Source organism: Eumetopias jubatus, unplaced genomic scaffold (genome assembly GCF_037043125.1).
Source record: "Eumetopias jubatus isolate StellerSeaLion01/CBP00866 unplaced genomic scaffold, mEumJub1_p1.0 scaffold_3, whole genome shotgun sequence".
Taxonomy (NCBI): Eukaryota; Metazoa; Chordata; class Mammalia; order Carnivora; family Otariidae; genus Eumetopias; species Eumetopias jubatus.
The window spans coordinates 46,797,501-46,906,555 of NW_028274809.1; the positions used below are offsets into that span (position 1 = coordinate 46,797,501).

Genomic DNA, 109,055 nt, shown 5'->3' on the forward strand with positions numbered 1-109,055 from the left:
TTCACCATTAGTTTTTGCCCCCATTGCCTCTTCCCATTGCTGTCCACTCTAATGTCCTTGCCATAGGTCTTTCATATGTATGTACCTTATTTTTTTAATGACGTTATTTGATGTATATGTTTTTAATTTGGACTAATGATATTTACCTACAATATAATTTCTCCAATTTTTTTTTCTTTCAACATTATAGTTGAAGATCTTTGCTTTATGTTCATCTAGTTCCAAGTCCTCAATTCCACTCAGTATTCCATTTCAAAGCATTTTTAATTTTTCTGTTCATGGACACATGAGTCCCCAATTTCCTGCTACCACAGTCATGCAATAATGGATAATGCCAGCAACATTTGGGCAAACTCTCAGTAGTGGGATTGCAGCATCAGAGGAAACACACAGTCACAATTCCAATAAGGCTTGGCAGTTAGCCTTCCATAGTGGGTCTTCCAGTTTACATGCTCATCAGCAAGATAAACCTGCTCTCAATTTTCTGTATTCATTTCAGCACCTGGTATTATCTGACTTGTTATTTACTTCATTCCCAATGCTTATAACCTGATAGCTAGTAAGAAAATATATAATTGCATCTATCCAAACCAGAGCATTTTGAACAATCAGACTGCAAAGATAAAAATTATGTTACTATTATAGTTACTATGTAACTATTATAAGAAATAGTTAAGATACCTGCAAAGTTAACTGCAGAGATATAAATCATAAACAGGTTATGCTAGGCAAGCCAGGACACTCACCCATCACACTTATGTTTTAAATATTTGTATTTAGTTATTTGTAAAGTTGAACATCTTCTTATAAACACATTAGCCAGCAGATTAATTCTTCTAATAAATACTTGTCTCTGTTTTTCTCCTATTTTCCTGTCTCTTTTTCTTATTAGTGAGCAGAGTTTACTCTATATTTGAGGTTCTGATCCCTGGGCATTAGTTATCTTCTCCCACTCTGTAATTTACCTGCTTGCATTCTCTATTGTTTCCTTCACTAAAGAGAAATGTGAGTAGATATATTTCTATTCTTTGGGGACTTAAACAATACTTCATCACATCGTAGTAACAAAAAGTCTCTCTTAATTTTAGTATGAGCACTATATTTTACTTTTCACATTGAGATTTTGGATCCACCTAATATACACTTTTACACTGATTTGATTTCCAGGTAAGCTTTATTTTTCTACAGATATAATAAGCCAGTTTCTCAGTCCCGCCTCCTATACAATCTGTCCTTGCCCTACAAATTCGTTAAGCCACAACAACCATACACCAAATTCCCTTGTATTCATGGAACATTGGTTTCTGGACTGTTTTGTTACATTGTTCTAGTGTTTTGTTTGTTTTTTGTCACATGCACATATATGAGGTTTTGGTTGTTATATCTTTACATGGTGTCTTAATATCTGACAAAGGAGATATCCTTTGTTTAGAACTCTCTTCACTATCTGTGGGCAGTAACTCTTACATGAAAAATTTTAAATCAAGTAATCAAATTAGACAAACGTTCTTCTGGAATGTTCATTTTAAATTTATTGAATTTGTACATTAGTTTGAATGCCAGAAGCTTTACAGGGTGTGTAACACCACCACCATGGTGTTCAGAAGATAAGCTAATATCCTCACACGTGATTCATACTTATTTTTTTCCTTCTAAATCTGATGGTGGAACAACTGCAAGGTAGAACCCAGGTCATATCTAGCTTAGGAGAGTCCAAGAAATTCTGTTTATGTTTTATAGAAGATAAGCTAGGGAAGCTGGTATCTATGTAAGAGTCCCACTTCAGAGCATCTGACCCAACGAGAGTAAGAATTAAAAAAATTTACTCCTACCTATGTCTCATGTTTCCCTACCCCAAAGACACTCCAATTTCCTCCTTATGAAGCAAATTTTAGGAAAATATTCTCCCTCCCATGTTGATTGCTTATAGAGAAAAAATATATGTATATTTTTGGCTAGCACAAGCATTCTGGATTTCTTGGCAGTCAAAGCCCTTTACAAATTAGTAAATTGGTATTCTATGTTAGTTTGTTAATGACTTCCAGAAAAACAAACGTTTATCATTATACATTATAAAAACATCAAGTTTCTAGATCTTAAAATAATGAGATATAGTGCTTGTAAAGATAGCTGCTATAATTCTTCTGTTAATGCATGCATGTACCTTTAATATGGTTTTATATTCTCCCATTGCCAGCTGATGTTTATTTCCCATTCCTTTGAATCAGGGCTGGCCTTCTAACTTGCAGTTTCCAGTATGATCTTAGAAATCTCAGGTACATATTTGAAGAAGGGGGGGCAGACTCCTGAAGAATAAGAGAGATGACAACATGGCCTAAAATCAGCACCAAACTCAGATGTGTGAATTGGGCTGTCTTAGGCCATACAGCTCCAGCTGAGCTCTTAGTTGACCAAAGCCATGATCCTGGTGAGACCAGAAATAGACCACATAGCAAAACCTATCCAATTTCTGATCCACAGAATTAGAGTAAATAAAATGGTTGTTGTTAAGCAAGGCTTGGAAAACTACAACCTGCAGGCCAAATCCAGCTTTCAAGTTATTTGTGTATGGAACTTCAACCTAAGAATCATTCTGATATTTTAGAGAGACAACAATAATAACGTGCAAAAGCAACTGCATGTGGTCCAAACAGTGTGAAATATTTACTATCTCTCCTTTTACACCTGTTTTAGGCCACTATGTTTAGGTTGTTTATACGCAGAAATACATAAAATCCATGTCAAAGCTTGAAACTTGCTTGTCAAATGAAGCAAAGTGGTTCTTTGATAGAACTAAATTTAAAAGAAAATCTGGGCACATTGAAGGGAATTTTATTCCTTCTCACTCAAACTGCATCCATAAATACTCATATATGTCATTTATAATGAAACTATCAAGATCATGTATGGCTATAAAAACATTTTATAAATTATAAGATACTATAAAATATAAGGTGTGATGATTGATTTTGAGAATAGGCAAATGATCACTAGCTTCTGGATCATAGTGGACTGTATAGCAAAGGTAGTTGCCAAAGTAACTTAGCATTAGCCTTATCAAAACATGAAAAAATTGGGGCACCTGGTGGCCCAGTTCGTTAAGCATCTGCCTTCACCTTGGGTCATGATCCCAGGGCCCTGGGATCGAGCCCCGTGTCAGGCTTCCTGCTCAGTGGGGAGTTTGCTTCTTCCTCTCCCTCTGCCTGCCACTCCCCTACTTGTGTTCTCTCTCTCTCTCTCTCTCTCTCTGTCAAATAAATAAATAAATAAATAAATAATCTAAAAAAAAGAAAAACATGAGAAAATAAATCTGCCAAGGAAAACATAAAATTCATTTGAAGACACATTTTAATGCTTTACATATTTTCCACTGATTTCCTACTTTTTAATGCATGGTCAAGAATTAAAGCAATAATTGCTTATATCAGCTACACAGACATACACGTTGAATCATATTAATTTTGCTTAATTTAGTCTAGCTAATGTTGGGTGTGCAACTTTTCTATTAATAGCACTTAGCCTTACATGTTTTTTTTTTAAAGATAGATGATAATGGATAGATAGATAAATTTAGTTGTTCTTTGGTTACCATCATTTTCAAAAAACTAATATGCTCCTTAAGTTATTATTAACTGCTTGGATTCCCAGCATAAGCTTTTTAATTATGTTGCTCCGAGTTGTGACCTGAAGACCTTAATCATCATTTATCTGAAGAAATGCATATTATATAAATATTTCCAATATTACAAAATGCACATTTTTACTATGCATTCTTTGCTATACAAATTCTGTTATGCACATTAATATGTTCTATTTTCCATAAAAATCAGGATAGTAGGTATGAGATCGTGTCATGATATGAGGTTCCTTCCAACTTCTGCCATGCTTAGCTGATGCCCTTATTTACATGCTGTATGGTGATTCACCATCACTGGCATTCCCAAAAGTATGTACAAGGGAGCTTAGAACAAATGACCTTTATTTTAGAGGCCATAGTTTAGTTTTAAAAATGTTATTATTATAAGCGAAATAGAGACTAGATCTTCAGTAGACTGAACACGTATCCCAGTTTGCTGTGTAAGTTCAGGTAAAAATATACCCATTCTTCTGGAATCCCTTCAGATTTAAGCTCCTTCACTGTCAGAACACTTCCAAGTTGGAAAATAAATTATATGGTTACTCTAATAAAGTAACAATCTCCCCTACAGGCAGTATTATATTTAAAAATGCTCTCTTTAGTACCAGTATCCATAAATCTTAGATTTATACCTACTTACCATGGTAAGTAGTTTTCAATTGCCAATTGTCTTTCATTACCTATATTTATATATCCCTTGTTTCTCAGATATAAAGTCAACTTCTTTTCTCTATCTACTATTATAATTCAAATTTGATCCTGTTTGTTCCACATGACTATCAGATAATTTATACTGATGGAAATACTCTTTCCATTGATAATAAATTAATTATAGATAGTTGCAGGACAAAAACCCTCATTACCATTTCCCTTATTAACATAACTGAAATGTATTCATTCCCATTTTACCATGGCAAATGAGGTTCTGGTATGCAACGCTTTAGAAATCAACAGAATATCATAGTGGATGGTTGCATGAGTCACTCTCTATCCATATTAAACACAACCTATCCTTTAAAAAAGCCATAGATTTTATTAGTGTACAAAAGAGATTTTTATGTGTAGGTTTTATTACAAAAAGAAATTTCATAACTGTTTTTGAATATATATTACTTAAGTGACCAACACTGTAATTCACATGATTTTTATTTTCTTTTTTGTTCCTTCCAAAATATTTATTCTTTGAAGTGAACCCATTTTTCATACAACTTTATCACATAAAGTTGACCACATACTGTGAGTTTCAAGTATTTGCTAGCAAACAACTGTCTCACCAAAACATCATGGTCATAAAATTTCTGATTCATTGTGCATAAGTATACTACTTCATATATGTTTTCCTATCTGTCACTTAAGAGTATCATTTTTGTCAGTCTATATTTTTGAAAACTTTTGTTCAAAATCATCTTCCAAGGACATACAATGAATGCTACTGATGGATATTGCTTTGTACAGATAGGACAATATCTCTTCTATCTACCCTCTATAGAACACTCAACAAATCAGGTTCATAGCTAGATAATTGATTGTTATATAAAGCATCTTTTAAATTAGAAGGGATCATACATAGGAAAGCATTTGTGGTATATTAAGAGAATGTACTGAATCTTGGTTGTTTTATTTTGTCTGCTTTATTTGATTCTGTGTTCATTATGTTAAATTTAGGTGTTCAGAAACCCTATATCCTAATTCTGAGCTGGAAATCCCAGAGTATTTTTGTCTTGTTGCATTTCCATTCAATACAGAGTTCTAAAGTTGTGTTCCAATTCCAAAATGAAAATGCAAATACCTAGAACAATTTTGTTTCCCTTGGAAAGTTCCGTGCAATCCCAGAATTAATTGTATTCTGAGAGTCTTGTAGTGTCCCCTGCAAACTGTTTCTTCTTTTGTGCCTACAAAACCTATGAAGCTGAGAAAAACTAGCATGGAGAAAATGGGGGGTTCATTGTTATGTAAATATAATCAGGTGCCTAGCAAAATAACTTGCATAAACAATTAACAAGACCCAGAAATATCATGTTATGTGACTAATATAACACACTGGAAGTGCCATCCATTTCAGACTTAGGGATAGATATTTAACAGAGTAATTAGTTATGTCCTTCAGTCCAGGGATTAATTAAGTAAACTATTTATCAATTATAATTTATTTTAGATTTAAATCTTTATCCCTGTCTCAAAATGAATTCTTAATAATATTCCTTATGATTGTAATGACTTTTAATATTAAACATTTTACAGTCTTAGTCATTGCCTAACCAAAGTTTCGTAATTAAATACATTTTTATGAACAATTTTATATGTGCTATTGGACATTAGCGATCAATAAAGCAGATACTGTGGTGCCTTCAGAAAGTTTATAGCCCCATAGGGCAGATCTAAGATAATGTAAAATAAGAGGTTTTAACTGAGTATAGGAATCCTTGAGGAAAGGATGCTTAAGGTGGAATAGTTTAGCCTGACAATGGGGTGGTGCGTGGGACATGTTCAAAGCATGGAAGGACAAGTACAGAAACTGTTTCAGCCTAAGGCACTTTTGCAAGAGAAACTGATCTGTATAGGCAGTTTTAGCTGGTGGTTATGGTATCTGGTTATATGGAGGTTGTGATAAAGTGCTTTCTTTCAAAGGGAAAAAAAATTTAAAAGTAAAAGTTTCAGTATATATATCAGATTGCAATGGAAAAGTGTCTATAGAATGAATTTATTCCATATTAAGCATATAAACTTTTAGTACTTAAGTGTATATATATTTATGTGCATATATGATTTAAAATGTTTTGTAATTAATAAATTACTTTCAAATTTTTAAATGTGCTACCTATTAGCCATGTACCATACATAGACTAAATCCTCTATCTTGAAAAAAAAATTATTGTTCAAAAAACTTTTTTAGTTCTGCATAGTCTTCTTAATGAATTATTTGTACGATTTGAAATATGTCTGTAAGTTTAAGAAGAAACTCACATCTTATAAATTAAACAAATGTTTTCCTAATTATTGATATCCTATATAGCTTGGACCTAAACCTAATTGACAGTTACTTAACATTGTGGATTTTCTTCTTTTAATAAAGTGCTTATTTAGAAAATGTTCTAAATCGTTGTCTTTATGAACAAAACAGTCATATTTGGTAAAGCAACAGTGACATCCAGTGACAACTGAGATTTATTCAAGGAATATTGTTTAGATTTGCCATACGAACAAAAGAAAAAGTGTCAGTAAATATTATACTGCACACTTTTTGTTTTAAATGTTTTAAGAATGTATCCATATGGAGCATATGTTAATAAATAATCAATCAATCAATCAATCAATCATTGGGTGAAAATAAAAATCAGTTGACCATTTAGAGAATGAAAAAATAAACCATGTACTGGGAGAAAATATTTGCAAAGCATGGCTGATAAAGGACTTGCACCCAAAATATACAAAGAACTCTTAAAATGCAATGTCCTATGTCACAAGGAAATTGCAAATTAAAACAACAATATATCACTACACACCTATTAGAATGGCTAAAATGCAAAATAGATTATACCAGATGCTGGTAAGTATATATAGTGCAACAGGAATTCTCATTCTTTGCTGGTGGGAATACAAAATGTTACAGCCACCTGCTGCCAAAGTTTGGCAGTTTCTTACAGAGCTAAAAACAGTCTTACCCTTCGATCCAGCAATTGTTCTCCTTGGTATTTACTGATATACACTGAAAACTTATGTCCACACAAAAACCTACACACAAATATTTATAGCAGCTCTATTCATAACCACCCCAAACTGAAAGCAACCAAAATATGTTTCAGTAGGTGAGTGAATAAACAATCGTGGTACATCCACACAACAAAGTGTTATCTAGCCATAAAGGAAGTGAGCTATCAAGCCACAAGAAGGCATGGAGCAAAGTTAAATGCGTATTTCCAAGAAAAGGAAGTTAGTCTAAGAAGACTATGTACTGTATGATTCTAATTATATGACATTTTGAAAAAGAAAGCTATAGAGAGATTAAGATGTTTAGTGGTCATTGAAAGAAAGGGATGAATAGATGAAGAACAGATGATTTTTAGGGCAGTGAAACTATTCTGTATGACACTATAAAGGTTGAATACGTGACATTATGCAATTGTTAAAACCCATAGAGCTGTACAATACAATTGTCAGCCTCAATGTAAACTACAGACTTTAGTTAATAATAGGGTATCAATATTAATTCATCAATTGTAACAAATGCACCCCACTAATGCATGAAGTTAATAATGATGGAAACTGTTTGTGTGGGGTAATTTGGAACTCTGTACTATCTTTTCATTTTTAATGTAAATCTAAGCTCTCCTCAAAAGTGGTCTATTGGGGCTCCTGGGTGGCTCAGCTCAGGTCATGATCTCAGCGTCCTGGGATCAAGCCCCACATCAGGCTCCTTGCTCAGTGGGGAGCCTGCTTTTCCCTCTTCCCCCCTGCTTGTGCTCACTTGCTCTCTCTCTCTCTGTCAAATAAATAAATAAAATATTTTTTAAAAATTAAAAAGAAAAAAGTAGTCTATTAATTAAAAAACAGTCAATTAAACAACAATCACAATATTAATCTCTTTCACCAAATTAATGTCTTTCACTGAGTGGTCGATCATCACCAAGATGTTTCGTGGCATTATTCATAATTCTTTTTTTTTAAGATTTTATTTATTTATTTGACAGAGAGAGAGAGACAGCGAGAGAGGGAACACAAGCAGGGGGAGTGGGAGAGGGAGAAGCCGGTTTCCCGCTGAGCAGAGAGCCCAATGTAGGGCTCGATCCCAGAGCCCTGGGATCATGACCTGAGCCAAAGGCAGATGCTTAACGACTGAGCCACCCAGGCACCTCGCATTATTCATAATTCTGATTGAATATATGGGGCAGAGAATATTGAATGAAATGGTGAATGTGTAGGTATATTGCAAAATTGCAAAAATTAAATCGGGTGTTGCATGTATTTGGGATGTGGAGGACTTCACAATCATGCTACTTTGTTCTGTGTCCTTGAGTAATTCAATATTTTTACTGTAATTTACAGTTCCTAAAAACATTGTGGGAAAAGTTAATACAATGGATAAAAAAATCACAACTTGATGCAATCATGATGAGATGAAAAAAAAATGGAATGCTCACCATGAAACTAATGGGTACATACAAAATGTTACATCAGTTACAAAAATATAAGGGAGATATAATTTGATAATAGTTCACACTGAAAAGTAAATGTTAAGAGATTCTTAGCTGACCACAAGTTTAATATAGCCTATTCATAACAAGGGTTTTTATTTAATCTGCCTTATTTTTTTAATTTCTATTTTTCTTCTGTTTTTATTATTTATTTATTTATTTTTTAAAACAAAGGGAGGAAATAAGCCAACTGGTGAACTCCAGCTGATTAGACTGCGTCTGGTGTTCAGTTCTTGCTGCCTTATTTTAAGAGAGCCATTGACAAGTTAAAGCATCTTGAGAAGAGGTAAGTTGTGGATTACAAATAGTACACTTTAACTTTGAAAAAATTCTCTTGACAAACATATTAACCATTCCTCAGATCAGAAGCCTTATTCAACTTTTCTTCTGTTGATGGATGGTCTCCTTGTTCCAGTTTTTTGGTTTTACTTTGAAATCATGCTACCTGCAACAAACATCTTTGTATGTGTATTTAATTACTATTGCTTTAATTTTTACATGATATTCTACAGAAACATTTTTTAAAATAGAAATGCTGGGTTAAAGATTATTTTTTTGTTTGCTTAATAGATATTACAATTTACTTTTCAAAAAATTGTAGCAAATCATGTAAGAAAATGAGAGTCTCATTTTCCCTATTGTGTCATAGCACTGGATATTATCAAGTTTGGTAAATCTGAAGACAAAAGTATTATTTAATTATTGCTTTAACTTGCATTCTTATGAGGTTGAAAATATTCCTAGAGATTTTGTTATTGTTTTATTTCTTCTGTGCCTTGCCTACTATATTAGGGTAATCTAGGATATGCTCTGGTAATGTATTAACACAGAAACTTTGATGGCTTAATGCAAGAGAATTTTATTTCTCAATCATGTTACATGCCCAAAGTGGATTAGCAGTAAACTTAGACCTGCAGTCACTAAGGGACTTAGACTGAAAAAGGCTCTACAGTGTTGTATCTGAACCACCTATAGTATTTGGTCTAAGAGAATTTCCAAAAACTCAAAGAATTATAGAGGAGACATATCAGCTCTTCCCAGCCTTAGCTTTCAAATAGTATCTATGACTTCTTATGCTAACTAGTTTTATGGTACCAATCTGTTAGTAAGTCTGGGAAATATAAGGGAGCTATATTTGGTGAATATTTGATGCTATTAACCATGTCTGCAACAACGGCCATTTTTCTAGCTTGATATTTGTCTTTTCTTAAATCAATTTATCAGAAATATTTGTAGGAGATATTAATTTTGTATAATTATGTTATAAAGATAAATTTGTTTAGCCTTTATTATTATTTGTCATCAGCTGTTTTGTGGTATCTTTTGACATACAATAAAAATGTATACTTAAATATATCCCTTTTATACTTTTATCCCTTTTATATTTTCTGAATACCTCCTGTGCTCGGTAAGATCTATAGCACTTCATTTTTCTATTATTTTTGTAGAATATTTATTCATTTGCTTTACACTTAAATATTTACTTCATTGACATTGATTTTTAAATGATGAAGTAAAAATCTGGCTTTTCTTCTGCCAGATGATTAATAAATGCACGGCAACATTTTTAAATAAGCAATTTCCCACTGAATTAAAATGTTTCCTTTATAGCACTATATTAAATTCCTTTATAGGCTTTCTATATATTCCACTATTTACTGGGCACCTTAATGAGACAATACACTTCCTTTTGCATATGATGTTTTCATACTCAATTTTAATATCTAGTAAGGCAAGAACAGAACCTGCTCTTTCAGTTCTTCTTCATAATTTTGCTAGATATAATTCTTCTGAATTACAAAATCCTATTTAAAATCTAAAGTAAAATCAAATTACTATGGAATTGCTTGAAATTATTAATTTTGCAATCACTTCTATTTAGCTACATGGTTTCTCCATTTTGTGCAGGTCTTGTTTAACATCCATCAATAATACACTGAAAACAAATTATACAGATTTTCCATTTTTGCCATTAAATTTCTTTATGGTATTCCGTCGTTTACTAATTATGTGTTTATTATTTACTACCATATCAGTATTTTTATTTCCATTTCTTAATGGTAATTTTTAATAGAGATAAAATGCTACACTGATTTTTTTGTGTGTATTAACCTAAACAATCAACAAATCTCCTTATTGATGTACTTGCAGTTTCTTCAGTTTTCTAGGTAGGCACTCCAGTTACCTACACCTAAGAGTAAGTTTCTCTCTCTATTTTAATGCATATACAAATTGGGTTTTATTTATTTTTTTGTCTTCTTGCATTATTTAGAAGAACAGCACTCTCCAACAGAACTTTCAGTGATAATGGAAATGTTTTAAATCTTCACTAACCAATGGGTAGGTGCTAGGCCCACATGGCTAGTCCAACTGTGGAATTGACTTTTAAATTTCATTTAATCATAAATCATTTAAGTTAAATTTTCACATATGAAAAATGGCTACTGTGTTGGACAGTGCAGATCTAAAGTACCAAAAAGAATATTGAAAAAGATCATGATAATGGACATTCCTGTCTTTTCATTATTTTTAATTATCTCAGCATTTCACTATTTTATGTGTTGTTTGCTGGTTTATCTGTGTATATGTGTGTGTATGAATATTCTTCATTGTTTTTAAACAGTTTCTGTACATTCCTCTTTCTTTACTAATGTCTAGAAATTTAATTCAGATTGGATGCAGAATTTAAGCAAATATTTTTGGCATATGGTTTTTCTTTTTTAATGTGTATTTGTAATTGCTTAAGATTGGTACCCTAATTCTGAACAAAACTAACATTTCTGCCTAAATCCTTTCTGTTTCTGGTGTTATTCTTTTCACACTATGAGAAATTGTATTTCTAATCAATGTATTTAGAAAAATAATAGTGCTAAATGAATTATCCTAGAGCTTCCTAATGTGTTATACTATTAAGGTTATGATAAATGATACAATGACTTAAGAAACATTCCATTTTTCTATGCTCTAGAAGATTTCATATTACATAAAGCTTTAAGGATTTTTTTTAATAAAGCTTTAATGTTTATTTTTTGAAAAGTAATAAAGCTTTAATGTTTAAACAGAGCTCAGTTAGTAAACAAGAAGAGACCTGTTTTTGCATTTGTGATTAAAAATTAAAACACTGAAACAGTATGAACTGGGAAGAATAATATTTTTTAGTGAGTGAAAATTTTATTCCATGCATGAAAGTTTTTACTAAATTTAAATAATGGGGCACCTGGGTGGTGCAGTTAAACATCTGATTCTTGGTTTTGATTCAGGTTGTGATCTCAGGGTCTCTCAGTGTCGTGGGATCCAGCCCTGTGTCAGGCTCTACGCTGAGTGCGGAGTCTATTTGAGATTCTCTCTCCCTCTCCCTCTGCCCCTCCTGCTCATGTTCTCTCTCTCTCTCTCTTTCTCTAAAATAAATAAATCTTAAAAAAATAAATTTAAATAATATCTTTAAAACTAAAATATATTCCTCTTTTTGACTTCTAATTGATTACTGAGAAATTAAAGAACAGATCAAGAAAATAAAACATTACATCAGAGTTACAGTGTAGTAGTTACTTAAATTGCAGTTCTTTTGCAGAACTTCCAGTAGTATTAAAACTCACTTATTATTGGACACTTATTTACATAAAACTTATTTTATAAGATTTGTAACATTTGTACATTGTACATTTGTAACAATGTAACAAAGGATGACAGATCAAACTTAAGTAAATATAAAAACTATTGTAAAAATATTGGTTCTTTTCCTTCTATAGAAATCTGGAGAAACTTGTAATCATTTGCAATATTTTTGTGTAACCAGCAACTGGTTCATAATTACTCTAAATTTCAGAAAGAAAATTGAATGTGACACTTGTACCAACATGAAACAATTAAAATCGGTTTTTACTTGAAATGTTTCGTTTCTAACCATGGTCTTATCAGAGAGAAGCGGGAAAGCTCTTATTTGTAGGTAAAATAAACATTAGAAAGCCAGTGAGCTGAAAGTTCCTTTTTTATGTTGTTTTCCATAGATTAAGTCTCGAGAGTCTTAAGTCCTTCTTTTCCAGTCTTCTCATACCTGGGAGAGGTTGGGTCCACTGTAGCCTCCTCAAAGTTAATTCCGTCACTCCCCACGAAACCTCTCTCCTCTCAGCAATCCAGTAGAGCTCAAGAAGGAAGCGTTTAAAGCAAAACCAAAAAGCCCACACTGGAAAGCAATCACGGCAATGTCTGAATCTGTTTTTGAACATCCAATATCCCCAATGTTATGTATAATTTAGCTTCATGGTCATTTAAAAAATAATTTTGTCATATTTTGCTGAGAACCTAAACTGCTCCAGAAAAATTCAGGTTATTAATGAAAAAAAATTTGTCAGAGAGGGAGATGTTAAAAAATAATCTACTCTGGGTGTCACATACTAGGTAGACCACTGGAATGATTATTTTAGATTATGAAATCTTGTACTGCACTTAGAACATAGTAAGTGTTTAATAGACATTTGTAAAGTTACTGCACCAAATATTTACATAGGGAGTGACATGATCAGAGTTTTGTTTGTAAAGGATCACATTGATATCAATCTGGAAACTAAATTACTGGAAGCTAACCCTTAGTCAGAGAGACAACTATGGCAATAATTGAATAAGAAATGAAGAACCAAGGTGGTAGCTTAGGGGATGGAAGAGATGGAAAAGATCAAAATACTGTTTAGGAGCTACCATCCACAAGACATTAAGAGAGACAGAGGAGTTAAGAAACTTCTAGGGTATCAAGAAGGATAGATTTAGGAAATCAATGATACAATCCAGCTTTATACATGTTCCTCTTTCTTTGGTCATCCACTGATTGCTGATCTTTCCCTAGTTTTTACACATTTGTTTCTTCTAATCTAAAGACTGCACCTCAGTTATCACTCTCACATCCTTGTTAGCAGATACAACAAATATGTATGAATCCCAAATATTTTTCTGTTTCTAATACTTCTCTTCTAAACATGAATGTTATATATATAATTACCTACTGGATATATCTGCTTGGGTATTCTGGGGACGTTTCTCTAACAATTTGCCAGCAACAGTAGTAAATTATGTTGTCCTAATAAAGTCAATACATTATGACAATTTTATGAAATAAAATGCCTTTATAAAATAAAAGGGTGACAGAAAGTTTGCAGGTAGGATAACAACTGTCATTTGGAATACCGGGCAAATGCAAATGTACACACTCTAAAAAGATATGTAATCCAAGACAGGATTATCACAAGTAATCTCACTGTGAAGCTAAAAACATTTTCAAAATTATTAGCATCATAAGCAACCCTTCACATATGTAGCCAACAGGATGATTAGAGTCCCCCAAACCTCAGAAAATAGAAAAAAATACCAAAGAAATAAAAAGACCAGAAAATAAGTATGTGTAAAATCATTAAATAAAAAACAAGAAACTAAAAGCATAAAACAAAAAACTATGTATTTTTTTCAAAAAACACTTGGCTGTGGGGTGGGCACTTGGCTGGCTCAGTCCGAAGAGCATGCGACTCTTGATCTTGGGGTTATGAGTTGGAACCTCATGTTGGACGTAGAGATTACTTAAAAATAAAATCTTTTTAAAAATAAAATAAAATAAAAAGCAACTGGATAAATTATTTGTGTAAAAATCATACATAGCATTGTACAACATCGTAAATGGAGGGGCCCCTGCGTGGCTCAGTCGGTTAAGCATCAGCCTTCCACTCAGGTCATGATCCCAGGGTCCTGAGATGGAGTCCTGCATTGGGCTCCCTGCTTGGCGGGGAGTCTGCTTCTCCCTCTCCCTTTGCCCCTCCCCTGCGTGTACGCTCTCTCTCTCAAATAAATAAATAAAATCTTTTTAAAATAAATAAATAAATAAATAAATAGGAGAAATTCATCCCAACTTCAGGCTATTGACTATTTCTAAAGAGGAAGAGAGACAGTGGAATGGACCGGAGTTAAGGTTGTTTCAGACAGTAAAATGAATTTGGGTCCTTATTGATTATGAGTGATAAACGCTGTCCACAAAGCATTAATAAAACAAGTAGCATGGGAAATGTTTCAAAATGGAAAACAGCCCCCTAACACAGGTGGCATAAAGGAATGTTAAAACTCACTGAAAATAATTTCCATGCTTAGTGACATGTAGGTAATGATGCCTGAAATATCACACAAAGTAAATGCATATCAGTTGTCATCCATTTTTGTGAAAGGAAAGGTACACTCGCTGACTTTCAGATAAACATGAAAAATCTAGATTGCTCTTGTCATTTATGCATTTCATTACTTACTTTGCAAGAGAAAGAAAACCAAGTATTGTTATGCTTTCATTGTTTAGTCTGACTTTGGTTTTAATGAATGTCACCTGGATTCTGAATGACTTCCACATCAAAAGAGAGAAAAATGACTGTGGTCAAAAAAGTGGAAATACTCTTCTCAGTCCAGGTGAGTTTTTGGCAGGCACCCCACTTTCTAAGCTCTCTAATGAATCATTACTATAGGGATCTGACACAATCCTAATAGAACTCAGAAAAAGAAAATCATGCCATGAAAATACCCTCTTCTGAATTGGCTTTGCTGTTAAGGGAATTGAACTTGCAAGTATAGTACTTTTAATTAGCCTTGCTTTGCTGTGCGTGCAAAATGGACAACACCTGTTTATCACTATGTTTCCATAGGGATATAGAGGATGTGGTTTTGTGATTGCTTATTACATGTTGAGATATCAATTAATCAACCATATTCTGCTGACTTTCTAGAATGTCTGTCTAGCCTGAAACAAAACTCAATTTGTATTTTCCTTGTTTCTTCTTTTAATTCTACTCATTAAATTTTGGGAATACTGTTGGTTGCATTGACATTTTCCTATTATTCTTCTGCTTCCTTTTGCTCCCTAAACATTTTCCCCAAGGCCAGACCTTTTCTTCAAGTCTTCTGATAAATCTCTCTACAATGATGACTTCATCCTACGAAAACCATGTTAACTCAGCCAAAATTTACCATGTCAATGAAGAAAATTGAGAGAGTTTGTGTGTGCTATCACATGGGCAAGAGCTATGTCATACGCCTGAATATGTGCCCTGAACCCTTTGAAGAAAAATGTTAAGTTCCAAGAAGGCAGGAATGTTTATCTGGTTTGTTTATTGCTTATAGTCCCAGTAGTGCCACGTAGTAGGTGGTCAATAAATACTTGATAAATGGATTATTCAGAAAACACCTCTGTATAAGGTGAAGTGGAAAGCAGCAAGGCATTAATGATGACCATATGTTGTTAATTAAATTAGCACATTATTGCATAAAATATTCCTATCTGAGACAAATACACTTCATAAAGATGAAATTGTAAAATATGTTGTAAATCTATCATTTTTATATGGCTGAAAGTTGACAAAATACCAAGACATCTCAATTGAATTTTTATTCTGCATATTTGGGTATTTGGTTAATTGGCCAGTGATGTTTTGGATGAATAACAAACTAAATACATACATGATTCATAAGTATTTATATTTATATTCCATGCCATTGATCTTTCTTGCCTTCATTTCAACAAAGTTAATAATTATGTTATAATCAAGATATTGGTATAATTTTGTTCTTCTTTAAGTGTATGCAATTTGAAATATTTTGTCAAATTAAAATTAAATGAAATCTGAACATTTAAAAATTTCATATTTTCAAAAAGTCTTTTCTTCTAGAGCATTGAAAATATTAAAATGTTGCAAAGTGAAAAATTTTAATGAGTATCAAAATTTAAAAACATTTACATGACTGAAATTTTAATATGATTTTTGAAAATATGACAGTCTTACTAAATGTTTTAAGAAAAAACTGTCAGCAGTTCTGGTTCATCTAGTTGCCAATGAAAATATTATTTTATGCTTCACGTGTTACCTATAGTCTTACTTATTAACAAATTTCAGACCTATCTAAATTATTTAATATACCAAACTATTCCTCACAGTCATGTGTAACTGTGCAAATACCCCACTAATCTGTGTGTCCCTCTGGAAATGGGAGCTGGAATCAAATGAGAGGCCAGGAAACCAATACTCAGTCCTACTGTGAAAATAATACTTACATATGGAGATCTATTCCATTCCTTCCATGTGAGAGAAAGGATTTGACAAAGTAATCATTTTGATTTTATATCTTAGCTGAGCACTTCTGCCACTCAAATCCTCTCAGTGCACAGAGCAGAAATATGGGGTAGCTTACAATGGAGAGGTCTGCAGGTAGTACCTCGATTAAATGATCAAAGTGACTATCCATCATCAGTAATGAGACAAATCAAAATCACCTGCCCCCTGCTAGAATGAAATCAGAACAGAACAGCCTCACTTATGTTAACAGTCTAAGAATGCACAACTTAAATTAATAATGAGGAAATATCAGCAAACCTAATTAAGGACATTCAAAACTTGCCTTAATTCTCAAAGTGTCAATAAAAGTCCGCGGCATTAAAAAAAATACTTTATATCTTTATGTGATAATATGGAATTAGCTCTAAGATATAGGTTTTAAATTTTTTTTAAAAGATGGAGCACAGGACTTCAATTTTGAAAAAAAAAAAAACTATATACACATACAAATAATTTCCAGAATGACGAAGAGTTAATAGTACCCACCTCTGGAAGTGGAATCAGGTGGAGAGTGGGAGAAAGATGTTTATTTTCTATTTCCCACTTTTCTGTACTTTGTGATTTATTTTTCACCCGAACAGATATTTTATTTTTTAAAAAGATTTTATTTATTCATTTAAGACACAGAGATACAGAGAGAGAGCATGAGCAGGGGGAGAGGCAGAGGGAGAGGGAGAGGGAGAGGCAGAGGGAGAGGGAGAGGGAGAAGCAGGCTCCTCGCTGAGCCAGGAGCCCGATGTAGGGCTCCATCCCAGGACCCTAGAATCATGACCTGAGCCAAAGGCAGACACTTAACCATCTGAGCCACCCAGGCGCCCCTGGACATTTTATTTTTAAAAAAATTTAATAACTGTAAAAAATTCTTTGGCTATTGTAAATTTTGTTTCTGAGTCTCAGAAAATGGAAAATATTGTCAGGGAAAAAATATTGTTTTAAATTTAGTCAACACAAAACTCATCATAATACTGACCATGATACATGAGGTGTCTTTCTGTCCTTAATCATTAGCTAGCTATGGCTGTTAGGCAAGACTCTTCAATTCTTTTAGATTTAATTATTCATCTTTGTAGATGAGCTTTATAGGTGAAATTTCTTGTAATTCTCACCTTAAATACTCTTAAACAATTAAGACATTTAACATTGTTGTCAACAGAGGGCAGTAATTAACCACAAATAGCCCCCATGTTTTCCATGAGCCAGAAATAAATCCTATTCATAGAATTTGAAGGACGATGGTATACAGAATATCACAGTTTTCTCACTATTTTTGGAAAATTTTGATTCTATTCCAGTTTTCTCCCATTCAAATAAAGACTCCAAGCAAACACTGCTTTTTCCCAAATTCAATCTTCATTAGGAAGATGAGACATAAAAGAGGGCAGAACATAAAATGAGTTTTGTGATGACAAGACAAAGCCTTGTTGATGGGAATCAATGTCATTTGCTCTGCCTTCTAATCACTTGCATGGTGGATGTTGTTACAGTAGTGCCCACGGGAAAGATCACAAATGAGGGATTACTGGAGATTTGGTTTTGTAAGTGCTAAACTCTGGTCAATTGAATTAAGCTTTCTGATGTTCATATTCCTTCAATTTTAAAATAGTAAAAAATGGCTACTTTAAAGGATTGTTTAAGGATTAAAATAATTATTTGTAAAAGGTATAGCAGATTACAAGGCATATATATACTAGGTGCTCAATAATTTTTATTAATACCATCATTATTATTACTGTTGTTATATTATCATACAGATTTCCTTGTTTTAGTACAATGCAATAGAGAAAATATTGCATTTTATCCTTAAACATGTATATGTACGTATATATATACACACCTATAATATGTATATATTCCTTTAACAAATAATAACTAATATTTTGTTTTCTTGAGCCAAATTTTGGCAATTTGGCACGTTTTAATAATTAAAAATAAACGTCCATTTACCTTTTACCTCAATTTTAAGCTTTTTAAAAGGGAAAATCTGGGATATGAAGTTTGAACTCTTATAAATCAAAAAATATGCACACCAAATATGTAAAAAATGAACAAAGAATACAAATAACACTTCACGAAAGAAAAATGAAAATGTTTAATAAGAAAATGAACAGCTTCCTTGTTCCTCAGTGGGCTGCAAATTAAAATTTTTGTATGTTTTGCCTGTAAAACTGAGAACAAAACCTTTAAAAGTATCGTTGAGGGAGTTGTTAGATAGGTACTATCATAAGCGCTGAAGTCAGCGGGTTAAACACTGATTTAAAAATTTTAACCAGAAAATTCCATTCTAAAAGTTTTAAGAAATTAATCAAGATGTGAAATGAATAAAAATTTGTTTTTACATTTCAGATATTGTAATTAGTGAAAACCTCTACAAGAAAAACTAACACAATTTTGTATAAATTAAAGAAATAGAATTTTACATGAAGCTCTTGGAATAATTTTTTTCTAAGCAGCTTTAAAAGGAGATATTTTATAAGGTGAGACATTCGTTTGTTCTCTGTAATCATCATTACATCATTAGTGACATTCAGTTTATTGCTCTAAAATGAAGGTTTCAAGAAGACAAGGGTTTTACTTGCCTCGTTCTTTAGCGTTTCCTTAAATCCTAGAACAGAGACTGTTCTATGGTTAATACTCAGTAAATATGTCCATGTTGTATATTTATATGCTGTCTTATTTTGCACTTTGAAATTTTTCCTAAGAAATTTGTGAGAATATTTTAACAAACATATGTAAACTTATGAGAAATAACTTTTAAATTTCTAAAACAAAGTTTATCTATTAGCAATATTTTTATGATTCTTACAAAAAATCTCATCAAATTCTGCCTGCCAACCATTCTTGTTTGGGTAGCTGTGTCCTATATCATCAGACAAAGGGAGATAGATAATCATAAATCCACCTTAGTGAGCCATTTTTCTTCAGAATTCCAAATGACACTGAGCAGCATGGTTTTTTTGGGTTCTTTTAGAAAAGATTAGTGAAAACATAAATATATACTTAACAAAGAGATAAAAATAAAAATATTTTTATTTTAAACAAAATACATGTTTTGAATGAAAAGTTATTACCCATATAGTTATTTCATATAAGATACTTAGAAATTTAAGTGATCAGGATCAAATAAAAATAACAAAGTACACTCAATTTCTTTTTAACCCATTACATGGTACCACTTAAAACTTTTTTGAGATAATTGTCATAAACACAACTTTTAGACTCTAATACAATACAGATACACTCTAATGCACCTATGCACACATTACATATAGCAGTTAGACTAACTTTTACTCAGAAGAACTTGAACTCTGGTCTATGTCTTATTTTTAAATAGACTTACCAAACTTTTGTACATTTCCTCCTCTATTTAAAGCTCAACAACCCTATTCTGCCTTTATAACTTTTTCTGATACTGTAATAACTAGAAGGAATATTATCAGATAAGCATCTCCATAGTTTTAAATTCCCTCCGGTCACATTCCAAGAGAAGAATCTCAGTTCCTGGGAGATAAATCTTCTACTAATGTCAAAGTACTACTGGAAGATGTAGCCATTTGCCTAATAAGATACAGAGGTCCATGGATCTATGGCAACAACCTGGCTGACTTCATGAAGAAAACAGGCCTAATTCCTTTGACATAAAATCCATAATTGGTATCAATATGATGTCAGGGACTATAGGCTTTCTAGAATATATTTCCTGTGGAATTTAGATCTTTTACATTCATTTAAAAGTTGAAGCTTTCTAATAGGACATTGGTTTACTAAATAATGAAACATTTGTAATTAAATAGCATGAACTATTAAAATAATGTATTAGAAGACAATATACTGTGAAAAAAGATGTTAAATGATTAAAAACAGACTACATATGGATAGACACAATGTAATCTCATTTGGAAAACACAAACATATAATGTACATGCACCTATATAGAGCTATCTATGAGAATATATAGAATAATTTTTGTAATGCCTATAGTTGGACAATATATATGAGTAATGTTTTATTTGAGTTTGGTCTTTTCTATACTTTTCCTACGTTTTATAAATAACAGATACTTTTATTTAATCAGTTATTTTATTTTACCAATATTTCATTTTATTTGAAATAAAAATCAGTTGAAAGAATGCCCACTTTCCATATCTAGACGAACTTTGCAGAGAAGCCATCTGACAGGCCCAAAACTTGCAGAGTAGAATTTCAGAGGAAGAACGTGGGATATGCCATCAGTCAGTGTAGGACCAGGCAGCTGGACAGAACACCCGAATGAGATTAGGTTTGCAGAATTGGGCTCATGGGAGAACAATGGTTCTAACTCCAAGTAGATTTTCCCTCTAGGGGATATTAGATATGTCTGGAGGGGCACTTGGGTGGCTCAGTGGGTTAAGCATCCAATTCTTGATTTCAGGTCAGGTCATGAGATCAAGCCCTGCTCTGGGCTCTACACTGTGCAAGGCCCCTGCTTAAGATTCCCTGTCTTCCTCGCCCCCGCCCTCCCCCCTCTCTCACTGTCTTAAAAAAAATGTCTGGAGACCTTTTTAGTTATCACCATTAAGGGGGAGTTTGCTACTGGCATCTGATATATAAAAGCCAGTGATGTTGCTACAATGCACAGGAAAGCCCACTGCAACAAAGAATTGTCTGTCCCAAAATGTCAAGAGCGGAAAGGTTGAGGAATCTAGGATAAATATATAATTTAACTGCTGAGAAGGCCAATAAATTGGAGAAAGTTGTAATAAGTCAGTTATGTTATTACCTGCTTTGCAGAAACCCAACCTTTCTCAAAATGAAATTCTGTTCTTATCTGAAAGAATGAGTGAAGAGTCTAAGGACCTGGGTCTTCCTCAAGTTAGTTGATCTTTGTGTGGAGAGCTGCGGTTAGAGTCAGAGAAAGAATGAGGATGGTTGGCTGTTCTCTTGTGCTCTGAAGTGCGGGGCAAGATCACACTATCTAGTCAGCCAGGCTCTCTGAGGGCAGGGTCTATCAAGAGATTATGTGCTTCTTCTTGTGCTGCATTATATCTGTTCCAAGATTTATACTTGATGTTGCAAGACTTAAAGTGGTATCAAGATTACATATCAAGAATGCTATTTCAGCTTTCCATTTATTAGTCAGACAGTTCACATTCAACTAAGCTGATGCTTCTGTTTATAAAGAGTAAGTAGCCCTACCCCCGAAAGAACTTTATTTATTCATTTTTCTCACAATAAAAGCAAAATAGAGGCAAAAAAGAAACCCTCTCTGACAGTAAAATTCTAAAGGTATTTGTGCATGGGACAGAAGCCAAAGAGAGTGCTATGTTCAAATTCATACAGTCTGCCAAGGCTTGTCACGTCCTTCGTGAGAAAGGCTCCTTAAAAAGAAAAATCAGTACATTTAGAAGAGGGGTGCTTTTATTAGTTCTATGTAGTTATTACATTAGCACTTATCGATTATCCATTCTGTGAAACTGGTAGTGAAGTTAGCCAGGAAACATTTTTGCCTTTCATGAAAATTGACTTTGAAAATTATAAAAGAGAACAGCCTCATACAAAAGTAAAAGACTCCCTATTCTTTTAGTCACATTGTAATAAAAATGGCCAAATAGAATAATGTTTCAAGAACTTACTCTTTTTTTAATGTTGCCTTGATGCCGTATTTTTTGCTTTCATTTAGGCAGATTTTAGAATTTCAAAAATTAAACATTTTGGGGACAATGAACAGTGGAAATGTTCTCTCTCTAGTCTTTTGTTGTTATATGTTATAATTGATTTTTAGCTTAAATATTCATAATCAAGGAAAAGTATAAGAAAAAAATATCAAGAATCCAAGTAATGACCATCTACAATTAATAAATGCTAACATTATCATATTTTCTATATATTTTCTATAAAAGTATTTACATTTTGCTGCATAGTATTTTATATAAAATATAGTATTATGCAGTATTGTTATATAAAAGATATAAAATGTTACAAATACAGTTGAAGGCTGTACTATATTTTATAGCTTTTCCCAGTTGTATTTTTCTTCTTTCCTTTCCAGAACAACCAACTAACATAAATGCATGTCCTTTCACTACATATATATCTTTACTTAATATACAGTATCACTTTTGTGTGTTTCCAAAGTTAGGTAAATGATGTTCTTGATTTTTGCATTTCTTTTTAAGATTTCAAGGTAATCTTTACACCCAGTGTGGAACTCGAACTTACAACACCAAGACCTGGAGTCAAAGGCTCTACTGACTGAGCCAGCCAGGCGCCCCACGTTTTTTACTTAGTGATTTATTTTTGAGTTCTGAACATGTTCACAGATATTCATGAATACCTACTTTTCCAAATAATATTCTATCAAATGATTACCACAATGAATTTATCTATTCCATGTTGATTGGTTTTTTTAATTGTTTTTAATTTTACATTTTTATAAAAAATATTGCACTTGATATCATTGTAAATATCTACTGATGCACAAAGCAGTGTGTAATTTTTTTGCATAAGAGATGTAGAATTTCTCTATTTCTAGATTATATATAATTTAGAAATTGCTAGATGTGGCTTTAAGAAAATTTTTTTCTATTTTACTAACAAGGACAATAAGTATTTATTTTTATGGCTATGGAAACGTATAAGAAAGGTAACGCAATGTCTAAAAGAGAGAGGTTAGTGTGACCTAATAGTTAAATTGTATTCTCAGAATTCAAACTATCTGGATTCAAATCCCACTTTCATTTATTAGCTCTTTGAATTTGCACAAGTGAATGAGCCATTTATCTTTATCTCCAAATGGGAAAATAACATTACCCATTTCATGATGGTTTCTTAACTATAACACATGGAGAATAATGTCTGGCAGCAAGTAAGCCTTAAGTAAACACTAATTCTTGTTGTTATGTTTGTTATTTATATTATTGTTTTTATATGTGTAGCTATATTAACCTTACTGTTAATCAAGGAGTAAGAGGGCTCAAGGGTTTTGAATACTGGAGGTGATTTTCCTGTCTTTTAGTCCAGTTCTCTCATCCAATGTCAGGATGTCTTTGGAAGAGCTTCCACATATCACTTTCCCTCCTTTATTACTTCAAGGAATGGACATACTCCTTATCACAGAACGGCTCATTCTATCTTTTTAAACTACAATTGGCAGGAAAGTTATCCTAATTTTAAGCTAAAAATATGTGTTCCCAATATCTTCATCCACCTAATTATATTCTCTCTGGAGCAGTATAGATTAAATTTACTGTCGTTTCTACACAATCATCTCCTGAATACTTTAAGATAATATATACTATGACTCCCCACAATTTTAGTTTCTCTTCTAAAAATTAAATATCCTAGGTCTCATCAATATTTTTTTAGATGTGCGTATTTTTAAGATATATCAATGTGTATGCCTTAAAAAACTAGGTTTTATCTCACTACTCTGAACACACTCTGCTTTGGCAATTGCTCTCTAAAATTTGGTCCAGATATGAGAGCAAAATACTGCAAAGTGAAGTGGGCATGTTACTTTCTTTATGCTAGATGATATAGATCAATTATTGTGACCTAAGATGGTATGATGCTTTTTTTAACAGATGTGTCACTTCCATGGGACTTATTTCACAGAAGTAGATGTATAACAAATCCTATACTCATGAATGAGAAGCAAAAGAATTTACCTCTTTATTCATGTGTTAGTGATACAGATATACATTCCAGATTCTCACGGAAGGAGTTAGACAAACTAAATGAGATTAGGAAAGAAACATATTAATGAAAGTGAAGATTCTAAGTAATCTCACCATGCTATCTAATAGAATATCTGATTCTAGAGATCTAGAAAGAAAAAACTAGGAATTCAACTTGTTTTAATTTTCCTCTAAGACATTACATTTTAAAAATATCAATAAGTAGCAATAATTATGAAATGCAATGCCTAAGCATAGATGACACAAAAATGTAGCTTTCCCTGTATTCTTAGTTAATATGTTTTGTCTGATAAGGAAAATCATTTGCACAAGATGTCTGCCTGTTAATAATGCAAGTTATGACTGAGAGTCCTGTGAAGATCTCCAGAGAACACTAAATAACCCTCAGCCATGATGAGACCTTCAAGGTCCCACTGTTACCACTACTTCCCAATAATAATTCTCATAAGAAAAGAAAGAATTATACTATTAATAAAAATATGACCTAGATAAAACAAAAGTAACATAATGACTCTAGTTCTCAAGTTTGTATGTAAGCACTTATTTTGATTTCCATGTGAAGATTCAACCTAATTAGAGAACTTGTTTTTCTATAACTTTAGGCAGTTTGTGACCATAAAATTCCTAAAAACCCTTTTGTTACTATTTTATTCCTAAACAAGAGTTTACTTCAAGCTGCAACATATTTCAAATTGATTGGTGTTTAATTTTGTTTATGCTGCTGCTTATCATCAGTAAATTTCCAGAAAACATTCCCCCCAAATTACTTCATATCCTGCAATGAAGTTCATAGGAAAAAAAGAAAAAAGAAAAAAAGAATAGGGTTCAGAGAGACAGAAGGAATGCAGTTCAAGGGTCCAATTTAGTTCAGTATCTATGGTTACATAATATAATAATATGGATGCAGTGAAGATAATATATCTTTGAGGGAAGAAGGTATATAAGTAGAGAGTGTATTATTCATTTCTGCTTAAGTTACGCTTGAGGGCAAACTACCCCCAAAATCTACAGGGTTTTTACCAAGAAAGAGTTTATTTTCAGTCATTTTTTGTGGGTCATCTGTGTTAGTACTCCGTTTCTTCTTTCTTATGAATCCACAATAAAGGGTTCAAATGAATAACCCTCACGGGGGACATGAGAGTCATCTGGTCAGAGAAAATGAAAAAAAAATTATAGAACCAGAAAATTCATAAACTTCCCATAAAGCTTATAAAAATCTGTTTAGCTGTTGCTTATTTGTTTTTTGTCTGCTCATTCTATTAGCCGAGGCTAGCAATATAGCAAAACTTGATGTCAATGTGGAGGGAAAATAGACTCTTGTCCCTGGTTAATCAAAGAGGGACCCCAAGGGAGGAGCAGCAAGAATGTTTGAACAAATAATATAATCTACCACAGAGAAAAGTAGAAAAAGAAGTTAAGTATTCCCTTTCTCCCTGACATATATTTAGTTCCCTGCTTCCCTATGAGAAGAATTGCTTTTGAAATTGTTTTTTTTTTTTAAATCTTTTTGGAAATTAAGAAAATTGAGATACTTAATGGATAAAACAAAACAAATTCTTCACATTAGTAAAAATATGGGCTTCATAGCTAAATTTGTTTTGTTCATAATGAAATAGAGGCAGTTTTGCACCCATGTCGGTATGTGTCATACCTATTACACAGTTTCTATGAATACAATTTGATAAAATTTAGATATCATTCTTTTTTACATTTGAAATCTGAAAACATATAGGGTTTCCATTTGTTGATCAGTTTTCAGAAATCCACTTTCGGGAAAGTGAACTACAAGCAGTACATGGTTTAGATTCTGGAAAAAGGATGAAGGCTGAGATGAAGAAAGAAGCTCAAGCACTCATCCCTCACCTAATCCAATTAAAGATCTGTGTAGTCACACTGTGTGATAAGTAATTGGCTGAAATATAAAGCAATAGAATATCTAATCTTTCACATACTTCAGAGTAGACAGAAATGCATGAAATGAGTGTTCTATGTGATAAAATTTGATTTTAAGATGTTTATAAAAACTTCTGCATAATTTGGTTTCTAACATCCTGTCTAATTTTGTGGTTTTCTATGTGGCAACAATGTGTACTCTTGAAATAACCAAACTCATAGTAAAAGCCTGAAATGTTATTTGAATTGTATCAGAGTTGGAAGAAAAAAATTAACAGGGAATGGTAAAGAATGAAAAGGAAAGTACCTAGTATTAGGTAGGTACTTGAAACTTCCAGATACCAAGAGATACAAAGAGCTTTAAGACAAAAGGGCAAATAGTTGAATTGCTGGTGAGAAAAAAAATTTTTATCCAACTAATTTCGACTTAGACTTGTACACAGTGGAATGCAAACTGGTGGTAAAACCATAAGAAGGCGCTCAGGCAAAGCTCAGGGAAGAGAAAAGCTGAGTCCACTGAGCCATTAGTGACAGACTGTCTTAACAATAATTTTCCATCATGTCCCCAGGCTCTCTTCAGGACAAGAATATGCCAGTTTGTGTAAGTTATATGGAAACAAAATGGTAAAAAGTTTTCATTGATGCTAAGTGCAGCATAAATATGAAATTGATGATCTCTAGGAAATTTATTTCAGCTCTGCTGTCGCTCTTTCAGATAGAGTTCTTTACATAATAAAAAACAGATTTCTTAAATGACTTTAGGGTGTTAAAGAACAAAAATTAACCAAGTAGATATGAAGATCTAATGGGCGTTATCAAGCAATTCATGAATTTGGCAGCATCCCATCTAGAAAATAGAGGAGAGCTCCAAGAAATTGTACGAAATGGAAGGTTTTTATAGGAAGGACGGTGGAACAAGAAAGTTGTTAGCAAATGAAAAGAAAGGATTGTTTCAGGTAAGGTCATCCTTCCTTAGGTTTAAGGGCAGGAGGTCTTATTAGGTGAACTGTCTGCCACTGGGGAATGTGGAGGGCCCCGGTGACAGATCACCTCACTGGTGCTTATCAGGAAGTTCCTGACTAACCGGTTAAGATTTACATTTCTGGGGGGAGGTTGAAATTGCAATTAGTTAGGTACTAAGCCCCAGTTTAGTGACTTGGCCTAAGTGATGCCATTTTGGGCCTGTGGTTTTCTTTTTAACAAGGGGAAAAGGGATTGATACAAGGATATATGTTTCTGAGTACTTAGAAGAACTTGAACTAGACCTAGAAAGGACTTTGCTGTAGAGCTCAGGCATCCTCTCTCACCTCTCCTGCTCCCAGTCTTGCTCTTCTTACTTTCATTCTTTCCCTGACTCCTGGAGGCCTCACGTTCTCTTTCGATTATTCTTTTCACCATTCTCTCTCACCTGGCTTTCTGCACATAATCATCTTGCACACACCACTACAGCTGCCAGACCTTTCTCTCTCTCAGCTTTTTAGTTAAGAGTTTGGCACTTCCTGTATACTTTTTCTATAGCTCTTAGTTCAAGTTCCAAAAAAGAAGCCTGACTGTAGATTAGCCAAAAAATTAATCAGTGTTCATTCCAATGCAAAAACAGGCAACTCTCCTCAACAATCAGAATAAGAAGGGAACACTGAATGTGCTTGAGTGGCAGGGTATGAGGTAATAAGGGATAACAATTATACAGCAACGTTTCATTGTTAAAACTGAAATTTCAACACACAGCAAAGCTTTATTTTGGTGTGAAATACAGAATATGTGTGAGAAAGGAGCACAAAAGAATATTTAAACATCTGTACTTTGAAGTCAGACCACATGATTTGAATCAGAGCTCCACAAACCATACTCACCCTCCCAAACCTGTGAAATGGCCATTGAAAGGGAGTGGAATTTGTCATCCCCAAAATAAGCTTCTTTGGCATAAGGATTATTGAGGCTGTTTTTTTCAGTTTGTTTGTTTCGTTTTTTGGGTTTTTTGTTTTGTTTTGTTTTGTTTTTTGCCATGTTAGAAAGATAGAACATATTTTTTTTAAAGATTTTATTTATTTATTTGAGAGAGAGAGAAAGTGAGAGAGAGCATGAGAGGGGAGAGGGTCAGAGGGAGAAGCAGCCTCCCCACTGAGCAGGGAGCCCGACGTGAGACTCGATCCCGGGACTCCAGGATCATGACCTGAGCAGAAGGCAGTCGCTTAACCAACTGAGCCACCCAGGCGCCCTAGAACATATTTTCTTTACTATTTCCTTGGCCTGATTTATAACTATTTATTTATTTATTTAATTTTATTTAATTTTATTTAATTGACATACAGCTGATAATTTTACCCCAGTTTCAGGTACAACACAGTGATTGATCATTATGCTCACCACTGAGTGCTACCTACCATTTATCACCATACAACACCATTATAACACCATTATATTCCCTATGCTGCACTTTTTATCCCCGACTTATTCATTCCATAACTGAAAGTCTGTATCTCCCACTTAGGGTGATTCTTTTTTTTAAAAAATGACAGACACAGGAAAAGCTTTGAAAGTGGAGAAGTTATCCTTTCTTAAGGGACATGTACATTATGTCTATCCAGGTTTCTACCTCTCTGTAGCAGAAAGAGGAGGATAACTAAATCTCTAGAAATTTTTTTTTTTTTTTAATCAATGGAGAAGGCAAGGACTTAAATTTGCATAGCAACCTAATCTTTGTTTACTGTCTTTTCCCAATAGCTTCCCATAACTGGCTCACCCACCCCCCCAACATTATCTTTTGTCTTTAGAGATGTTTAAGGTGGTGGCTTGGGCCACTTCAGTTTATTCAGTTTTTCAGTTTTATTCAGTTTTCCTAGGTATCCCCCAGGTATACAGAAGGTATACATGTGATTAAACTTCTGTTTGTTTTTTTCCTGTTAATCTTTTTATTACAGAGTTGTCTCAGCCAAGAACCTAGAAGGGTAGAGGGAAAATTATTTTTTTTTCTCCTATACCATTGGCAGGAAGGAAGAATTTTATTGGTCCTTCAAGGTCCTTCTAGCCGGAATAAAAATTAAATTGACATGAGACAGATTAATGGGAGAAAATCAAATTAATTTTGTACATATGGGTGATCCACAGGCATGGAAATTCCAAAGACAGTCAGGCAAAATGAGGTATATGTGTCATTCTGAACTAGGAGAAGGGAGTAGGAGTCTGGGACTTCAAAAGAAAGGAATGCAATTTACTGGAAGATAAAAAAGAGCAAATGTTTGGTAAACAAATGTTTGCAGGATTATCAGAAACAATGAGACCTAGTAGACTTTGATTCAACAGATCTTGCTAGGGTCTTCTCTACCATGCCTATTCATGTTGTAATGTAGTTATTTCTAGCAATAGCTCTATTCCTGGAGCAGGTCTTCTATCTAAATTCTTTTAGGCGATTGTTTTGAAGGTAAATAGCCTTTTCTGAATCTGCTGGGTTTTGATTGCTTTTAACTAAAAAGTAATCTTCATGCCAAAGTAGGCCATCTTGGGGTGGCCTGCCCTGGGCACACACATCATAGACGACCTTCTTCATAAGCTAATTGTGAGGATTAGATGAGGTAATTTATGTACTAGACACCTAATAGTTATTTGATAAATATTAAAAACACAGAAGAAAAGTTACCCCTTACCCACAGATCGAAGAAATGAAGCAAAAAAAGTTGAAGGCACAAAGACAATCTGAAATGGAAAAAACAAGAAACTGATGGATTTTCTGATCAAATGACTTAAGCCTTCATGGCATAGTAGATTATGACATGCTGGGAAAGCTCTAGTGATCTTAGTCTGATCTAACCATAATTTCATTATGAAAATACTAAAGGTTAACGTAAATGACAGCAGCCTACAGCAGAGCAAACGGACATATTTAAGTATTTACAAATCAGGTGAAATGTTAATATCATCATCATCAAACAATAAGTAGTAACAAATACAGTAATTAACATTTTTTGAAGATTTGCTATGTGTGGCAGCCTGTCTCAAGCACTTTACATACATTATATGTATACATATATTTATATGTATTAATCCATTTACTACTTAACTTATATCAAACTTAGGAATTTTGATTATCATTATTTTAGGGAAAAAGAAACAGAGGCACAGAGTGTTTAAATAATTGACCAAAGTTGCAAAACTAGCAACTAGCTGAGATGTAGGGTTCACAAGCCTGACATGCTGCAACAGAAAATGCAGTACATTGCCTCTCTAATCATAGGAAACTTCAGTACCCCCCAGATTTTTTCCTAAGTATACCGATAATGTGGATAAAATAATTTGAAGGAAAAAAAGTTTATTTTATTAAGTAACAGTGTAAAAATACTATATATATATTGCTTTAGAAATATATAACTCTGGGGGAAAAAGTGTTTCGTTTTTTTAACTGATTACAAAAGGAATCCTAGAAAGTAAAAGAAAGAGTTCTTCAAGGGGAGTAATTGTGAATTCTTAGTGTAAGCTGTTTCCTTTGTTTAGTCCATAAAAGAAAAGCCTTTCAAAGAGTTTGGCAAAATTAGCCTAAATACTGTTGGAGTGACCTAAACAGGAAGCCAGTGATCTCTGAAAGCAGCTGTGAGGCTCCCCCTTTGCTCCAATAGACAGGAGCGACTTTGGGCTGTATAATCGTCAAATTCTTACCTCGCCCTTTCACTGCTGGCAGGATCAGATTACATTTCTTTCACTATTCTCCACTCCCCAGTTCCTTGATCTGTTGAAAAGAAGTAGAAAAGATAAATCCTCTCTTCAACGCCTGGAAGGGAAAACAAAATAACTTCAACTCGGCTTTGAAAAAAATCTTTCCAAGAACTTTCTTCAGAGATTTTACTCGTGAGTATTTGGCAATATACTTTCTAGTCCATGAGAAATAACCTTTATTTCTCTTTTCTTGGGAGAAAAGCAGGGTCCTGAGAGGCAAAGCCTGGTAGGGGAGTACCATCGTCATTTAACCTACAATGAAAATTGACCCTTCTCTGTAAACAAAGTAAACTCATATTGCAATGCAAAATTAAGTTCTCAGCACTTTGTCTTCTTAAGCAAATATATATGCAGTATATCTTTATGCTTTTAAATCCTTGAACATTTTTGTCGGAAGTTGGTGAGATGTAGCCTTTCTTACAATTTTCAGCTTGTAGTGGCAATTCTTATTGTATCTGTTTAATTGGAATTTTCTGAAGATTTGGTTTACTTTTAAATATTATTTATTAACACACAAAGAAATATGATCAGGAGACTCTCTAGCATGTTTAAAGAAAGTTTTTTCATTGCTTTTAATTGTTGATAGTTAGAATGAAGTATAAACATTAGAAGTCTTGTAATCTAAATTAAATATTTTATACCTACAGTAACTAATCTGTCTAAGGAAATGCTTTACAAGTCTTTGAAGACCAGAGCTCATATCCTAAGATACTTAAATAAGAATATGTAAGAATAAGAATTACACTACAGATAGTGCAATTATGTTAATTAAAGCAATAGATCACATACCTACATGATGTACTGTCATGTTCATGTTGGTTGTGAAACGACATTAAAATTTGCTTCTGGTAGTAAATAAAAGCACATAATATAGAAGTACACAACCACAGAACTATAATGAGACAAAGTTATTTTAATTATGGAGAAAGCTCATTTGTTATTACCAAAAAATGAAGGCCAAGAGCAGTGCCATGTAGGAAAAAAAGAAAAGATAAGCAACAGCCACACTGAGTCACAGTGCTCTGGAAATTAGTCACAAAATGACTTTGTAAATTGTGTGATAAACACAAAGGGCAGAACCCAAGCAGGAAACATACAGCCCAGAGAGTCATATTTTATGTGTAAAAGCATAATATTTACGTCAGAAGGGAAACGTGTCAATTTTGAGATATTGCAAAGTTTTTAAACCTAACAAAATCCTTTCCTAAACATTTTTAGATTTTTTTGTAATTCATCAAATCTACTGATAATTATTTCAAGACATATTATTTGTATCTCATCTAATCTTTAAACTAAAAAGTGAATAATGTCTTTGAAAGTGTGTTGGAGTATGCAGTTTAATTCGGAGACTACGGGTTAATAAAAATGATATAAATTATTCATAGGGATCAACAGAGATTAAAAATATTAATGTACATACAGATAATTAACATTATAGACATAAAACCAAAACTTTAAAATACTTTTAACAATTTGAATAGTTATACTGGGAAACCAAATTTGCCTTTAGGTGACTGACCATAGAATCTTGTTGGAGAACTTTAATGACATACCCATTACTATTTGGTTCCTCTTTCTATATGTGTGCTGAATGGCACAAGTTTTTTTTTTTTAAGGGTATAGTCTGATATATTTAAGAATTTGTTTTATCTCCAATGACTAGATCAAAATCCCTCTGGGAAATGTGGCTCCTGTCCAAATGAATTATGCCCTCAGTTAGTGCTTGCTGGTCTGATTGACTGTCTGTAACTCTAGGGCTTCACTGGCATGTTGGTCATACAACTATTTTGGCTAGAAGCTTCTATTATAAACATTTTTGCAAATTAAAAGATAAAATAATCTATGTGGTGGAAAATTGTTTTTGTATTAAATTATAGTTTTCATAACATTAATTTACTCTTTTCTTCAGAATTAATTTCCTGATCTTTGTTATCTGTATTATTCAAATTCAAAAGATAATTGGACAAGATGACTAACTACTGGAAGAAAAGACCAAGTTCCAAAGGTTTTACTTATTCCCAGAATACATAGCAACTAACCAAATAGTAAATGTGCTATATTTACATAGTCTTCACAAATGGTTGGTTTAAATTCAGTGTCACAAACTTTTAAGACAGATTTCACCTCATATCACTACCTAATTAGCAGAAAAAAAATGCAAAGTGAAAAAGTAAAGGGCAGGAAAGACAATATGAAAAGGGAAGGGAAGTACTTAGAACAGAGTTTTCAAAGTATACATTGGATAAGTTGAATGATAATATTGGTTAAAATAAATTAATTGTATTACCAATTTATTTTTGCTATGTAGACATGATCGAGGAACTGTACTATTATCTAATTCACCTATTTCAATAAAGGCTGTCTCCAGCCCCCTCCCTTTTCTGTTTTCCATCTAAAATATTTAACTTGGGAAATTAGTTTACAAAAATATTCTTAAATGCACTTTACTTTTTATAGAAATATACCAATACTATAATTCCTTCTGATTGTTTTGTGCTTTGGAGAAATCTGAATTCAAGAAATCGAGTAACTAATGAAGTCCTTGATTCTGAATATTAAATCTTAACAAAATGAAGAAAAGGTACAAATTATTCCAGAAAGTTCATTCATGCTAGACCATCTCTATTGGGTCGCTGAGATCCTCAATGACTGGTTTCTTGGTGTGATATATCATTTCCAGGAGCCCAGTCTTCCCATTACTCTTCTTTCCTTGTTTTTACTTCCTTCTCCAAGTGGCAAGTATCATATAGAACCAGAGCTTAGGATTCAACTACCAAGGGGTACCTGGGTGGCTCAGTCTGTTAAGTGGCTGCCTTCAGCTCAGGTCATGATCTCAGGATCCTGGGATTGAACCCCACATTGGGCTCTCCACTCAGTCAACAGTTAGTCTGCTTCTCCCTCTCCCTCTGTTCTCTCTCTTGCTTTCTCTCTCTCAAATAAATAGATAAAATATTTGGAGAGAAAAAAAAAAAAGATTCAACTACCAAAAGGTTGAGGGTGACCTAGTATTTTCCACAATTTTTCTTTCCAGAACTAATAACAAAAAGCACTGGACCCATGTCAAATCTGCTCTATTCATCTCTCTTCAGGCCTTCCTTTGGGATTCTGTGTTCTCTCTCGGTTGGAATGAACACATTTTAAATTTATTTTAAAAACAAAAGAGTAAAAGGACACCATGGTCCATAGCAGAAGTCTCAGTGATGCAATATTTCTATCCCAGTTGTTCTGTCTGGTGGGCCAGTTTCCTGAGGTGACATGGACTTATTGCAAGGAATTCGCAAATCAAAATGTAATGGTAGCATACTCTCTAGACTGAATAAATATTTTATGTTGTTGATTAGGCTATTTCAACATCAGAAATGTGAAAGTATCAATCAATATGGCACTAATAAAATGCAGTGTTTTTATTACCAAGCATAATGTGCCACGGATACACTTCAACTCGTATCACACCCTCAGCACCACCACCACTCTGCTGTCAGTCTGTTTATCTCTCTTGTTCATGATTCTTATCAATGTCTAACCTATCCCTGAAACCCAAAATAACCCATCTCTAAGCATCACCTCATTCCTCATTCCACAAGGCTTAGAAATGGAGTAAATCTTGGTAATAGGTTGAGTCTTCAGAATAATAGTGTTTGTTGTAAAATTTTGATATTTTTAAAGTTCGTTTAGGAAAATTGAAAGTATCTTAGAAAATGAATCAAAATAATTATATCAAAATATAAGCCTACTCTTGCTTTGGAGAAATCTGAATTTGTGCCAACTATTTTCAAATATACATGAAAACAAAATGAATAAATTTCTGATTCATGCTATATGAATGAACCCTGAAAACATAATGCTAAGTGAAATAAGCCAGACACAGAAGAACATACAGTGTATAATTCCATGTGTGTATCCGGAATAGACAAGTTCACAGAGCCAGAGAGTATATATTAGAGGTTACCAGCATCTAGAAGAAGGAATGAATGGTGAGTTATTGCTTAATGCATACAGAATTTCTGTTTGGGGTGATGAGAAATTTCAGAAATAGGTAGTGGTGATGATTGTACAGCATTGTGAATGGAATTAATGCCACAGAGTTGTACACTTAAAAATGGTTAAAATAGCATATTTCATAGTGTATCTACTACAATAGAAAATAGTAAAAGAAAACTATTAATAAGAATTCAGTTTGAAGAATTCTAGATTCCTAATAATACTCCCTTTACGTTTTCTCAATTAAGAGAATAAAAGTACAAATATTATAATGTTGGATACCTGAATTTTTAAAATCAAAACAGATTCTTTCTGTTTTATTTCCTGATGAAAATAGGAACATATTTTTACCTAATATAGCTGTACTGATGGCTAATGTTTTTTAGTTGTATTGTCTTTTTCAGTTTTAGTACCAGGGTAATTTGGGCCTCACAGATTGAGTTGGCAAGTATTCCCTCCCTTTGTTAAATTTTCTGGAGTAGTTAATGTAAAATTCATATTATTTCTTCTTTAAATGTTTGGTGGAATTCACCAGTGAAACCATCTGGGACTGAAGTTTTCTTTGTAGAAAGGTTTGTAATTATAAAATTCAATTAAAAAAAAATAATTATAGGGCTATTCAGGTTATCTATTTCTTCTTGAGTGAGCTTTGGTAGTTTATGTCTTTTAAGAAATTGGTTCTTTTATCTAAGTTTTCAAATTTATAGGCATAAAGTTGTTTATAATATTTACTTATACTAGAATCTACAATGATGTGAAACCTCTATTTCTTGACATGAGTAATTTGTACCTTATCTATTCTTTTAGCAGTCTATATCAAGGTCTTTGAACTTTTAACTTGTGTGTTTGTATATAAAATGAGCTTTTAGGTAACAGATAGCTTGATGTTTTATTCAATCAGGCAATATTTGCCTTTATTATTATTATTTTTTAAGATTTTCTTTATTTGAGAGAGTGTGCATGTGCTCCAGCAGGGGAAGGGGGAGAGGGAGAGAGAAAGAGAAAGAGAGAGAGGCGGACTTCCCTAAGTGTAGAGTCCAAGACAGGGCTTGATTCCATGACCCTGAGATCACAACCCCAGCCGAAATCAAGAGTGGGATGCTTAACTGACTGAGCCACCCAGGCACCCCAGACAATATTTGCCTTTAAAGTAAAACATTTACATTTGATGTGATAATTGATATGTTTGAATTTAAGTCTCTCATTAAGCTATTGTTCTATTGGTCCTATCTATTTTTGTTTTCTTTTTTACTTATTTGGGGTCTTCTTTTCAATTTAGTACTATGTATGATAATATTTTATCCCCGTTGGTTTATTTGCTATCATTCTTTTTACTTTAGTCGTTGTTTGGGGGCTTAGAATATACAGCTTTGATATATCCCAGTCTACTTTCGAGAGATATTGAGCCATTTCTCTTACAGTATAAGAAATTTCAAAGAGTATACTTCTACTTTTCCTTCCCTGGCCTTTGTGCTATTGTTGTCATACATTTTGTTTCCATATATGTTATTAGTAACATACTACAATGTCATTATTCTGGTTTCAGTGAGTTATCATTTTAAAATAAACTTTTTAATTAAATACATTTAGATTTACAGAAAATTTATGAAGCTAGAAAGACTAGCCATATGCTCCAAACTCCTTTTACTAACATATTAGTATGATATATTTGTCAAAATTGGTGAGGTAATTATCCTTTAAACAAATTTAAATGTTAAAAAAATCTTTTATATTTGCCCATGTAGTTACATTCTCTGGCATCTTCATTCCTTTGTATAGATCCACATTTCCATCTGATGCACATTTCCTTCTTAGGCACACTGCTCTCTTTCCATGACTCCAATTATATGTATATTAATTAGGATGTTTAAAGTTACCTCACAGCTCAATTATTTATACCAGTTGAAGCAAACATAATCCCAAATGATAAATATTGTAGACTATATTTATATTTAGCATTATAATTTGATTTTATAATCATGTACAAGATCACATACATTATTTGAGTTTCTACATATCTTGTTTGAGTTCTGTGGTTTTAATCTCATTTAGCAAGGTTGTTCAGTCTATGAGAAAAGGAAACTGGTACACAATGAGAAATCATTATATATCCACATCCTGATGTTAATGTAGTTTATCAAAAAATTGTGAGGGAGGCAGTCTTTCCTAGAAATGGCTAGGCCCTTCTTTTGGTGCCAATAATTTTATTCCATCTGGTTCCAGACTTCCCAGGATTAACCTCTTTTTGTTTGTTTTGTATGTTTTCTCTTAGGGAAATCCTGATGAATGTATCAACTGAGGAAAGATGTTTAATCAAGGAGAATTTAGATTAGCCTCAAATCACATGGCAAGAGAGTTTTGTTTTGTTTTGTTTTCCTATTTGTGGTCAGCTTCTTTAAAGCCATTTTAGGTTTGCATTAATTAATTAAAGCCCTTTAAAAAGTTAAAGGTCCCTGAAACGATTATTTGCCATTTCATTGTTTTATCAACATTACCCTTCCCATTACCACTTACTGCATTCCATATTATCATCTCCATATTCAGGAAGGAGATACAAGTGACCATCTATCTTTGTAATAGTTACTGGATGCCTCACTTAAAAAGACATGAATGAGTGAACATCCATGGATGGTCTTCATAAATGTGTGTGAAAAAAATATCTGTGTACATGTGTATTTGTGTTTTAGAAAGAAGTCTGTAGTTTCCCTCAGGAGCCTACATATCACCATGAAGGATATATCTGAGATGTGATTAGATATCTAAAGAAAACAGTATACAGAGTTAGGATCAAAAGGAGTATCAAGTAGTAATATGTCCCGGAGAAGGCAAAATAAAGAAGTTATCTTTATAAAGTTTTTTTTTAAGATTTTTATTTTTAAGCAATCTCTATAGCCGACAGGGCTCAAACTCACAACCCTGATATCAAGAGTGGCATGGACTATCACCTGAGACAGCCAGGTGCCCCTCTTTATGAAGTTTTGGTGTGAGATAAGCCATATAAAGTTATCCCATGAAAAAGAAATCTTTGCGAAAAGATCTTTTTGAGGAGCTAAAGAAGACATTAAATCATTTTAAGATCACTTTCAGTTCTATCATTACACTTGAATAAGCACATTCAATTTTTAATATCGTCAAAGCTAAACATTAACTATATGTTTTTTATTTATTTATTTATTTTTTAGATTTTATTTATTTATTTGTCAGAGAGAGAGAGAGTTAGAGAGCACAAGCAGGGGGAGCAGCACGCAGAGAGAGAAGCAGGCTCCCAGCTGAGCAAGGAGCTTGATGTAGGACTTATCCCAGGACCCTGGGATCATGACCTGAGCTGAAGGCAGATGCTTAACCGCCTAAACCACCCAGGTGTCCCACTATATGCTTTTTATTTATTAGATCCTTTGCATGATACAAAAAGTATGCAATGTCATACATTTTAATAATGTATAAATGAATTTAATTATTAAGATTTAAAGTAGCTTACCAAAAAATCAAAACTCTGTTCTCCATTCTTAGAAAATTACAATCAAAGGAATTAAGTAGGGCATTTACAAGAAGATATTATCTGATTCCTGATTATATGAGGATGTATTAGATTGAATTTGGATAGGAAAAAAGAAATGACAATTTGGACAAACTAACTCATCTTTATAAAAATGTAAAATAATGAGCATTCATTGTAAGGAGCCAAGAAAAAAAAAAAAAACTATGTGTTGGATGCTCTGAGTAAAAAAGGAAGTGGCACCATTGCCTTTCATTCTCTGGCCCACAGTTCTCATTCTTTTATGGGTCTGACATTTTATAGTCTTGAATGGAAGTAGCTGAAGATCAACATGCTAATGATTCCTGGAAGTCCATGACTCAGCTCCCTGGGGGCTCCCTTTTCCTTTATAGCAATGATTCAGGGACGTTGAACTCAGGATGTCATCTAAACATATGGGTACAGTCACCACCAACAGCAGTTCTAATCTTTTTTTACTTTTTAATTTTTAAAAAATATTTAGTTTATTTGAGAGAGAGAGAAACATCATGAACGGTGTGGAGGGGCAGAGGGAGAAGGAGAAGCAGACTCCCCACTGAGCAGGGAGCCCTATGTGGGACTCTATCTCAGGATCCTGGGATCATGACCTGAGCAGAAAGCAGACGCTTAACAAACTGAGCCACCCACGTGCCCCTGCAGTTCCAATCTTGAACTAAGCTCATACTCTTCCAGATACTTTTCATTAGAGCACAATCATAAATTACAGGATTTTTTCACATTAGGACTTATTTCACCAGCAATTTAACCCACTGAAGAATGAGAAAATTTATCATTATTGGTTCATCATGTTTATTATACCTAAGGATAAAACTTTAGATAATTTTTGGAACTATAACACTTTTCCATCAGAACAAAAGATACTTGCTTTCTGTCCTCTTCAAAGGCCCTTCTAGCTGGACTTAGAATGAGACAGATTAACAGGAGAAATCAAATTTAATATCATACTTATGGGGAATCCACACAGACATGGAAATTCCAAAGATGGTCAGGGCAAAATGAGGTTTATATGTCATTCTGAACTAAGAAGAAGGGGGTAGAGGTCTCAGACTTCAGAGGAAAGGAATACAATTCACAGAGCAATAAGAAGAAGAACAGATGTTTGGTAATTAGTTATTTGTCCTGTCATATAGATAGATTGCTCAAAATAAAATTTATCTCTGCTAATAACCTTTATTCTGGGAAAGACCCCCAATTTAGATTCTTCTATGTAGTTAAGGGAGGGACAAAAGTTTTTCTTGAGCTCTTAGGGTGTTGACTGCCTTCAGCTCAGAATCATGCCAAAGTGGCCCATCTTGGGGCAGTCTGCTCTGGGCCCCTACATTATAAGTGGGCTAAGATTTTGCCCTCCTTTTCTCATATAAATTGAGATCACCAGAAGCAGAAAATTGAGAAGACTCTAATATATTTGTCTAAACAGAGAAAAAATCTGGGACTGCAACAGACTTTGAAGGGAAATAAGAAAATTGACCTGACTTTGATTCTTGAAATAAGAAAAGGTCATATCAACCTGATTTCCATTAGCTGTGAATTACAGTTCTAATTTGAATGGTTGCAACTGTCTTTCTATGTCTTTCCAAAGTTCATAACCCCCCTGGCCATAGATGTCACATTTAATATGAGTTAATAGAATCATTAGATTTAATAAATAATTGGGGCACCAGGTTGGCTCAGTTGGTTAAGCGTCTGATTCTTGATTTTGGCTCAGGTCGTGATCTCAGTGTCGTGAGGTGAAGCCCCATGTCAGGCTCTGTGCTCAGTGTGGAGTCTGCTTGAGATTCTCTCTCGCTTTCCCTCTGCTCCTCCCCACTCACGCTCTCTCTGTCTCTCTAAATAAATAAATAAAATCTTAAAAAAAAAGAATTAATAAATGATTTGTATAGCCAAAAGATGATAGATTTGTTAGAATTAATAAATTAGTTATATAACAAAAGATAATAGATAAACAGACATAGAGAAGCAAGGTCTGTAATGCCATTTTCCTATCTTACTCTAAAATGGGTACCTAGAAAAACAAATACAAACAGTAGGAAAAATAGAAGCAACCATAGATTTTTCTATATTGTTCTCTTCTTTAATATGGATACTACTACTAATAGAGAAAGCCACAGTTAATATATTTAGTTCTTTTCTGTCTCCTCACACCTAAGGTTATGGTATTCGTTTGTGTTTTTTCCATTTACTTTTTTTGGAGCTATTAGCATTAGTAGTTGAACAGAATTGAATTCTCAGAAACCTCGATTTTGGTTTAGATATAGAACATTAACTTTATGTGCTTTTTCCCTTTAAAGAAAGGAAATGAAAGCAGTATGTCATGACAAGCTTTGCTTTTAACTAAACTGAGTTAGTATGGGAATCAGTGTCACTGTGATGAGGAAAGATGAACTCAAAGAAATGAATGCCACCTTCTTTTGAAAAAAATGTCTTACAAATTTAACTGTAAAACCTAGAGAAATGGGCGCCTGGGTGGCTCAGTTGGTTAAGCGACTGCCTTTGGCTCAGGTCATGATCCTGGAGTCCCGGGATCGAGTCCTGCATCAGGCTCCCTGCTCAGCAGGGAGTCTGCTTCTCCATCTGACCCTCCTCCCTCTCATGCTCTCTATCTCTCTCACTCTCTCTCTCTCAAATAAATAAATAAAATCTTTAAAAAAAAACCTAGAGAAATTATTCCATGAATATTTTTCTAAAAGACTTTTGGTGATTATGGGTAAATATATCATGAAGAATCTTTGGTAGTTGGCATTATTTCCTTTATTATGTGTTTCTACCTGGTTTCCCTTTGACTGCTGTAGTTTTAGTATTAAGAGATCTCTATCACATTCTCTTCAGACTTTAAGGTTTTTAGAAATATTTTTACATATTTACATTTTCCCTATTCATAACTTTTAATTATCTCTTTATTCTCCCCCTTCCCTCCCATCACTTCTCAATTTTCCTTCTCTACTTCCTGAGTCTCTCTTCTCTCTTAACTAGTAATAAGAAGTAATATTTCCTATTATTGTTTAGAGGGACATTGTTTTTCCTTTTTAAAAATATACACACAAAATTAAAAAAAATTTTAAAGATTTTATTTATTTGCTGGGGGGAGAGAGAGAGCACAAGCAGGGGGAGCGGCAGGCAGAAGGAGAGGGAGAAGCAGGCTCCCTGCTGAGCAGGGACCCCCCCCCCAATGTGGGGCTTGATCCCAGGACCCTGGGATTAAGACCTGAGCTGAAGGCAGACACTTAACCAACTGAGCCACCCAGGTGCCCCTAAAATTTTTTTTAATTATTTTAACTGATGAGTTTCTTCTTGACTTATTTTACTTACAGGACTTAGGCCCCAAACAGAGAATAAAAATCCCCTAGTTAAAATTTGATGAATGTTATTTTCTAGAGATTGTAAATAATCTGAAAAACACGTTAGGGGAAGAAAAGAGGAAGATATTTGCAAGAATAGTGGGTCTTTCTTGTGAGAATAGAAAGTGAAGTTGCCTTTTCCTTGAATGGTCACAATTCCTATGTTTGAATTGAAGTTCTGCCAATTTGCAAATACAAGACTTTGGGAAAAAATCTGTCTCTGGGATTCAGTGTTATTAAAAAATGCTTATCCTTATGGTTTCTTTTATCTCTAACTGTATATAGTTGTATCTCCATGCTCTCCACTTCGGTTTTTGTTTATTTTTTTTAGATAAATCGTTTACACATGTATGCTATTTGTTTGTAACGTGAAGATATTCACTCTTTCTCCCTGGTGTCACCATTTCCTTTCTATGGGATTATCTTTACTTTTATTTCTTACATTATAAATGACAAGAAGTTAGGCCTACATGGTGAACAGCTTTTAATGTGTTATTCCTAGAAGAAACTTTATAAAATCATATCTGACAACTGTTCCTCCGTGTAAAAGAAAGAGAGTAGCAAAGCTTTTTATCAATGAGACTGTCACAATCTAAAATACAGATAAGTGTTATGATTTGACCTATTAACTAACATTAGGGAATTTCACATTACACAATTCTCCGGAAATATGACTTCCTGTAATAAGAGCCACATTCCTAGAAGATTGGCCAATCTTTAGGTAAACATAAGTGGAGTCAATAGCCTGCAATTTTTCAGGAGGTTTTTTGATGTTGTTTTGATTTTGTTTTATTTTTGAACCACTCTGTTTCTAATATGAATTTACTTACCAAATCAGAATGTTTTGCTTCATTGTTTCCCATAATTTATCTTTACTCTGCATATACTTCTAACACATAATCTAAAAATTTGACTCTTTTAGGGGTTCCTGGCTGGCTCAGTCAGTAGACTGAGGAGACCACGCAACTCTTAATCTCAGGGTGGTGAGTTTGAGTCCCACATTGGGTGGAGAGATTATTTTAAAAAATAAAAAAATAAAAGACACTAAAACTGTTTTTAAAAAAACTTTAAAAATTTGACTCTTTTATAGCAAAACATCAGGCATTATTTTAATGTCAAAACAGTTTTAATGATAAGAAAAGGGAATTCTGACCTGGGCTTTGTAGTAGTGATATTATTTTCTCATCTCCTAAGCATCCTTCAATCAAAAGCAATTGAAACAAATCGATTAATAAACAGTTTGTGAAACTGGTGAAATAGTAAAAACAAGAAAAATAACTGCCGGTTAGGTTACATTTGGCTGGTGGTAGGACAAAACCACAGCACCACTAGCTTAAATAATGAGGCTACTTATCTCATTATATTGTCTTATTACTATAAAGCACAGAGGTAATATGCTTCAAGACTTGTTGGCAAATCTAGGTTCTTCTGTCATTTTATTTCCATCATTTATAGCAGGTAGTTTTTTCTTAAGATTTTATTTATTTATTTGAGAGAGAGAGAGAGAGAGAGAGCAAAAGCCAGGGGGCAGGGCAGAGGGAGAGGGAGAAGCAGACTCCCCGCTGAGCAGGAAGCTTGAAGTGGGGCTCAATCACAGGACTCTGGGATCATGACCTGAGCCGAAGGCAGACACCTAACCAACAGAGCCACCCAGACAATCCTAGCAGGTAGTTTTTATTAAGGGAATTCTCAATATTACAAGACGGTTGCTTCAGCCATAGGCATCACATAAAGACAAGTGAACAGGGACATCATGTGGCCTTTCCCATGTGGCTCCATTTAGAGCAAGGATCTTTGGAAAAGTACCCCATCCCCAGCCCTGGAAAATAGCATACTTTCTTTCTCATATTATTGGCCAGAGATTTATCATACAGAAATAATTAAACCAATCACTGTGAGGGAAATGGAATCACCGATTAATGTGGATTAATGAAGAGTTCATTATTTATACATTTTTTACTGGGGCAGACATAGGCTATCTTTCCCTGAGAACTGGATTTATGAACATATTCAGGTCACTAGTATCAACCAAAAGTGGTAAAGAATGGTTGTTCAGTATGCAAACAAACAAGATAACTGAAACAACAGTTTGAAAAGTTCAAAAATATGGGGTGCGTGGGTGGCTCATTCAGTTGAGCATTCCACTCTTGATTTCAACTCAGGTCATGATCTCTGGGTCGTGAGATCAAGCCCCACGTTGAGTCAGGCACCTTGCTCCGCTGGGAGTCTGCTTCTCTCCCTCTCCAACAGACCCTCCCCCTGCTCATGCCCATGCTCTGTTTCTATTTCTCTAAAATAAATAAATAAATCTTTAAAAAAAAGTTCAAAAATAGATCCATAATCTGACTGGCCTAATGTATCTTCCCTTATTAAAACATATTTTTCTGAATGAACAATTTTTACTTAGTTAACCTTAAAATAGACATATATTTTTGTATTCAGCTTTTAAAATTCACATTATCATGATTATTCCCCACTTTATCTTCTACTCATTATCATTACTAATTTAACTTTGTGTAATACTATATCTGGTAGATGGATGTGCTGCCATATCTAATAATTGTCATGATGTTGCATATCTACATTAAAAATGTAACATCTTTGTGCTAAAATAAGCATGAGTTTGCATTTAGCCATTTTCATATATTTAAATTTCCAAGTGTGTGATATTGCTTGCTTAACATATCATCTACATTTTTGAACAAAGCATGTACACATGCAGGAAAAATTATTTGATGATTAAATAATAAACCGCTTATATATTTCCTCTTGCCAACACTCCTCAAAGTCTTGCCCTTTTTGTCTTTTATGTCTGTCCAATTGATAAAATCCAACTCTGAATCCTTCAAAAGCTTAATTTTTATATCTGGAGAGAAGGAGCACTGATTTTCGAAGGCACAAATTATTATGAATTTATAATTTTGGATTCCAGAAGCCCATAAATCTTTTAATAAGAAATTTTCAACATCTCCTTTTATTTCATCTAGAGAAAATATCAAACCCTCACATTTTTAAAAGTCCACTGCTTCTTGACATTTTGAACAATCTCAGCCTCTTATTCATCTAGAATATTGAGTCACAGCAAGAAGATCTACTATCTACTTGCTCTTCAACAACTCTCTCACAAAACACACACATGTACATGCACATACCTGAAAATGTATCATATCCCTCTATCCGCCCCCTCAGAAAAAAGAAAACCTCTTATTTTAATGGAATATACTCTTTTCTTCATGCCAAAGTTAGACCCTCTTCACCTGTTGCCCAGGATCCTCTATTCATTTTATTTTTATTTTTTTCAAAAATTTATTTATTTATTTTAGAAAGAGAGAGAATGTGTGGGAGTGGGGGGAGGGAGAGGGAGAGAGAGAATCCCTAGCCGACTCCCCACTGAGCATGGAGCCTGATGTAGGACTCAATACTAGGACTCTGAGATCATGACTTGAGGTGAAATCAAGAGTTGGGCGCATAACCAACTGAGCCACCCCGGTGTCTCTCTATTCATTTTATTTTTGTTTTAGCTTTTGTCTCCCTCTCTCTAATGGCAGAAACATAAAACTATACCATCCACAAAAGTTTCCCTTAAAATGCTCTCTCTTATTTTTCAGGATGCACTTATAAAATGATATCCTAACTTGCTGTTTTCACAGCCTCTGTTCCAGTTCCTTCAATAGTTTACCTGCTGCTGCCCACACCACCGTACTAAATCTTGTAATTTTGCAAGGGTGCTGACAATGTCATTGTCACTAAACCCCACGCATGTTTTTTTAGCTCTTGCCTTCCTTTGAACCTTTTGTGCTTTAGATGTTGTCAACTTGCAACAATTTCTTCAAGTGTCCACTTCCCTTAACGTTCATGCCACTATAGCTTGCCAGGTTTCCTCTTGCTTCCCTGGCTATTTCTTGGTCATCTTCTCAGATCTTTTTTCCTCATCCTCATCCTTTGGACTTTAGTTCTAGGTGTTCCTTTCCAATCTTCACACTCACCTCATAGAGTCACAGATTACATAAATTAAAGTTTATAAAAACACTTAGAAGAAGAATGCCTGCTCCATAGCAAATGCTATACAAGTACTTGTTAAATCAATTTCATCCACTCCACAGAAGTAATTATCATTTATACTTTGATTCTCACATTTCTATCTCTAGCAGAGATATCTGCCCTGAGCTCCGCATCTACATATTGGGTTTCTTATTTCATGGCTCCAATGAATGTCTTACAAATACTTCAAACTCAAACTGCCTCACATGGAATTTATCACCTTCCTAAAGCAACACGCTCCTTTTCTTAGGCTCCTCAACTCATTGCCTGGAACCATCCATTGACCCCTTTGTTAAATCAGGAACTGTAGCTGTCCTTGATTCTTCTCTCTTCCTCACCGTCCATGTAATTTTAATCATCAAATTATCTTGAATTTACTTTTTATTTTCCTCACAAATCAGGCCACTTCTCCCCACCTCCACTTCCAATAATAATATATATCATACACACCTCTCTCTCTCTCTTTCTCTCTCTCTCTTTTTAAAGATTGTATTTATTTATTTGAGAGAGAGAGAGGAGGGGCAGAGGGACAGAGGGAGAAGGCCAAGTGGATTCCTTGCTGAGCAGTAGATCCTGACATGGGGCTTGAACCCAGGACCCTGAGTTCATGACCTGAGCCAAAACCAAGAGTCAGAAGCTCAACTGACTTCACCATCCACATGCTCCTTCAAATTTGGTCTTTGGTCAAGATTTTTTTTATGTTTATAGATATGGCTTCTATTTCCTCTAAAGTTTGGGGAAAAAAGAAAATATGATACTTTATAGATTTTCAGGCACCTTTTTTAGATGTTCCTTTGTGTAGACTTGTTCTATTCATTCAGTCTTTGACTGCTGGGTGAACTTCTGTGTCCTCTTCTCAAGTGTAAGGGATAGATTTCCCCCTAACCCAGGTTTTTTAAGGCTTTGACCTATGTCCTTCAAGAATGTGCCTGGGTCAAAAGCTAAGGCTTGGGTCAAAAACCAACTTCCCATAATGCCCTTCAAGAATGTGCTTGGGTCAAAAGCTAAGACTTGGGTCAAAAACAAACTTACCATATATATGGATAGAATGATGTAGAAATATTTATATAGTAATAAATATAATCACTAATGAAGTATAGGGTTTAAACCAGGAATAGAAAACATTTATGCAACTCACTAAATCAAAAATTATAATAATGACCACAGTAAAAACTTATTTTGGTTAATGAATTGTGCTTATAGGATTAGCAAATGAGAGAAACTGATTTTTATCCTGTAGTTCCTTTGGTGATATTGCCTACTTATAGTCTCTGATTCACAATAAAGATAATATTTCAAAGACAAATACAGACAGATATAAGTAATTAATATATTGAATTATATTTTCCTGAATTGGATTTAGTGTCTATCCCATAAGTCTTGCTTATTTTAAGGAAGCTTTGAGAAGGTCCAGGATCAAGTCCTGCCTCTGTCACTTACTAGCCATCTAGGCATATGATGTTGGAAAATAAATCATGTATCTCTAACATAAATCCAGTGTATCTGTCCCATTGGCTGTACAGCATTATTGTCAAGATACAGAAACCTAATAGATAAGAAACCACTTCAAAAAAATGATAAAACATTACAAAAAATAATGTTTTATAATGATATATCTTTGTACTTCTAATATCATTTCTTAAAATAAATGTGGTATATATTCCATATAGTTAGAACCTCATGACATTTTATCTTTATTTTAATCTTATTTCATAGGTAAATAATCCTAATGCCAACATATTGCTTATAATGATGACTCAGTGTCCCAAGAATGTGAGACCTGGAGGGAAGTTAATAAAGAGTTAAAGAAGGCTCTGAACTGACTTGTTAGAATTTGGTATGTGACAAATGTGCAGTTACACAGCCTTAGACCTCTCTTGGGAAACTGCCCAAACATTTGCATTCCCACAATGTATTTAATCAAAAAATACTCTTTTCCTGAGAAAAGTCTGGCTCTCAAACTTCTCACTGAGATGATACAAGTTCAGAAACTCTGCATTCAGGAACAAGAGTTGGAAGCGTATTAAGAATAATTTTTAACAAAAATCCATTTCTGGACCCTAGTCATTATGAATATTTGGAAATTTTCCATTGAAAATACTACTTATGAAAAATGAACTTCAAAACATAAAGAGAAAAGAGAAAATTATTAGAATCTCTATAGGGTTTTTATCTTTCCTCTTTCTCACCATAAGTTTTATCCTATTTTTATCTTTCTTCATTCATTATCCTTAGTGTTAGTGTGCAACAAACTCACCCAAAATGAGAAACAGCCAAGGAAGCACATAGGTTAAAGATAAAAACAGTCTTCAAGATTTTAGTGGGCAGAAGGGTAGCTCCCCCAGGGATAAGCCAAATTGAGTGGATGGCAGTAATAAACACCAGGAGGATAACATTAGGCACTGCTGAGCAGAAAATTGGAATTATTCTTCAAGCTATTTTTTTTCTATTTTCTGGTTGTCACGTTTTGTCTCTCCTGTCTTTCACTGGTACACCACAAAAAAGCAGCCAAAATTAAATTTCTTTCTTTTAGACATGGCAAAGTATGCATTGATCTCAGGAATTAATAGTAAAACTTCAAAAAAGAAGTTCAACAATATGTGAAAAAGAAAATTTGAACTAGGAAGTTTAATTTCCTAAGCATTATGCCGATGATATATAAGTAAACATGATATGTAATTTTTCCAGATTAATTTAAAGATGATAAAATAAGGGGCATCTGGGTGGCTCAGTTGGTTAAGCGTCTGCCTTTGGCTCAGGTCATGATCCTGGGGTCCTGGGATCGAGCCCCGCATTGGGCTGCCCACTCTGGGGGCAGTCTGCTTTTCCCTCTGCCTCTCCCTTTGTGTGCTCTCTCTCTCTCTCAAATAAATAAATCTTTAAAAAAATGACAAAATAACAGGAGTTTTTAATGATAGATCAGTGACTGTCCACATGTTGTTTTATGCCTTTCCCAAAATGAGGTACTAGAAATCTAATGCTGTAATTCCAGCCTACTATTCATCTCTTCCATTCTTTGTGAGCTTTTTGCTCTTTGAATCTTGCTATAAGTTCCCATCCTCGTCAATATCCATTGCCATTGCCTTTGAGTTCTCTTTCAGTCACCAAAGCCAAATTGCCAACATATTTCTAGCTCCAATTGACTGTGATCCTTAGAAGAATATTCGCTTTACCTTAAGATCTATACTGCTCACCTTATAACTTGTAGCTCAGCAATTCTTGGCTTCCATACCTAACCAAATTAGAACAAAAATGTCTCTCAGTTTGTCCCTAAACTCTTCCCAAATCAGTGCTATATTTTCAGTTATTTTTTAGACCTTCAAAGAGTCTGAGATAATATTCTCAAGAAAGGATAAACTCCATGCATACTGAGCTGCCATTTTTACAGTGTACCCAACACGTTGTCAAGAATTACAGATATAAATTGTAATAGCTACAATTTACTGAACTAGTCACCATTCTAATTCCTTATAATCTAATCTAATCTAATCTAATTCCTTTTAATCCTCATACCCAATGAGATAGGTTCTGGTAAAATACAAGGAAGGGGGTGGCAGCGGAGGGCAGAAGGAACAAGGAAGGAAGGAAGGAAAAACAGAAGAGAAAGAGAAAAGAAGGAGGAAGGGAAGAAGGAAAGATATTACTTGGGAATACAGCATGGGACATTACTTAGATTGGGGGCGCCTGGGTGGCTCAGTGGTTAAGCATCTGCCTTCGGCTCAGGTCATGATCCCAGGGTTCTGGGATCGAGCCCCACATCGGGGTCCCTGCTTGGTGGGAAGCCTGCTTCTCCCTCTCCCACTCCCCCTGCTTGTGTTCCTGCTCTCACTATTTCTCTCTCTCTGTCAATAGATAAATTAAAAAAAAAAAGAAATATGGATGGATGAGCACTCCATCACATTTCCTTCTAATCTCTTTATTTTTTGGTGGGACTGGCAGAAATAAATAAAACTACATGGATATATCCAAAGATCCATACCGTAACCTAATTTTAGCTCACAAAATATATCTTATTTAATTCATTTATTCACCAAGTATTACTTAGTCATTATTTCGGGTACTAAACATAGAACTATGAATGTAATATAAAGTGTCTACGCTAAGAATGGAAAATGCTTTAGTGATGGAGAGAGTGAACATGTACAAAAATAAATATGTAAATGGTGCTAAGTGCTATTCAGAAAACAAAGCAAAACATTACTAGTAGGAATGTGAAATGGTACAGCTGCTTTGAAAAACAATCTGGCAGTTTCTTAAAAGATTAAGCAGAATTATTATATGATACAATAATTTCGCTCTTAGTTATATACCCAAGAGAAATGAAAACATATGTCTGCACAAAAACTTGTATACAAATGTTCATAACATTATTCATAATACCCAAAAAGTGGGAAAAACACAAATGCTCATTAACTAATAAATGGATAAATTATGGCATCTCTATACAATAGGATATTTTCAGCAATAAAAAGAAATGACGTACTGATATATGCTGTAGCATGGATGAACCTTGAAAACACTATGGTAATGAAAGAAACTAGACACAAAAGGCCATTTAGTGGATTATTTCATTTATATAAACTGTCGAGAATTAGGTGATATATAGAGACAGAAATTAGATTAATGGTTACCTAGGGATGTGGAATGGGGAGATTGGGAAGCAAGGAGGTGATGGCTAAAGGGTGGGGAGTTTCCTTATAGGATAATGAAAATATTCTAAAAGTGACTGGGGCAATGTTTGTACAACTTGTAGATATACTAATAGCTACTGAACTATTGAATTACTTTTAAGAATCAAATTTACTAGAAATAAAAACTTGTGCTCATCAAGACACTTATATGAAAAAGAAGAGATAAACCATAAACCAAGATAAAGTATTTATTATGTATATATTTGGCAAGGAATTTATACCCATAATAGATAAAGAACTTCTACAATTCAGTAATGAAAAGGCAAAGAACCTTAAAAAAGAAAAGCCAGGTTATTGGTATAGAACATGATGAGGAACAGGTGGTGGTTACTTTTTAAATATGGTGCTCCAAGAAAATCTTTTGGAGGAGAGGCTTTCTGGACAGGGTCCTAACTAAAAGAAGGAGTCTGCTATTCCATTATCTTGTAGAAGAGTATTCCCATGACAAGAAATAGTAGTTTCAAAGTACCACACCTAGAATGAGTATGGTTTGTTCAAGAATTAGCAGTTTCATTGAAGCCAAGGGATTAGTAGGCAGTGTCCATAAAGCCAAATGATTACAGGAAAGACGATAGGAAATAAAGTTGAAGGGGGAGCTGGAAATAATTTATTGGCATCCTTTCCCTTGGTGAAATGACCCTGCCTCACAATGATGATAATGATATAGCAAAACATTTCCCAGCTCTTGTCTTACATCTTTAACTCTTTATACAGGTCCACTTAGAAAACATAACCTCAAATACAATCTGTCCAGACTGAATTCCTCCCTAATATGCACACCAATCAATACTTATATTAATTTACCTATTTGTATGACTAACACAATAATTCACTCAGGATATACTTGAATTCTCTGTTCTTTATATCCTGTATTTACTCAGTTACTCAATTTTATCAATACTTAACTCAAAAAGTCTATCAAACCTGCCCTTTTCTCTGTAGTTCCACTGATAGTTCCCTGCTCATAATTTCAATCTGATCCTCTGCCACACTGTAGCTGCCAATTCCACTTAAATTTTGCCCTCTCTACATCTTGCCATACATGCTGGATTTTATTAAAGCACAGATCACATCGTGCTTTTTAATATTTCTCTAGTTCAGAATATCTACTGACTTTTCCTTAAATGTAACATTATTTGTCAAGGTATTTTCCAAAAATATTTTATGGGAAAATAGCCCCTTGTCATATAAGTTTGGAAATGCATTTACTCTCTTCTCCCATAGAAGATACAATTGCACATTACCATAATAAGGCTCCTATAAACATCCTACAGTTGAGAAACTCATATAAGGTTTTTAATTCAGACATAAATATATATTAGCCTATGGACACTTTTTTTTTTTAATGTAGCAGCTAATAACATCTTGCTGAACTTATATTCTGAGAACACATCTTGACCTAAGGATAAAATTAACACTGCAGCTTAGCATTAGAGTGAATGGAAAATGTAAGTTAAACAACATAACTGTAAATTATTCTGTGGAGTACATAAAATGTGTTAATTAAAATTCATAAATTTTTAGAACTGGAATGGAACTTAACAACAATGTAGTCAAAGTCATGTGTTTTATAAATTGGTCTAAAAATATAGGGGCGCCTGGGTGGCTCAGTTGGTTAAGTGTGTTTGGCTCAGGTCATGATCTCAGGGTCCTGGGATCAAGCCCCGCATCGCATCAGGCTCCGTGGGAGCCTGCTTCTCCTTCCCCTCTGCTGCCCCCCTGCTTGTGCTCTCTCACTCTCTGTCAAATAAATAAATAAAATCTTTAAAAAAATAAAAATATAAATTTCCAAAAGTTACTTAACAGGTTGCTGGCAGAGCTAAGTTTAGGATTTTTAGTTTGTTGTCCCAAAATATAAATTCTATTTTTATCCAAGTTAAATAACTTAACATATGTTTATTTTCCACTACTATGTGCCTGGCATATGCAAATATACCCTGACAATTTATCTAGGTATTTAACATTGCATTTTTATTTAACTCAGTTGGTTACATATAAATTCTTAAGGGTCAAGGCTTCCTCTAGATTTCTTAATCTCTCTTACTGTCTAACATATTATTACACACAACTAGTCACTGGCACATTTATATAATATATTCTTGCTTAAATAAATTATGATATTGAATTGGAAATTAAAAGGGATTAGCAAGAGTGAGGGCCCTCTTCCTTGTTCATAGCTCGCACTTTCTCGCTGAGTCCTCACACGGTGGAACGGATGAGGGATCTTTGTGGGGTCTCTTTTATAAGAACATGAATCTTATACTCTAAGACCTAATCATCTCTGAAAGACCCTACCTCCTAATACCATCACTTTTGGGAGTTAGGATTCTATATAAGAATTTGGGGAACACAAATAATTCAGATAGCATAATCCCAACAATGGTGAAGGTTCAAGTCATCAACATTTTATATTGTCAGTTTTTATTAAATTTTGTTATACTATCTCACAATGGTGTTAATTTTAATTTTTATGATGACTAATTATGTTGACTATCTCTTAAATATGCTTATTTGCCATTTGCCTATAATCTTCCGAGAAGTGCCCGGTCAATCTTTAACCCATTTTAGTTGGATATTTATTTGTAATTCCTCATACATTTTCAATGTGTAATCTTCAGATACATGAGTTTCAAACACTTTCTCACAACTTGCCTTTTCAGTGTCTTAATGGTGCTTATCTTGATGAGCAGGAGTTGATTTTAATGAAATCAAATTAACAGTATTTTACTTTATAATTGGTGCTGTCTGTATCCTGATTCAGAAACTTTGCCAACCTCATCATGAACATATTCTCCTAATGTTTCTTTTACAAGATTTAATGTTTTATCTTTCACATTCAGATCTTTGAATTTCTTTGAATCAATTTTTCTATATGATACCAGGTAGGGTAGTAGATATTTTTAATGCAGTCAGCTATTCAAGAAATAGAGTGCAGAAAAGCAGAGTGAGTTAACCAATGCGTAGCTTCAGTTTGGGTTTGTTGTCTTGTTTGCCATTTTGCAGTGTAACTCAGTGATGCATTTGGAAATTTTAAAAAGGAAACTAATTACAATGATCTGTAATTAAGTCAGTTCACTCTAATTGATCTTTGCAGATTACAGTTTTATCAGTATCATAAGAAGTTGTACTGTTTTCTCAGTGATGTGCCAAAATCAATCTTTCACTCTGGGAGGTTATTCTAACTTAAATTCAAGCTCTGGATCAGCCATTAATTAGCTCTGGCTTGCTACAGTGCATACTCTTCATTTTATCTGCCCGACACCCTTCCTTTTTCCGGAAGCAATAATCCACTCCTCCGGGGAGCCACACTTGTCCACTCCATCCTAAGACCATATACTTACGTAGAAATTTGCAATGTTACCACATTATCCCATTCCCCAACCTTAAGAAAGTCCATTTCAGCTCCTCCAGATCTATGCTAGTCTCCTAACAGATTTTCACCTCAAATGTATTGGTCCAAAAGTGAAGGGGGCATTTCCTACAAATTGAAACCATCAGTGCTATTCTCAAGCTATTTGACACTAGTCCATAAAGAGAAGCAGTCATACTGTTTTGATGGAAGGATCTTTTAAGATTTAAAACCCTGGAAATATCAGTGCTACGCATCCTCCTACATAGGGAAAGCTGGGCTGCACTGAAGGAGATTAACGCTTGTTGAGGAGTGCAATAGCTACGAGAGACTTCTAACGGCATTCAGCTCCCCGACGCTCAGATCCAACCACAAACCTCCCTTTCTAATCCTAGCTTGTTCCACCTTCTCTAGAATGAATAAGCAAACTGTCTGAGCTGGCTTCTGATCCTTGCAACCAAGGAAAGTCTAAACTACTAAAATTAGGCAACACTATAGGCCAATTGTTTTAAAGAAAGTAACTTGGTGGGTTTACAGCCCAAATTCTTATCAAGGTCTTTAGGCACCCAACTTCAGTCTGTTTCCTAAATGATGGGATAGAAAAATAAGCTATATTTTGCCCTCAAAATATAACAGGGCCATATATCTCAAAGAAACTAATGGAAATAGAAGAGTCCTTGAAAAATACATTTTCTTTTTTTTTAAGATTTTATTTATTTATTTGACAGACAGAGACACAGTGAGAGAGGGAACACAAGCAGGGGGAATGGGAGAGGAAGCAGGCTTCCCGTGGAGCAGGGTACCTGATGCGGGGCTCTATCCCAGGACCCTGGGATCATGACCTGAGCCGAAGGCAGACACTTAATGACTGAGCCACCCAGGCGCCCCGAAAAATACATTTTCTTTTTTTAAAGATTTCATTTATTTATTTGAAAGAGAGAGAGAGCAGGAGCAGAGAGAGGGACAGAGGGAGAGGAAGAAGCAGACTCCCCGCTGAGCAGGGAGCCCGACGCTCAGCTCGATCCCAGGACATCAGGGCCCAAGCCAAAGGCAGACACTTAACCGACTGAGCCACCCAGGCACCCCAAAAACTACATTTTCAAAAATAAGATAAAGACTAGAAGTTTAGCTGATCGACTCTTCAAAACTATATACATATATATATACATATATATGCATTCATATATATACATATATACTTGTAGATTCAAATAGTTTATGATATGACACAGAGGCATATAACATGGCTACTGACAGAAAAATCAAATACATGTTAACATTTACAAAGTGTTGTGAAAAAATAGGTTGTACATTTCACTAGTGATTTTAATGAAGCTTAAAGCAAAATGGCATTACTTTATTATTTATTATAAAACTACATATACCTTAATGGTGTATATGGCAGCTATGATTCATTATAGGAGTAAACAGAGAATTCTCTAAATTATTTTAGATGGAATATCTCTTCTTGCATTTGTGAATCCTTATTGATAAGATTTCTCTTTCCTTCCTGACTTATAACATCAGTGGCTGAACATGTGCATATGTTCCTTCTTTTTCTCTTCCTATGCTATATGAACACCCACCCTTGAATCCAAAGTAGAAAGAGCCTTAAAAAAATTTCAATGTGGTTTTTCCATTATTTTTTACTGTGGATCTCTAAATCATTTTGAAAGAGGAAGTCTCACTCTCCTGCTGAAATCTGTTTCCTTTAGAGTGTAAATATGTCGGTTTATCACTTAAAGTCACTTTTCTGTGAAACTCTTTTGAATCAGATACCTGCCTAAATTGAGGGTGGAAGACTGGGGTAAAGGACTTGCTAGAATGCTAAAGACTTCTTTTTTCAGCAGTTCTGTCTGCTATCTCATAGAAAATCTGGTTAAGAAATTGGTTATACAAACAAACATATTTTACAGGAAACAAAGACAAAAATTTGGAAAATGTCTTTCTTTTTGAAGAGAAGGACTCAAGCCATGGGAAAGAGAAATCAGGAACTGAAAGTTGCATTAATGAAATAATAGAAAAATGCCAGGAATATTAAAATATAATTCTGACTGAGAAAGAAGAATAGCTGTGGGAAAGATGTGGCAAATAGAATTGTATATGAAAATGGATCTTAATACATACTTAGGCATGATGATCAATTGTTGCCATTTTAATTTGTATTTTCAAGGTTGAAACATGAGCTGCATACTTGAATATTATTAGACATATGCACTGAACATATGTGTGTCTACAATATTAAATGCTACATGCACATGTTTTAAATAGGACTCGTGGAATTTGCAGACAGTACAGATTGTCATAGAAATTTACATTTGGAGGTGTGCATAAGATTCCTGCTAGTCTATAGATAATTTGACATTAACTCTTGATTAAATGTATCTGGGTTTGTATTTCAGAGATGGTTTATACAATGAAGAAAGAACAGATTTTTTGGGTGTCTGTGTATCTTCTGCTTAATTGTGCCTCTGCCCTTCTTAGTGCTGTCCTTGAAGTGGAAGAATATACAGATATTACAGGTAAAATATTAGAAGCATTCATATTTTTTGGCTAAAGATCTCAATTTTAATCCCAAAATGTAATGTATTTTTCTCCATTGCATGGGAAAATTAGCTTTTACAGAAGCGACTTACATGTCTTACATGTAATTTGTCCCCCCCCCAAAAAAATTTAGACCAAAAAAAAGTCACTTTAGAAAGGAAGACTTCTTTTTTTTCCAGGCTATAAGGTTAAACAATGAGGTATCTCTGGACAATTGCAAGGAACAAAGTGTTGTAGAAACAGCCATGAACATTGATGCCATCCTTTGGCTGGGAAAAGTATGAGAAGGGAAAGGAAACTATAGTATTCTCTCCTTTTTTGCCTTATTCTCAAGAACTTCCCGTATGAGTCCAGTGTGAGAATCTTGTAAAACAGGACATTAGGAGATCTGGCTTAATACAGGTTAGTTCTAATCTCATAAAGCTCCATATCTCAAAATAAAATATTAACAATCAGCAACAGAACAAGGAGAAGATTGTACAGTGATTGTCACTATGTATTTCTTTCTTAAAAGTAATATTTTGTGGAAAATTAGTAAATTATTGATAGAAATCTCAAGTCATTGGTAATAGTGAGACAGTATGAACAAAGTGATAGCTTCTATTGGCATGTATGTTGATAGTGTACCAAAGACTTCCATAAATACATTCTTATTTCATATATCTAAGCACCCTTGAAAGGGATTTTGTTCAATGTACTTCCCTTCGATAAAGATTGAATAAATATATCTTACGTGCTTGAAATTGGTAGGTACTAGGGAAGTAGTGATGACTCAGACCAAGTTCTGAAGAATCTCACAGTTTCACAGGTGAGACTATTAAATTGTCGCTGGAAAAACTATTGTTATAAAAACTTCCTAAAGATGAAACACTAATAAAGTAAATACTATAACGTGCGAATGAGAATTTGGGCATTATGAAATAAGCTCTAATTCTTCATTTGTCTCATTTATCAAAAGAGATGGTTTCTAATATTCTGGAAGCTGAGAAGAGAAGAAATGTAGAGAGTAAAGTCCCCACAGAGAAAAAACAGGCAACCCATCTTGGAAAGTGGGAGGAGAAAGGATCCCCAATATTCACCTAATCTGATGTCCCTCATTTAGGCTGAGAAAATGCATGTCAGGTAATTAGAAGTTTCCTGACATTGTTGCTGCTGATACAGTCAGCCAAGAAACCAGAGTTAACCCATTAATAATTAAGCTGGAGTTTAAAATCTCTCGATAAATTCAGAACAAACAAAGCCAGCTAAGAAAACATTTTTATCTGAAAGCTAGACTTGAAGATCACCTAACTGACTGGCTGCACAGTCTTAGCCAGTTTTGGGGTTTTTTGGTTTTGTTTTGTTTTCAATCTTAAAATAGCATGATCCCACATCAGAATCAATTCAGTTTTGAAGATACCATTTATCACACTGTGCCAAGGTCATGCCATCTTTTTATAGAAGTATACCATTTCATCGAATGGTGTACTATCATCTTAGAGAAAAACATACACGATTTTATCATTTTTCTCACAAGGCAATAGTAGGCTTTTTCTTAATCAGTCTAACCAGCAGGGAGAATGAAATATAATAAAATTTTTGATAATAAAAAACAGTAGTGATAAGCTCTTTTTAAAAATCCCTTTAGAATGATAGAGAAGATTAGCAGGGAGCATTTAGAGAAAGGCATGTGTCTTTCGTAAGATTTAGAATCAGGCAGATCTAAGTTTGCGTGTGGGGTTTGCCACACAGTAGCTTTGCAAAATTAGATGAGTTATGTAAACCCTCTGATTCCCAGTTTCTTAATCGATATGTAAGTGATGCAAATAACTACGTTCATATGGTTGTTATATAAACTGCATAAAAGCACCTGGCACATTTTCCAGCACGGAGAAGGCAAAGAGTGTATGGCTATGTTCTTCCCTGCCAGAGAAATCAAATCTTTTCATGAGAGAATCAAACAGCATGTAGCTCTTAAATAGTAAGTTTAAAGTTCTTGGTTCCCAAACAAGTTCCAGGAGAATGAGGACTCTAACAGTCGGGGACATGACATGTCCCCATATATTATCATGAGCCTACTATCCAGTGTCCCAGGACAGGGGGACGGGAGAGTGAGATTGTAATGCTCAGATTGTGAGACATAAAATGCAAGAAAGCAATTACAAAAATGATACAATAAAAACCATAATTCTGTTCATCTGGATGCATCAGATTAAATTCCCTATTACATTGTCCTGTATATGTTTTCTAGTTACATGGGGTTAGGTAGATCCTTCAGTCTCCGTTTCAAGTCTCAGGAAAGCTATCCCTGACTCTCCAGACTAGCTTAGCTATCTTATTATGCACAAACACAGCACCTTGAACTTGAATGTTTATAAGTCTTCAGTGTCTGCATGCTACATGAAAGGGAAAGGACAGGGCTACTGCCACCTAATTTACTATCATATCTGCCGTGACCCCACAGTGCCTGACCCGTGATCAACACACAATTGTTAACATTCAAAAAGATTTATCCAAGGTAAAAAATGAAAACCAAGACAGACTCCCATCCCTTTTGGGTGGAGTGGTACGGTACTACATCTGAGAGACCACATCTCATCACTCCTCCACTTCAGGGACGCTCTGCCAAGGGTGGGTCATAAGCTGACTGCATGAAAGAATATTCTAATATGTGATTCAGCTAAGAAAGACACTAAAATGTGAACGGTAAAGATGAATAATTTGATAATAAATTAATAAAATATAGTTTAAAATTAGTTCTTAGTGTTTCACTTGGGAAGCTGCTATAAAATCACCTACTTTCATAGCTGAAACATTTTTAGTTTTTATAAGGTGAATTTGAGAAAAAAATGTATTGAGTGTAAATTTTAGAATTAAATCTATGTGCTTTACCTAAATGCCAATCTAGGAATCTCAGTCATACAGACTGTGACAATATCACTCAATTATTAAGATTGTGTGAGATATCTGGTATAAAACTATGTGGCGTACAAAACTTCAGGTTTGAACAGAGCAATTAATTTCTACAGTGCTGTTTTATAATTTGTAAATGGAGAAAATACCTCATTCAGAAGATTGTTGTGATTACTAAATAATATAATTACAAAAAGTCTGGAGCACAGTAATTAGTAAACAATATTAGCTAGTATTAACTACTACAAGGACAAATATGGGGAACCAGGTTTCATTTCTGTGGCTGATGGCCACCACCTTGTGGCACAATTCTTAAATAGCAAGTTGAACTCGGTGTGGTATATGCTTAATGGAGAAAATGTAAAAGTTTGGCATGATGAAAAGGACTATCAAATATATCAAAAGTCGAAATCAGAGGCATCATCAATGAAAAAGAACTTTATGTAAATTACCATTTATAAGAACTAGTTCTCCTAAATATCTATAGCAACTCAGGTATTAGGTAAAGCCCCCTGGGCTCTACAGGTAGAGAATTAGACTACAGGCTCCTCTCTGAGGTACTGTGTCTATAAAGATCTGAAGTCACATTAATATGGGAATCAGGGACCATCATATTATCTGAGTGCTATAGGAATTTCTGAAGTAATGGTATATAGCCATAAGATTCAGAATATCAGAATATTATTATTCCTAGCTCATATCTCAAAATTATGTATGTGACTTCTGAGATTCTGAGATCTGATTCTAAGATCAGATACTTATAGAACTGACAGGTCAAATTTTTTTCGGTCGCATAAAAATGTGTCTAGAGTGTACAAACATATCGTGCTAATGCAATGATGCTTGTCGTGGGTCTGTTCTCAGTAAAATGCACTGCTTAGGGTCTTAAGTGCAAAGTCTTCTAGCTTCTCACAACTCTTAACAAGTCAGAGTGTCAGTGAGAGTATTCTAAATCTTTAAAAAAGAGAATATAAGCAGCATTTATCATTATTCACAAGTGTACTACTACTCAGAAAAGGTTTTTAGTTATTTTTTATTTCAAACTGACAATTGTAATTTCAGTGATGAATGGAAAACACATGTTTTTTCATAAATCACTTTTTTGTTTATATGCACCTATTTATCTATGGAAGATATTTTTACCAACTCTCTAAAATGCTATTTTATATGTAATGTATATGTAAGTGCTATAATATATATAATATATATAATGAATTTACATAGAGAAAAGTACTTGTGTATATAATTTAAGAAAATTAAGAATTTCAGGGAAGTCCAAGAACATTTAAGGAAAATTATAATTCTGAAGTATCCATATTATTAGGTGCCAGAAACTTTTGATATGCCTTGAGAGACATTTTAAAGCCAATCATATTCAAATAAGTTCATCAGCATAAAATATTAGGTACATAATTAAAAAGCAAAGAAATGAGAAAATTTTATATATGTCAATGAATAATTATTTACTCATTTTGGTAAATTATTTACATATATATTATAGAGATTGATTGGCTTTAGGGACACTATATAATTGGTGTAAAAATTATTTTAAAAAATCACATAGATAAACATCCAAATTATATTTTTTTGATTGTACATAACCCCACAGGAAGCTGAAAACAGCAAGTGCACAGGTGCATAAAATTCAACATTAAAGGTTTGACCAGTAATAATTAGCTAACTTGCTAATTAGCCAATTCATGAAAATTGTGTTTGGTGCTAAAAATATCCATGTCTTTTGTAGATGAAGGCATGTTTGTCATAATAAACAAATCTCTGTTTTATGTTATTCTATCTTATCAAATTTGGGTCTGAAATTTTACTGTTATATCATTTCTGTAAGCTCAACTTATTTCAATTGAAAAAAATTGTCAATTCAGTTATCAAAGAAATCAAAATGGTGATATGGCATTTTATAAATTAAACTTTGATTTTAAGTTTAAAAGTGGAAGAGTGGTTGAGATAAAATTCATACGTTCATAAATAATTACTGTCAAATGAATGAAACAGCATAATAATAATTTATGTATAGAAAGCTATATTTTTACCCTTCTAAGATTTCAGGACTTACTTATCTTTTTAGACCCATAGAGAAAATAAAAAATAACATTCCAATTATTTTATCATAAAGAGTTTTAACACTACTGAAATGTGGCTACTACTTGACATTAATTCGATATAGATCATTAAGGTAACAAAAGCTGGAGGGTAGAAGAGATTTGATAAAATTATCTAATCCAACTTTTATGATATGTATATCTTTTCTTTCAAAAAATTCACAGAAGTTTTGAAACCATGGGACATTCAAAATTGATTTCCTTCTCGGGGTGCCTGGGTGGCTCAGTTGGTTAAGCGACTGCCTTCGGCTCAGGTCATGATCCTGGAGTCCCGGGATCGAGTCCCGCATCGGGCTCCCTGCTCAGCGGGGAGCCTGCTTCTCCCTCTGACCCTCTTCCCTCTTGTGCTATCCTTCATTCTCTCTCTCAAATAAATAAATAAAATCTTTAAAAAAAAAAAACCAAAAACAAAATTGATTTCCTTCTTGATGGTTATATATTCACGCTTGTTCTTTTACTTAATGCTTTTAAAAGGTTTTATATATTTTTAAATGATGACATCCATCCATCTTTTTTCAAAGTAAATTATTTTATAGTGCATTAAAACCCTTTCTTGGAAGATACCTAGACTTAATCATTTTTAATTTAGCAGCATATTGCTGCCCTCTAAAGGGCAAATTGGCTTAGGTCCCTCAGAAGTGATCATAGTGAATACTGAAAGTCTTGGAAAAGATATTATAGACAATACTCAAGGAGTATTAATGACATTATTTGTTCTTTGTTATTTTGATAGTACCAACCACAATTTTCAGTGTCTATCTTACTGATAGATTCTATAAACAAATGCAACTTACTTAAAATTAAGCCTCTATTAATATTAGACTTCATAAAATTTAAAATTTTTGAGTTTTCTGTATATACAAGTCCCTTCCCAAGATATGAAATTCCTCTGTGACTAAAATAAGTGATTGGATATTGAGGGAAAAAAATTCTCACTCAAGATCAAAAGAATTGCCTCATTCTATTTTAAAATACAGACAGCATTAAGTTTTCTCAACATTGTTAAAAACAAACCATGGTAAGTAAAAGAATGGACCATGATATATATGTAATACCAAACACCAACATTTCCATAATTTGGGAATGGCTTAATATAGTGTGATGTGTGTATATATATATATATATATATATATATACATATACACACACACAAAAACATACATATGTGTGTACTGCTGCTTTTAAAAAGTTGTTTATGTGTAAAAATGACATAACTGTGTATTAGGGAGAGCAAATCAAAGAGCTGTCCATTAATGTCTGCCCTTAAAAACTGCTGAATTTATTTTATTAAGATTTTTATTTATTTATTTGACAGAGAGACACAGCGAGAGAGGGAACACAAGCAGGGGGATGGGAGAGGGAGAAGCAGGCTTCCCGCGGAGCAGGAAGCCCGATGCGGGGCTCGATCCCAGCACCCCGGGACCGTGACCTGAGTCAAAGGCAGACGCTCAGCGACTGAGCCACCTAGGCGCCCCAAAACCTGAATTTAAAAAGATGTCTTTACCTACTCGTAACGTCAACACATTGGTTACCTTACAACGACTATGCATTTCCATACTGGTCAACTGGTGTATGTTTAAACCAAATCCCTAACATGAGTCTAGAAAATTATTCTACTCCTAAAGTTTAATTGTCGATAAAATCTGTTTCATTTGGTGTGTTTATAAACTTTAACTTTTTGATAATTTTTAATAACTTGTCATGGTTTCTTCAGCCTGTGTTATTTCTCTTGTGCTTTTTAAGAAAAATTAGGACATACTGAAAAGGAAATAAACTATTACTGTGTGGATGAAAGGTTCTATATCTTTTATTTTTACCTTGTAGATGTTGAGTTGCCACCACTGAAACTTTTACATTCATTTTGTGCTTTGAAAGCGGATAATGGCCCATGCAGAGCAATGATTACACAATTTTTTTTCAACATTCACACTCAACAGTGTGAAGAATTTATGTATGGGGGATGTGAAGGAAATCAGAATCGATTTGGAAGTCTGGAAGAGTGCGAAGAAAAATGTATGAGAGGTAGGTTTCTGGAGACACTAATCACCCAGGAGCCTTAAGCTCCTTTAACTTTTAAAAAAAGTTTAGGGTTATTAGATCTAATTATAGATTTGATAATTTTAGGAAAAGAAGTTAGAACTATTTGAACATTCCAAGGAATATTTTTTTCACATTTTGGCATTCATGTTCAACTACTATTTTTCATTTTTCATCAGTTATTATAAATTATATTAAGCCCCATTTGTTATCCTATATTTTTCTCCATAATAAAGAAAGAAGAAAAACCTTTAAGTTCACTGACTTTATATCTGCGGTGAATTGGGTATAATTCAGCCTCCTGGGCAGGTATGAGTTGGCAGGAAAGAAACGGTTAGTCATATTGACTTAGTCTTCCCTTTATCAGTGTGGTGATCTTATCTCCTGTCAAAGTAATGAATCTGAGAATCCACTTTGAGGCTCTCGTAGCTACTAATTAGAAAATTCTAAACTGCATCAGAGAGCAGAAACATATATATGAAAATTAAGTCATTCTCTTTAGGGCTTTGGAATATTGAAGAAAAGAAAATATGAACCTTACTGAGCCATGTAGACTTTGCCGAGCCCAACTTTTCATTTTTTTACTAATTTTTACTAATTTATAATGGTTAAAAGTATATCATATTATATTGTTGGTAAGCTTTATGGGACACTTTTATTTTGCTTTAATCCTCCTAATACAACATTTTCCCCTGAATTTTACAAACTATAATGTGGTTTTATCTCGTCTCACTGAGATAAATTCCAGATAATTGCTGGTAAAAATTTTGAATGCTTTTGTCTGTTTAATTCTTCTGAATTGTGAGCTACTTAAGGGATAGAAGAATCTGAATTGTCTTTATCTTCCCAGTGTCTAGTCCCACATTTCCCCATGGCATGTTATTAGAGCTAGTTGAATTAAATGGTAGCCTATAGAGATGGTATTTTTAGTTAGTAACACTAGGTGTCTTGCTTTTTGCAAAACAGACAGCTCTGCATTCTCACTTTGATAATGCTTTCCCAAACAACTTTTGCAAAATAGCCTTGGCATCATGATGCTCTTGGCCTGTCGGAAAATCTCACTGTGGTGAAAAGAGAGAACTTCTCCCCTGTGTGACTCTGTGAGGTGCTTTTTTTGTATATTCCAGAGCTGACAGAAAAGGATTGATGTGAATATATTTCTTTGACCTTGAGCACTTATTTCCTTCTTTCTTCTCCATACAAGTGCTGGAAATGTTACTAACACAGATTAAGCAGTTCAGTGGTCCTCTGGTGGGAGGTTTTGGTTTTGGTAATTGCCTGGTCATTTTCCATTCATTATACCTCCTTCTCATCCATACTGGGCCAAGTATCCTTTTGTGTTGAGTTGAATAGCACTCACGTTCAGCACCTTGGCTAGAGGCCTGGTTGCCTCATTCTTCGTAATTCTCACTTTCTTCTTTAGCAGCCTCACATTTTCATTAGTGGGCCTCTTTCCCACAATACATACCTGTTTCTTTTATTTCACCATCATATAAAAGTTACCCTTTTCTTTAGAAATTAATCAAATATAATTATTTGGTTCTTCAGTGACCTCCTTGCTTATAAGCTTCTAAACTTCATTACTACCTAGCATATAAATATGAGTCTTTGGCTTCCATTTCCTTATTACATCTTCAAGAGCCACTTATTGTTTGAATATATGAGTGTTATGTATAGTAAATTACTGTTAAGGATATAACTAGCATATAGAAAAAGGATTGCTAGGCTTTTAAAAAATCACCTAAAGAGAAAATTCCATCTTCAGCTATGATGGAAGCGCTGAAACAGAACTTTCTCTCATAATATAAATGATTAGAAAATTAGACAAAATATATGAAGCAACTGTTGGCAGACATGGATCAAAAGGCAGTGCAGGATTGTGATCCCTTAGAGAAGGGAAACATGTGAGGTGAGTCCAGTCTCCCCAGCTTTCTGCCTGAAGGCACTTCTGAACCATAGCCAAAGGAGGGGAACCCAAGCACAAGATGGTGGTCTCCCTGGTAGAGAATATGGAAACTGGAGATTAGGAGACTGAGATCAATGGGTTTTGGGGCATAATATGTGGGAGAGAATGGACATATGTAGAGAAAAAGCTAAAAAGTCAGAACAAGAGTCCCTTTGAGTTTGTCACTGAACAACAAAACTGCATGCATTTGGTGAAATTCCATAAGTTAGCGAAAATAATTATAGGGATTTGTAAATGGAACATCTCCCAGAGCATCCACATGACTGAGAGAAAACCCAATTATATATATGAAAAATTTTAGGAACTTGCAGATGACTAGAAATCTCACTGGATAAAAGGACAATGTAAATATTTACATACATGCTGGCAATGAACAAATAGAAAATTAGACAAAATTCTTAAAAAGACAATTTCATTTAAAATAATGGAACATGAAATTCTTAGTGATGGATTTAAATAAAAAAGTGCATAACATTTACAATGGAATCCATAAAACATTGTTAAAAATTCATTGGCAAATAAAGAAGACTTTAATGAACAGAGATATAAAACAATAGATTGAAAGATTCACTTTAGTTGAGATGTAAATTCTCCCCAAATGGATCTGGAAATTTTATTCTATACCAATCAAATTCCAGCACATTTTTGTTTATATATTAATTAGTCAACTCTAAAAATGATATGCAGTACAAAGGACCTAGGATGACTAAAACAATTCTGAATAAAAGAGCAAATTTGGAGGACTTTATCTGATTTCCTTTTTTAAAAAAAAGATTTTTTTTATTTTAGAAAAAGAGAGAGAGAGAGCACATGCACACATGTGAGTGAGCAGGGAGAGGGAGGGGTTGGGGGGGAGGTGGGGTAGAGAGAAAGAACCTCAAGCAGACTCTGAGCTGAGCTCAGAGCCAATGTGGGCCTCAGTCGCACACCCCTGAGATCATAACCTGAACAGAAACCAAGAGTCAGATGCTAATAGCCTGAGCCACACAGGTGCCCCAGACTTTACCCGATTTCAAGATTTATAGCACAGCTGCCGAAATTGAGCAGAATAATGTGAGAATAAGGACAGACAGAAATTAGTGGAATAGAATAGTCAAAAATAGACTACACCATCAGAGTTAACTGATGTTCTATGAAGATGGACACATTATGTTATGAATAGAACAACAGTTTAATAAAAATAAATGGGATAAAAGCTTGTTTTGTTTCAATCCTGAATGTTGTTACTTTCTGAAGCTCAATTTCTTACTGTGCACATTGAGGATGTGATAATCACATAGACCAAAATCATTAATGTTATGTATACTAATATTTATATTTCTTGTTCAAGGGAAAGATCCTTTCAAGTAAATAATGTGACTGTAGGCTTGAAAGCACTTAGAAACTTTAGAAAATGATGACATCAAATGTCATTTTATCCTGCCATGCCTGTTAATATCTCTATCTGCTAAATTACATATTTTTTCATTATGTTCATAGCAGTTTAAATTTTTACACATGTCTAAAACATGCTGCTTAGTTACCATGATAAGGTATGAATATTATGGAAGCAGCCAGTGAAATCAGTGGCCCTATTTATGCTGAGAACCTAATTATTTTACAGTCAGCCAAGATCAACGTAATTATTTTGAAAAATTTTTGGTTGTTTTTTTGTTTAATATGTGTTAATTACTTAATATTCTGTTGACAGAATTTTACTAAATGTTTCATTATAGAAATTCGTATCAGCTTTTTTTTTTTTTTTTTTTTTAGGGAGAGAGTGTGTGTGACCGAGGGGGAGAGGAGGGGCAGAGGGAGAGGGAGAGAGAATCTCAAGCAGGCTCCATGCCCAGCAGGACAAGGGGCTCCATCTCCGGACCCTGAGATCATGACCCTAGCTGAAATCAAGAGTTGGATATTTAACAGACTGAGTCACCCAGGCACCCCCAAAATTCATATCACTTCTTAAGTGCTTTTCCTAGGTAAAGGGGAGATGGTATAAGCATAGGAGACATAAAATCAAAATATGATTGATATCTTATATATTAAGGCTTGAAAGATGAAGTTTTGTATTATTTGGGAAGACCAGTGAGAACTCAATCTTGCAAACTACCATGCTTGAGAATAAAAGCAAGCCAAATATTTCAGAGAATAGGAACTATGAATGTGTTTAGTTTGCTATGTAGGCACAGCTCTCCTTTTGCACATAAAGTTGTTTTATTAATTTTTTCCAAATATGTATATTTTTTGGTGCATTTACCTATGTAATAATAGAGACATGGAAATAAGGTTAATAATTTTTTTTAAAAAATAGAAGTTAAGTTTGTAAAATGGCTTCAAATACATGTCTTTCAAAATGTTTGTCTTTTGGGTTAGTTGCTTTTTTCCTATAGCCTAAACAACATTATCTTTGATTGTTATTTTTTGAAAAATAGATGGTAATGTAGTGTGGGAAATTAAAGAATTAGACTAAAGAGATCAAATTATCAAATTCTCATTCAGCTTTCTAGCAATCAGCCTCTACAGCATGGTTAAAAGTAGTACAATTAATTTCATAGAATTTCATCAAATCCTGAAACAGGTATAAAGGTTCTAGAAAGTATGCTGTTTATATTAATTGCTATTTTATTAGTTGGGCTACTTGTGACTTGTTGGCTTTTCATGGGGATTTGAGAATTTTCCCCATAGAGAATTAAAGAGCATGTTAATACTTTTTCCATTCTCTTTATATTTTAAATTTGTCATTTCATGTTTTATTTGTTTGGAACCGTGAAGACCCATTTAGTAATGAGAATATTCTGCCCATACAGTCATTTTCCCACCTGCTTAGAATATTTTCTAGGCTGACTTCAACAAATCAGAATCATTAAAAGTTAATCTTAAACTCTTACCCTCTGCTCTCCAATATAAGAGAAAAAGATAAAGAAAGAATAAGGGTAAAATTACAATTACTAAAATGTGTCATAAAATTACAAATTAATTTGTTGTATATTAATTACATTATAATATTCATCATAAAATATTTAAAATGTGAATTCATATATGTTGGGTTTCAAGAAATTACTAAAATGGGAATTAGTGAAACATACTCTCATTACTCCTGAAGACATCATTAATAAATGTTATGTTTTAAATAAATCTAGGAAAAGATAATTTGGATAATTTGCTGTAAAACTTACTTATTTTTTCAGACTGTAATTAGTTGGCATAAATACCAGTTAAATAGGGTGTCCATGTTATTTTCAGAATCCTCAAAGATAATCATTGTTATTACAAATACATTTAAATTCCAGTGTGCCAAAACACATATTTGAGTTAGTTCACATGCATGCCAGCTAAATTAATCCAATTTGGAATGGAATCAGAAAACAAGTTATCTCTTTTAATATTGCATGAACATTGAAATCAAGCATTTCTGTTCCCATCCAATGGCTACTGTCAGTAGGCAAAACAGTAAAAATGATTATTTAGCACTCTAGTCTGATGTAATATTTATCTGTATATATTTTCTTTGCCCTTATAAATTAAAACTGTAACAAATTAATTGTATATTAAAATATTTCAATATAAGCTTATTATGACAATCCACTATCTAATTGAAACACATTGACAGTTGGTTATTTACAATGAGAAAGACTCCTGAGGTTTTCTTAATATTTAAAATACAATTATATATATATATATATATCTTTTTAAAAAGACTATTTAATAAAATATAGGAAAATCTTTAAAAAAAAAAGGCCTCATTACCTTCTCTTTCAAAGATATTTTATATTCCGAAGAATAACCTAGCTGCTGACTTTTGGCTGAAAGGGGCATATAAGCCAACTCATTCCCCCAACCCCCTGTCTCTCTGGCCATACAACTAATTATAAACTGCATTGACCACAGCTTTTCTCTGCAGAACATGATTATACAACATACATCACTCAGCCTTCCTAATGTTTACATGAGCAAATTAAAACTTCACTTATTATATTGATTTGAATTTCATTACCTATCATTTAAATTAGAACTTAGCATCTGTACTTGAATATAGTGGGTGAAAGACAAGTAGCATTCTAGTTTTTGAGTGGAGAAATTCCATTAATTCTTTGAGGTTGAACCAAAAAATATGTCACAGATACCTTTTGCTTCATTTCTCTTCTGTACTTGGAAATACTAATAAAACTTGTGATTGGGTTGAAACAATGCAGCAGGGCAAGGAATCAGGAAAGGAGATAATTCTGGTTTCTTCCACCCCTACTACCAAGTCTCTATAGAAATTATGTTTTGATATGCAAAGTATGCTGCTTGAATTACTTTCATATTTCACATTATCTTAATGCTTTTCAGTCATAGGTGTTTTGAATAGCAAATGTAGTTCACCATGAATTCTTATTTTTGTTAATGTGTTAGAAACTTTCAACACCAGTTTTGAGACATTATTATGTTAAAGTGCAGATGGCCTCATATCTATAAAAATTAAAATTATTTAATCTTTAGAGAAAATAAGAAATTTAAACTATTTATTGGTATTATGTATAAGAATAATTTTAATGATAATAAATACATCATCCTAGTTTGTTAAATTGAAATTTATATATAATTTATTTATATAAATTTTGATAATTGATGCACATACTGTTTTTTCTTGCAGTTTATCCAAAGGCCAAGATAGAGACAACATTAGAAAAAGGTAAACATTCATTTATATGCTAATTAGAATTTATGCAAGACACTTAGAAATTCAATTCTTAGTTTTCTTTGATATGGACTCCATCATAAATCCATACAATCTTTGAAATGGTGTTTTATTTCAGTGGATATAATGAAAAATTTAAAATAACATATATGATATTTGGTATGGAAGTCTTCAAACACTATATTTACTCTCATTCTAATGCAGAATGATATTTAGTATTAGATCAGTCAAATTCCACAGCCATGCACATGCTATTTTAACATCTGTTGAACAGTAATTTAGATGCTGTTAGTTCTCAGATCTCTACTCCCTTGATAATCTCAGCATTGTGTATCTTTAGCAAGTTATATCCAGTATTTCCCTGAATTGATATATGTCTTTGAGTTGTCAAAGCCTATATGCAGAAGTAAGTGGAGATATTTAACACTAAGTGATTGCTCTTGTCAACATTAGTGTGTGTACTTAGCTTTTATTTTGTGATTTAAATTATTTATTGGTTTTAGCTAAAAATAGTTTTCTGATTAATATGTTACATTAGCACATGAAAAAATATATCAGTAGATCAAGAAAGATACTCCTTTTAGTAAAGGTCTAGAAGCTGACTTGGTCCAATTACCATTTACATCATCTACATTTGAATGAGAAAATGCTGAACAAAGGGATCAAATTATTTAACTTGGGAAATGAAAGAGTTACAAAATTCAAAGTGTATTTTAATTTTTCTGACTTTGATTTAATTGTGTGAGAAAGAGTTGAATGCTTTTGTGACTGATAAACTTAAGACTTACTAGACTGAATCAAAATTTATAAAATAAATTCAGTGGCAAAGATTGTACAAACACTATCAGTGAATGTATTTATTTACAAATTTTAAAATAGCTTTCTATAAAATTGAATTAATCTTTACAGAAATGTTCAGTGTTTCAATTAAATGAAATTCATTATCTGTAGTATCCAAGAATACAGAATATTTACCAATAGAGGGTTTTATCCACCAAGTAAAAGATGATATCTTTGTGAAAGGAAATACCAACATTTAAATGTTAGGGTATTTTTTCAAAAATGTGAAATTAGGAAAAAAATGTATGCAGATAAAATTTACTATAAAATTATGCTATTTAATGTATATTTAATGATTTGGAATTCAATCATTCTTTTTCTTCTAATTCATATTAATTGATATTTCTCCAAAAATGCAATATTTTATTTTTACCAAAGTTAATTGGCTCCAGTCAAAAACTGACAGTGTATGAAAAACAATCTTATAAATTATAAAGCACAGTATAAATTACTAGGTGTGAGGAAAAAGAATATGGCATGCAAAGGGGCATACCTCTGCTATGAACTAGAGGAATCACTTCTATTTGAACTCCTATTTCCTTGACTATAAAATGAGCACATTCAGGGAAATAGAGCTCTTTTACCTTTAACAAGTTCTAAATCTACATTTTTTATGAGTTTTGTCAGATTGGTGCTAACTTGATTAAGAAAAAAATATGACATTTCCTTAGATACAAAGTAAAAATTATTCTCCATTCTGTGTAGGTTTATAGATTTCTTAATCTTAGAATAGTGGTAGTATTCAAGAGCAAAATAACGTCTCCTCAATTTTGATTATAACCTATTGAGTTCATTACCTTGTTTGCTCAGTGAGATCACCAAGCCTCCAGAATCCCCAGTCTGTAGAGTTCAACTTCAGCATTTATAGGAGATATGACAGTAAGTAGGAGACCCAAGGATGAGGGATTTGCTGTGTCAAAGGAAGAGCAAAGATCAAGAGGCAACTTGAATGAATACATTTGTCAAGAGTCAGGGAGGTAGGTTGGAAAGTCACCTGGCTTAGCAGGTGGTCAGAGAGCAGTAAGGTAGATAATGTAGTGTCCTAGTTAGGAGTTCCTCTTCTCTTCATTCTTAACTGATATTACATATGGAAATTAGAGAATAAAGCTAATCAATACTATTCACATGTGTTAAACAATGTTCAGATGCCAAAACCCATTCAGAATAAAGACCTCTGGACGTATCCACTTCAAGTTAACTTTGTGATATGCTTTTTAGTATCAACATTGGACCAGTTACAAAGACAACCTCTTTGAAATAGTTTGGGTTAAGACAATTGTCAAGTATGCAGCCTCAAATAACAGTTAATAGTAAAACTGAATGTGGTTTGTGGAAGTTTGTAGCTTAAAATCCGTGTTCTTGTTTTAACCAAGCATCAGTCTAGAGCAAGGATTGTGTATGCAGATTTAGTACAAATGTTACTTTATCTGAGGAATATAGGGCATGAATTTCTTGATTTGTAACCTTATTTTAAACTGTAGGCCCAAGCGGAATTACAAGTGTGCAATTTCAACTTTGTCCTAAAATAAATTTATGTCCTAGAACAGGGCCTCATAAATAATAGCAGCTTCTAGTTGCATAATTTCTTAATTACACTTCTCAGCATAATTTATTATTTTCTATTCTTTATATGCAGTATATTTTACCTACTCTTTTTTGTTAAACATAGAATTCTTATATTCTCTGTTAAGATGATTTAAAATTTCATAAGAAGTACATACTAAGGCCAAAACAAATGAAAATAATAGCAATTAAATTTTTTCCTCATTCTCTTATAAAAAAGTATTACAAAAATTTAAAGAATTAGTTTTTTTCCTTGTCCCATAAATTACACTTAACCACAAATTGTTGCTATGGGGATAATAGTAATATTCACCGTGAGAAACAAGAGGCAATAAACAATAAACAAAACTCTCAAATTGGTACTTTGAGAAGTTATAGTAGATATTTTACACTACATTAAAATGGGATGTTTTATTAATAAAACAATGCTCTCATAGGAGATCAGCCTTTCCGAAGATTTGCAACTGTTGCAGAAATCATTACCATTAAATATATGCTTTTTTTATAGTAACCTCCCAAGTGATGCTTCCCTGAGATAGAACAGGTTGCTTTAAAATGGAAAAGGATACTACAGTTCATTTTTGCCACCCTGATAATACAGTTGCAGGGAAAAAGTGGGGAAATTGGAACTTTCGCCAATTTAAGCCCCATATATCTTGCGATCATAATTTTGAAAATAAGTTTAATTCTCTTCTTTACAGAGGATGCCTGTAGACAAGGCCTGTAATGTAGATCACAGTGGCCCAACTTCTGTGACAGCTGTGTTTAATCTGGTTTGGAGCACTATCAAAGAAAGGGCATTAGATTTTTTTTCAAAAGCCTCTCCAATCCCTGAACATGTATTTCCTTTCTGCCTTTGCACTGTTGGAGTCACTCCAATGCCAGAAAGAAGAAAAACAAGAGACACAGTGGCGGAGGATGTCATGCCTAACCTAATACAGATTCCAGAATAAGAATTCAGGAACTTCTAAGAATAGACATGAAAGCTTCCATACACCTCAAAGCTTCTACTCCAATATTTTTAAAATTGAAACCATTGTAATGAAGCAACACATTACACTTCTTTCCCTAATGGGAGCCTATACCTGAAAAATATGAAATATTCCTATTTCTTTCCTAAATGTCAATGCATGTACACCTAAAAAGAATAACTGAGCCAAAATTTTGCCATAACATTTTGTAATATTATGAATTTTTGAATATTTCTTCCAAACCAAAGGTAAAATAACATCTTTTACTCTTCCAATTCCTGAAATAGTTGATAGTTAGGTGCCCTATTAATTTATGATGAGAAATTTAGAACTTGAAATTCCAGTATCAACAATCTGTGACAATAGATACATCTTCCTTATTCTAAATGTCACAACAGACATAGTGGGCAATTTTAATATTGTGCAGTTGTGGATAAAGTTCCGTTTTTACCTTGTATCTTTAACTTTTCATGTTTACTCCTTAAATAATTTCAACTTAGTTATTTCGCATATTTAATCAGCATAATTCAATTATTCACAAAAAAGTATATTGCTTTCTGACATTTTTATAATTTCCAGAAAAGCCAGATTACTGCTTTTTGGGGGAAGACAGTGGAGTCTGTCGAGGTTATATAACTAGGTATTTTTATAACAATGAGTCAAAGAAATGTGAAGATTTCAAGTATGGTGGGTGCCTTGGCAATCAAAACAACTTTGAATCACTGGATCAATGCAAGCAAACCTGTGAGAGTTTAGGTAAGTTTATTTCCCATCTCATTTTACTTCATTTACTGGCATTCTTTAAAAAATAAGGCAACTTAAAGGATGTTCAAGTTTACCTAGATTTTTGTTTCACCCATACAGATGAAGATACAGTAGCATCCACTAAGTTTGATAAAAATTAGTCGCTGTGTTAACTTAAAAAAAGGAACAGAAAATTAAGAAATGTAGAGGGGAACTTATTTCCAGAGACTTATTTTAGGTTACATTATTTAATTTTCTTTCCTGAGAATTTTAGTACAATGTAAGCATAAGAATAGGGCTGCTGAAATCCCTTAGGTTTACAACAATTTGAGGACAAATAGTTCTTTGGAACCTACCACCTAAAATCAATCAGTTTTACCTGACCATGAAATTTATTAAAGGATGCCTTAAACTTTAACTGTTACCTTTTTTTGGCCAAGAACTACAAAGTTACTCACAGAAATATGATCTTACTAACAATATGTATAAAGATTTACTGTTCATTAATTTAACATAGCAATGTGAATAAAATTTCTAGAAGACTCCTTTTTAAAGATTTTTTTCTTTGAGAGAGATTGCATGTGCGTACATACATGTGTGCATGAGCTGGGGGAGGGGCAGAGGGAGAGAATCTTGAAACCAACTCCCCACTGAGTGCAGAGCCCAGTGGGGGGCTCCATCTCAAGACCCATGAGATCATGGACCAAAATCAGAAGTCTCAATGGACTGAGCCACTTTGGTGTCCATAGATGTCTACTCTTCTTCTTCTTTTTTAAAGATTTTATTTATTTATTTGACAGAGAAACAGTGAGAGAGGGAACACAAGCAGGGGGAGCAGGAGAGGGAGAAGCAGGCTCCCCACTGAGCAGGGAGCCTGATGAGGGGCTCGATCCCAGGACCTGAGCCGAAGACAGAGACTTAACAACTGAGCCACGCAGGCACCCCGATGTCTACTCTTCTTAACACAACCACTGTGTTTGCTTTGTGTGTATAATTATGAACTTAGGACAATGTTGTATTTTAATTGGCTGTATTTTTTTTTCCAGTGAATGATCTTCAGTTGGAACAAGCTGTGAATAATACAGTACTGCCTGAGTCTACGGGTAATACAATACCATTTAGTCCTGTGAATAGTCTGACAACGCTTAATGTTACGAATACTGTGTCCCCGCCTGATTCTGTGAATAATGATTCTGTCACTTCCCAGCCTACCAAGGTTCCCAGCTTTCTGGGTAAGAATCTCTCTTTTTTTTAAATTGCTCCCAGAAAAATATTTTGGTAACAATAGAAGTGGAATGTATATTAGAACCTTGCTTTAAATATATATATATAGCTCTTGTTCTCTTATAATGGGTGTGTTGAAATACTGAGATTCAAAATGTTTGTCTTTCAATCCCATAAGCGTGATAATTTTCCTCTATTTTAAAGTATGCTTTGAAGGAGCCTTCTGATTATATATATGAAAACTTTCCTATGATATTTAACTCTATGCCAAATTTATCTTATAAAATAATGCTCAGAATTAACAGCATCAATGTCTGATGGTAAATTATTATAATGGCAGCATTGAGTCAAAGGCAGTAAAGTGCTCTTTAACTGAGCATGGCATTGGGCAAGGTCTCAGGTGTTTAGTCACAGGACAGATTAGGAATTTGTTGAATAACCATCACCAAAGGTTATGTCACTCTGAAGAGAACTGTCTTTTGGATTTCTGCAAAATTCTTTTCTGGGCTATACCCTGTCAATGTATTTATCAAATTTAACAAACATACAGAAAATATGCAGAGCTGGAAAATAGTAAAATGCACAAAAAATGCAGAGCTGGAAAATAGTAAAAATATTGGAAAACATAACCGGAAACTACAAATATCTGGGCAGTTAAAAACTGAGAGAGGTGAAAGTTAACAGGATAAATATAAGGTCCAACCTAAATTTTAAAAATCACATGTGCTCATTCACGAATTGGAGATCTTGCTTCAAAGCAGTCCAAGTGAAAGTTTCAAATGTAAAGTTGACATGAGTTGAAGGAGTTCTGTAGCTATTAAAATTGTAGCCCTGGGGTAAAAAGAGACAGTGCGCAGAGCAGGGGTTCTCCACAGCAGCTGTGTGTCAGAATCCAGTGGGAATCAGAATCAGAAAGTCTTTGAGCATCTCTCTTTACACAAACAAATAAGCAAGCAAGCAAACAGCAGACAGAAGTTCTGCCCAGATGGATTTAAAGCTGCACATGTTGACTATTCCCTATCTGGAATGAAGTTCAGTGCCACACTGACCCGATCATGTCTGCGGGCTTTGCTTCAGCTCTGAATGCCATACCTTAGAAGCCACAAAGAGAACTGGAAACATGTTTACAGAAGGCCTGGAAAGTGTAAGGTGATGTGAGACCCAAAGAGGGAACATTATATATGCTCTCAGTACTTGTAGCACTATCATGTGAAAGAAAAATTAAGTTCTGTACATCCCTCACCTCCCTCCTCCCCACATCCCTACCCTTCCTTATTTCCCTTAACCCTGTCAAAGAATCAGGATTAATGCATGAAATCTAAAGTATAAGTTTCTTTCTGTAAAGTGTTTATTTTTTAATGTGAGGTCTTAAAAAATCAGTGGGTACCATAGGAATGAGAGTCCCTAAATTGTAGGTATTCGAGCAGTGTTCTAATAGCACTTGAGATGTCATGAATGGCATGCAGAATTTCAGAGGGAGTTTGAAAACAGTATATTGAAATGCCTTCAGGTCCTTAGACTGGATTCTATAATTAGAGCAATGAATTCAGTACCAGATGAATTTGAGTCTAGTTTTTAAACACTACTTTGTTTGTAATAATGATAATAAATAGCTTTGTAGTTCTGATTTATTATCTGTGAAATTAAGTAATTTCATTGCATTGTTTCTTTGTGTCCTTTCAGCCCTGTGTCTTTCAGTGACATTTTGTTTTATCCAGTTAAGTATCACATGTTGAAAAGCATGCTAAATCTTATTGTGTGAAAGATGTGAAAGTTTAGAATGACAAACTTAATGGGTTTAAAGAGACATGTGATACAATATATCTACTAATAAATGCATGAAATCAGTTTTCAATATGTTTCAATATTTTTTGTTTGGATTGCTTCACTAATTCAGATAGAGATCTATATTCATTTTTCATTATAATGAATGGAGTAAGAAGAAAGTTTTGCCTTAAAGTTTTATCAAGTATAAAAATCATGATTTTTGGCATGCACACTGCCAAAATAGAAAGGAGGAGACAAAATATGTGTGAGAAAGTGAATGAGTTTTAAATACTGTCTTATAAATGTCCTACATTTTTATGTAGTTGCACAATGAAAAGTATAAAAAACAAACTAATGGTTATAACAGTAAATTATTAACTAAGGAAACAGTAAAAATTCACAACATGAATCTAAAAGAAAACAAGACTAAGAGGATTTTTATTGAAAACAATAGACATTTAATTCTTTCATAGTAAGTGCATTTAAAATTAGGGAAAACCTCCTTTCTTTGTCTAGAGAATTATTTTTTTATTGTATATATTTGCCTCAAAACCTAAATTTCTCTAGCCAATTTGACCCCTTTTCTTCTTTTTCTAGGAGTATTCATTTCTCACTCTTTTGTTTTGTAACATTCCTAAGTTAAAGCATGAAATAATGTTGCAATAGCTACTATAGGAAGTTTGATACAAAGAGTGGCTAACATGAAAAGGGGGACAATGAAGCTGTGCCTTCACTCTTTTTAAGATCTACTCGATTCTTCGTCCACCCCATCCAAGATGCAGAAGGTGGAAATGCAGCCATCCCTCTTCACTAAGACCTAGATGAGCCCTACTCGACCTCATCCAAGTAGCATAATGTCAGAAGGCAATTGTGCCCCTACTTTTCCTATACCCAGACTATCCCTTTTCTACTCCACCAAAGGCTTTTGCTGAGGTCTATGAAGACACTGTTGATATTCCAGCTCAAAAATAATTACATCTGTCAGAGCTTGCAATTATATTAATATATTTTACTATAATTTAAGAAAATATGGTTCTATGTTTATGTAAAACCTTGTGGTTCAAGGTTTTAGCAAATGTATAAGCTTCTCTGCATTAGTTTCTTTTGAAAAGATATAAATCGTTTTAATTTTGATTCAGTGCATAGGAATAATAACATGCCCCACAATAAAAATAGGATAGCATTCATTTAAAATTCTTTCCGTTAAATAACAATCCTTAGAGTATTTGAATATTCCAAAAATATAGCTGGATTATGCTATTGTTACGAAGGAGAATATTTGTAAATATAATTTTAATGTTTCTCTTCACGATAATAGGAAAGAAACCTTTTAGAAGTTTTGTTCACTGTTTATTCTTAACTACCATGATATTACGTATAAGCTTGAGAATTTTTTTCCAGTGAGCCCTTTTTTTTTTTTTAAATATTTTATTTATTTATTTGAGAGAGAGAGAGAGTGAGAGAGAGAGAGAGAGCATGAGAGGAGAGGGTCAGAGGGAGAAGCAGACTCCCCGCTGAGCAGGGAGCCCGATGCGGGACTCGATCCTGGGACCCCAGGATCATGACCTGAGCTGAAGGCAGTCGCTTAACCAACTGAGCCACCCAGGCGCCCCTCCAGTGAGCCCTCTTGACTGAAGATATTTGAATGCTTACCAAGTGCTATCTAGGTTTAATTTTCTGTTTATTTCCAGATTTCCTTATTAGTAGGCTATATAGGTATCTCAAAGATTGAGGCTTGCCCTTCCTTAAAGAGATTTTTATAAAATCTTTTGTAAGCACATCCATATGTACAAATGAGAGCAAAGTATTTGAGTTTGGATTGGCTGAATTAATGAGTATATCCATGTAGGTAAAGTAAATGTTTGTTCTCACTACATGTGTGAGAGAAATCATTCTAAAACAATCCCTCTAAACATGTGTAGTTCTGTACACAATCTTCAGAATGAAAAACTACCACAATTAGTTTTTCTTGACTTTTCCCTTGTGACTAGCACTACAATATAGTAGATAAAAGACTCTGAGCCTGAAGAGTTGGGCTCAAATCCCAGTACTTCCACTTATTAGCTGCGCAGCCTTGAGTTACTTCTTAACCTCTCTGAACCTTATTTTCCCACTGTAAAATGAGGATGGTAATAATATAGTACTCACCTTATAGGTTTTGTTGTGAGGTAAAATCAGTCAATATACATGGCTCACTTAGCATGGTGCCTGATACCTATTCCATGCTATAGAAATATTACTCATTATCATTACCTGTGGGATTCAGAGCAATACCCCTAACTTCCCAGGCCTTAGTTTCTAACCTGCAAAACAACTCTTTGTAAGTTCTTCTTCGCAGAAGTTGATATTTCAGACACTCATACGATCTCTACTTATTCAGCTAAGTGCTTCAGTACACATACAGTCACAAAACTATAATTAACCTTTAAAAGGGAAATGACAATAGACCTAAACACAGGTCTGTGGAAACTTACACAGTTCAAATGTGTTTAGTAGAAACAAGTTGAGAATATTGTCATGTAGAAGTATCATGGGGCTCTGAAGCCAAAAGAACTTTATGTAACTTTCCTTTGTCTTTTCAAAAGTTCCAGCTTTCCAAACTTCCAGAGTTCTGCCACCATTTTCCAGCTATTTCAGCTTGAGCACTTGATACTCTCCTCTGATCATCCCCTCCTTCTAGTCAGTCCTTCTATTGCTTTTTCTAAAGAAATATTCATTCCTGTCCTCTCTCCATTTTCTGTCTACCTGTCTTGTTCAGACTAGCAATCCTGCGTGTTTCGAGTATCTCCACCATCTTATGTCATCGAAACAGGGACACGAATGAAAATGAAAGGGGGATGCCAAAAAAAAAAGATCTATCTTAAATACACACACACACACACACACACACACACACACACACACACACACACAGAAAACTGGGTCTGTCATTTTAGTGGATAGATTTTAAAAGTATTTCAATTTTTAAAAAATCACATACATGTTGGGACATGATCTACCAAAAAAATGAGCTTGGACTAATACTGGCTTAGGCAAACCAGGTGTCATAGACGTCAGATAGATATCAATGAGATCAGACATAATATATATATTAATATATGGTTATATATCAGACACGTTAAAGAAAACATTTGCTATATGTATGTATATAGACACATGCATATATATGTATGTATATGTGCTTACGTGTGTATATGGAGAGACAGAAAAAGACAGAATAAGAGAGTCATATGTGACAATTATTAGATATAACGTTTTTGACATTGCTGTCCTAATTTCATATATCCATTATATTAGGCTCAGAGTATCTTTAATCAATCAAGTTTACATATTTCTCTTGCTTTACAGAAAAATAAATTAAAAACTTAACAGATACATTCTTTCTGTGTTAATTTAGCCTCATCCACTTGTCTTAGATTTGTCTGCATTATCTGTTGGCCCTCTAACTAGTCCAGATTTTTGTCTCACTAAATACAAGATTTTTCTGTCCCTTCCAAATAGACACTGTCATTAGGTAGAACTTATTTACTCTGTTATTAATAAACATAAATTATCCATTCTCATGGCTCCCGATGTTTTGTTTGGTTTCTCCTTCCTAAAATTCACTGGCCCTCCTCTTGTAAGCTGCCTTTTCACCCCCACAAGGAAGTCTTCTTCCTCTTCCTTTCTCCTGGCTTCCTATTTTGATTCCCTTAATGCTTATATTAGTTGATGTTGTTTTAGCTCTGCCTCACTGACTAGATTACAAGTTTTTTGAGGAAAGAGACCAATGTTTTATGTTTTGCAGATCTTCCCTTCTTTGTATTCAGATCAGTGTTATGCATAGGCCAGGTGGCTCACATTTTTTATTTATTAATTCTGTGATCCACAGTTATAAAGAACAAATGATAGTTGGAAGAATGTTGATCATACTTACCAAGTCCTTCTGACCACCTTCTGCATTCATGCATCCATGTCCATTTTAGGATAAAGTAGCATTTTATGCACATGTTAATATTTCTGCTTTATATCGTATATGTGATGCCTCTGATAGCATACAATTAATAAAGTTTTAATATTTATGTGCACATAGTTAATATAGTCCTCTCAATGGAGCTCATTGGTAAAAGTCTATCAAAGAAAAATTAATGTTCTCAAGTGTTCATACTGATTCTGGGCTTTTTTTTAAGGAATTATTTATTTATCTGTAATTGTTTATTTAAATGCAATTTAGTTAACATATAGTATATTTTTAATTTCAGGGGTTAATTTTATGATTCATCAGTTTCATATGATTCTGGGCTTTTTGAATGGACCTGACCCATTGATTAAAAAACTGATTTGGAGTGCCCAGGGTGCTCAGACAGTTAAGCATCCAACTCCTGATTTCGGCTCAGGTCATGAACTCAGGGTTGTGAGATTGAGCCCTGCATCATGCTCTGCACTCAGCGGGGAGTCTGCTTGAGATTCTCTCTCCCTTTCCATTTGCCCCTTCCCTCATGCTTGCTTGCTCTCTCTCTCAAATAAATCTTTTTTAAAAAAGTGATTTCTTTCCTTGGTTCTCATAGCGCCTTTACTTCTCTATGTCAACTCTTAATAGCTGCCTTGGGACTACATCAGCTACATGATATTTTGGAAAAACAAAATTTTCTGATAGACTTCAAAAGCCTACTGGCAACTCAGTCTCGGTCTCTGACAGAGAAAAGGAACACCTATATATTTGACGTAGTCCTTATTGCTTCCTGGAAGCCACTAAGTCAAGGGAAAATGATTGAGTATCATTCTGCAAACCATTTAGGTACTTGAGGCTCTCTCTCTCTCTCCTGACTGTATTCAATGTATAACCTACTGGTCGTATTCCATATACATGTTAAAAAAATGGAGAGAAAAGAAAAACATAAACATAAAACATAAACACGCACATATATACATATATATCTTATAACAAATTTTTGGTTATCATTGGCCTTTTGCAAGGGATGTTACATAAATTGCCTGAAAGTCAGACACCATCACTGATACAATTAATTTATAGATTTGCAAGAAAACATTGTCACCTATTTGGCCTCTTGTTGAAGATTTGCTTACACATTTTGACCACGGAAAGTTTCTGCAAAGAAAATATCCCCCATAATCTAAAGAGTTCCACAGTTAATCACTAGAACTGTCAACAATTCTGAAAAACCCCACTTCATCAAAAATCCACTTAAATAGTCCTAGCAGAGCATCCTATTTTTCATAATGTGTTCAGAAGCATAGGTATTCCCTCCTAATTTAAATATGCCTGCATGGTGAATCTGGTGCCTCATACACTGATTTTCTGACAAGCTGGCTTTCCAAAAATAGGTAACTTGTGGAGAGGATCCCTAAGACCTTCTACTTCCTGACACCAGAGCTGGTGAGAAACAAAAATGTAGCACTTCCCCTCTGCCAAAACTGCTGCCAGCCAGATACGGTCACCTCCAGTGACCACTGACTACTTTTGCTAATCCTTTTCTTCCTGGACCATCTCTGCTTTTAACAAGGATACATTTTTTTGCCCCAATCATGAGATTCCTCCAGAGAAGTGTTTCTGAAATTTGAATATACAGATACTTTTAAAAGAAAAAACCCACAGACTTCTAATTTGTAAATCAAATTATTTTGTATGACACTAATTGTATATGAACAAGTAAAATACTGTATCTCATTATATATCTGATCATTATACAACTATCAATCAAAACTTATTCACAAATGAATACAAGCTACAAACAAATGCATTAACAATACTAATTTGATGGCACTTTTTAATTGAAGTACAGTTAACTTACAATATTCTGTTAGTTTCAGGGGTCCAATTATAGTGATTTGACATTTATATGTATTATAGAATGATCACCATAAATCTAGTTACCATCTGTCACCATACAAAGTCATTACAATATTGGTTATACTCCCTATGTTGTACTTTACACCTTCATGACTTATTTATAAGTGGAACTTTATACCTCTTGATCATCTTTACATATTTTGAGTATTCCTCCATCCCCTTGCCCTCTTGCAACCACAATTTTGTTCTCTGTATTTATAAGGTTTCTTGTTTTGTTTTTTAGATTCCAATATAAGTGAAATCACATGGAATTTGTCTTTTTCTGACTTATTTCATTTGGTATAATACCCTCTAGATTCAACCATGGTCTCACAAATGGCAAGATCTCATTCTTTTTTATGGCTGAACTGTATTCCATTGGGTGTATGTGTGTGTGTGTGTGTGTACACAACACATCTTTATCTATTCATCTATTGATGGACATTTGGGCTGCTCCCATATCTTGGCTATTATAAATAACACTGCAGTGAACATAGGGGTGTATATATCTTTTCAAATTAGTGTGTTTGCTTTCTTTGGATACTCAGTAGTGGAATTATTGGATCATATGGTATTTCTATTTTTAATTTTTTGAGGAACATCCATATTGTTTTCCAAAGTGGATGCCTCAATATACACTCCCATCGACAGCACACGAAGGTTCCTTTTCCTCCACATTCTTACCGACACCTGTTATTTCTTGTCTTTTTGATACTAGGTATCCTGACAGGTATAAGGTGATAGCTCATTGTGGTTTTGATTTGCATTTCCTTGAGGATTAATAATGTTAAGCCTCTTTTCATATATTTGTTAGCCATCTGTAGGTCTTCTCTGGAAAATTGTCTATTCGGTTCATTTCGGTCATCGGCTCATTTTTTAATTGAATTGTTATTTTGGTATTGAATTGTACAAGTTCTTTATATATTTTGGATATTAACCACTTTTCAGATACATCATTTGCAAATAGCATCTCCCATTCAGTAATGGGAGGTTGCCTTTCAGTTTTGTTGACTGTTTCCTTCTCTGTGCAGAAGCTTTTTAGTTTGATGTAGTCCCACTTGTTTATTTTTGCTTTTTGCTGCTTTTGCCTGAGGAGACAAACTCCTACAATATTGGTAAGACCAATGTCCAAGAGTTTACAGCCTATGTTTTCTTTTAGGAGTTTATGGTTTCAGGTCTTACATTTAGGTCTTTAATCCATTTTGAGTTTATTTTTATATATGGTAAAGAAAGTGGTGCACTTTTATTCTTTTGCATGTAGCTGACCAGTTTTCCCAAACCATTTATTGAAAAGACTGTCTTTTCCCCATTGTATATTCTTTCCTACTTTGTCATAGATAAATTGACCATATAAGTTTGGGTTTATTTCTGGGCTTTTTTATTCCATTGATCTGTGTGTCTGATTTTAGATGGCACATCCCTATTTTTATATGAATTTGGTATTTACTGCTATAAAGCAGGTTAGGAATGAGGGATAGGTTAGAAAAGCCTGTGCTACTCTATGTTGTAATTCTCTACCTTACTTCTATTTGAATAATGACCAATCTTTGCAGGAATAGGTTTGAAAAGCATTATTATAAAATGTATTAGGAAAATCCCACCTCTATCTTTTCTAGGGACATGGTAGAATGTGGTTTCTAGTCTTCTGTCACATCTTATTGCTATTAAATGGATAGCTGACTGGCCAATGCAAATATGATCGCAGAATATACAAACACCTGGAACTTTGGTCTATTATTTCTAGAATCGGTCCAGGTTGAGTATACAAACACAGTAATACTTCAAATATTTGGGCTCTTTGAATACTGTTTGGCTCAGCACTCTTACTCCCAAGACTTGTTTCCAGTTTCTTCATTTGATGGCCTATTTGGATTAGATATCTTTTTCCTGTTCAAACTTGATGAACTCCAACTTCATGCATGTAACTTAGGGTAAGAAATATAGAAGACATTCTGAACCTGAGCTTCAAAGAAGAGAGAATTTGGACACTGGATATAAAAGGAAAGTTGTGACAGCTTTCTCTTTATCTGATAATTATTAAATTATCTTTTCTGTTATTTTTATTTTCTAGTAGTTTTCAGAGGATGCGTCATAATGGTGAAGAGCACTGGCTTATGGGAGGAAAGATGTGGGTTTAAATTCCAGTCCTGCTATCTGCCAACTCTTTTTGTGGCCTTGAAAGAATAACATAACTCTTGGCCTCATGTTCCTCATTTGGTATATGTGGAAAGTAATAGCTCATAAAATTTTTGATGATTATGATGACATATATAAAATTCTTATCCCTATGTTTAGCATACAATAAGGGCTGAAAAGTATTAATATTTGAAGGCTTTAATGATTACCCAGTGTCAATGGAAATTTATAGCAGGAAAAAATAATCAGGGGTATTATTTGTATACATTTTATTGGTGGTCATTTTTAAATATAACTAAAGCCTGTAACCTTGACCTGAAGTATCTTCATTCGATGCACTTAATACTATGATTATTTGAAATAAAATAAAACCCTTCTAAAATTCAAACATAATTATAAAACATCAATACATATTTTGTGTATTTGGATTGTATTCTCTACTCAGAGGATTTATAAACCTGTGTTTCTAATTTTATCTTATGACCTGAGGCACAAATCCATTATACTTCTTAATGCCAGTTCAGTTCAACAAATACAGAGTAGCTTCTCTATGATGGGAATTGTCACAGGGACTGGGAGTCTGTGAATAATAAATAAGAAAGATGGTGTTGTTCTTTACAGCATGGCTGTGACATGCGGTGAGGGAGAGACACAAGGAGGACTTCGTTGCCTACACTATATACGAAGACAGCTGCTCAAGTGTTGTGGGGGGGACAGAGTCATGATATTGTACTTCCATTGAAGGGTGTCAAAATTAAAATTGTCTTTTTCTAAACCTGTGTTCTTTTATCGAACATCTTGGATTTATTTGTTCAGATGCTGGCTAACACATGGGCATAGTTCACAATTCTATCTTTATTCAGGGATTTTTCTAAGTAAAGCTACAATGAAAGAAAGCCATGATCAAATTTTAAATTATAAAACTTATATTTCATACTATAATTCTATTTCATAATATATTAAAAATATTCCATCTTCTAAGTCAATCAGTCTAAAAATACCAGAATTGTCTTCTCTCTACCTCTCTCCCTGCTCACAGTCAATGTGGTACTTAATTTTATTCATTTCCACTATACCTGCTTCAGTTAGGGTCATCTTATATTCTCCTTTATTGCAAGTCTTCTGCAGGATTCAGCCTACCCATGCCTGGCTGAGCTTTCTTCATGTATCACGAAAGAGCAGAACTGTCTTTTTCATTCTTCAATACTTTCGGTTGTTCATTAATGTCTATATCATAAAATCTAGGTATATTAGTAATCAGAAACCTTCTTAATTTTGTCTATATCTACTCTCCCAACCCTGCATCCCACTATACTCTCCATGCACTCTGCTTTTCAGGTAGCTTGGAGTTTGCAAAGTGCCCCACACTAGGAATATTCTCACTTTTGTGCTTTCCTTCACCCATTTCCCCCTCTATCTCTTCCACTTGTTAAAATTTCATTCTTCCTTAAAAGCTGATCAAGGGACTAAATAAGTTAATTTTCACCTTTTACTAAAATCTTACAGGGTTTTCAATTTCGCAGATGGCTTAAGGAAAAAGTTTTCTAATTATGAGACAATTATCTTAGGATAAATTATACTGATAACAGCTTCCTAGTTTATAGTTTTACCATGGATTGCTTGCTTTATGGCTTTATTTAGAAAAATCCCTGAATAAAGATAACTTTGTGAACTCTGCCCATGGAGCAGACGGTATCCAGGCAAAGAAATCCAACCCAATAGATATCTACACAACTTCTCTTCTTTTTTAATCTGTGGAGGCTTCCCTGTTGGGGCAAAGGGTCTTACAGTCTATTCCCCCATGACCTTCCAGTTTCAAATGTTCTAGAAGCCTGCTTTTTACATTTCAACCTCAGCTAAGTTACTGTACACATAGACAAAAGAAAAAAGTTCCACAGTACTCATTTTCCCATTCCCAGTTTTTTCCTTTAATATGGAATGTCAGTTTCTGCCCATTTCACACCAACTCTCCCATGTTAGTGAATGGAGATACTGCTTTTCCTATAGTATAGATTTACTATCTGTAAATAGTATACTTACAGGTGATAGGTTTACTCTCCATTTCTAACCACAAACAAATTCCAATCTCCAGCCTTTTCCTTATGACCCCAGGACTCTGGGATGAATTAAAAAATATTTTGATTATATAATCCTATTTCTAACATTATATATTTTATTTTATAATTTGAATATTATAATAGCAGATAAACTGAAAAAAATAGAAAAGAAAGACAATTGGCCATACTTGCATTCCACAGAGACAATCACTGTCAACATTCTAGCATATTTCCTTTTCATATTTCTTTGCTATCTTTGTTCTCTACCACATCATTAAGTAAATAAAATACAGACTGAAAGTAGCTAGTAGAGAATCCCTAACAGTATAGAAGAAGGTCAGCATAAAAGTATCTGTTTTGGGGAGTTGCAACCTTGAGAACTGCTAAGCTCCCTACCTAATAAAAACATCTCTATAGTAATCATCTACTTTTGTGGGTATGAGGAGAGAAGAAAAGTGAATACAAATAAATTCATTGCAGTAAGGTGCACATTTTATTAAGTAATTGGTTAGGTACTTTTAAACATCATTGTGAAGTATAAATTTATATAAGCTTTTGGTGGAAGATTCAGCAGCATCCACCAAATTATAAATTGAGTATAGCTTTTACACAATTCTAATTTTAGAAAGGTCTTTAGAAATATCTGAACTAGTGTACAAGGATGCTCGTGAGCCATTAATCTGGAATTGAAAAAAATAATCTACATCCACATGCATAATGGGTTGACTAAATGTACTGTAGTCAATTGAAGAAATGAAAACTGTACATATTAAAAATGAAATATATATGAACAAACATGGAAACATTCACAAAATGTTATCAAGTATAAAAAGAAACAGTAGTATGCTAATATATGTTTGCCTAGGCAAACAATTTGGAGGAAAATATACAACAAAGCATTGATAATGATTAAGGGTCAGGGGTCAAATTTTTGAGAACTTTTGTTTTATATTTGTTATACTTTTGTATTAATTCAGTGTCTTACAATAAGTTATAATTAGAAAGTTAAAATATTTATATTTTTCTTTACTAGAAAATTATGGGAAAAAAGAATGTGTTATTCAAAGGAAAGATTTATTATTCAATCCCTAAAACAATCTCAGAAGACAAAAAATTTCTCAGCAAGTGATGGGGTAATTCATAAATCCTAAATTGTTTGGTAAAATAAAAGCCTAAATATTATATAAAATGGGAACAGAAAGACACCATGGTAAGGATTCAAAGGGACTATAAAATTTAAAGTTTACAGTATAAGTTTCAGAGAAAATTTATATAAACCACTTTAAATATAAAACTGATTTTGGAGTGCCACCTTACAGTTTAGCAGTCATACTAGATCATGGCAGTTCCTGGCAGAATATAAGTGGATCCTGAATTCTGAAACCTATCATAAACCCTCTAAATGGAAGCTATCCAACTTGTTATTAATGGTGAGATCAAGACAGAATAGCTTTGGTTATTAAATTCCCTTTGAAAAATAAATAGAAGTCAGGTTAGTGTCTTTATTCTACCTTAAATACCTGTGAATAATTAAATCTGGACAAAAAAAATTCATTGTGTAACTACTTCAAAACCTTTATATCTTCTTTCATTGTAGATATCATTGTCTGGATTTTGAATAGGTGAGTGCCTATGTTTATCTAGAATACATATGTTCACTGAAAACAGTCAAGCTTATCTCCTCATGAGGTGCAAGAACTTCAATTTCCTCACCGTTAGAGAGAGAACTGGATGATAACCAAGGGCTCAAAAAAATGTTAGAGCTAAAATGTCCTTGAGAAACTATCTGCTTCATTATTTTAATCATATTGTTGTTGTCTATGTTAAAGCAATCTAATGACAGTCTTTTTTTTTTTAGAGAGGGAGAGAGAGAAGGGAATGGGGAGGGGGAGAGGGAGAGGGAGAAAGAAAATCCCAAGCAGCCTCCATGCCCAGTGTAGAGCTCAACATGGGGCTCGATCTCACAACCCCAAGATCATGACCTGAGTGGAAATCCAGAGTTGAATAACCAACTGAGCCACCCAGGTGCCCTGATCCAATGATAGTCTTAACTACTTAGAGTTCAAATGATTTTAGGAGAAATGAATTAGTTTACATACAAGTATAATTAATCTTCCGAAGAATAATGGCCTTATAAAAACTCCACAACTGATAATTACTGTATTAAAAACTTTTACAAGTTAACTGTAATACAACATTCTTAGTAATTAATTTCAAATTTTAACTCACTATCAAAATACTTGTATTTTTAATGTTAGGAACCACAATAATTATCTGGGTCAAAAGTGAGTTGTATTTGATAATCTATGCAGGTAGTGATTAAAATCAGGGCAAACAAAGTGAAATAGATGAACAGCTATGAAACTCTCTAACGGCATCTGTGCTGTCAACTATCTTGCCTTCAAACTAATCCCCCTGCCTTCTTCTTGCACTGTCCCATACATATATTGTACTCTTTCCCTTAGCTGTTGAGTAGATTTGGTGAGTGGCAGACATTGTTGGAAGACTCAGTGACCAAAGGAAGACAGAAGCTAGGGTACCTCTCCCCATCAAACCTGTAGTATATCCTCCATGGTTTCAGAGCCTCCTCCATTGTTATCTTCAGTCTAGGTATTGTAGCCCCAGATGTACCAGTCTCGCTTGTTTGCATTTTGAAATAGCCTTGATTTTGTTATGGGGCCAGGTTTACTACAGTTTAAGGGAAAAGAAGGATGAATTTATTTCATGTTATCAGAAAATTCTCTCTGTCCTGGAATAAGGAAATTTAGGTAGAATGTTGCTATTAAGACATAATAAACATTTGTAAAGAAGTGTACAACTTACAGGTACATCTATATATATTATCTTCAACTTACTGTGGGCTAATAAATTTTGTATACAAAATGCAAAAGTGAAATTGAGGTATAAATCATATCATCATACTCCTATATCAGCTATGAAGCATCTGTGGGTGCTTGCTGAGAATTAAAAAAAAGAGCAATTTTCTCTGTTTCTCAAATTACGCTAATTGCTTGAGGAGTATTTCTTTTGTTTCTGAATACAGGTGATGACTTTGGAAGCTCATGGAGACAGAAGTGGTAGCAACCGATAACCATCTCATATTCTAGGTTCTGGGTTAATGAGAATCCAGAGCATAGACATTGGAAAAGTTTGCACAATAGTAGGGCTCAATTACAGTATATCTCTACTATACTGTTAGAAAACTCCTCTTACATAAACCATTATTGGAGACAGGAGACTTCAACAGTTTCTAGAAAGTTAAGCATACATTCTCACCAAATAACACTTTAATTTTGATTTCTGATGGCACTAATCATGCACTATAACCCCCAAATAGGATGACATAGAAGATAAATTAGACTACATGATTTTGAATGTTTTAGTTTTACAGATCCAAAGGTCATCTTTTAAAAAAATTAGTGTTTGTAGATCTAATCAAAGACCTAAATAATATTCTTTAGGTGATTACAGTTCTTGAATTTTGACACAGAATTTTTATCTTTCTAAAATGTCTTATATATTCTTTCTATAGTATTCCCACTCCTATTTTCCAGAATTTCTCTTATTATATGAGCCATTATATCAAGACACTCTAATCATTTAAATTATCAAGAAGGCAGGAGGTAAATGCAGATTCTTATTTTTTCATGTCTTATTAGGATTATTGTTCATTAATTCAGATTAGATCAAATAATTTCTGCATTTTCCCCTCAAATTGTTTCATTTTATTTCTTTTAGAGTCTTTCATCTAGGGTTCGCTTGCCATCAGACCAGTTTAAGCTTTCTGCCCAACCTATTTGCCTTCATTGGTTGGATTCCTCAAAGTTCTATTTTCTGCTGATTTTGTATATTTAGTATACCATCTTTGTCTGCATTTGCTGTGCCACAGTTCACAATTTGGCAAAGCCACTAAAGTTTTCTTATATTGATTTCTCACCATCTACTAACTTGCCTGCAGTATTGGTTTACTAATATTAAGCGGTTTAAGTCTGCTGCTAGAGTACCAGCTTCCCCTCACAGGAATTCCCAAAGAGCTAAAAACTACCATTGTACTGACACTATTTCTCTGCTTTGCCTTAAGAAAATGAGCGATCCTTTTATTATCCTGGTTGTATTTTCTTTCTTTGGTTTCTAAAGTGGTTGGTCCCATCGACAGACCAGCTTGTCTGCCTGGTTTAAACCTGTAAATGTTCTATCTTACTGGCTTTAGCAATATTCCTTCCTTTGCAAAAACATCTAACTCATCGAGAACTGATGCTTCAATTCACAAGAAAACTTTATTACTAAATCAAACCATCTCTTCAGGGATCCTTCTCTGAAGCTTAAAGTTAGAATTTCTTACACCTGAATTCCTGTGTTTTAAATTGTGACTATGTTACATCATTTAGAACTTTAGTCAAAAAACAAAACAACAACAACTACTCTTCCTCAGCTTCAGTGATGTCATTCAATGAATAAGGATTGCTCATGAGGACTTTTTCCTCCCGAAGTTGAACATTCATGAACAAAAAGGATGTGTAAACATTGATAATTTGTTAAAGTGAATATGGTTAACAAATTTTTATAAGCTCAACTTTTGAATAGTGGTTTGTCTATTATGTACAACTATTTTTTTCATTATGAAGAGTCACCATAGTACTTCTCTTTAACAAATGTATCTACTTTTTTATTAGAGATAGGTCTTACTGTAGTGGACAGTTGGAGATTAGTAAAGCATTTTCCTGGAGTTGAAATACATGAATTTCACCGAGTACTACTTTTATTCATGCAGATTACTGTTTTACATAAATATACTATAAGAGAATAAATAATCAATAAATATGAAAGTTTTAGATTAACTATCATACATGATTTACCATGTTTTCTTGATGTTCTTAGAATTTCACGGTCCTTCCTGGTGTCTGACTCCAGCAGACAGAGGATTGTGTCAAGCCAATGAGAGCCGATTCTACTACAATTCAGTCATTGGGAAATGTCGCCCATTTAAGTACAGTGGATGTGGAGGGAATGAAAATAATTTTACTTCTAAAAAAGCATGTCTTAGGACTTGTAAGAAAGGTATAAAGGACATTCTTCCCATTAATTCACTAGTGTTTAAGATAACAATTGCATTGAAATTATGAACAAATTTTAATATGAGAAAATTATAAAATTAGTTCTATTTATAATAAGAAACAAAATATTATAATTTAGGTAATATATGTCCCCATTTCAACTACATTTAGATGATATTGCTGGAGATGTTAACTACAATTCCTCATAATGTGTCTTTCACAGAAAACTAATCTGCTTGAAACAAAACATTTTATTTTAATATTTACATACTAAGCTTTCATTTTAAATTATACCAAAATATTTTTAAGCATCTTATTATGCACAACATTTAAATGTAGTTACTAATTTTCTTCTGACTATAAAAATGATGCATGTTTAGAGAGCATTAATATATAAATGAAAATCACATATAACTCCACCAACCATATTCAGCCACGTTTGCTTTAATAAAATGAGCATGAATTTCTAAGTGAAGAGGAGTAATAAAAAATCAGAAACATGCTTATCCATTTTTGCTAATTCTTATATATGTGAAATGACTTCCTTAGAAATAGGTTGTTCTGCATAAAGACAAATTAAAGGCTTTTAAGCCAATTTTTGGTTCTATATATTAAAAGATAATTTGAGAAAATTTAGATAAAATGTTTTATTACTTTATTTATTATTTTATTTATTTATTTATTATTACTTTATTATACATAATAAATTTGTTTCTCTTCCTTCTGTAGGTTTCATCCAAAGGATATCAAAAGGAGGATTAATTAAAACCAAAAGAAAAAGAAAGAAGCAGACAGTGAAAATAGTATATGAAAAAATTTTTGTTAAAAAAATATAAATTTGTTACATTATTACATCAGTTCTAAATATTTTGGATGAAACTTTTCACTATAATTCTTATTTTTTCTTTCTTGAAATCCTTTTAATGAATATTTCCATGAATTTTCTATGTACATATTAACCACTATTAATAATTTGTATCAGAATTTCTTTATCTAATCAAAGTGCATATTCAAGGGCTGATTACTATGAATTTACTTATTCTCTCAATCCCTTTCTATTTCCCATTGACTACAAATTATCATATTACTGGCCACATCAAATCAGTCCATTTTTTCATTTGGTGATCATCTGAGAATATGTTGTCATTTTTTTGTTTTGATCATGTAGATGATGATCTCCTTTATAGCCTATGCACAGATTAAAAAATACAGCTCTTAAAGATCAAGCACTTTTTGGATTTCACATCTAAAATGGTGACAAGCACTTCTTTCTGTAAGGATCACTCAATTATACATTTAACTAGAGCTGGTAATAATACAATTCCATCATGTGCTTCCCTCCCTGGACATACTTTTTCTCCTTTTTTATAAACCAGTACCTCATATCAGTCCTGAGCCAAAACATTATCTGAACAAAGAGAGTCAACTATATCATGTGCCTGATTTTGATTGATTAAACTATTTTTATTTGCTTATGACCCATTATATTAGTAAAAATGGCTGAATAGTTGTGTGTTAAGTACAGATCATGGTAAGAAGAAGCTTGGTGAAAAAGGAAGTTTTTGTTTTTACGATTTATGAGAGAGAGAGAGAGAGAGAGAGAGAGAGAGATCATGAGCGGGGGGAGGGGCAGAGGGAGAAGCAGACTCCCCACTGAACAGGGAGCCCGGCATGGGACTCGATCCCAGGACCCCAAGATCATGACCCAAGCTGAAGGCAGATGCCTAACGACTGAGCCACCCAGGCACCCAGAAAGGGAAGTTTTCAATGGCAATCAAAAGGAAATCGTTGAGCCACATAGAGAGGTGAGGTTCACTTTGTTCCGCAGACCACCTGAGCACCCAGAAAACCTCACCTGCCAGCCTTGTGAAGGAGCCTGGTGGAGCCTTCAGATGCACAGATGTTGATGTCATCTGCCCATAGAAGCATGGGAAACTCTAAGCAAGAACCACCGAGCTGAGCCCAGGCAACTCATAGAACTATGAGTTGTTTGTAACCATGAGTTTGAGGATTCCTTGTTTATTATTACATAGCAATAACAACCCCTTCTGACTATAATAATCTCTTGAATGCAACATCTAATCCTAGAAGGGACTGTAAATCCTGTGAAACAACAAAATTCATTCGAGTAAATTTTAAAGATGTCAGCTTTAAAAAAAAAAAAAGGAAATTGTTTATGTACTTCCCAATTTTGTTGTTTAACAAAATTTTCTCTTACCCAAAATAGTAAGAATATTTAAACATACCAAAATCTACTCATTTTTCATTAGGCTTTGCACATAGTACAATCCAGTAAGTCATGTTTAAGGCGGGGGGAAAAAAAAGTCATGTTACTGCTGTAGAAGAGGAAGATTCTACTAGAAAATCTATGTGTTATTCACTCTCAGTGACTTAACCTTTCCTTGGAGTTAATTCACCTTTCTCCAGATCTATACCTTTCCTCCTCTGCTCCGCTATTGCAGGCTCTCAACAGCCTCCTGGACATTCTAGTTTCTATAGTGTTCATCTCTAACTGTGCATTTAAATTTGAACTTATCATCTAGAAACAACTAATCACTTCATCCACTTAGTTTAGCTTTATGAATTTTCTCTAGCAATAGTATTATAATTTTGCCTGTTCCTCAGCCTTGAAAGTTTGAACCCAATTTGACTTATTTTTCTTCATATACATATCTAATCAGTCTCTAAACACTATTGCTTCCTTTTTCATAAACTTCAACTCCAGGCTTTTTGCCCCTATTGCATTCTTCACATCATTATTGATTTAATTCCTAAGAATTCAATATATTTCTCTACCACTCAAAATCCATCAAGGACACACTAGTTGGTAATTAACCCCACCCTATTCACCACAATTTTATTTTGATATATATATTTTTGGACTTAACTAGTGCTCTCTTTCTTGACTAGGTCAATTTAGGTAAAAAGGTCTACATTGTTCACTGAATACATCTTTAATTACTCAGCTTATTCATGCTGATTTCCTACCTAAAAATATGATCTCTTCCCAACTATCCACATGAATTCAGGGTCCAGCTGATGTGAGCTATAAAATCACTATGTTTTGAGGCTGAATATGAAGTCCTAAGATAGAATTACAAATCATTTTCATCCTATGGCATAAAACTTACATCATTATAAAATAGTGTCAATATGTTGACTTAAAATTTTATATCTTGATTTCAAATATAATAATATACACAATATATACATAAGTAATTGCCTTACACTGGATCTTTGCTGTGGAATTTGAGACTTTTAGAAGTCGAAATCCCCGTGAAATATGCATTGTTGTCATTTATACATGGATAGCAACACCTTTAAATAAAGGGTAATGTCTCCTTAGGGCAAGTGATTAGTTGCCACCAACAACATATAAATAACACATTGAGTTGAATGTCTTCTCCAAAAACCATTCATGGGCTCATTATTTAATCAAGAAAGACTCACACTAAGATAGTTTGCAATGTTTAAATCATGAGAATATTATTTTTACTCTGTTTTTAGATAAGAAGCTTTCTGGTGGTATGGTCTTGCTTTGTTTTACATAATCAAATACATCTAACTGTGAATTTTATGTAGAATTACATTATACAGCATTTATATTTACCTACTTTGTTTATTCTACGTTCAAAATCAACAGATCATACTGAAAATTGCTCAAATGATTTTAGTTTTTACATTATAATATTATCCTGAATAATAAAATGTGACTGTTATGAAGTTTTTTATACTTTAAAAATTTTAGTGTTCTTCAGTCATTACAAAGATTGAGTCCTAAGACAAAATAATTGTTCCATAAGCTCCAGTTGACTTTTACCTTCTTTACTGGAATTTGTTAATAATCTCCTTTCAGTTACAAATGTGCATTCATATACTAGGATATCTTATTTGTCAAACAAATTAATATACCTTGTTTTACCATCCATGCTCCATTCCATATGTATTTCTATCAATCATCTCATACAATTATATAATTATGGCATGTATATTTAAATATGTGTCATGTAACTATACATTTTATAAGGGACTTCCAATCTTGACTATTGAAGGTGTCCTGGCCCATTTCCATACCAGAATAAGGAAGAAAATGACATTAAAGAAATCACCTATTTAGGAAAAATCTTGAGTTCTTTTATCAACTGCTCATATTTTTGTTTACTTTTAAAAAAGTAAGTTAGTATTTGAATATTGTTTCCAACTTTTGACTTTCAGTTCTTTCTCAAGAACTTTAGCATGAACACGCCTAAATTGCTTTTCCTGTATTCTGTTCTATGGAACAGAGCAAATCCTGTCAGTCCCTTAGGACCAATCTCTGAACTACAATCACATGGCTGGTGTCTTGGCTAGAATTACTCACATCATTTTTTAAGGGAGTAGTAATACATGGTAATTCATTTCACCAAAGAGAGAGAGAGAGAGAGAGAGAGGTGTGCAGGCATTTAGTCATCTAATATAATAAAATAGAGCATTAGGACAATGAATAATTTCTCCTCATCCAAAAATGCTGGCCAAAACTCCTCATCCAAAAAAAATTCTGGTCCCTAAAGTCTGAAACAAAATGGGGATATATTTGATCACAAAATTAGAAAGGCCAAAGGTATTTTACCTCAGTATAGATGGACTCAGGGCCTCATATTGTCTAGAAAACAGTCTCTCTTTATTCCTGATTCTACTGCCCAACATTTTTTGCCTTTATTTTTTAATCTCACAGGGTTTCAAGATGACTTCTAGAATTTAAGGCCCACATCCTCTCAGATAAAGTTTTCTAGAAAAGTTTAGATTCTCTTACCTCAAAAGAATTAAAGTCCTGGCCTCAGGCATGATCCATGAAAGAAACAACTGATAAGCTGGACTTCATTAAAATTAAAAATTTCTGTTCTGCAAAAGATAATGTCAAGAGATTAGAAGACAAGCCATGAACTGGTAGAAAATATTCCAAAAGACACATCTGATAAGGGACTGTAATCTAAAATATATAAAGAACATTTGAAAGTGAAAAATAACAGCCCTGTTAAAAAAAAAATTGGGTTACGGGCGCCTGGGTGGCTCAGTTGGTCGGGCGACTGCCTTCGGCTCAGGTCATGATCCTGGAGTCCCGGTATCGAGTCCCGCATCGGGCTCCCTGCTTGGCAGGGAGTCTGCTTCTCCCTCTGACCCTCTTCCCTCTCGTGCTCTCTATCTCTCATTCTCTCTCTCAAATAAATAAATAAAATCTTAAAAAAAAAAATGGGTTAAAGACATTAACAGACACTTCACCAAAGAAGATCTACAGATGACAAAAGCGTATGAAAAGATGCTCCACATCATAGAACATCAGTAAAATACAAATGACAACCATGAGCTACTACTACATATCTATTAGAATGGCTAAAATCAGGTACACGGACATGACCAAATGCTGGCAAGGAGGTGGATGGAGCAAGAGCAACTCTTATTTATTACCAGTAGGAATGCAAAATGGTATAGCCACTTTTGAAACCAATTTGGCAGTTTCTAACAAAAGTAAACATACTCTTACTATACCATTTAGCAATCATGCTCCTTGCTATTTACCTAAATAAGATGAAAATATTTGTCCACACAAAAGCCTGCACACAGATATTTGTAGCAACTTGATTCATAATGGCTGTAGCTTGGAAGCAACCAAGATGTCCTTCAGCCGATGAATGGATAAACTGTGCTAAATCCAGACAATGGAATATTATTCAATGTCAAAAAGAAATGAACTACAAAACCATGAAAAGACATGGAAGAATTTTGAATATTACTAAGTGAAAGAGCCAATCTGAAAAGTCTACATTCTGTAGGGTCCCTAATATATGGTGTTCTGGAAAAGGCAAAACTATGGAAATGGTAAAAAGATCAGTGGTTACCAGGGGTAAGTAGGAAAGGATGAATAAGTAGGAAGGATGAATAGGCAGAGCACAGAATTTCCAAAACTGTGAAAATACTCTGTAGGTTACCTTAATGATGGAAATATGTCATTATATATTTTTCCAAATCCATAGATTGTACACCAGGAGTGAACCAAGATAAAACTGGGCTTTGGATGATCATTGTGTGTCAGTGGAGGTTCATCAACTGTAACAAATGTACCACTCTGCTGGGGGATTGATGACAACGGGGGAGGCCATGCATGTGTCATGGTAGAAGATATATGGGAAAACTGTACCTTTTCTTCAATTTTGCTGTGAACATAAAACTCCTAAAAAAATTTCTTATATAAAAAAAAAATCCTGGCCGCCCTCTTTTTGACCCAAATATCTTATGGCCAGCCTTGACCCAAATATTATGCTTAGAGAAATGTTACTTTCTGGTTAAGTTCACAAGTCCACTCCAGGTATCCAGCTGGTACAAGCACTATCTGCAATTTGTGATCTGACTGCCAGTGTTGGGCCTAGAGTGAGGCCTCAGGCACAAATTTGAGAAGACATAAAAAAAGTAACCAAGAAAAATAATATTGTAAAGCAGCATTTTTTAAAAATAAAGCAATTCATGATGAAAGTAACAAAATTATTAAAAAGACAAGATCAATAACAGCCATATTGGAATCTGAGGCAAAAAGAAAAAAAAATCAGTAATACTGATGATTGTTAAGAATATAAAGATGGTTCACATTTTGTCATTATTTAGTGTAACAAAAAGTATTAACAGAAAAAATAACCCAAATTATCATTTAATAGATAAAGTTCATTTGACCAAATTCAAATTCAACACCTGTTTCAGGATTTAAAACTTGAGCAAAAGAGGGCTCTTCCTTATCTAATGAAGCATATCTACCAAAAACATACAACATGATATGTAGTGGCAAAATTTCAGAAACATTCCCAAAACAAACAGAAACAAATTAGGCATAAGTATATTATATCAGTTATTTTCATATAATATGCTTATCATAAGTGAAAATCCAGGAAAATCAAAAACAGAAATAATACAAGTACAGCAAGATTGCTACATGCAAGTTCACTACATGAAATCAACAGCATTTTTGTACACTAAATAGAAAAACACAAAATATATACTGGCTACAACAGAAAAAGCATAATGCATGTAGCAGTAAATCTCATGAAAGATGTATACAAAAAAATTTTTTTAATCCTTTAGAGAAAATTCAAATATGTTGAGGGACATAAAAAGAGCTAAATATTCTTCTATTTATTGTAGCCCTTAGTATTTGCAAAGAAAGGACACAAGAACATGAGATTATGAAGGAAGAAAATCTTAAAATACATAAGCTTTTATTGGGGGGGGAGGGAGAGAATCCCAAGCCGACTCTGCACTGAGCATGGAGCCTAACGCGGGGCCTGATCTCACAACCCTGAGATCATGACCTGAGCTGAAATCAAGAATCAGTCACCTAATCAACTGAGCCACCCAGGCATTCCAATACATAAGCATTTTTCAAATTAAGAAACAGAGTGAAGAAAATCTCTAAGCTATAAAGAGAAAGAGACATACAAATGAAAACTGGATAATAAAAGGGGCACCTGGGTGGCTCAGTCAGTTAAGCATCTGCCCTTGGCTCAGGTCATTATCCCAGGGTCCTGGGTTCAAGCCCTGCATTGGCTCCCTGCTGAGTCTCCCTCTCCCTCTGCCACTCCACCTGCTTCTGCTCGCTCTCCGCCAAATAAATAAAACCTTTTTAAAAAAAATTGGATAATAAAAAATAAGAAAATTAGGAAATCAATTCAGGAGCCCAATCTTGAAGTGATAGAAAGTCCAGAAAAATAGAGAAGCTATAAGAGGGGGAGAGAGATTTTAAAGATGTAAACAACATAGGTTTCCTTTATTGAAACGGTATGCCATAACCAACAACAGAAAACTACCCAGCACACCCCCTACACACGAGGAAATTTCAGATACTAGTGATAAAGACAAAATTCCTAAAGGACAGAGAAGAATGTGGGCGAATAATCACAGAGAAGTTTAAAGAAAGTGGAATTGTACCTCTCAATGGCAAAAATGAAGAAGCCAGAATAAAGTTGGATGTGAAAGTCTGAGGGAGGATACTAGTTGTTTACTCATTAAAAGGCTTTAATGCTAATTGATCTTTCAATGATGTGCCTGTAGTGCTTTTCCAGAAAAATAAAATTAAAATAGAGTTAATGTTTTCACCTTCCATCAGAGGCTTTGGGGAAAAGTTTTATAGTGTGACCTAAGATACTGTTTTTTGTACCAATACTAACCCTACCTGGTGGTGAAGTTGTCATCTCATTTCTTTAGTCTCACATTTGCCCATATTTGAAATGAACGACTGAGATAGACTGTCTAAAAGAATTCTCCCAATTTTGGCATTTTAGGTTTTTATGGGAATGTTCTCTATTTAAAAGCATTCAACTCCAATACACAGTATGCCAAAAAGTGTAAAGATGGTCTGTGATCAAAAAGACAAACAAACAAAAAAATCAACATTGGCTAGGCTCTTTTCTTGGTAATAACATCTCTTCTAGCATACGGTGGTCATTTTCAGCGGTCGGCTATTTTCCTTCAAAACTGGCCTATGTTGATGCAGCTTGCCACATCCAAATTGACCACATCCATAACAGATTTTCTTTTTCAGTACCTGATTGATTCCCAGACATCAGAAGATTTTATGATAAGCTTCCAATTTATTACTTACAGGGGTTCCACTCACTTTGGGAGATTCTGAATGCCTTAACATTTTGGATTTGCTTAAGATTTAAAAATTTCTGAAACATTAGCTTTTTTTCCTCTCAAGATTATATGCATTCTGGAGAAAGTAATTCATGTGCTTCTGATTTACACTAAATCATTAAGGCATTTTAAGCTCATGAAAGTTTTGAAATAATTATGAAATTGTTTAATTTTTCTTAAATCTTTCTTTTTAAAATTTATTTATTTTAGAGAGAGAGAGGTAGCGCATGCATGAGTTGGGGGAGGGCAGAGGGAGAGAATCTTCAGGCAGACTGCCAGCTGAGCATGGAGCGCTAGGGCTCCATGGGAGGGGGGGGCTGCACGCGGGGGGGAAGCTCCTCATGGGAGGGGGGCTCCATGCGGTGGGGAGCTCCACCTTAGGACTTATGACATCATGACCTGAACCAAAACCAAAAGTCAGCTGCTTAACTGACTGAGCCACATAGGCACCCATCTTTTTTAAATCATTCATAAAGGAACTAGCAAAATTTAGTGAAAATAAATCTCTAGGACCAAATCTTTTATTTCAATATAAAATTTATTTTAACAAGTTTTAATTAAATTGAATTGTAGCCAAAATTAAATCATTCCTGTCAGTATTACTGATGATTTGCTGTTCTTCATTTGCTGTTCTTCTCATCACGAGATAACATCAGCTAAAGCAATTATGAACCTATTTGGGGGGGGTTGATGTATATTTAATCTGTATTTTCACAGAGGTTATAATTCTAATATGCTGACCCCTTAAGCTGCAGGTGCTCTCAAGTTAGAAGCCAAAGGAAACTGCTACTTCCTTCTTCCTTCATCAATTTTTGGAGTTAGAAAGCAAGAATTTTTACTTTCCAATAGTCTGTTTTTTAAACATATTCCCTACTCTCAACAAACGTTCCACAAAATTTGCAAATCACTCTAGGGAAATTTCCAGAGTTTCTAAATGTGAACAGCTGTGAGCTACCTAAATGATCCATCTGGCCAAGAAATTGCTACTCCAGAGAATAAACAAGTACCATTTTTTACTCAAAATATCTGACATTATTCAATGAGAAAGTCTTTGGAACTGTAAAGTTAAGTATGATAGGAAACTTTTTATTTAACTCTGCACATTCTCTTTTTCTCCCTCCCAAATTACATACATACACAATCAATCAAGGAGGAAAATCTTCAAAATGTAGTAAATCTCACAGCTTCAATAAACTGTCAGATACAAATGAGTAATATTTTAAAGGCTGTGGAAGAAAAAACCAAATCAAATAAAATAATGAAGAGCATAGAATTTGGATTCAAATCAGCCTGGATTCGAGCTTGTTAAGCCTTGGTATCCCTCATGGTCTCTTTATTGTGAAATGATCATGAGGGTAAGTGAGAGCACATGTAAAGTACTCAGCATAGTGTTTGCTACATCGTAAGCCTTTAATAAATGGTTAACTACTCATACTACAATTTGTTAAATATTTAATATTTTAAGGCTCCAGAATATAGTCTCTGAGCTCTAACAATTACTCAAATAAGTGAGGCAATAATAGTTAAAGTAGGAACTTTTAGGTAAATTTTGTCGCTAAAGTAACAATTTTATAAAATGAGAAATGGAATTGACATAAGTGGTTTTAAGATTAACTGAGAAAAATGTAAGAATTATGTATATGAGAAGTTTTTAAAATTTTAGTAACTTGTTTTTAAACTAATAGGTGCTACAAATATTTTTAATATGGAAAGTTCTATAACATGGTAAAAAGGTGATTAAAATCAGTGAATGTTCTTTTTTATTTCTCTGTAAAATTTACCTTTTACAGAGGTAAAATTTACCTTACAAAGTTTAAATGTCTTGTTTCTAAGAAATTTTGAGTTTAAAAAATGACCACCCTTATTCCTTGTGTCATCCTCTCAAATATTCAAAAACTTATACTAGCATTCATATATGAATAATATTGAAAAATGCATGATCTGGATAGAAATCAAAATACAAATATTTTAAATAGAAAAATAGTTAAACTAGTGGGGAAGTTTTAATGTAATTTGCTAAACACTGTGCTGTTTTCCTATCTTGCTAATACTCATTTTTTTCTATGTAGAATTATGTCACTGAAGCCTCAGTAACCAACATCACTTTACTTATAGTCCATACAATTTTCTTCCAAAAGTATCTGAAGTAGTTTGCCAAATTAAATATTTTGCCAATAATGTTGTAAAGGAGGACGGGTTTAAAAACTAAACCACTTAGGTTTCAAGTTCCAGTTCTACCAATTTCCAGTTGTATAAACTTACTAAGGTTCCATTCCCTCATCTGAAGAGTGAGAATAAAATCCTCACGGAGTTAAATATCTAAAGCATATAGTAGATATCTGGAAAAATGCCCAGTTATCAATGTTACTTTTCTTCCTCAACCTCTCCTAAAACAGAAGAGACCCAGCAGCACTGCTAGATGTTAAGTACTTAAAGATGTATTAATCACTACAACTCATTTTTGAATTTGTTTTTATGCTTTACAATTAATAAAAAGAGATTCCTTCAATCGTAGTGTTTTTATTTTCTGAATATCCACAAATACCACGAGAAGGGAATTTTAAGGATACCCGATGTAAGGAACCCTGATGAACGCTGTGAACATTAACTTCATTAATAACTGCAGAAAGACATGGAAACATTTCACAGGAAAAGTTTTGGTACTTGCCTCCTCACACTAGCCGCCCCCACCCCAGCCAGACCCAACCACACCCAAACAAAGCATAAAGCTCGATTTGAATTGTATGACCCATCACACACAGAATAAAATATGAATTCCTTACCATAGTCTACAAGGTCCTACAAAGTATGTCCTGATGTATTCATGTGGGACTTTCGTCTTACTGACTGGTCTCCAGACTCTACAAATAATCGAGGTGCAGCACTTGGACAGGTTTTGTTTGCTTGTCATAGTTTTCCAGCAAACTCTATTTTGGTGCCCCCTCCCATAAGCGTTTTATTGAGCCAGCGCACTCATCTCGCAGTGGCTGGGAGAATTGGCTGCTCATAGCCCTCAGCTGCATCCTTCTCCCAAACTCCTCAGCTGATAGTAGTTCTTTCTCTAGAAATTATGTGCCCCACTCCCAGAGTGGCTCACACAATGACTGACTAATAAGGAGCCAGTAAAGACAGATTCCCTTGCATCAAGGGAGGCCAACTCTGTTGTGCAAATTACATTCTAGAGCCCTACCCTGAGCAAGCAATTGATTGCTTAGGTCAAATCCACATGTTTGCTCACCTCATCCTTTTTCCAAACCTGCTTCATTCCCTTAATGCTTTTCCCTAATGTTTAAAGAGCACTCTTTCAGTAAATTACTGGCATCCAAATACTTCTTTCTAATTATGGAATGTCTCATATTTCTTCCCTTCTAGGTTCCAGAGTAATTACTATCTTCAGAGAAAGTGCTTTTCTACAGGAAATATGTTCTCCCTCCGTCCTATCTTCCTATCTATTCAGCCTGATTTGCCCATTGTAACTCTAGTTATCATGTGCAGCAGAATATTTTCTTTGTAATCTTCCCTAGCTGTTGGGATTTTTTTTAATCAGAGAAAAAAAGAATTTCATTATTCAGTTAGAGAGAAATTTTTTGCAATTTGAGAATATTTAACACTAGATGGCAGGATGAGACTGTAGATACCTAATTCCTCAAAGCTAAGCTTATAAAAAGGATCTGCTACTTTTCTTATACTATTATTCTTTAATATATGCACTGCATATAATTCCACATTCCTTTTTGTTTAAAAACTTTCACTGTATATAATAGTGATGTTAAATATGAGTAAATTATTAAAGAGAAAAATATAAATTATTAATAACTTTACAAGTTATATCAATATGACAATAGCTGAACACAAAAGTCTTTGACAGGAAAACATGCTATTTGGCATCTTTAGAACTTAAGACATGGGAATTTAATCGTATGCTACTTAAGTCAACACGCATAAACTCAAAGTTAAATAAATCGTTCATTCTCGTAATCAAGATTGATATTCTGCAAATAAGAAGCAATTCAGTATAAATTCACAATAAATACATATACAGAGACGAAAAGGGCATCTTTTTCAATGCCAACTAAAACTATCCTAGAAATAGGAACACCTATTTTAAACTCTTCTGGGAAACAGAGACTCAAGTTTCCCAAAGGCATTACTCACTGTCAATATTTATGTTACCACTTGTCAGTGCAACATGGATAAGTATGGCTAGGGTGATCATATATTTTTTTCCCACTCAGATCATGACATTTTTGAGTGTGGAAATATAAACTGGGACTGCCCTAGCAAACTGGGACATATGATCACCCTAATTAACAATGTTCACTCTCAGAAAGTTCATTTTGTACCTTCATTTAAGTGAGCATTTATAATTTTGTTGTATTGAAGCGTTCATTTGATTTCGTCCATGATGTATCTCCCTTGCCAGTGTTAGCCCTTTATTCTAGCTATTGATATTTTATATCATGAATATCTATAAAACATATTGATTTTCTTGGGGGATCCAAATCCATCAGAACTTAGTAAGAAAATGAATGAGAATAATGAAAAGATTAGGCAGATTTTTGGCCAATTGTTTTTGATATGTTGTTTGACTTTCTTGGGGAAACACACTATAAAATACTAAAAGAAATATGAGCTATAAATCAGTAAAATAGTTTTATTTACCTATATATGGATATAATGCTTTCTGCTCTTTTCAAATTTGTAGTCATAGTAGATATTTTAAAAATAACATTATAATTTCCTTCAAGATGATAAATTATGTGCACAATTAGATTTAAAGATCAGCTCTTTGGTTTTAATAAGAGAAAACAGCATTTTCACTCTTAATGGCCCAGCCATTGGATCTGGGTCCTTTTACTGAATACAGTTCATTTCATAATGAAATAACTTTAAGTATACTAAGCAATTGCTTGGTAAAATAATAAAAGGTAAAGTCAACTTATTACCTTAATAGAATTTTTTGATGCAAAGGTTATAAAAATTATGTGTTTCTCCTTAAATAATTGGTGCATTTTTAATAAAGCATCGTATACCTAGTTTTGTTGAGTGCATAAATTATCTCTGAGTATAACTAATGACTTTCAGACGACTGAGAACACAGAGGAATTATTAACATACAACATAATACCTGAAACATATTAATTCACAACATAATCATAGAAATCACTTGTAAAGATCTTACACCATTCTCCTCAGAGGTAGTCCTGTCCGTAATATATTTTATGTAAAAGTGTTTCGTTTTGTTTTGTCTTGTTTATTTTTGTGGCAGAACCATCCTCCAAGGCTATAGCTACACAAATTCAAAATAAGTGACCAGTGCAGCCTGTAGAGAAATTTGTCAAACCATATTTTTTGGTCCATTTGATTAACTTAGTAAAATAATAAAAACAGTAATCCAGAGATTTTGAGTTAGCTTCCTCCTGAGTATGAGTCAAAGTGCATTGCACATGGCAATTGGTATTCATTATTGTGGGACTATGGCACTTGTGAGACTTACATGGGACCACAAACGCAGGTACAGTCCTGTGTGTAGGACTCTAACATGGACAACTATTTATCATTATATATGTCATTTTTCAATTACACATTATTCCTCAGTTCTATTGACAGCTCTGTGTGGCTACATCTTGACTCTGTCTATAACATTAGTTGCTAACTGCAGAGAATTTGGTGCTTGAATCCTCACGTGTAGTCAATTTGGGCTACAAATAACTATATAGCAGGACACTTCCTTTTTTTCCTTAACTCCCCAACACAACTATTACAGTATGTAGCTCAAAAAATAAGCTTGATCACTAATTATTAAATGGTCACCAGTGTCTTCAATCTGTGTGGAAAAAGATTATTTTATATATATATGAAATACATAATGTTGAATTAATTTATTGATTAATGCCACATTGCCTAAGAATCACCTCATTGATTACTGAAATTTCTTCATTTTGTTCCACCTCATTTTCTTAAATATTTGTTATCATATTTCAGTGTGTACTTGAGAGATTTGCATCATCTATCTTTTGTCTTGTCCCTCCATACCCAGAGGGGCTCCCTGGAAGCCTTCATGCCGTTTTTTCATCTGGAGTTTATAAAATGGCAACTCTTAAGGATCTGATTAGTGGGAAGAGGTTTGCCTGTTACCTCTCAATAAGGCTTATAGATGATACCCATAAGAATTATCTAAGAATCTTCATGGATTATAGCCATATGCCTGACCAATCATTTAAATAGGAATATGATAACCTCTATTAGCCTTTAGTATATCACTTGATGTAGAGTAGAGGGGAAAGAGCATTGGTGTGAGAGTCTTAAGACATAAGTTCCAAGCATAGACTTTTTATTCACCAGAACTTACTAGTATCGGGCAAATGAAATAAAAGAATCTTTGAAAAAAATTAATGCTTTTGCGAACTTATTGGAAAAAGTTTTAGTTTTCCATAACTTAAGTTCAAAAGCTATATTAATCTCTTTCTAGGGGTCGGATATTATATAAAACATGGAAGACGGGAAGACATGGACAGTGATCATTCAGATATTAAAATCTAGTACTTGATTCCACTCTGAATTTTCAGATGGGAACACTAAGACCTAAAAAGTTTTGTCAAAAGTCACACTAGAGAGTGTCAGAACCAGGACTGGAATTTCATGTCTCTGGGTCCAATCCCAGTGCTTTTGACTTCTTTCTTAGTAGTTCCCTAAGCAGTGTCCTCCCTCGTAGCAGAATTCATTCAAGCTTTCACTTGGGATTATCTACAGCAGTATTCTGATTAAAGAACCCTTGTTTGTGGAGCCAGGCATAATCTGCAACATTGACTTTTCCTCTAATGAGCTGAAAGAAATAGCTCAAAATGAAGTACGTCTCAGCAGCCTCCCAAAGCAAAGCTAACCAAACTGTAACTGAAAATACAATATTCTATAACCTGGCAATTTAACCCCTCTGGTTATTTCTAGCTCTCAATAACCAAAGTTGTAACACTCAGTTTCTTACAAGTCTTTTAACTATTACTGACAGAGATTAGTACATATCCTATTTTCAAATCTATTTATTTTTATTCACCTTGATCCTATTGATCTTAAAATCAAAGATGTGTAATAAATTTCTTCCATGGACTCAGGTAATAAAAATGTCAACAGGAGCGTACTGCTTCAGAGCATGGTATCCCCTTAATTTATGTTGCCTTGTCTTCCTTTATTAGTTAACAAAAAGTGTTATTCCTGAATTTTGCAGTAATTTACTAATTTTTCCAGTGCCTCTCATCTCAAATTTACTAAGAATTGAATAATTATCCCAGTATCTTACCTATTTCTAAATGTAACATAATTTTTTGATTCAAAATCTTAGAGATATAAGCGATTTTATATATTATTTGATTCATCTCTTCTAGTTTACAGAGGAAGAAATTGATGCCCAGTGCTCTTTAGTCTTCAGCAGTTATGATTATTGTTGTACCTCAAACACTTATCATATTATCTAAAAACATGTGCATTTCAAATTTAAAGCATTCTTCCCAGATAATGTCCAATGACTTATTAAACACATTTGGAATAAAATTATGTTTTGAGGGAAAACTTTTTCTAAAAAATTAGAATATGTTACATATTTTACATAATCATTATAAGTGATTTGCATTTTTGGTAAGGTTATTTTGAGGGATAAATGTAATATAAATTACTTTTTTATTTCATAGGTGATAAGACAGTAAGTTAAATATATTAAAATATTTGCAATTATTTTAAACTTATAAATATGTCTCAAAAGATCATTTTCCCTAATATATATTCCTACATATAATGACAAAAAATCCTATGTATATGTACACACACACAACACA

The 109,055-nt window shown here is 33.8% G+C and overlaps 1 protein-coding gene across 1 annotated transcript; it reads left to right on the plus strand.

Moving 5' to 3' along the window:
• The first annotated feature begins 31,150 nt into the window (after positions 1–31,150).
• Positions 31,151–93,404, plus strand: TFPI (tissue factor pathway inhibitor). The gene is made up of 8 exons (XM_028124905.2): positions 31,151–31,363; positions 56,566–56,685; positions 63,541–63,738; positions 70,338–70,376; positions 74,336–74,512; positions 75,547–75,732; positions 92,393–92,572; positions 93,298–93,404. Exons 2-8 carry the CDS (start codon positions 56,568–56,570, stop codon positions 93,402–93,404), a joined length of 1,005 nt encoding a protein of 334 aa, XP_027980706.1. The 5' UTR covers positions 31,151–31,363; positions 56,566–56,567.
• The last annotated feature ends 15,651 nt before the right edge of the window (positions 93,405–109,055 follow it).

Coding starts and splice junctions, on each gene's coding strand:
- TFPI (XM_028124905.2), top strand. CDS start 56,568: ATGGTTTATACAATGAAGAAAGAACAGATTTTTTGGGTGTCTGTGTAT. Junction 70,377..74,335: donor AGAGACAACATTAGAAAAAG/GTAAACATTCAT, acceptor TATAATTTCCAG/AAAAGCCAGATTACTGCTTT. Junction 74,513..75,546: donor GCAAACCTGTGAGAGTTTAG/GTAAGTTTATTT, acceptor TTTTTTTTCCAG/TGAATGATCTTCAGTTGGAA.